The sequence below is a fragment of the Xiphophorus hellerii genome, chromosome 23 (assembly GCF_003331165.1).
Source record: "Xiphophorus hellerii strain 12219 chromosome 23, Xiphophorus_hellerii-4.1, whole genome shotgun sequence".
In the NCBI taxonomy this organism is placed as follows: Eukaryota; Metazoa; Chordata; class Actinopteri; order Cyprinodontiformes; family Poeciliidae; genus Xiphophorus; species Xiphophorus hellerii.
This window is the reverse complement of record NC_045694.1, coordinates 9,611,826-9,756,004: the sequence shown is the minus strand read 5'-3', so window position 1 is coordinate 9,756,004 and position 144,179 is coordinate 9,611,826. Positions and strand designations below refer to the sequence as shown.

General features: G+C 39.8%; 1 protein-coding gene and 3 long non-coding RNA genes across 10 annotated transcripts; 3 read left to right on the top strand and 1 right to left on the bottom strand.

The window, feature by feature from the left end:
• Positions 1 to 38,639: 38,639 nt before the first annotated feature.
• Positions 38,640 to 127,634, bottom strand: pcdh19 (protocadherin 19). 7 transcript variants are annotated; one of them, XM_032554448.1, is made up of 5 exons: positions 124,427 to 127,634; positions 118,694 to 118,826; positions 77,029 to 77,087; positions 71,802 to 71,986; positions 38,640 to 41,290 (listed from the first exon to the last, which is right to left on the bottom strand). In XM_032554448.1, the coding sequence occupies exons 1-5, from the start codon at positions 126,556 to 126,558 to the stop codon at positions 40,731 to 40,733; spliced, it is 3,069 nt and encodes a 1,022-aa protein (XP_032410339.1). In that variant the 5' UTR covers positions 126,559 to 127,634; the 3' UTR covers positions 38,640 to 40,730. The 7 variants fall into 7 exon arrangements, with proteins under 7 accessions (XP_032410339.1, XP_032410340.1, XP_032410341.1 ...); XM_032554449.1 differs by having other exon boundaries at positions 71,802 to 71,974; XM_032554450.1 differs by having other exon boundaries at positions 71,802 to 71,974; positions 118,694 to 118,808.
• On the top strand, positions 85,400 to 93,823 carry LOC116714120 (uncharacterized). Its single transcript, XR_004338002.1, has 2 exons — positions 85,400 to 86,602; positions 92,547 to 93,823. It is a non-coding gene; the product is annotated as an uncharacterized LOC116714120 (long non-coding RNA).
• On the top strand, positions 86,614 to 87,359 carry LOC116714118 (uncharacterized). Its single transcript, XR_004338000.1, has 3 exons — positions 86,614 to 86,802; positions 86,893 to 87,181; positions 87,264 to 87,359. It is a non-coding gene; the product is annotated as an uncharacterized LOC116714118 (long non-coding RNA).
• LOC116714119 (uncharacterized) lies at positions 92,179 to 92,486 on the top strand. Its single transcript, XR_004338001.1, has 2 exons — positions 92,179 to 92,308; positions 92,391 to 92,486. It is a non-coding gene; the product is annotated as an uncharacterized LOC116714119 (long non-coding RNA).
• Positions 127,635 to 144,179: the final 16,545 nt, after the last annotated feature.

The following is a 144,179-nucleotide window of genomic DNA, read 5'->3' as shown; positions in this document are numbered from 1 at the left end:
CAATTAATAGTAGTCCACTGAAGGCAAAGACAGCTACATAACTGGAAATACATGAGGTACAAATTAATTATCTTTCCCACAAGAAAACAATGGATGTAGATTCACATTTTAAGAACCGTAGAGGGTCAACTCTCTTAAGTGGATGTTATCTTAGTAACCAAGAATATAATTGTATCTTGCATACATTTTGTTGTACACACCCACATTTTGTATCATTATCTTCCTAAATAACAGCCTAAATCATTTTAGGAAGACGACAATATCCTGTTAGGAGTTTAGCGATGTGTTTTACATAACATCATTACTGCTTCTGTTTCCAAGTGGCAGTTTTAGAACAGGTAAAGCAATTCAAATTGCAAAATTCAAAAGTACAAAAATCCAAATCTTTGCCCCGGAAACCAAACACTAAATGAATTTTGAGAAATATGCGTGTTCAAACAATGATTGACAACTTTTTAATGGCTGCAAAAACTGATCGAGATGCACCTTGCTAAGGCATACGTAACCAAACATTAATGGGTATTCTATGTATGCAATGGATTTTGTGTATTTCTGTTTAATTCAAACCCTCTTGAAGCACCAAATATTACATTTTAAATAGCCTTTGCAGATGATCTGTATCATCTCAAAAATTGGAGCATGTTAGATTTGTAAGGCCACGGTACCAAAGCAGCCCTAATTTTTTTGGCTTTGTCACCTAAAGAGTCAAAGAAATCTTTGCACGTTAAGTTTTTCAATAAAACGACCTAAATAATTATACTAGTCTAAGAAGCATTCATGTTTGTGAAAGCCAATAGAAGGGCTTAAAAAGTGAATAGCAGGGAAATGTTGGAAGAGCTGCCCGAGTCAGCTTTAGGCTCTTATGTAATTTAAAAAAAAAAGAAAAAACACTTTTATGGAAGCACTGTAGCAAGCAGAAATGTTGTCAATAAAAAGGTACACTGCACACTCAGACTGTCAAACACACCAACAGCACCAGTGTCAGCAGTTAAAGGGCAATATAAGCGTATTCATTTACTTTTAAGATGCACGCAGTAAAATGTTTATTTGCTGGGTAAGGATCGAGACAGGCCAAGCAACATCCCCAAAATCCAGAAGTGGACATACTGTCCAGAGTTATTTTGTAAAAAATTGTAGACCATTTAAATGGCTGAAATCTTCTCATAAATATAAATGCAATCCGTCTCTGTGGATTAATGCAACATAAACAGAATGGAATAACCAGCCAACAGTGTGACTTTAGGTTTGTTTCAACAGCAGTAAACTTTTTCAAGAACAAGTAGTTTTCTGAGATTATTCTTTTAAAACCTTCCATCTACATTTTATGAACCAGGACCAAATCACACTAGTTGGATAAAAATTCAACTTGGAAAATGGACCTGGGAAGGAATAAGTACTTTCTGGATGGAGCCTACGTTATGACTTAATGGAGATTAATATTTCTGACTGGTTGAATTTATTTGTAACATTATGCTATTGTAATATCCCAGTTTTAAACTTTCTGATATGTTAGGATAAGTCAGTCAGGAGACAGGAGTCATTTTTCTTCAGCATTTAAACCCAGCCATTTATTGCTGATGGTCAACATTTTAGTTTACATTCAAATCCACAAATAAAAATCCCCTAACCTTGATCTAAACAAAGTTATATAATGTTTCTTGGAGATTGTTTTACACAGAAACTAAAGATATCCCAGCACTCCAAACGAGCTCTGACTTTAAAGTCACTTTTACGCCTATTTTAGAGCACAAGTTGTTTTAATCCTGATTGGAGCGCTCTACTTTCCTCTTCTGTCGTTACCTTTTCCGTTCATTCACAAATATGTTTAAAAGTTTTTACAATGAGACCTTTCCACAAATATTGAAGTGACATTAAATCAGTCATTAAATGTAGCTGGTTAAACAGGAGGGAGTAAAAAGGAAGTGGGGGAAAATCGCAGCTTGTATTTTTTAACAGTTTCTTTCTGACACCCCATGATTGAACACGGCATTTTCATCATTTATTGGCCTTTTGTTTCATACTTTTGCTAAATTCCATTCATAATAACTAAAATATTAGATTATTTTTACTACAATATGGCCATTTATTTTGAGGAGAATAATTCTTGGTCTGGTTAATTACATCCTAATCTATATGGTGCTGTGAGCATCTAGGTCCATGCCAACACTAATAAAGTACAGGAGTCTTTAAACAGAACCTAGAGTGCTTCAGCAGCTATCTGTTCCTTGAAATTCATTAAAACCTCACTAAGATATTGGTTATTCACTCCATGTATTGGAAAGCATTTCTGCTAGCCAAGATATTGACCAAAAACTGAAGCATTGCTTTGAATACATGGCCAAACCACCAGAAGCAGTACTTTGAAATCTAAAAGGTGGAAAATGATTCACCTGTAAAGAAGAATGATTTTATGCATGACAAAAAAAAAAAAATTAAACTAAAGTACAATAAATTACAGAAACAGTAATATCAAAAACAGAAACGCATGTGAGACGTGAAGTACTTTAAGTTTTAGAGGCCTCCAAAAAAATACCAATGTTTAACTGTTCTTACTTTATGTATTCCACAGTGCACTATACTTCATATTGCCAATGGGTCGTTAATAATTAGTAGCGTGATTTAGTAATTAGAGCCCATCTTTCTACATTTTACTGAGGAAAAACTAAGGCAGCAGAAAACTCATGAAAATTGAAGCATGAGGTATGAAAGTGGCAAAATATGGAAAGTTTCAATTTAAAAATAGAAGCAAAAATCCATAAATGGTTTTTGAGGAGATCAGAACTGCATGTTTACCTTCTAGCTTTATGTGGTTGCAAATTTAAAGTGTATTAAGCAATACACCTGTCCACATCACTTGCAATAAAATGCAGATAGCTCCTCCCCTAGCAAGACTTCAGCTGTTAAAAGTTATTGATGTTAAGAGTTATTGATAGGCATGGCAAGTCTCTGCTTTGAACAGTTTTAAATGAAAGCCATCACAGGAATTGATCCATCAACGTGTCATTTGCTACATCAGTACAATCCAGTTCAATCAAGAGATGATTTAAGATATTGATTTTTACAGTGCATCCTGACATGCCATTACTATCACTCAACTGTGTTTTTTGTGTCAACATGCTTTTAAGCAACTTTGCTGGTTAAAATTGGGATTAATAGAATGAGCTCTAACAATGGCAAACATGGGACAAGCTAAGATCTCATATGGCTTTTTTGACTTGGCAAAAAAAAATGGTGAAGTGAACAATGATCAGAAAATAGAGTTCTTTCAGAGATAATTATGCTGTTCAAACTAATAATGCTTAAGAAGTGCAACATTTGCATGAATGTTTCAATCACTATGATTTAAAATAAACTGTCACATATCTCATGTTACAAATAGGACCGAAACGGTTAAAATAAAAAAGTACCGTTAAGGCATCAGTCGAGTTGCTCCAGGGCAGCTTTGTCCCACCAGGGTTTCTAAGCAGCTTCATTCATGAATTACCGCAGCTGCAAAATGGTGGCATGAAAGGACAAAACGGCAAAACATGGAAACAAGATAGGGTGACCAATTTTCAAAGCTGGATATGATTGCTTTTAAACATTAGGTGGGCATTCAAAAGTAATAATTTAAAAATAAAATGTTACACCTGGTTTCAGTTTTGTCTAGAGATTGTTTAAAAGTTCTGCTCTTTTACTTGGTAAAACAGGGGCAACAGAATATTAAAATTGTTATCACTAATGAAACACCAGCTCATTAGGACTTTATTTACAATTATAGTAGTAATTTGTTAAATTAAGTTTTTTTTTTTTTTTTCCCCAAACGTCTAGTATTGTCCCGCTGCTCTCAGGTTTGGTGTTCAACTAAAATGTCTAATTTCCCACAGGGCTTCAGAAAGCACTAATGGAGGAAGTCTTTATTGAGTAAAGAAATAGTTATTGAAGAGAAGAGTAAAAAATAAATTGAGCAGATTTGCAAATAACGAGAATAATTGTTGTTTGAGCCCCATCGATAGCATGCTTTAGTGAAAACAGCCTGAACCTATCCAGGCCTACGTTGTAGCATTATGCTCGTTACACCAGCAGCCGTTGGACAGGGTGCACACACTTGGCTATGATTTGATACGTGAGCCGCAGAAGGGTGTGTTGAAAAAAGTGTGCAAAGATGAGACCATGACCAAAATAGGAAGCTGTCTGCATCTCAGAAAAACAAGTCCCCTCAGGGCACACCACTGTCAGCTTCATCTAAGTGTGTTGTTGTTTAAAATACAGTAGAAGACAACACACACACTGCTGTATTCGTGTTCCCGATGTCAGTAGCTTTCTGAGTGGACTACTTGTCAATTAGTGTTTGCATGGAATGGGTTATCGGAGTTATGAGGAAAGGGAGAGAAACGGTGAAGGAAAGCGATTAGTGCAGCCAATAGGGGTCCTAGAGAGAATGTGTGATTAGTGTATTAAACATGCATCAGAGCTCCTCCGAGCTGTCTCGGCAGAGGAAGGGCGGTTAGACAAATAGCTTTAATATCCCTGTATTGCGATAGAGAAGCAACAGTTGTTTGCCGTTGATAGCTTAGGGGTATGGCAGACAAAGACACCAACCTTTGGAAAACATCCCCCACCCTTAGAAGGCCTGTGACCATTGAGGCTTTGGAAACAATATAGCAGCAGAGAGAGAAGTCCATGTATGTTAAAGGAACAATGGCAGCTAATGCTCTGTTTCTCTCTCTTTATACCCAGCTGGGGATAACCCGACCTTCTGCCACTTGTTTCAACATGGTGAAAGCATCACTAGTAAGACACTGACCTCCGGACCTTTGACCTCCATGTCCGTACCCCCACTGAATGAATACATGAACTTAAGCAGATGCACACAAAACGTCGGCTTCCTGAAAGTCTAGAAACATATTCAGAGGGAACGTATTCTAGATATGTAACTCAAATATGGACCAGTACATACCCAAGGTTTTAAAACAGCAATTTTTTATCCTGTGTTTAGAAAACACAGGATAAAAAGTGCCAGACTTCTTCTGGTGTGGAGAGCATAAATAATCGGCTTCACTACTCCCCCACCTGTGGCTGCGCACTGCTGAATAGCATGGCTCCTAATAGGATTTTTTTTTAAATAAAAAAAAAAACACAAAGAAAACAAAAAGCTTAGAGGTATTACTAGTCATAATATTTAAATCCATCCATCCATCTATTTTCTTACACCCTTTAATGTACTATTAACCTTTTTTAACTGCTAATACATTTTCTGAATGAGACAGGATTTCTGTAAAACAACCTGGATAGGTAAAAAATATACAGCTCTGGAAAATATTAAGAGACCACAGGACTGAACCCCATGGAAATCCTCATGGTTATTCCACCAAATATTGATTTCTGAACTCTTCCTGAATTAAAACATTAGTATTGTTGTTTCTAAACGAATGTGAACTTGTTTTATTTGCATTATTTAAGGTCTGAAAGCCCTGTATCTTTTTCATTACTTTGACCTGCAAATATTAAGTTTTTGCTTTGAATTTCAGAGACATGTCAGTAGTTCATAGAATTTAAAAAAAACTGTTCATCTTACTCAAAGGAAAATTGGAGAAACTGATCATTTTAAGTGGTCTTTTATTTTTTCCAGAGCTGTATATGGTAAATGTTGCTTAAGAAGTTTGAGATTTTGTAAGTGTTCACACAAGATTTTCACATGATGTCACTGTTTGAAGAACTTTACAGAAAGTTAAACAAACACTAATAAAAATCTAAGCCTAATTTCTATCTGCAGAGAATTAGTCACAATGCACCTAGCATTAAGATTTATTAATTGAAAAAATATATGACTGCCATCTAAAATCACAACCGAATGCACCCTGCTTTCAGACATAGTTTCTCAAAGCTTGAATATCTTTTTCCACAAGGAGATGGAAAGGATACTCTAAGCTGCTTTCATGTGTGTAGTTTGTAGTTGAGAACGCTGCATTTATGCTTAAGGCTGTAGCTTTTATGCTTAAGGTCACATCTCAGCTTATCTGCTGTATTTGCCCCTTTGAAAATGTAGAAACTCAAACTCCCTAAAGTCCAGTATTATTACTCAATCTCCTTACTTTAACTACAAACCAAGAACATCCACACAGATGACTGGTGAGGGAAAGAAAAAGGTTTTGAAATATCTTTCCATAGGTAAAAAGTTCAAAATGCATATGCATTTCAATACTGTTGGTCAATGATGGTTGAAATGATCCTGATTTTCCTTCTCTTCCTTCTGCTGTCATGGAAAGACAGCGAGAAGCAGAGGTGAGTGATATGAACAAAAAACTGAATTTAATAGCGCAGTAATCAAGCACAGTTTTCAAGGCAATTTCATTGTAAAACGATAACACTAACCGTTAGAAATTATATCATGGCATCCATAAAAACTAGCTTGCATTACATCCCGACTGCATTCAAAGCATTGTTTTAAATCTGTCTGGCTGTCATCTCATTCAGCTAAAAAGATAGACTCTTATTAATCCTCTGATACCCATTATGGAAGTACCTTTTCTCTTCAAAGCTTCAGGATGAAAGCCCATCATGATGTTACATTTGAGCACTAAGAATCCAGCATGTGCAGAGGAAATGGAATCCATTGATTTTATGTGCTGCTGTTTGTTCTGTAATATTTCTGATCGAGCCTGGTGTATGTAGACATAAATCAACCTGAACAACAGCTGGCTCTCTGATTTTAAAAATAAATCTCTCTGAAGGCCCTGGCATGGCAGAATATCTGCCATGTAACACCATCAAATCATTTACGGATGAAATAATCAAGATTGACTGCCAATTAAAACATGGATATATTTATAGTATTTGTAAAACAATTTTTACACTAATCATATTGCATAAATATCATTTGAAATTAAACAAACATGCATTTTAAACCATTTTATTTTTATACTATAAAAATATGTAAAAACATCACATCACAGAAATCTCAGAAGGGACCCGTCTCCACTTCCCCAACTTCTTTCAGCAGATATTGACACTTAAAAATAGCACAAAGTAATCTCAGTCATCTTCCACTTTCTATATACCCTCCATCTTTCCCCTTCTTTCACAAAAGACGGATTTGAGTTGTTCAAGTGATAGCTTGAGTGATGGCCATCTTGGGAAATGAAATATTTGCTGAAACTCTGTGCCCTTGAAAGTTAATTCAAAAGAACATAGGGGGTACGGTGGAAACGGCCAAGAGAAGCAGTAATGAGTTTTCTTGCTTTGGCTACTTCTTGTTTCTGCAGTCTACTTTACCATTCCTTTGAAGTTTCAAATATATATATATATACAGATTTATAGAGGTAGCACAAAAATAAAAGAAAAGGCCATCAATACAAATATTTTTGATCACTTTAAGCGTCTCTTTTGTTATTAGATAAATGTTCATTTAAACTGAGGGAAATAAAAAGTGCAGTAAGGGTAACTCTGCTCTTCCATTCAGACAGTTTAGTGTATTCATGAATGGGCCAAATGAGGAAACTTTGCTTATTTTGATACAAAGCAAGTGGAACTACTCAAATATAATGTCTGCTGACAAACATGACAAACATTTTCAGGTGCTTCACTTTGCCGCCTGTCGGCCCCAACACCAGGCTCAGCAGGGGAAACACCAATTTTAGACTGTTCTTTATGTTTTTCTTAAAAAAGAAGCAGTTTCTTCTCTTTTTAGCTTTTTTTGTAAACGTCTTATTACATCTTGTAGTCTGCTCTCAGTATGATTGATTATATACATATAAATTGAAAGTAATTACTTCAGTGAGAAATGTCAATTTTACATAAACATGTAGCAAGTAATGAGGTAATATTAAGGTAATGACTGTAATAAGGTTAACCTGATGTGATACAACTGTGACTTTTGCAATGTTAAACAGGAGTAACTAGTGTTTTTTTATATTAAGTTTTACAAAAAGCTTTTTTAAAACCTTTTCACTTTTATTTTAATACTCGATTTTTTGAAAAATACCTGTCTGTCCACATATGTCAGAAAAAAGGACAGGGTCTTATATGGTGTCTCAATTTATTCCACAAGATGACAATCTAAATTATGAGTTATTATTTATATGAGCCATAATCATCAAATTAAGACCAATTACATAAAGTGAAAGTGGACCACTTTAACTTTATGTAACTAATCTACACAAACTTAGTTTCTATTTATTGAAACAAATAACATTTTGTATAAGATTATCCAAAAGACTGTAATACTGCATCTAAATCTTTAGGAAAAGTGCTTTCTATTAGTTTCTAATAACATAACTTGCATGCTTCAACAGATACAAGCATACCATTTAATTTAAAACGGTAAATGGACTGAACTTATATAGCGAATTTTACAATCATTTAGACAGGAAAAGCGTTTTACACTGGAGTCACAGTCATCCATTCACACTCAAACTCACATTTACACACAGGTACTCGGGGTTAAGTGCCTTGCCCAGGGGCACATTGAACCTACGACCTTCTGGTCACAAGACGACTACTCTACCCACAGAGCCACAGTACAATGTTTGACAATATTAAATTTATGAATCTATTAATTCTGAATACCAAGCTATTTCAAACAAATATCTAAATATTTCTCCTGGTATTGAATGTTTGGAGCGGAAAGTGAAACAAAGTTATACTGACACCCCGTGATGTTTCACTTCAGGCCAATTTTCCCCACTTCTAGACAGTCATTTGCAGACCACAGACATGAGTAATTGGCTAAAAGTGTCAATGGTACATCTACACCACCTCTTTGTTTTCACTTTTCTGCTCTCCTCTCTGCTCCTGCAGTTGAATCAGCAGTGTTGTGTTCCAGGCAGTAATTGCAAGAAGTAAAAGGACTGAGCCTCTCTCTGCAGCACCTTGATGGTTCAGAGGTTACTGAAGTCTCTGCAGTTTGAAGAGCTGTCTGCTTGAAAGGGAAGTTGACCTAGACAAGACAGGAGCCTCTCTTTGCCTTGTGGGAAGCACTAAAGGAGGGGCAAAGGTCACCCCTGTCTGCCCGCATTGCATTACTGAGACCTAACAGCAAATTGTCACAATGGAACACACCTCAGTGGCAAAGAGATGTTTCAGGGAGTGAGGCGAAAGTGACCACTTCAAGGTTGGACAGTTATTGCCAATAGGGAGTTTTGAGTTGATTCCAGTAGTACTGCTCTTTATGGTCTGCAGGCAGAAAACATGTCAGCTGTTTTTTAGCCTTCAGTGAATAAAAGGTGTGAAAATAGCCAACAGGAGAGTCCTGGCTTTACTGTATGTTATTTTTTGGACACATCATGAACGACATCTCTGAATATATTAAGACGGTTTCTGTTAGCTTGTATGTATTCTCCTATGAATTATTTTGTTTTCTGCTGGAACAAAAATAGACAAGAATCAAAATTAAACATTAAATTTCATCTATGTGACTCAGGAGCCAAAAGGTTTATAATACAAATCTGTCATATATCTTTTAAATAACCTGTTTGTGACTGCCATTAGTTTGATTCCAGTAATATTAAAACACAAATACTGTCTTTTTGCCAGCATTTTTAAGTTACCATCTGTACACTTTAAATATTACTGTTAAATTGTTGCGCAGCTAAAATGCATCAATGTGTGCCAGGTTGAAAATAGCAAATAAAAACACATTTCTTGTACAAAGGAGCTCTACAGTGGAGGCTGGTGTCCAGAAAATTAATCACAAACCACATCTGAAATCCTGCTTTACAGTATACATTAAAACACAATGGATAAGCATAGTGTGTGTTGCTGTTTGCAGAGTATGCTCTATTACAGCAGCTATGTGACACAATAAGAAAAATATGCAGATCCAAGACCTCCTGGGGTTGCCTTGATCACTCGGTGCCAGATTTCTAATCTCTCCTCTGTACGTTTTGCTTAAACAAATTAATTTCTTAGGGAGGGCAATGTTCCACTACTCTCCTACGACAAAATGCACTGTAAGCATATTCGCAGCACCACTAAATCCCAGTTCTACTACTGTAATTGTATCCAAGTAAAGCAAGTGCAAATTTACAGAGGTTGGACGTGAAAAGTAATTTCTTTAAGACTAAATGATTTTAATAAAGCCCATCAAACACTTTAGCTTGTAACTAAGTGTTCCGAAATATACTGAACATTATAATTCAAACATAAACTTATTTAGTGCTCGAGCAGGCATTTGTTTTAGTTGTGACAAGACTTAGAGGAAACTTAAAGTGGGGGGGGGAGTTGAATGAGTTTAACCAGTTTTTCCTCATTATGCATCTTCTTGTTCAGTAACTTTACCGATCAAGCTAGAGATACACTGGTCAGAATTGTCAATTATTGATTAGTTGGTCAATTATTTGGTCAGTCACACATAAAGTTTGATTAATTATGTAGACTATAACAAGTTTCTTCCTCTCACCTCATGAAAGCCCTAAACTGGAGTGTGTTTCAGGTACACCTGATGCACAAGTTACATCCACAAACAGTGATGGACAACAAAGCCGCTTCTCTTGGTCCACTGTTACTTAATTTTTGCTTTAAAAAAACAATCTGATGAGACGCTTCTGATCCGATGAGACAGTCCTCTCTTGAAGTCTGAATGACCTGAATATAAGTCTTAGCAAGCTGTAGAAAAAACTATTTCATGTTAAGTAGCTTGGATCTCTGTGCTTCCTCTGACTGTATTGTTAAACACCTCAGCTTAAAATGGCTACCCACTCAGTAACAGCATCTGCATTGAAGATTGTTGCTACTTATGATGCATTTATTGACCCAAAAATAAACAAATCATTTTAGTTTCAAAGCTAAAAATGAGTTTACTCTTGTCAGCTGCAAATTTTTTAGCTGGCGTCTAAAGTACGCTCTAGAGAACAACTTACAGGCTCGAAATAAATAAAAAAAACAAAGTACATTATGCATGTTTCAAGCTATGACCGGAGGATATTAAGTTGACAGCTAATTTTCTGTAACTGTTAAGAACAAATAAAACATGAAGAGCTACAATTGGAGAGACATTCAGTCGAAAGCAACTTGTTCTGTTAGGCTTTTATTTTGAAGATGGCAGAGCTGACAGGATATTTTATAGCAGTGATGCCACAAAATGAAATGTACTCACTTGCCACTAAAATAAATCACTAACTCTATTTAAACTAATAATTTTTCTACCATCTTTTAAAAAGAGCCTCTGTGTCTCACTGCTTTAGTGGGTGGAGGGTTAACACTCAAAAGAACCACAGTGACTTTCTTATCCACGGCTTAGTAGGAGTGTGCAATCGATCAAACTTGTATTTAGATTTTTGGCAGCTAACAAACAACAACAAAAAAAGAGCTAATATTTTTGCCACATTCCACTGTTAAAAGTGCAACAAATTGCCTGGCTTGCCAAACTCGATGAGTAATATTTTCAAATTTCACCAAAATAGTTTTACTCATTTCTCAGCCAGATAATCAAGCAGCTTTACAGCTCAGTAAGACCAGGGCAGCTCTGCAGGCATCTCAGTGAAAGTGAAGTCAGTTCTAGCAGATGGTGTTTTTCCTGTGAGTAGGGAGCCATGATCTACAGTTTATTGCTATTTGATCTTCGCAGTATGAGCATAGCAGAAAAGTGTGAGAGAAGCTTATACAACCGTATACAGGTAGACATGCAAGCAGGGGAGTAAGCTTATTGACAGGGTCCTCATTCACTAAATAGTATTTCCAGGGAACAGTTACCTATTTTTTTTGTCTGTGACATTGCTAATTATAACAAGAAAGTCGCTGATTTGGCAATAGTAGGATTAACCGCAAACGTGCAGACGTGACCTGATGGGCCGGTCCAACAGTCAAACCTCTCACACGACAGAGCAAAAGAGCACTGATTGATTTTTAGATCTCTGGGGTAAGATCGGCTCCATATGGAAGTATCAGCTGATCACCGATCTCCCAAAATTAAGGAAATCGGGCTGATTTAGTGGTGCACCCATAGTAAAGCAGTGCTAAGCATTAATGACATTTCAGAATACACATCAAATCCACAGTAAGAAATTATTCTTGAGATAGTTTGTCAAAGCAGACAGCCTCAGTCTAATCGGAACATTTAAATTATATCACAGTCAAAGCCCAGGGCACAATGTCAACAGACCAGTGAATGTCAAAAAGAGGAAGAGCATGCGTTAAGTACAGTAATTTCTGCTAGATTTAAACGTCTGAGTGACTGCTGCAGTCCACCATCACTTCAATGGCAAGTAGTGCTACTCCATTCACTCCAACAAAGGTAACAGAGTGTCAAAGAGCAATCACACAAGCCACTGAGCACAACAACGTGCTAATGTGACAGCCTTATGAGAATAATGTCAAATGGAGATGAACTGATGTTCAGTCACAAGCAACTCAAGCAAACCAGAGAAAAGCCAGTCATGAGAGACAGAGCAATCATAAAAAAAGCTCAGGCTCTTAGCACTGCACAGACAACATAAGCATGGCGCTGCGACACACTGCAAAGTAAGTGGTGTAAAGCTCTTACCTTAAGAAAAAGTTTCTCCACAGGTTTAGTTTTCAAAGTATATGTTGAAGTCCTCAGCAACGATTAAAGCCACTTCTGAACTCATGAGAGTTGAAGATATTTGAAGTAAAAGGTAGAAGCTAATTCCTCAAATTGTTCAGTTTCTTCCTCTTCCCAGATGCTAATGAACAGAGCCACCATCACCGTCTTTGCACAACAGCCATGCCTCTCTAGCGCTTGCTAACTGATTGAAAACACCTGCGGCAATTTCACAGGTCGCTTCTACATGAGCTTTCTATGTTTCCACTAAAACAAGCTGTCTTTATTCGTCTTTATTCAACCACAGCAGTGTAAAAAAGAAGACGAAAAAATAATAATTTGGCTCTATTTAGACACCTAAATTAGACTTTATCCTGAGTGATTAAGTATATATATTCCTGATAGGTGAAAAAATGATATAAACTGAATGTCACGTTGTTCTATGATGGCAGTAACAATGTGACAAGCAACTCCGGTTCTTTTTTACAGCTGAGCCGCTTCATGCATTGGTATAAACACTTGTCAATATGTCCTACTTTTAAACTGCATATAGTTGAATCTTGATCTGCTCCTGCGAGTATCAAAAAATAATTTTGAGAACAAGCACCATTTTTTTTTTTTTTTTATCGCCCCGCAAGGGGTCTTTTTGTGGGCTCTAGTGTCCCTTTTTCAAAGTAGGCTGACAGGAAAGGGGGAAAGAGAGGGGGGAAGACATGCGGTAAACGTCGTCGGGTCCGGGAGTCGAACCCGCGACAGCCGCGTCGAGGCTACGTTTGCCTGAATGTGGGTCGCGCTAACCCCTCCGCCACCACGGCACGCCCGCACCATTTCTTTTTAACAGAGATTATTCAGCATCCAGGTAAAATTCACTTTTACCAGGCTTTTGTAATTCCACACATTGTTCTAACTTTTGGGGTACTTGTCTTTTCAAGTGATGTATGGGGCCTCTGTATGTTACGCCCCGTAGCATCAGCTGATTCTGTTGTCTGGTGGTGGAGCTGATATTGTTCACAATCACTTTCAATTTGTTAAAACATCACCAACAGTTGAGTAACGAGGAAATGTCACAACTGCAACTTTTGCTCAGGTGGCATTCTATCATGGCATCATGCTGGAATACGTGGAGCTCCTCAGAGCAACCAATTGTTTCACAAATGTTTGTTGGGTTGAGTTCTGGATTTCATGCAGCATCAAAATGATTAGAAGACCTGAATTCAATGATCTGGAGATGTAAACCAATACTTTTGGAAATATAATGTTCAAAATAGAAAAGCAAACCTTCAATCCAGCGCAAACAGCAGTTTAGTTGGACAAGTACAGGTAAGAGCAAAGTTATTCACACCCGTGCAGAAATAGATTTACAATTATGTATTCAACCCAACATGTGTTTCTAATAAGAAACAAGACAGGCATTTCATAATACATAATAAAGCCCAGTTTCATTTAAAAATGTGTTAAGCCTACATCTGGCAGAAATGAGAAAAATGTTGCCCATAACTGTAAATTTTTACAAATAAGCAATTAAAATATTCCAAAAGTTTGGCTTCCGAGCTAGTTTCAAACTAGAGTGACTTGCCTTTGATATTCCTCACCATGGCAAGAAATGCTATGTAAAATATGTGAGTGCTCATTAGAATAAAACTGTTTTCAATGCAAGAGTCTGATCGTCCTTACCTCAGAAAAAAATTTGCCTCGGGGGACAAGCTTTATGTATGTTTTTCAAAGAGATACAAGATAAAGCAATCATTAGCATCTTCTTGGTATGAGCTGTGACCAGTACCTCTGAAAACAATACTTCCAATGACATTCCACTGTTTGATTCGCTGCAGTAACCTTGGCAATTGCCTCAATCACAGCAAATTTATTCCAGTCACACCACCACCACAACCTCCCCTCCTCCCCTGAGTTGTATCGGGTCTAAGCATTGTACCGCTGGCCTTGATTTACCCTGACCATCAGCCAAGCCCAAAGATTTTCCGGTCCCCAGACAGGTATCTGTCTGCTCCTGCTCCCAAAATGGTCAAAGTTGTGGCAGATTCGGTCTTCCTTGATTACCATATTCAGACATGATGTCATAGCAAAGAAGCTGTCTTTGCTTATACGACAGCTTCACATTGTTTTGGACAAGATTGGAAATGTTTGCCTTATTTACAGTATTGTGTACAGTGCAGTAGAAAAGTGTGGTTTTTCACATTTTATCACATTACAACCACAAACTTCAATATGGTTTTAGGGATTTCATGTAACAAGTACATAATTGGGAAGTGAAAAAGGTAAATTACTCGTCTTTTTCTATGTTGTTTTTAATCAAGAGGCAGTCCCTTAGCATTATCTTCCCACCACCATGTTTGACTGTGTACATTGTAGTTTTAGTTTTCCAGCACATACACTGTAAAATCTGACAGCCCTATAAAGTTAAATGAACTTATTTTTTTTCTAAACGCCTCTTGAGTGAGTTTTTCATACAGAATGTAAGTTTATTAGTTTTAAAGTGTCTCTGTCATAGCCGCCATTTAACTTTGTCCAGACTGTTTTTTTAAGCTCGTCAACATTGGTTTATCTCACGTTTAAAAACTGACTTTACTCACTGTTTTGAACTTTAATTTTGAAGTTAAATTATTTATTAGTGTACAATTTTTTTCATATAACCCAAAAAGGGCAATTTATTTAGAGGTACCAGAGTGAAGAGTGTTGAAAACAAATGCAGGCCACATGTTCAGGATTTGTGAGCAAATCCTGTGTACTTACTCTATTGTGTGCATGCTTGTGTTAAAATCCAGATCAAGCACATGAATCTATGGAGTTTTCATGTGACAAAATGTGAAAAAGGTCACTGCTAGGCACTGTAAATAATAAGATCTTCCACAAGGATTAAAATTTTTCATTTGAGCACAAATGTGTTGCCACTAGGATATCAGATCGAATTTTGAAAAGTACTTGGCCAATATCGGCTGCTCTCAGTTTCAGCTCATAGTTGAATAAGGAAACAGCATCTGCTGCTCGCTGCCGTTGTGCTGCATATTGCTGTTTCCACTGACTCTCCCTATTCAAAGGGCCGTGTAAGTAGCTCCATCAACAATAACGGATGCTGTGACGCCAGGCAGGTAGTCTAATTTCCACCACCTCACTTTTTGTAATGCACAATTAATGAGCCGTCTCACACAGGTTAGACGAGGTCTTTTAAACTCTGAGACATTTTCAAGAGCATTATTTAGAGTCTTATTTGTTCTGGCAGACTGGCCTCCTGCAGGATGAAATGTTATACTTTTTAGTTTGAAGCCGTTTCTTTGTCAGTTTTATACAAAGTCATAATCCAAATTTCATAGGGTGCTCTGTTGGGAAGGTTTTGATGAATATATAATTGACAACTGATTGCCGTCATCTCACAGCATGCAGGTCATGGTTTAAAACCCAGAGCTGTCAGGAAAGTTTTTATTCGTCTGTGTTTCAAACTCGTACACTGTCTCCTTGTTTGTCTGAGTTTCTCAGCAATTCTCAAAGACTCCAGATGGTGGGTGAGAATATACTGAAACTGTAACAAATGTCTTTAGGTGCAACTGTGAGTGGTTATCCATCTTCATATCAGAAATGGGTGACCCACATATGCCATGCAAAACCTTCTGTTGTAATTTGAACACCCTGCCTTCAACGACCCTGAACACTATAACAGGCAGGCGGATGAATAATTAGTTTTTGTACAAGACAGAATCTGATTTTAGCAAAAACTTTTAATGTTTATTCAAATACTTACAGCTTTTCCTTTATCATCATTGGCAAATTCATCTGCAAAGCATTCATAATCTAAGTTCTGAATGGATTTTTATCAGGGGGAATGATGTATGGCTCATGTAAAGTAATGGTGACTTTGGGGGAGGTAAGTTGAATCTACAGTGGGAGGTTGTCTTATACCAAAGGCATCTGTGTGGGAGTGGCTGTAATTGGCTGCAGTGTGGAATTGTCTCATTAATATGTGGCCCTGGGGAAGGAGACGACCAACTTCTTCCCTCTGTGTTTGAATGTTTGACTGGATCTTCATTGATGCTAAATGCAGAGCTCGCGGGAAACCCCATGCATTTTTGCCCGCTTCGTTAAAACCAAGAATATGAATATTAATGTAACACAGTCTCTGAGTCGCACTAATAGATTGGCGTCAGAAGTCTGAAAGGCCTTTAACCCTGATGTCTGGATGGCTCTAATGGAGCCTTTGTGATATGGGCTAAACTTGCAGGATGGGATGGTTCATTGGTGTATGGCTTTATATACTGGTTTGCAGTCTCCAAACACCTTGAAAATGTACAGGGTACATGAAATGCAATGTTTCAGTCTATCAACCATGTTCCTGGTCCTATGTGAAAACATAAATACTTAATAGTTAAACTATGAGTAAACACATTTTTTGGAAACTTTAATTCAACTTGCCAAATCCATCACACCACACCACAGACCTGCAGGATCAAAAACCATTTCAACAGAGCCTGTTTGGCCACATTAGTAGGCCAAAAGATATAATAAAGTAGCATATCATGCCTCAATCTACAGAAATTCAAGAACAAATGACAAAAAAAAATTCATTGACATCTTCTCATTTGAAAGCATTGCAAAACTAAAAGTAATTTTAAAGGATTTGTGACAACAGAGAACTGTGTTAAGGGGTAAGAGAGGTATAAAGAAATTAAGAAAACCTAGGACAGTGGTGAAACTTTCCCTGACAAAGTGCATCAGCGACTCATCCAGGAGGTCACTAAAGTCACTAAAATAACTTAGGTCCATATTTAAACTCCTCCAGGCCTCATAGACCTTAAAGTTAAGGTCCACAATTCAGCAAAGAGAAAGATACCTGACAACAATAACATCCACTTTCAGTTTTTAACTTTAAAATTAATTTCTCATTTCACTATACATTATACATCTAAAAAGAGTGTTGAGGGTTTAAATATCATCTTGTTTGTTCAGTAGTTTCAGCTCTCAACAAAGCACCAGAGTTCAAAGACACCCAGATAAGCTTTACACATCTCATGGAGTTGAGGGATGAGTTTGTTTATGTTCATATCCCTCCACCAGACCATGCCACCCTGGACAGTCAGCCATATCACCCATATCAAAATCTGTCATCGGTTACATAATCAACTAGAAACACTTCATTTAGGGTGAGTGAATAGACTGGAGCAAACTACTAATATGTCGGTCTCTCCACTGGACTGCTATCTGTCTGTGATGAGCGGATGAATAATTAATCACAGAATACATAGAAGCCTCACTAGGGAGCTGCTCTGTATCCTCCGAACAGAAAACCACACAGGGACAGTCAAGGTCAGATAAAACAGGTTTCTTTGCCGACTATGTAAGAATAAAGACACTGAAAAATACTTATAATTGGTTTAAACACTGGCTCCACACTAGCCCTGCGGCCATATTGGCTTCTCTTCTAGCTGAATTTCGGCAGAATTAATGAAACTTCAATTAACCATCAGGGGTCCATCATCTGCCTAACCTTCCTAATCTACTGTGATAGAAGCAGTTAAAGAATCAGCAGATCCAATTTATACTATCCCTCCAAGTAGTCAGAGTGAGAGTATTGGGTACTGGTAGTTATAACAGTGACATGCTTTCCCTGTCATAGTGTGCAATGTTGCATCATGCAGTGTCACACTGTTTCTGTTTAGCCTCCCCGATAATTTGTAGCTCTATAAACACTGCCACATTATAGAGCCGATGTCACACTGTTTAATAGAATCTGACCCCTGATGGTTAAATTATTTAGGTGCTTTGAAGAGAGGAACCCAGCGAGCCTCCTTAATTGATACGCCCTCACACAAACGCTCCCGCTGCTGTGAAAGGGTGCGCTGATCAGCAGCGCCGCGGAGGCCTTTTGGGCGCATTGTCATCCTTCCCTCAGCAAACTGGAGGCTTTATAACGAGCGACCACCCTGTTTTCCGTAGCATTGTTTGCAGCTCAGCTATCCACAGCTGGATTTCAGGACCAGGTGGAGTATTCATTATGCTGCCTCAGTAAATAGGATGAATCACTGTAAAAGATTTTCTTTGTGTCCTACATCATTTCCCAATTACCATTTTGCTGATGCTTCTTGTCACACATCATTTGCGTGGTTAGTCTCCAGCACAGTTTTACCAAATGATCTTAATTCAGGTTAATTATGAAGGGAAAAAGAGTTAGTTATTGATTGCACTGTCTGCGCAGCGGATTTAAACGGATTAATCAAAACAAGTTTGAATTTGTGAATTCTAGCACATCTGCGTTGACGTAAACATGCAACAAAATGGCACCAGTGTAAAGCTGCTAATCAAAACACGCAGCATTCTGTTAAGTTAAATATTCATTAACCCAAGCACTTTTGAATACATTTTATTTCTAATTTTTGCATCAAGAATCAAATGCAATTCTGAAAAAGCTGTCCCCTGCGTGCAAGTGGGTTCTTGTGCAGAAGCCAAAATGTGCAGAGTGAAATATTTATCTTACCATTAACATATGAGTGACTTATGCTTGCCTAAGAAATTGCTCTGTAATCCTACTCCCTGTCTCCCTTCCAAGGCTAACCACAAAACATTGGAAGGACTTAAGGCAGCTCTGGCCAGGAAACAACAATGAGCCAATTGCCATTTGTTAGCTCCATGGTGTGCAGGTAATAACATAACAACATAATTGGCACCCTTTCTTTTAAAGAGACAATCACTCAGAAATATTACATCCAAGCCAAGCTGCAGGCTGCATGTTGCGCTGAGTGTTTCGACCGCGGTTATGAGTCGGACATTTCCTTCAAAAATGAAAGCATTTTTATATTGGACATTTTAATGGATCTGAGATTTGATTTTTGCTTCAGGTCAAAGGTTTTTGATTAAACTGACAATGGACAGTCCCAAGGATATAAACAAATAAATAAATAAACACCAAGAGGGTTTCTGTTGTGCTGTTCAGTTCAGAGAAGAAAGTATTAATTTCTCCCCCTATTCACATGCTGAACCTGTAGACAATAATCAGATTATCCATATATTTATTAGAAATCAAAGCACATCTTCACAACTGGTTTACTTGAATGTTCTTGTATTTTTCATTATTAAGACTTCCTAAGGAAAAATGGCTTCTATATGACAATATACAGTAGCTTACTAAACTCTTCACACCCCTGGAAGTTTTCAACCTGAGGTCATGTCAAAACCACAAACTTCAAAGTATTTTATGGGGGTATTTTCTGATAGAAAAAAAGAATGCATGGATTTGTATTTAGCCTACTTTTATTCTGATAGCACTAAAATAAAATAACCTTCAGTTAACTAAGTATAAGTACAGCAGTTCTGAAAAGGCCTCTGAATTTTGCTTGAGATTAAAACTGAGCAAACAGCATCAGGTCAGGGATTAAATCACAGAGACATTTACAGGAAAGTTAGTAAGAATAACATTCATCAGAAAAGCTGTCAAAACATTCATGGTAACTCTGGAGGAGCTGCAGAGAGCCACAGCATAGGTCGGAAACTGATTAAAATTAACAGAGAAATCTCTACAATATAGGAGAAGAAGTCTATTGTCTAAAAAAAAAAAAGCCGTCAGACGTAACATTTGTAATGTGTCAAAAGCCAAGTTTGGCACTGCAAACGTGGAAATGTGCTCAGGTCAGGTGAGCTAAACATAAAACTGAATATCACCCTGACAAACATTCCCTACTGACTGCTGCAGGGAGCAAAACTTGAGATAAAATCACAAAGAAGGGAATACATTTCATAAACTTTCTAGAAATTGCTAAGGGAGTCTGCAATGTGATGCATTTGGTATCACTGTTGCCTTGTAAACAAGAAAGTTTGAGGTTCGACGCTCCCAATGACCTTCCAAGGAGACGGGGATAAAGATACGGGTGACGATAAACCAGGGACTCTGTTAAAAATATTCATAATATTTTGTTCCCTGGTTAATAAATGTTCTCAAAATAAAGATTTTGCTTCTACAATGAATATAATAATTGATTTTAAAGCTTTTTACTCATCTTCACCAGGAGTGGCATTAATTGTAGAGGGCACTGAATAAATTCTCCCAAAACAAAATTAGTTGAATATATTCGTATCTACTTCACCGCAGAGCAGCTTGTGAGCTCCTCATAGTCACCTGCATTAAAATGCCAGCTTCTTTTTTAACTTCCATGCTCAGAATAGAGCATCTATTTGTCTATTTACATGTGTCTCTGTGTAAATTTGCACAAAATAAATATCAACTTCACCTCACGGATGAAGTGAAAATGTCTCATTTGAATAAGGAATGTTGGCAGCGCCAGGAAAGTCAGCCTCCTGAAGGATCTAAAACTTCACCTGGAATATTGTCACATAAAATATGGCACTTAAAAATTGCTTGTGACCCAAAAAGACAAAAATTAGCTAACAGCATGATTTCAAATTATTTTCCACTGCTCAAACCAAACAGCTAAGTGTGTTTGGTATTATTTAGAAATCAACAGGGGACTACACTAAAAGTAGATACTAATTCATTATCATCATTGCAGATTGTCATTTTTTATGTTTAGGACAATTAATCTTATTTCCAAACTGAAGCCTTCTCTTTGCGGCGAGCGTACGGACAGGTGTGGTGAAACTCATAGGTGTCAGTAGGGAAACGGTGATTTAATGCTCACTCCATATGCTTAATCATGTAAAACACACAAACATGGCGGTGATTTGTTGGCTGCCAGTCTCACCCGCATTCAGAGCGAGCCATTTGATAGATCAAGCCAGCTGGATTTTCACGCCTCCATTTTAACTTGAAAGTCATTAATCCATGCCTGTCTCTGTGCTTTTGTTTTGTAGTTAGTTTGACAGAAAACAATAACGGTGATAGGAAAAAAAATCCCCAATCGCTTTCATTCTCTAGCAGTGATTTTCTCTTTCAGACAAAATCAAATGGAACCCACACAGGGTTGATCTATTCCTGTAAACATTTTAATGAGGTGTATTGTGTAATGTTATTATGAATCAGCTGTTCATTGTACATGATTCTTCTCACATCAAACAGGAGTAATATAAGAAATAACAAAAGAAACCAAATGCAAATCTCTTGATTAGATTAATTTAACACCTCAGCTTTCCAAGAAAAAAAGCGCTCAGAGAAACTGGCTGGTGAGAAATGCTTGATAACTCGATATTTTTCCTAGAAGTTAATACACTATACATAATTATTACCACATCAACTCTCAACAAAACTCTTTGGTGTTTAAGCTTTTTCTGATGTAACACTCACTTAGTTCTTGTATCATCGAGTCCCAGAGGGGTCAACAAAATGCAAAAGCCACAATGGAACAGAAGTCATGCTAACAGCTAAAAATAAAGTTATGCTAAAACAGATATTCTACGCACTGAAATGCGTAGCACAGCTAAAAGCTAAAATGTTATGCTAAAATGTACGTTTTGAAAGTTACATTAAAAATTAGTTTTCGGTAAAACAATATTTATGCTAACACATAAGTTATGATGAACTGGACTTATTGATAATCTTGGTAGCATAGCTTCCATTTTAGCAACATCTCTGTTGAGGTTTTTATTACTTTAAAATGTTCAGTCCACGTGCTTCATATTTCTGGAGCCACATTTGCAAGTCCGTTTTGCAATGTATTTGCTAAATATTTTGTGACCTTCATGTTGATCTAATAATAATTTACGATTCATCCGAGATATTTCTAGCTACTTAATTCAGGATTTGAAAAGGTTAAACTTTTCTGGAGTCTGAGTCGGACAAATATCAAGCAAATGAAATGTCAGAGTTGGTACCCCTGCACAAATGAAATCTCAGGGACAAACCTTAGCCCAAAGCCCTCCCTCACCTGGCTCATCACCTCCATGGAGCCATATTTGTAGTTGAACATAATCTGACAGACCAAATAGGCTTTCTTTCATTGTGCTGACCCATTAGCACCTTGTTATTTGAACTGCTGAATGAAAAGTGCAAGGAACTTTTGCACCTATTGCAGAGAATTAAGGTCACAAAGTTAAATTTTCAGGTGGTTTTTCTCCATCTTTGGGCTCCTGGTAGTGCTGTCTCTTGTTTCCGCTGCCTGGCACAGAGCCCCGATTCCTCCCAGTGTGGACATTTTCCCGTGCACCAACTCCCAACTATCAAAACAACAGTCATTAGGCAAATTTGCTTTGGTGCAGGATTACGTTAATTATCATGGAATTATCACTTCATTAAAGCAGGCAGAGATAAATTAACTGTGATGAAACGAATTCAAAATGAGGAAATAATGATCATGCCAGGGAAAAAATCCCCCAAAAATAAATAAAAAAACAAAGAGACTACTCGTTGAAGGAAATCAAGTCATTGTGTTCCAGAGAGTTGATCCCTCTGAGGCAATGCAGCACAGCACAACATGACGGAGCAAGTGGGACTCCACAGAGAGAGGAGTTAGGACCACCCACCCCTTTACCCAGTGCGATCCAATTTTCCTGCCGGAGACTCGACAGAGCCCGTAGTCTCGGCTGCAAATTGTGAGTGTCATTAATCATGCCAAATCCCACTTTTAATGAATGCCTGCATACACCCAGTAGCACTCTTTGTTTCCGGGCAAAAAAGCCTTTGTTGCTACAGCAAAACTGGAGAGGGGGTTTCTTTTACTACTGTAAAGATGTAGAAGTACTTCATGGTCATAAGCAAGCTTTTATTGAGCTAACTGCAGTCATGGTGAAATGATAGTGGTGAGCTGACATAGCCCACTCTGCTTTATTATGGGGGTAGTGGCTTGTGAAAGAATTAATACCCCTGTTTATTTTTATTTTTTCTTTTTTTTTGTCACATTATAATAACAAATTAATAACAAACAAAATAACGCTTAGTTGTGAAGCAAAAAGAAAATTAAAAAACTAAGAAAAAAGAATGAAACACGTTTTGTACTAAACTCCTTTTACCCCATGCACCTAAATAAAACCCTGTGCTATCATTTAAAAATTAGAGTCCAGTTGTATGTAATTTGACAAGAAAACCATTAAGTTTTACTTTACTCACAAATCTACTTTTTATGTAAGAGAGGCAAGATAAAAAGTAATTGTTGAAAGAAAAATCTTTGTAGATTCCTTTGCATCTGGAAACATCTATGAAAAAAATTCAGCATGCAAAAAGATAAAGTAAAACTTTTTTTTTTTAATAGCTTTTTTATGTGGCAGCTGCAAATCACTCCTAAACCACAATCAACATCGTGAAACATAGTGGTGATACCATCCTGCTGTAGGAAAGTTTTCTTAAGCAGAGGCAGGGAAGCTGTTCATTTGATGGAAAGATGCTAACTACAGGAAAATCCTGAAGGCTTCAGAAGTGACAAGACCTATGACATGTTCTCTGACTGAGGTTGAGGAGTTTTCCAGAAGATTTGACAAATGTGTCAGTCTCTAAGTGAGCTAGCACAAAATACTAACAGTTGAAAGTGTAGCCAAAAAGTAGCGCTGCAAAGTGTTAAGTCAGACAGGATAAAAAGAAAATCAATGGCAAACTTTCCAGACTCTTGTTTTGTGAAATCAATATGCTCTTTCAATCCCGCTTTACAGATCGGCACCACTTTCTGTCTATCACAGAAAATCCAGATAAAATGCAACAATTTTTGTGGTTAAGACAAAATGTGAAAAAGCTCAACGATTCAGGATATATTTGCAAGCCCCTATGTATGCTTTCAAAAGCAGGAATTGCATGTGCAAACGCGCAGCTGTCATTTCTCCATCTTGTAAAGAGAAATTTAGCACATTTATTCTCAGACTTGTCTATAAACCAGTGTGTGACATCTTGATAAATTAATCATTCTGCATCCATAGTTTTCCTCTGTGGAAGTGAGGAGTGGCTGTGATGAATTTGAAGCATTGTTACAGCAGCGTTTTCTGTTTTAATGAAACTATCTGGATCACACAAATCGCTTTGTCACACCACCAGATCCCCGGGAACAGAAAAATAACATCCTCAGAGTGACAAGTTATTCTTTTCTTGTGTGTTTTTCCCCTCCATCCAGACAGTCATTTAAATGATTGCAGCACAAGGACAGTGGTCTCTGTTTGATATACTATCATGAAAATAATCATATTTCTATGGTGGCATTATGCAGTAGCAGGGGTCTTAGCAATATTCACTGATTCGCAATGTCTAAAAAACAAAGTGCTCCTGTTAAGGTCCATCGTCTGTGAGAAATATATTGTGGAAGTGTGATAAAGGAAAAATATTGCCTCAAATTATGCTTGACCTTTTATCTCCCGTGTAATTTATTTGTGCACTCAATCTTCTGGGTAAAACCGAATTGTTCTGTCGCTTGTTATGCAGCAGGTGTGATGATCGGTTTTGTTGCTTATTCTCGAGGCTTCCAGCTCTAACCGCCTATTTCAGACACACTGACAAATTGTTGCCCTACAAACCAGAAAAGGCTTTAATCCCGCTCAAGTGTTGTATTTTGTTGATGTTGGGGGCAGCCTTAGAAATAGTTCCTACAAATTTGACCATGTGCTGTTTGAAAGAATGGCTCAAATGCCTCACCAAAGGTCCAATAAGGTCTCGTTTATGCTGACTGTGACCGTATTAAAGTTCATAATTTTTGTTTTCGCTCGCATGTGAAAATGGCTGAAAATAGATGCGTTATTCTACAACCGTACATCTTTGAAAAGCAGAAGTGGAGCCTCCTGCATAACTAACAAGAATATAGCAAGTGGTTTCTGGATGGTAAGTCAACAACAAAGCACTTTTCTTTTCCAGTAGCCATTGTACAGTGGAAAACCAGCTGACCACATGTACTGGAGCTCTGTTGCTAGGTGAGAGGGGCAGTGCTGGCTAATTTGTGACGTTACATTCTGAAGGATTTTTAAACGATTAATTTTCCAGACACTGAAAACTTTAACTTAATGCCAAAAAACAGCTGGTTGGGTTTTTTCCAAGTGCTTAGGTTGTTTTTGGAAGTAGTAAAAGTACAAAAGTGTGCAAAATGTGATTTTTTTTGCATCATAGATCCCCTTTAATGCCTCCTGGTCCTGTTGGGACACCTAAATATGTCCCATTAGAACAAGCAGATTTTAGTTCTGAGACATTTATATATACTTGTTTTTATTCAGGTATAGTTTAGGGATTATTTCTCTCATCCCTGTGTTTTCCCTGTGATGCTTAAATTGTTCTGTTATCTTCTCCAATATTTCTTTGTAGTTGTTATATATTCTCTTCGTAATTTCTAGTCATTTTCTCTCATATCAGCAGTTCATGCTCTCCCGGAACTACTCTTTATTCAGTTATGTAGACTCACCTGCTCTTTGATTCACTTATCACTGCTCAAAGTATATATGTTTCTTGTCTTCCTTTTCCTTATAATCACCCCTCATGCTATTCTGCTGTTGATTCTCACCATGTTCTCATGTTCATCTCTTTAATGATCCATGTTTTGCCTCATGCCCCTGGCCTCCTCTTGGACAAAGTTTTATTTCAATGGCATGTTACACATTTGACACTGTGACATATACAATTAGATCATTGTATAATCAAGACTGCCACTGATATTTTTTAGACTTGTTGAAAGAAATTCCACCATGAATAGCCACAGCACCGTAAAAAGTTCAACTGTGATTCAGACATTGTAGCAATGACCCAATAATAACGTTACTTAACCTCACCTTGAAGCTATGCAGACACTTCACTGCCCTCAGGATGCTTGATGCTTGAAACTGAAGGTGAAACTGTGGGAGTCACTTTCTTTCTGATTAATCTGAAAGAAAGTAAATATGCACATATAAATATACATATTTACAAGAAACACTTTTAATTTTACTTTCCCCTATATATATATATATATATATATATATATATATATATATATATATATATATACATATTATGCTGAAGTCTGGATCCAGAACTGTGATTTTCAAGGACTCAATTCCAAGGCTCACTTACTATTCAAGGCGCCTTTTAAAAGTGCATACTTAAAGTGCATAAAGCACAAACACACAGACTTAAAAAATGTGGCAGGAATTTATGTTGCACAGAATTCTATTAATTACATCGCTTTTACCCAAGTAAAGCATTTTTTCCCAAAATATCAGTGTGGATGGAAAGATAGGAAATAGTAAAACAGCAACTTTGTGGATTAGATTCCTTTACTTTCTTTAATACATTTATATGTTGTTTTGGACTCTTTATCATAGGTGTTTATATGTATTCAAACTAGTGTAGATTAAAGAAGATTAACAGAAAATGTGTACTAGTGCACCCAATTTTTGTTTTAAAAAATGCACAGCATGTTTTATCATTATCAAATAAACCTTCCACAAGAGCTGTAAGTCTACTTTAAATGTCAAGAATAGTTTCTGCTCTGCAGATATTCATCAGGGCCAGGGATTGGATTAATAGCAACACGAAAGCTTTAATGTAGCATTCTCTGAAACCCTCATAATACAGTAGTTATGCATAAAAAAAAATAGGTTTATTTCAGAAACATAGAAGCATTGTGGTTAGAAAGCAGTCTGTTGAATTTGAGATTAGGTTCCCATGTGAGTTGCTGAAGAACGACATAAGAATCACCAGAGATAGGGGATTCAAACGTCCAACACTGACAACTTTCTTTAGTGAATCCCTTGCAGCTTTCCTTCTCTCTCCCTCCCGAGTCGTAATGGTGGTATAACCCAGGTCTTCCATTGTTTGAGTGTTTCTGGGGGGAGAAAACCTCACACCAGGCAACTTATTCTTCATGAGGTCACATTATACAAAGACACTTACCCCCCATGGGGGACCAACTCTGCAGGTTTTTCTCTGCCTCCTAAAAGCCTTGCATTGTTAGACCAAAGTTGCTTTGGCTACAGGAGGCAGAATACAGCTTTCTAAGGACAAAAAAGGGGGCCATAATCAATTTTAACAAGGAACACTAAAGCTTGGAAATTTAAATAAGGCTTTGAGGAGCAGCAAGCTCTGTGTTTGACAACAAAAGTATGGCCAGTAGAATATTGCGGATAAGGATGTTATCCAGGAATAGTAAGTCAGTGGCAAGGCCACAAGTGTTGGTAAATCTTGAGCTTTTGTATGCAGTACTCGCGAATCCAATACCACAGTATGGAGACTTATACACTAGGCTGATTATCCTGGTGTCAAGTAACAAATTACATAAACCACCCACAAGAAATCTGTGAAGATGCATTGTAATGATGCAGCTACTTGAATACTTTCTTTCTCCTTTTTTTGAGCCAGTATTTAATGTTGTCCTTTTGTGCTGCGGAGAAAATTGTTTTGAACAATTTATACAAGTTTGGCCCAACATAAAAACGTGTCCAATTTCCTCTGCCTGTACCACTTTAAGCTACACACACCTGTAGACAAAAGCTCCAGGCTCTCCGTTAGCTTTTGTTCGGAGATTTAAATAACGCAGGGAACAGTAAGCAGCGTGCTCTCTGCAAACTGTTCCAATTTCAGCTCAGAGTAATCTCTCATTCTTCTCTGCGGAGAGCTGAAATCCATTCAACCTTCTCTTGTCATTGACTCGCCAAATATTCACAATGGTATTTATTCAGAACTCCAATGTAAACAGAAGGACTATGTACCACCTAATCATCTTAGACTCAGCTTAAGTTCCTTATGATTTGCTTTATATAAGTACAAGATGTCCTGTATGAATTATAAATTGAACCATACACAATAGTTCTAACAAGAGGTGAAAAAAGCCTAATTGACACCTGGCCACATTCAGGTGATCAGACTGAAGAACAATTTTTAGGATGAAGGGGAGGCAACTTGTGTTTCAGGCTTGGTTTGCAACATTTTGAGCGCAGAAAAAAATCCTTCACACACAGAGGAAAATTCATTACAAGACATGCAGAACAAAACAGGTAAATATATTATATTAATATTTTCTCACTAATATGTTCATCACGCTTTGATTGCCCTGCCAGCATGAGCATACAGCACACATTTTTCATTAAGAAAGATTTCGCAGTCACACCTTTGTTTGGATTTGAAGAATAAAGTGATTTGTATGATTTAACAAGCATTTAAGGCACTTTATTCTCTGTGCACTTTCTATTATATTGTTTAACTACATCCAATGATTTTAATCAATAAAAGTTTGATCATGAATATCCTCAAAGGGGCCAATTGTAGCAGAATGTATAGATAAAACTACAAACAGTTAAAATATTATAGCTTTCTCTACATTTGACTTGTATTTCTTAAGATTAAACAACATTTAATATTCATATATTTTGGCCATATACAAATAAAAGCTCTTTTGACTGATAAAATGATATTTAAGCACAGTAGTACCGTCTTGAAATTCAATTTCTGTGGCCTTTTGTACCTCAGACTGCCACAGAAATTCCTCTAACCGGGTGGGATTTGGCCCCTGTGCCTTGAGTTTGACACCTTATTTATAGTGTGTAGAAAGCACCCTCATTTGGCTGTTTCAGTAATGCTAGCCTCGCTAGCCATTCTAATTGCTACAATAAGACGCTAAGGAAAGTCTAGCCTAATTTTACATTGACTACTCACATACACAAAAGAAGTGTGACATTGCATCTGCTCCTAATTAAGATTATTGTTCACTGTTCATGGCAGGAAGGCTGGAAAATATTTTACTGATGACATTAGCAACATTTTAAAATAAGAGTTCATGTCCAAGCTACAGAAGACTCAACAACTGGATCTCAGATTATACAAAATATGAAGTCATATTTTGGTTGCAGTAGCCACCAAATTAAAGCATCTGTAATTCTTTTAAAAAAATTTTTACACATTCATCTAAGCTAGTTGCTGATTACAGCATTTGAAACAAATACAGTTGTGTATGTTCACTGGCTATACAGTTATTCATAGAAAACATGTAAACCCTTTTGCTTGTGGAAGAAAGGAGTTGACACAGTAAGGAGAAAACAACTTGAACCATAATAAAACGGGTGCAAATCAAATGGTACGAAGCTTGAAAACACACTGGCACTGATTATATTTTATGTAAGAGAAACTTAATTGTCAAATTATCTCGAGAAGCAGAACATCTAATAACACTTGAGAAAACAAAGAGCTTGAACTGTTTTAAATGTTTTTTCAATATGTGCCACATTCGAGGAAACGTCTCTTGTCTTCTAGAAATAAGACGAGATAGCAGTTTCAGTCATGTGCGGTGACATCTTAAGTAGTACTTTTTTTTCTTTTGTATTGATCTCACTAACACTAGAAGCCAGTTTTTCTGCATCTAAAAGAATTTTTAAAATATTTATACCACTTATGAGCTAAAATTCAACAAAATTTTGTTGCTTTTCTCCTCCTGGAGGTCAGCGAGGTCAGAAAATGTCCCCTGTGCCAAGGGTAATATAAATCGTTGACAAGCAGAGACTTTGGGTCAAATAATCACCCCTTTGATAATCCATGTCCATGGATTGGGCTGGTGAGATTCATTGCAGCACTCCTTCTGACAATAATGGAGGCTTTCAAAGGCCACAGTCTTTAATTTCAAGTCCCTGCCATCAGCGTTTTTATCCTCTGGAGAAGGGGAGGTCAACTACCCCTGTTCCACAGCTCTAGAGTCGGCATTCTGGGCATTAAGGGCTGGGAGAGGTGACAGAGGTCAGGCTGTGATTGCTGCTGGAGATGGCTGACTGACGAGTCCCGAGGCTCATCGGACCCATCCCAGACAAAGAGGCTTCACAGGGCAGCTCCCAGGTCAGTCTTTATCGGGGCATCACTAATGGTTATGATATGATCTGTCTAGCATCACTTCCAATTAAAGCTTGTTGGGGAATGTGGCAGACACTGCTGCTCGTCTCACTGTGTGGACTATTGTTTGAGCCACTCATTTCAATGACGATCAAAGTTCTATTGTGGCTCCCACAAAGGGAAGTGGATACTGGCCGGGCCTATTAGATATGTAGCCATGGTGGGGAGATAGAGAGGGTAATCAGTCTTCTTACCGATAGCAGCGACCACTGTGACAAAGACTAACCTCTGCAATACAATATCAAGCTATAACAAAAGACTTATTCTTGTTCAGATTGCCTAGCATTTCAACAAGGGAAAATACATTCTTTTAACTTTCAATATTCTCTGAAAAACTTTTTTTCAGACCTCACACCAGTCTCCAAGCTAATATCCTATTCTTGGAACTTGCAACTTTCAAATGACTGTGACTGCAGCAAAAGCTTGAAGGTGGCAAAGTCTGAACATGTCATCCCAAGCAGAGTGAAAGCCCTGAATCCACCAAGGACTCAAATCTCCTCCAGGTCCAGACTGACAGCTCTGCAGGTGTTACTTAGGGATACACACTCTGGCCCGATTCAATTTCCAGCCAATAAAAGATGTAAAAATACACGATAAAGGAAATTGCCCAAAGACTGATGAAATGATAGCACATCTCATGAGAAAATAATTTATAGTTTGAAAATGTCTATTATGTGTGTGAGTGATAAAGATTAGATGTCAAAGTATATAATATATTTTTGTAGACTTCTCGACTCAGATTCTGGATTCCTGACCGCCCCACCTGCTTTTCAGTGATGGAAATGAGAGAAGAAATGTCATCTTGAACTTTTTAAAGTTAGAGGATGTGTTGGAAAGTGTCTTTTTCCAAAAGACATAGTGTGCCCCACAGTATGAAGGCATTGGCACAGAAGAACCAAACTGAGAATCCACACAGTATTCGATTCCATTCACCTGTTTTATATGAAATTAGTTAAAGACAAATGTCATCTTAAGGCAATCATTCATTTCTTATCCTCCACCACCACACCAATCCTTTAGTGATAATGTAGTAAATAGATGATGCACCATGTTACAAAATTCACATAAATTCAGACTTATTCTTGTTGCCATTGTTTATCTATTGCAAAAGCGACAATTGACATCAAAAAACATGCAAGGCTAATTTTTGGAGCACGACATTCAGCTTACTGTACGGAAATGATCTCAATAGCCCCCAATCTCCAACCGAACACCTTTGGGATTTAGAGGAAAAGGATTCAGTTATATTAGAGTACAGTCAAATTTACAATATGATGTAATGCCGACAGGTTAAATATTATTTATGCCTTTCTAATTGCACTGAGTCACTAACTTAGGAGAAATCAGTCTTCCTAAACATGCATGTGGCATGTTTAGGAAGCCACAGGAAGCCTTTAACAGGGGAGTCCCTTATAATAGGACTCCCCTGTTAAACTCTGGGAATCGCCCAGGCTTGAAGTCAAGCCCAGTTCTTCCAAGACCAAGACTAAAAGTTTAGAGTTTGAGTAATATTTTATGATTTTTTTTTCAAAAATTGTACACCACAAAATGTAAAAATCTATAAAAAAAAACAATTACTCAATTATAAGCACTTTCTTGTATTAAACTAATAACTGTCAGAATACGCCAATATTTAAGTTATGAAATGCAGCCGCACAATCTCTAAACTGAATTCATCAGCAAGCATTGCACAACAGTTATCTGAGAAATTAAAAAAATAGTAAGAGAGAAATAAATGCTGGTTTATCAGAGATGTAGACCAGGAAAAACTCACAAACACACTGCCTAACATCACAGTTTCTTCGTCTTAAGGTTTTGTCACTGAATTAATTCCTTCTTCTATGTCTTAAATTAAAACGTTTATCTTTCAAAATGCTCATAAATGTTACCGTTTAAGATGAAACCAATATAATTTTATGGTTTTGAGTATGAGCTGCTTCAGAGCATCAGACACATTGGCCGTCAACCTAATCCAATCCTGAACTTCCACCAGAGGTTAGTGAATGGAGTTGTTGGTCATAATGAGGCGGCAGCAGCTGCAAGCCCTTTTGATAGAATGAGGTCACTGGAGCAAGAGCTATCAGTGTGTCTGATTGGGGGGTTGGCTGAGTGCAGATCCCACTCAAAAGAACAGACGACAAACTATTTCGTATTGAAGGAATGTCAAGCTGCAAGCCCTCCCCCTGCTTTTTGTCAATTCACAAATACACTGAAATGAATCATTGTAATTGTTCTATGTTTACCCCGGTCACCATTTTACACCGTGATAATTAAAACATTAATAGGATCTTAATGGGCTGTATGTCCCGGTAACCTTTGCTATAAACCTCAGCATGATGTAGAAAACTCTCTGTGACCACTAAGAATAAAGGGTAATTAAATATGTGTGCACAAGAAGCAGTTTGGGAATTTCCTGCATTAAAAACGAGGTTTAGACGGTGAACATGTATGTATAATGAACAACACCTGCAATATTGTGTTGAGGTTAATGACAATCAAAGTAGGTTTTCTATCTGAAGTTTAAACTGCCTACTTTGCCCTTCAGATGGAGGCAGGACTGTACCTTTGGTGTAGTTTGTTATGGAAACCCAGGGGTCTAAACAGTGCTGAAAGGGCATGAGTAATTCATATGAGTGGGGCAGGGCTAGAACAGTGGTATTGCCCATGAGAAGAAAACATAGCTGGAGGAAACAAGATCTTCCTTATAGACTAATGGATGTGTTAGCAAGTAAGCTTTCAGACCAGCTTTCATGTTGGCTCCACCAGGGGGTATAGAGGGAATGGCAAATTAATTATAGAAATGAAGCCAGCCTGTTTTTTTCTTATCATAGAGGGCAGCTGTGTGTTTTCTTCCACTTGTATACTCCCTTCTCTTTCCCGCGCCAGAATGCGTCCTGTTCTGTGTCGTTTTTCTGCTGCTCTTTATCAATCCATACTAACTTACTTAAGAGAGATACCTGCTGGCTGCGGGGGAGGTGAAAAGTGGAGCTTTTATCGAGTGAAAGTATCGCTCAAAGTGTCATAGGCCTCGCTGAGAAAAAAATCTTGCTTTTCCACTTGTCTTATGGCTGTAGGACCTTTCCATGAAAAAACAGTTGACTGATGAATCAATACTTCAAGTAGATTCTGGTGTTTTAATGACATCATACTGGTAACCGTGAAAGCAAATCACTGTTAAAGCATGAAGAGCCTCAATGACAGGCTACATGGCTCTGATCAGCAGCAGCATTATGGTGCTTTGAGAGACGTCTCAAATATAGCAGGTCTAACATGCTGTAGCAAATAAAAAAAAGCATTACATCAGAAAACAACTCTAGTGCACAGTTGGCTCACTTTTAGAAACATTCACACGTTTCTCCTCTGGCATAGTAATGAAAACTAATTAAGTTTGTATGTTAGAAGCTGATTTTCACTAATATACAAGATTATGCTATAAAATAGGTATTTTGGATCAGCTTCTTTACATAGATCATATTTAACCAGTTGGCATTACATCATATTGTGAATTTGACATCCATCCTCCAGGGTAATAATTTTGATTTCCCTCTTAATTTTTTCACATATTTAAATCAGGACCTCATGGCATAGATTCAAAAACTTATTCCAAACTTTCTTCAGAGAATTTCACCCACATTGGCATTAAAGCGTCAAGACGTTGAAGCAGATTTGTCAGCAGGACAGCCAGGATGTTCTCCTGTTCCAAAACATCCCAGCTTTGCTGTATAAGAATAAGTCATGTCATGTTAAAGAACTCAGTTTAAGGTGAGATGAGCTTCCGCTGCTGAAAGTAGGCCTCGGAAGACGGAGAGCTAATACAGGCATTTACATGGTATGAACCAATATTTAAATGATATTGTACATGTACAATGATACCAAAGTTGTTTTTGCCAGTTTATTCATGGCTTCTACTTGTTCAAGTCAAGCTAATTTGTCTGTGAACGTTACACACCTGGCTGGGGCTCATGGACGGCGGTAGCTAGCTTAGAAACTGACATATACCTCCTCTCTCCTGAGATGTTGATCAATTTACCGACTTTGCCTGAATTCAAACCACATGATTTATATCACTGTGTCATAAATGTTTTTTCCCCTTACACAGGAGCAGCAATAAAAAGGTACAAAAAACGCTAAAAATGGTAACCAGTCTATTTTCATACATGCTAGGCTACATGACGGTGCGGCACTGTCTCCATGGTTACCAATTGATAGAAGCATAAATTCTCTATAATGCCATATATTATACCTTTCTAATAATGCTTACTTATAAAGAACGTTAGTCTTCTTACCTTGTAAAAAGAGGTCGCTGCAAATCCGCAATTACACCGTAGACTGACAGTCATTATTATTGACGGCTGCTATCCATCTGCCCTGTATTTTTCCTCATTAAATGTTATAAAGTTAAATGACAGGTCTGGTTTTCATCCCTGTCTGTTTGTGCAACCGACCGCGCTGCAACCTATGACCATTTTTAAAGTGAAATCAACTAAATGGAAGCGATATTATGTTACAGATGTTTGTTTTTAGGCTAGCTTTAAGGGAGCGCATTGATTGTTTTCACGTCCGTTGTGGCGGAGTGGGAGGAGTTCTGGAGAGGGTGACGTGACGTGCAAAGGGTCATGACCCCATGCCATCACACCACCACCACAACCTGCACCTCGCACTAATGCTAAACACGATGTGGTAGCATCAACTTTTCTTCAGTGGGACAGGAAGTCTCCAGACCAATCCTAGACATAAAAGATTTTCAATTGTCATTATGTTGCTGGAACATAATGAAATTTTAGTGGTGACCTTGATGATAAGGAAAATAAAAATTAATAAACTAAAAGTAAAAAGGATGGATGAGAGAAAACCTATTAAAGTCTGCAAATGACCTGAGAATGGGGTGGAGGTTCACCTTCCCACAGGACAAAAACCTTAAACATAAAGCCAGAGCTACAATGATTATATCAAGGCTTGTGTGTTCGAATGGTTAATGTTAAAATTTAATTGAGAATTTTATCAGCTTAAATGTGGATGTGCAAGTACCCTCTTTGTCCAATTTAAGTGAGTCCCAAAGAAGAAGGGTAAAAAAATAATAATTCTTTCTAGATGTGTAAAGCAGAGAAATTTTGTTTTAGGAAGGACTCATGTCATGCATGTGACACTTTTTGCTATTATGGTTCATTTTAATAAGGCAGTACTTTGTACTGGTAGCATAAAATCCAATTATATACTTTGAGGAGCTTGAGAAGAGCTATATGCGGTTTTGACTTGGATTGCAGAAACATAAGAGGCTCAATAAGATTCAGAATGCAGAAATCATGAATCAGTTTCCGAATCATCTGAACACACTACAAATCAGTCCATAATTATAAAAAAAAAAAAAAAAAAGCCAGATTCCTGTTTGAAGCCGTGGAGGAAGGAGCATCTTCCTGTGAGTGTTTGACAGTTAATCCTCACACTTGGTAGGTTTTACTGCCAGGAACTCAAGGTGCAGTAGAAGGTGTGAAGTTGTTCATATTGTCCTGAGAACTGCCTCTGCCTTGGCACTTTCTCCTTATCCATCCTCTCTCTGTCTTTTCTTTCCTTATGGTGCTTGATTAGAGAAACAGTGGACGGCGTGTAGGTTTTAGACCAACAGCAGCTGCCCACATTTTGACTTAAGGCTTAAAACAATGTTTTATTTTTTGAATTATATGAACATCAAATTTTTAGTTGAATACATAAAATTTAAATAAAGTACATTGAATTTTTACCATTGTGTCATATGATGACAACAAAGCGCATCAAACTGATCAAACATCTTTTTCTTTCCTAATCATTTGTTCTCAAGATTGTGTGTGATCACATTTTAAACAATTATGCCAGAGATTAAAACAAAAGGCTTGATCTGTTTTTTAGCAGTTTTGTTTTGCAGGATGAGTAAGCTTTTAAGACGAGCATTATGTTGAAGCTGTAGTTTTTCTCTTTGTTCGCCTCAGATATTAATCATTCCTCTTCCTCGGTGGAAATACCACAATCAGCCCACTCCAAGCAAACAGTGAGAGAAAACTCTCTCCGAGGGAAAAATTCATGGCCCGCTTGAAGCAGCTTCAGCAGAACCTTTTTATTTTATTTTTCTTTATGACAGCAATAAATAAGATACAATTCTGTTTTTTTTAAAAACATTAATTCTCACCTCATATTTTAGACTGTATAAAATATTGCTTCAACTCTATATATAATCTGGACACACTCATACTCGCATCCCACATTTATTTTATTGATTTTTCAAGATTAATATCTTCCATTTTAATAAACAATACGCATAAATGTTGATACTGTTCGGTCCTTGTATGTTTTGATTTTCCTTGTTTGTTTAAATGTATATAAATCAAGTTGAACAAGTAAATGTAATTTTGTTCATTCTCTGCTTTGACTGTGTCCTCTCATTTGTTGTTTGTGAAGCAGCAATCTGTTCTAAAAATGAACTTTTTTCATATGAATAACCATTCAGTGTAGGTAGATCACAATAAAATAGGCTGCAGTGAGTGAACATACATTGTTTGATTCATTATGCAGAGATTGATGCGTTTTAAACGCTGACTTCTTTTACTTTTGAAAAAAACCAAAAAAAAACCAAAAATTCTACAAAATTATTTTGGAACTTCAAACATTTTGCATAAGAGCAATGAAAAACATATGTTTAATGCAGAAATGTAATGCTATGACACATACACGTATTGGAAGATTGCTAAGTTAACAGTCCACCCTCCTAAACTGGCATTTTGGTAATAAAAATGATCTTTTATTTTCCATTTTTTATTCGACTAATGTAAATATTGAACTACCAGAGGTTAGAAAATAATGCACATTTACTGACAAATAATGCGCATTTCAGAATGATAAATGTTCTTTTTCAAGGAACTAGAAATGAGCAACTTTAAATGTTTCTACAACAACCTAGGTTGATCCAAATTCGAAACACTGTTCCTACAGGTTCCCGTGTTATCTTGATTATTGACGGCTTCCTCTTGTTCACAGGAAACAACTGCTGAAAGAATGGAAAAGCATCATTGTAGTATACCCTCTAAAAGCATTATTTTAACAGTATTGTACTGGAAAAGGCACAGTGCTGCAATAAACTGTGATGAAAAAGATAATTAAAAAAGGAAGAGTGTGATAATAACAATTAAAATTAGGCTTTTCCGACAGAGAAATTGTGAAGAAAGTCAGATTGTCAGTGAGAACAGTCCCCTTCCTTAACATCTGGGACTCAGAAACTCGAAGAATCTCTGACAGGAAGATGCCTGAAGAGCCAAGAACTTATGAAAAAGGCGTCTCATGGGACAGAAGCCTCAAGCACAACTTAATACTGACTGTAGTAAGCAAGTCTTAATCTTAACTGCGGAGAGAAGACTTTAAAGTGCAGCAAGAAAGATATTGCTAAGATATCAGAAGAGAAAAAGGATTTCCTGGACCCTGAAACATGAACCAGTGGGTTACTGACGATGGAAAGAAGGTGTTATGGATCCTAGAATCGATAATTGAAATTTTTAGTTTGTCAAAAATAATTTTTTGTAGAGTCCAGCAGGGTTTTTTAAAATCTAGTCTTCAAAGTACACTGCCTTGCATGTTTTAGGTGTTTTCCTGCTTCAACACACCTGCTTTCAATTGCTGGATAATTAACAAGCTTTTTGCTGAGCTGCATTCATTTGAATCAGGTGTTTTAACCCCTGACATGCATCTAGTTAGTCAGTAGATTAATTTTACATTGAGATCATTACCAATGGGTTACGTTTGTGCTTCCTTAAGAAAAAGTTTGACACCGTGGAATGACCAGCAACGTCTCTTAATATTACCTCCATTGAGCTGACTGGGATGAACTGACAAGACAAGTGAAAGCAAAGCACCGATCAGTTGGGAAAACGTATGGAAACTTTTGCAACACACCAATGAGTGCGTTCAGCTTTTAATTTGAATTTATTGTGTGTCACTGTACATATGTGCAACGAGATTAAAGCCAGCTCCAAAGCAGCGTAAACAATGTAGGAAAATCTATACAATAAAGACATAATATGGTGATATTTACAATATAGAAATCAGTTAAATTTATACATACACACATACACATATAACCATCATATAATTAGTGCATGTGGGCATTCAGAGTGTTAATTGTTTGTTTTGTTTTTTTATCTGCAGGGTGACTACTTTAAGACCTCAATGTAGACCTCAATGTAAAAAGTAAATCAGTTATATATTTTTATTTAACTGTTACTTTCAGACTAGTGTGACATATTAAACTGCTTGATTTTAAATACAATACTGGAAGACCAGATGTTCTGCAGTGTTTGAAATGAATCTGATATATAAGTTTCACTTGTTGAATTAAACTACACTTTGTTGAGGTTCGAATTTTACCGAAATGTACCTTGATGCATGATTTTAGTTTAACTAGCATCATTTCATCAGGTCAAGTAAAGACAAGAAAACAATGCAGAGCACATTTAATAGTTTAATTATAAGCTGCTGTATACATTCAGTGATTATTCCGATTTTTATGTTGCCAGAAGCATGGGTGAGACCAGCAAAACATTCAGCCACAGGATCTAGTGTGTTGTACGCAATCTGTCCATTTTCATTCATCGACTTCCACATTGTACATACTACTGTGCACTGCAAAGAAACATTAAAGCCACACTGCTGGCGTGCAGCGTGGGTCTTCCAGGACCTTTGCTGGTTCAGACATGATTCCACCCAGTCTGTTGTGTGGTGCTCATAGGAGGGGAGAGCCCTGTGTCTACCACTCGCTGCGGTCTCTACCTCGTCTTGGTGATCGGCTGAACACAGATGGCACATGGTGACAGCAGTGCTGAGTAAAGCAAGTCTGCATGTCAGGAGCTCATTTGAACTCAAGTCCAGCGTTACAAGCTGGAGCTAAAGGTGGGAAACTGCAACAGCTTTCTCCTCCTGAGATGCTAAGGATAAGCAACATCCTGCAGTCAGCACAGTTGGGTTTACATCTTTTTTTTTTCTTTTTGGTTTCTTTTGCTATCTCACTCTAAGCTTGTCGAACGGACACACTAATGTTGGTGCTGAGATTGCTTTTTTTCTTCTTTTTTTTTTGTCTTTTTTTCCACATTTTCTAGTAGCCCACACAGAAACTGGATGGCACAAGAACTGACCAATAAGAAACTCTTTACAACAAGGTAGACTGCAAGTCAACGGTTGCCAGGGATCACACATTAAGCAAATCAAAACAAAAAATCCAATTTCATAAAAAAGAAAAAAAAAAAAAATCAAGATCCATATAAAAGCAAAAGACAAATGAACAAAAAGCAAGTTAATTTCAAGTATAACTTACTCATAAAATAACTACACAGCATTAAATATTCTCATTATACATTTTAAATTATTTATAAAATATATTTTGGCATATATGTTTTTTTATGTTATTTTCGTGTTTGTGTAACAAACGCTACCGTAGCTTCAGTTGAACACCAATGTTTATTCGATTTTTTTTTCCTTTTGAAACAAAACATTAAAGGGATTGTCACATAACAACAGGTTATTAAAAATGATAATAGTAAACCCTATACAGAGTTTCACATAGCAAGACATGAGTGACGATCCCTTCTATCCTAGCCCCATAGTCAAAAGTCAAAAAAAGTACAAGACCAAAAGCACAAGGCTCTAATTTGTGCTCCACTGGCTACAATCAAGGTTGGGCACAGGAGATTTCAAAAGCATTAAAGTCTTTAATTTCTTCATACAACTTGTTCTGAACACAAAGATCGGTCTGTCCCACTTCCAGCGTTCAGAGAGGCTTGGCAGATAGCAGGAGTTCATTTAGCTCCATCCGTGATAAAATATAAATACTTTAAAGACCTCACAGTCTGATGATACCAGGTTGTCATCAGGGGAAAAAGCAGAAGTTTTCTCTTATCAGCCAGGCAGAAGACAAACGAGACTGAGAGGACTCTTGATCCTGCTCCTGAATGCACCACGAAGGAGCCAATGAGCAACATGTGTTTGGGTGAATCTTGCGCGTGTATCTGTGGTTGTTTATTACAGTGTCAGAGCTCACTATACAAAGGAACAAGGAGCGATTTTAGCAGCTAAAACACACTGCAAAACCAAAAAAGGCAAATGTCATTTTAGTCATACAAAAGTAGTTCAAAAGGCATAACTGTACGTAGGAATTGGCACCTCATGCGTCCGAACATGTAGTGTCCTGCTTTGGCTCGAGGGCTGGAGGAGCTCCACTGGCCGCGTCCATGCAGTCAACAGTAACCTGCCTGTTTACTTAATGCAGACTGAAAGAAAAACCAAACAAAAGCAAACGAGGAAAAAGTACTGCGACTACAACAAAGCCACATCCACTACCTGGGCTTGAGCACACAACTATCTGCAGCAGACTACAGTTCATCATCAGCAGCCCAAGCTGGTTCTGGAGTTTTGGATTCTGCAAATGGGTGTGTCTCTACACTTCCACAGCATGGCTGTGTACACACAGCTACCGTGGAGTAAATATATATATGTGAGTTTACACTGTATATGTGTGTGCATGTTGGAGTGTCGCCAAGATGCTTGCTAAAGTACAATGTCCTTCAGGCGCTTGCTGCTGGGGGACTCCTTGTCTCGGCCGTCGTGCAGAAGCGTGTTGATCTCCCTGACGGCCGGCTCACTGTCCTTCCCCTCAGGCTGCCGCAGCAGGCTGTGGTTTGCGATCCGCTCTGCGTCACGACATTTCAGTGTATTGTAGGAAGATGATGCCTTGGACATTGGGCTCTTCAGGTGCACGGGGGAAGTGATGGGGCTGGCGGCCTCACGCCCGTTGCCAGCTTCACGAACAGCCCCTCCGTTGGCCTTGGGGCTGCACACCTGAGACTCCTGAGTCCGCTTTCCCTTCAACTCTCCCCGTTCAACATCCTCTGGCCCATCCTTGCCAAAGGTGGCAAAAGTCCTCTTGATTGTGCCGTCCTCGTAATGCGGCACGTCCACCGTGGTGGCCTCAATGGACAAAGCGATGACGTTGCGAGCGTGGTCGGGTGACTTGGCGCGTGCTGGGACCGAAACCCGAGGCATCCAGCAGCGGTCAGAGTGGCCCAGTATGCGGCACTCGTCCTGGCAGTGGAATCCCTCTCCGGGATCTGCAGACAAAGATAAAAAGTTTCCAAGATTAGTCTAAATTTAAACCACAAATTTTATGTGATCATTAGGGCTAGGAAATTTTATTATTCTCTTTATTCATTTCATTCAATACAAATAAAAATTTTTTTTTTTTTTTTAAATAAATAAATCAGTAACAACATGAATTGCAATAAACACTTGATCAATATCAGTAGATAATACATGTATATTAAATAATTTCACTCCCATCAATAACCAAAGAGCATTCTGGGAAATATAGGCAGAAAAAAAACTTTAGCCGCTCAATTTCTCACGGCCAGTTAAGCAAGATTGGTGGCATGAATTAACTCACTCACACTTCGGTTACCTAGCAACTCACTCTTTGGTTACCTAGCAACAACCTGTTGCGTAACTCGCACAGCAGCAGTTTCATATTTTGCCACCGTGCCTCATAACTGCTCAAAAATAAAAACAAACGAGTGAAATGGAAGGAGAAAATGAGTACAACAGCTTGAGAGGAAATTGCGGATGAAACAGAAAAGGCCACATCACCAGTTTGGTTGTATTTCTGATATTTGAAACAAAAAACTAATCAATAATTATCAATATCGACAGATATGAAACCCTGGTGTTGTAATATGTTTGTCAGACATATCATCCAGCCATAGGGATAAATTACAGAAATAATTTGTTCGTGTCAAATCAACCATAAAACAAGTTAAAGAAAAATTAATGAACAAGATAGGAAGATTTTTTTGAAGATGATTTGGCTTCATTCAGCAGGAAACATCATTAGTCCCCGTCTCTCCCAACAACCACTGGCTAATATGAGGCAAGTTAACTTTTAACTGGATGTGTACTGTCTCCAGAATGGTTTTGTGTATCTGTGTAACTGGTTACCAGCCTCTCAGGTCTTTGTGTTCTAGCCAAGACTTGTTTTTTTCACTAGGAACGGCAAAACATTATTACAAGCCTTTCGGCCTTTTCCACTAGCTTTTTACTTTAAGTGACGCAAATGAACTGAGACACAACTTCCTGTAGACTTTCACAATAAAATAAGGCACTATAAATTTTAAAAAGCACATTGTAAAAGCTGATGAAAACAGACACATCCTTTCTGATCATAACTACCTAACAGCATAAATGTTGCCTGTACTGTTTGTATTCAACTTTTGCTTGGAACTCGTTTTTTATTTTACTTTATTTTATTTCTTTTACATATTTTAACAGAAGAATAAGATTGATACCCACAATGGTTTTAGGCTGTTAAATTCAAGATTTAGTCTCTCTCACAGTCCTCCCAATCATAAGCTAGATGTTTGAGGCACATCTAATGTACCAATTAAATCATGTATTGTTAAATCAAAAGTCCATTTGTAGCTGTTGCATAATTGGGTTTTCACTACCAAACGATAGATAAAAGGCAGGTTTAAACAGTGCAATCAGATATCCCAGAGAAAGACACCAGACGAGTTGCGGCGTTGCTGCCTGGTTCATATCTCTTCCTCCCTCTCTGTCTCTGTCATCTGGCGCCGACTTATAAATATGTAATGATGTTTAACGCTGGAGCAGGGGGAAAAAAAGCAGATTAGTCTGACTCTGTATGGCTGTGCTGCACTTTGTTGTTGGTGGGAGAAGTTTCAAGAACATTTTGGCATCATTGGTGTTGACAAAAAGATGCTATGATGACTCATTTAAATTTAAATGCTGCTTTTCCTCAAAACCAGTGAACAATTTGTTTGATAGAATCTAAATAAAAACATATTTGACATGAGGTAAAGAGAGCATCAAAAAGTGCTTCAAAATTGTTTGACTTAAAGTATTACAGTTCATTTTTAAAATGTCTCATTGCAGCTGTAGCATGTTTTTCCTCCAGCTCAAAGTCTAAAAATGAACCTGCTGCACGAGTACATCTGAGATATTTCTGTGCTCCCTACTGCTTGTTTCACTCTAAGCAGCAGCCATCCACCGTTCCAGAAGCACGAAATGACAAAAAAAAAAAAAAAAGGAATTGTGAGAGAGGGATTGGGATCGACCCAAATGCATATGCTTACATCTGGCAATCCCAGCTTGAAAGATCACCTAATTAAAATCACTAATGATCTGTTTTTTTTCCCCCCTTCTTTTCCGCACTGGAAAGAGGCACCTCTGCTAAGGCCCTGGGGATCGATATTTAAAGATCGGAGACAGGCTTTTCAGGGGCAGATATGTCAGCGCTGTCTCTCATAAAGTATAATCTGATGGCGCTGACAGATAACACGGAAACTAAATGCCTGAATGAAGTGAGTAAAAGGGATCAAAGGCTATCTGAGCCCAAATATGTGGGAGTTGAATTATGGGCAGAAAATATGAGCACTGGCACCAAGAATGCAGGTCACGAGTGACTGATACAACGGCACGACATTTCTTTGAGGATCTCAGCCTAAATTTGGACACTGGGAAGCATTTATGAGCATTTAATGGCTTTGAAAAAACCTCGGGTAAACATGCAAGTCATGAGGTAATGACTGGTTTCAACGAATCTAAAATTTTTTAATTGTACCAAGAAAGTGCCAGACTGACCAGAGTTTTCCTAATTTTTACGGCTCATGCAGTCATGCGTTGTTGCCGCTCCCAACTTCCTGCTAAGCATTCCCAGAATCAAAAATGTCTTTTTTTTCTGTCACGTCATTTCCTTCGAGCTCTCGGACATTCAATGAGGTTCCAGAAGAAGTGCAGAAGTGACCAGAGTTCCTCCATTGTTCCTTAGCATTTGATAATGCAGCGTTGCCCCTCCCCAACCTGTTGCTATGTGAAGCCGTGTAACTGTATGACGCTTTTCCCCCCCATTGACCATTCCTAACATAAAAAATTGTTTTTAATGACACACCATAGAATATTCTGGGGTGACTGGAACATTTTACAGTTTTCTGGAGCACAGTCTAGAGTTGCCCCTCCCCTACCTGTTTCTATGCACCACCAACCAGCTTGCTAAATGAAGAGTCCTTAAACTTCCTGCTGCTTACATGTTAGAGGAAAAGAATCCTATTGCAAAAACATTGTGATGTTGACTGAGATTGTCATATTTGATAAAATATGAGATGTTATATGCATTATTACAGCATATAATCTGCAGGAATAATGCTGAAATAACATTAACATAGCATAAATAATAAGTCTGTTTAAGTACTTTGTCAGGAGAAAGGAATAATTGTTGCTTTCCTTTTTGTTTTTTAAATAAAAGCAATTAGATCATGCTCATTATACCATAAACGTATGCTGGTTTTCCTAATGTTGTCATCTACTGATAACTTTAAAATGTTTGGAAAAAATATTAACTTTAGTTAATATACTGCCATAAGAACTTCAGGGAAGCATATGAAATAATTTTATGCGGCAAAACATAACAAAAGAGGAAACCGTATTTTTCTCTTCCTGGTTTTATAGCCGGTGTATATGTTCCTATAAATCCACACTGATTGAACTGACAAACTGCAAAGGCAGCAATCAAGCAGACAAAAGCTATTAAGTCGGGGATTTTTTTTCTTTTATAAGATATGCAATCAGTATGTAACAATGCAATCACAGGAAAAAGTCTTTACAAGGTACCACAAACATAATGAATGGTGATGACTGAAAAATAAGCACATCATTTAAGGCTATATGGTACAGAAAAACAGCCCTTTTTAAGCAATTTTCAACTCCCTCTGCTTTCTGCAGGTCTTTTGTTACGGCTTTCTGAGCGACGAGTTTTTGAATGCATCCACAAACAATACAGGAACAATAAGAAGTCCCATTTTTGATCAGTACACTAACATATAGTTACCATTTCAGTGCTCACTCGTGTACATAATTTGATTTTACACATGTAGGAATGTGAAAATTCCTGTAAAATCTTGTTTGACGTGTTTGATAAAGCAGATCTTTTTCTCCACTGATTAAAAATTTACAAGCATCCTGGTAATGAATGCAATTTCCTCTAAACACTTTGGCTTATTTCTATAGCCCAAAGCATCCTCTGGGGCATGAAAAGCCTTAAGGCACAAAGAAATATACACAAGTTGCATGGTTGCTACTTAGCCGAGCTTGCATATGCAGTGAAAGCCATTTCTCTCTTTCCTTTAGGGGTCTATCAGAGAGCAACTGGGTTGTAAATGACATTGTTATGGAAGCCAAGTGCTATTAACACTCACACATCCTGCCTGTGCTCGGAGCTTCATAAAACGCAGATGTTGCTCTGAAAGATCCACAAAAAACTGAGAGAAAATTTAAATAAAATACAGTGACAGGCCATCGACCTCTGACAAAGCATAATCTCTTCCTATTTGAAATAAAACGAGGCGACTGTAATGGAAAGAGATGAATTAGTGGCTTCTACAGCAGCACGAGTACAGAATAGGAGGCAGTGAAGGCACCTCCTGCTGAGAATGTGTATTCAAAGTCATCAGGAAAAGTCAGGAAATAGGGTTGCCAATCAGTACAAGGAGCAGATTTAAAGCAGACGCACAAAGCAGGATGTTGTTGGGAACATTTCCGTTTGCAGATTTAATACCTATTAATTACTAAGTGACTTTCACTGAAGGGCGGAGGTTGCTTGTCTTTTGTTTTTACATGATTGAAGCACTTAAACTACAATGCATTCTACTGGAAATGAAGTCTAAAATCCTTGTTTGTTCACCATTGCCTTTGACTCAGGCATACTATGCTTTAATACAGATTTCAGGTCAAAGGGCCTCTACGCTCGTGGGAAAACTTCCACAGCATGGAAATCTAATAAATAATGCCACTTCAAATGCCCAGGACAAATCCCCCGGCAGCGCTGCTATCCTTGTTTTTCTGTTTGCAGTTACCTGGAAAAACATCCCTTTGCATCACCACGGGGAGAAAACCTACACATTCTGAGTCATTTTATCTTAAATTTGCAGCCTGCGACGGCAGATTCAGCTCTGACTCATTCTCTTGATCAGTTAAAGGCATCTGAACTTCAAGTTACAGATCTTTAGCTTCACTGTGGGAATCCCACAACCTGACTAGCTCATTGCTCACTTTACTCTGGTGTACTAGATATAATGATCCCTTCATATTACATGCCTGCAGGCACTATTTTTTGTTGCTAATGTAGCAAAAAACAAGGAATCAGCAAAAGACTTAAACCCTCTGACACAAAAGCAAAGAGATGTGCTCCCTGTAAAACTCCTCCAGCTTTCGCCAGCTATTTTTTGTCCTTTTTGGCTCACACATGGAGCCTCTCTTGGAAAACACAGCCGCTTACTGTTCCAAAAGTAAGTGTTGCAGCTTCCACCTGTATGTAGCACCTCGTAATATTAAAACATCACAATGTGCCTTGTGAAGCACTATGTAGTTGCTATTTTAGTCCAGGTAGTTATTACAAGCCCCAGATTTGAAGGTATGTGCTCTAGATGATTTTGTCCTTTTTTCCTTTTTTTAATCCAATTGATGTCATTTCTTACCTTCCTTGTTACATTAAAAGATAACTTGCCCATTGTGTAGTAGTGTGTTTTTCTTTTAAGTTAAGTATTTGTATATATTACAAAAATTATTTTCAACATTTTTAAAAATTCTTAATTAATTCACATGAATAATTTAGAATAATTTGATATGTACCAAGGTCCATTGACTAGTTTTGAAGCCTAATTATGCTTAGCTACTTTATACTGTTAAATATTATTCATTGGAGTCATAATGCCTCACTTCACTTTACTACTCAAAGTGGGTATGAAACGTCCACCTGGTAAGTATGAATTACCAAATGTTTGATACCAACCATTTTACAATAACTTTGTAAAAATGACCAAAACTACATTCTATCGATATAAAGCTGCAAAGTGTCAAAATGACTCGTTTTTTTAGCTGGATTCCCTGTTTGATATTATTTTAAAGTAAGGCAGAATACAGTTCTAGACTTGCTGAACACTTGTCTGATGAAGAGTGCACATTTAACTCTGCAACATAGACACTGAAGGTATAAGTGGAAAATAAATGGTGGCAGGTTGACAGACAAGATAGAAACAACTTGTAAAAAATACAAATGGCTAATCATTAGCCAGTTAGCACCAGCTTTCAAAAACCAGCTTGTAATTTGGTCCAGATAGATCCTTTTAAACTGGAATTTATGAGAACTTTATTCTAGCAGTCAAAACAAAAAAAGGAACATTTTTAAACTTTTCCGGAAATTCAATCACTTTCAGACCAAGCATAAAAACCACAAAAAGCAGATTAATAAAAACCTGACTGGAATCTAAACGAGTAACAGATTCTTTAAAATGAAGTTTATAATTCTGGGTACTCTAGAGTAAAAAAAAAAAAGAAGAAACAAAAGATACAACATATTGTGAAATATATTAGAAATGATTTTAAAGCATTTCAAGAACACTGCAGCTGGCTAACTCTTAGCCAACAACAACTCTGCAGTTGGCAGCAAAGGCATCTGAACTGTAGTTGCAGTGCTCTACTTCAACGTCTAAAATATTTATAGAGGTAAACCTAAACCTGATTGCTTAACACTGAGCAGCGGTTCTTCAAAGCCCAGTTTGAGATTTATGAAATATTAAAAATTCTTTGCAGTAACACACAATAAATGGTTTATTCTTTTGCTTTTTTGGTATTAGTATCCTCTTACACTTAGAGAAGATAAAAATCATAGCAGATTGACTCATCAAACTTGGACTGAATTATTCTACATTGATTATAGGCTCTTTAAAAATTCACCTATAAAAACAACAAAAAAGTGGTTTATAAGTTTTTTCTTGTCTTGTGAGCTCAATCTTATCATGTCAGGAGCTGGATGCATTGTTACACCTCAGTATGTAGTCATGAAAATTAAGAGTAATAGAGGACGGGAGGCAGGACTGAATTCTCCTGGAGTCAGATTCGAGTGGCAAAATCTTAATTTTAGATGCACCACAAGCCCACAAGTATGTGCAGCATGACACAATTCAGTCAGTTCAGCTTTAAAGCAGATGAACTCCAAAAAGAATGTGGAGCAGCTATCTGGTATGATAAATTATTTGACAAAGAATATCAGCAACTTTTGTCCTTCACTACTTTTTCGCGTTTTCTCTTTATGCTGACATTTATGCTGAAGCAACAAATGTCCCAATTCTGTTAGTCATGAAAACAGATATCCTTGCACAGACAGCCAGACATTTTAGTATGTTTCTCCTTGTGATGCAGATGTTACAAAAGGAAATAATTTAGAGCACTTTAAAGCAGATACACGATTCCTGTGGCCTACACAGACTTTACACATTCTCTTTGATTTCCTGTTTGCACATTGTCTTTGATAGTGAACCCCATTAAAATGCTGTGACAAAGCCATCACACAGAGCCCGTATAGTCAAGGAAGACAGTTATTAAGCTCTGCTGACTAAAAGAGCAAACAGCGACTATGTCATTGCTCTCTGGCCTTTTTTTCATCACAGTAGCATGTGGTATATTTTAAATGCAAAAGAACTACACCATAGGAAAAGCAAAGTGAAACCTCTGAGGATCCTGTTTAGAAGTTTCTATTTCCCGCAGAGACTTTCCCTGCTTTTCTGCTCTCATCACCGTATTCGTGAGCGTCTTTGACACCAAGATGACTGTTTTCTAATTGCTCTCCATATTAATTTTCCATCCTAGCAGTCACATGGCAAAGATTGATTAAATCTAAATTGTTGCTACAGTGTCTTGATGGAGCCTGCGATGCAGATGCTGATGAAAGTCTCAGAGTGGAGGAGAAAAATCTGATAATACAGCAGCAGCGGCGGCAGCAGCAGCTCAGAGGGCGACTCTCTCTGTGGCTGCGCTCGAGACGTAACAGGCTGGGTCCCTTCTGATCTTTACGCTGTGAATGGAGCTCAACATCCAGCCTGTCCTGTCTGAGGACAGTTCTACGGCCAGCTGAGGCTGAAGCTCGGCCAAGCAGCCTCCCACACTACTCACGAGGGAGAGTCCAAGCTCTGCTGTCATCCCAGCCAGCCAATTCAGTCTGCAGGCCATAAATCAGCCTGGAGGCTTGGCTCCTTCGGGAGCAGCAAGATGGAGTGTGATGGTCTTGTTTTTACAAACAGTAGAGGGGCACCCTTACTGCGCCACGTAAGCCATCATTCTCTGCACAGCGTCGAGTCCTTTCCTTCTCCCTACAGCATCTGGCTCAGCCACATCAAGCTAGCCCCCTGAAAATCCCCCAGATTCATCTCTCACCGCTCCCTGCACAAGGCCATCTTTTATGCCTCTCCTCCTTCTGTCCTACTCTCCCATCTAACCAGTGCTGCCAGATCACGTATATTGAGGTAATTAAATGAACCCCTCACATAAAAAGAAAATCACTCTCCCTACTTTTTTCCTGTCTGACCAGAATTACTTAAATCTTTTAAAAATCAAATAGTAAATGCTGAGAATATCAGACACAAGAAGCGATCGTGTTGGCGTTAGACAGGCACCGATGTACCAGCTGGTGACCGGAATGGGACGATTTTATGCTCATCACACCCTGAAACAGATCAGCCAAAATTTGATTGGTAACTACGGGATCAACAATGCCTAAGAGCCAACAAGTGGTGCTGATGAGACTCTTTGATGTGGAAGTTGATACTGAGAGAAGACTCGGCTATCTTCAACATGAGTGAGTTCAAAATTTACGCAATAGAATCATGTCAGGTCAAGACGTGCCGATAAATCACACAGTGATCAGCTAATCGTATGCTAGATGACCATAAGTGAATGTATCATCACTAAGCATCACAAGTTAGAACAAGCAGCACTCTTCAGTTTAGAAGTGGTTAAATGCAGTGAAGAAGAATTAGTTGAAGAAAGGAGTTTAAAAATGAAATTAGAGGAAGCACAAAAACTAGAAGGGAAGCTACATTTCTGTGAAGACATTTGTTGTTAACCAAGTCCCTTTAAATTTTTTAACACTTTTTTTGTGTACTAGTAGCTTTAAATGTAGAGTCCAAGCTCTGCTGTTAACTGGACAAATATGTTGAAGTACATTTACATGTACAGTGATTTACAGAGAGACATCGTTCTGTCACTTGATCTTGTTTTCGTCGTTTTATTTTATATTAAACATTTTGTGAAAACAGTTACATTTTCAATTTCACTAAAAAGTAAAAAATAAAAATTTAGACACCAAATCTCTAATCGGTGAATCTCCAGTTATGCGTGTTTTGTTGGTAAGGTCAGCCTTTTATTTCTATTCCTGGACCTCGGCAACAGTCAAAGAGTCAAGAACAAATTCTCAGAAAATCCAGGACCTTGCAAAGAAAATTTCTTTCTTCTTCTTTTAGTACACCAATAAGAATTACAGGGCAGGAACAGTTCAAGCCAAATTATGAAAATATTTTCTTCCAATGCATGCTCCTCCCTTCTCCTGCTGCTCATCCATACAGCAGAGCCAGGGCATTGTGTAACAGCCTCCTGGTGTAAAGAATGAATTTCCAAACTGGTGTTGACAAACAATGCACTAGCTTCTAAATTGGTACAAACAGCATCTGCTTAACAGCTGTGTAACAGCAGCGGGAAGAAAGAAAGAAAAGCAATCGCTCCGCTGTTTATAAATCACTATGTCATCGCAGAGCACTGCTCTGTTCAGGAGCAGGACCACTGGCCAATGGACTGCTTGATGTAGTGGAAACAATGCGAGCGGGTTGTCATGATGACATACGTGGGTGGGCTGGTTTCGGTGGCCTGGCAACAAATAGTATTTTGCTGAGAGGATTCTCTCACCCTATTATGCCCTTCTCTAATGATTACTGGCTCCTAAGGGTCACAGTGCCCCAGTCATACTTTCTAAGCCTGAAAAAGAGGCACCCTTGACTCATATCGTGGCTTACAAAACTCTTGGAGGAGAAAGGTTTGCTTTGATGTGATCCGTTGTTGTGCAGACCAGCCAATATTATAATTCATGCCCTTTTTCCCTACATTACATGAGCCAGTGACCATTTAACTCTCTCAACAGGCACTCTGAACTGGATTTAACCCAGGCAGGAAGGCGTAAACAGATAAGCATGGATGCACAAGGCTAAACTGTGTTACAGAGGAAGCAGAGAGGTTTTCTCAACACAGGCTTCGGCACCGACACAATGCCCGTCTGTGGCCACCGAACACCAGAAAGCCTGTGGGGATGGCTGGTTTCATCTCAACCTGAAAAGAGCCCAACTGTTCGACCGTGCTGCCAATTCAACAACATGCAGAGATTTCGTAGAGAAAGTGACACACTTCCAGCATGAATCCATTACTGGGCACAGAAATACTGGATCATGACGGTCCAACAGCAGCACTGGGCCATCCAGGTATCGAGATGTTGGTGTTTGTTTCTCTAGTTGCGAATGTCAACACTACGCTTTCCTCATATCTTCTTATTTCAGGAAGCTTTAGGACATCATCATATGTTTAAATAATCTAAATAGACTACCAGAACAAACTTTCTGCTTATTTTATTTTTTACAAAACCACAAAATGTAGATAAATAAGTCTTTCAAGTGTCTTTGTGGAAAATCTGTTATTACCACGTAAGGCAATTGCTGGTTCAGGACTTTATTTAGAATATCAGAGTAAAAGGGGAATGAAAACAAATGCAAACCACACACTTTTTAATTTTTAAGCAAAGTGGAAAACCATATGTTAGGCAAAGTATGAAATTCTTATGGTTTAATAGCCTTGAGCACGGAAAACCGAAAAGCAACAATTATTCCTACTGCTAAAATAATATAAAATTGTTAGACATTAGCAAAAGCATAGAATAAACACCCACTAATCTTCTTAATAGTTTTTAAAGTGCTTATGGTTCAGAGTATTTAACCTATGTGCTATTTTGACAAGTTGATATTAGCTGGTTGCTCTGGGAACCAGCTTGTAGTCTTAGTCATACATTTGTCCACATTTCAGCTGAATTTGTTTTTCTTGTAATCAACAGAAAACTCTTCTTTCGGCTTCCGTGTCCATACAGTCTGAAAAAACATCTCAGGCATCCCAATAAAAAGCCTTTAAACTGTAGCAAACTTAAGATGACTGTATATCTCTTTCAAATATGTAATGATAATGAGAGAAAAGGTAATTAACTGTAAATTGTTGGAGTTGCTTTGATCTACTTTTCCTTTTATATAGGTGATTTTACTGAAACAAGAAATCAGGTTTAAGCTTGTAAACCGAATTATATTGTTAGTCTATATAAGTACTGTGGGAAAAAAAACTATTCACCGGTGTAATTCAGTGATGAATTTTATTGGATAAAATTCATCTTTTCGGCTGGAGTGTTTTAAAGAGACAATTATTTTAACTTGTGAAAGATGGAGGAAGGGGAAGAATGCAATTATAGTTCAAATTAAACCGAAACTCCAGCTCACCTTGTTCGCATAATTTGATCTGTTTCCATTTAAAATAGGATTTGGTGGAGAGATATCTTGCAGGGCGGAATCTATTAAAAATAACCGAGAAAAAAATTAGATCATACTAGAAGTTTGTTTGATATGAGGTGTTTGCTCTAGCGTGGCATTATTGGTTGTAGCAAATTTCCAGACAAATTGCCTTTAAACTAAATGCTAACATATGGTTCTGGAAAATATATTTTTTGTGAAAATTAGAGATTATTTTTGGAGACACATTGAGTTTTTCTATCTTGACCTTCATAACCTTCAATTTTCAAAGAACAGTAGTGCAAAACAGAGTGTTTACAGTATGCTCCTAAAATGCAGGCCTGTGTCCTGTTAGCAACTCTATGGCAGACCTGCCCACTCCGCTAAGCAAGCCAGCCAGACCGCCTGCTTCTGTCTGCCTGGCTCGTTCCTTCTGCAAAGCATCGACAGAGGACAACTTTAAATACACTGGAACAAATGCAGTTTTTCTGTGTTTAAACTTGACCGAGCTGGCGAGCTAATTTGCTCCTAAACCCTTGAGTCTGGGAGAAGCAAGGGGGCAGAAACAGACATTTAAATTACATCCATGAATGGGGCTGAGGGGGGAAGACGAAAGATATACGAGTGGCGATGGAAAAATGAATAGACGAGGCGAGTCGAAGATGGAAAAAAATGGATGGAAGGAACTTATTCTTCTTGTGTTGACAGCCTACAAAGACAGACACTTGATTATAAACACTAAAGAAGCTACAACCAATTCTCAATTGTTAACCTGAAAGCATCTTAGGTCAATGATAGGAAAAAATGAAACAGGCAGACAATATCTGAACATCATTGGCACTGTGAGAATACCGTGGGTGGCTAATCATTAGCCGCTAACGTCACTGAAGTTTCCTTAAGATTCAGAGAAACCTATGTGGACAAAACTCAGATCACTTTTCTCACTTCTAGTGGGACTTAAATATCCTTAAGCAATGCCTAATATGCAGTATGAAATGTGTAACAAAACCAGAAGCAGACAAATATAACACAACTGGCTAAACGTTAGCCAATAATGACGCCAGTTTAAGCATCTGCTTCAAAACTTCCCATCTGTGCTAAACTATTGGACTATTTAAGAGACTTTAAGGAGTTTTGATGGCATATGATCAACTGCAGTTCAAAATGTAAAAGTTTCTGTTCTTGTAACAAACACATTCTGTGAGTTTTGAACTATCATGACACAAGAAATTATTGCATTAAGGTCAATTTATGCATCCGCCCATTTTGTACCCATGCCTTGCCAAAATCAACGCTTTGTAGTTTTTCATTAATTATGGAAAAAAAACGTCCCTTTTTTTCGTACCACACATGATTTCCCCTGATTTAGGTACAAACTTTTCAACGTCTGTTTGGTCCAGTTCTTGGGAAATAGGACATCCTGATCAAACTATAGACAGTCTCGAGCTGGTAGACAACATTCACTTGAGTCAGATAAAAATTATTATTAAATTGTTAAAGCAAGACAAAGACATCCCACAGTGGCTATAAATTGTAGCAATCAGGATCTTTCTGTTCCTCAAAAACTTCGATACAAAGAAACTAAAACTAAAACTGTCTGAAATGGTGAAAGGACAAAGTGACCAATATCAGTTTTTTTTACTTTAAACGTTCATGTAGCTTTCTAAAATAACTTCATTTCTTGTTACTGTGTCTGACCAGGCATGACAGTACTGATAAGGTAGTATCTAAGGATTTCCTCTCCTGCTGTGAGCCAATGTTTTGCTTCAAAAAAGGGACCTTACATAAGTAATATAATGTGGCTTCTCATTGAGTCGCATTCACTTTGCGTTCGCCAGGACTGTGTGTTTTATATTCCTTTTTATCTCATCAAAGCAGCAAAAGAATGATGTCTACTTTCTCTCATGTTCTCTTTTCCCTCTTCTTTCCATTTTCAAAAAATGTCACTGGTCTCGTTATAAAGCGATCCTTGGAAGTAGGACACTGTAACACGGTGGTGATGAGGGTACGGCGTGGGATAGGCAGGTACAAGTTCTGCACAGAGGAAGTGGGCCACCTTGGGAAACGATCATGGCTTGAACAAACAGCCCCATTGTTTCCCACTGAACAACACAGACAGCGTCACTTAGGGATAAGAGGCATATAAAAGAAATAAAGAGCCACAGCGAGACACCCCCATTGCGTCTAGATACATTAGATTTACACCTACTGGGTCTAACTCTTTCTCCAGCACACATCCTGCTTCCCTGTCATGAAGGATGATCTGTTTGGCATCTTTGGAGGCTTGCTGATTCTCTCCCAGGTTTCTCCATTATCCACCACAGCAAAGTCGGCACCATGATGCCACTTAATATAACGCAGTCAGAACCTATGTCCGCAGCATTAGCCACCCACCAGCCGCCACCACAATATACAGACGCTTGTCAGGAGAAAACGCTGCAGCCGGTTCGGTAAGACACACAGATTAAAACGCAGGTGGGAGAGTGTTCTGAAGAAAAGAAGAAGGAACTAATAGGCACATCTTTTCTGATTTGAGGAACATGACTACAGCATACATAAGGATGGTGGCTGGGGTCTGACACAGAGGTAGTAATTGGATTTCTCAGGCCCTGTGCCCACTCATGATAACATGCTGAGCTGTGACATGAAAAGTCCTTATGTGTGGCGAGGGAGCAAGGTGCAGCAGAGTGGAAGTGACAGGTGTCAAAGATCCAATTCCCTTGCTCTTCTCGATCCTCCAGTTCCTTTTCTCGGGAGACAGCCGCGGAACAACCTGCCCCACACTAAAGCCAAACACCACGCTTGACATTCAGTTGCAAATCCCAGCAAGTTAAAGTTATGTAGAGAGCAGCAGGGGAGGCTGAGGTGGAGGCAGAGGAAGGGGAGTCTGCACGTGCTGTGGATGTAAGGGGTCACAGCCCTGATTGCCTGGTTTATTTACAGTATATTCTGATGCTAATAGGAGCTGAATACAGAGGGAACTCAGGAGAGGATTGTGAGAGTCCTGCTGCAGATCTTGGAGATGATGGGGGGGATGTGTGGAGTCTGCACGGACACAGTCCCCTCCCTGTCCTCTCCGAGCGTTCTGGCCTCGTCTTTTAACGAGAGCTGCATGAGAAGAGGCACATCATTAAAAAGAGCCATTCTGAGGTTTTCCTGTCTGCCATTAAACTTAACAACCTGCCTCTCTCGTTACCTTTCATCCTCCCTTTAAAAAAAGGGGGGGGGACTCCTATTTTGAAAGTTGCATCAGGCTCATAATGATGGATTCTGTCGCTCATTCAATCAAACCTGAAGGCCCTCTGGAGTTTCGAAATATAGAAATTGCTGCTACAGCTAGTGCTGTATTTACATGTTTAATGCTAAACTGTTTTTGCATATTACACTAACTTGATATAATAATTGGGTTAATGCCCAGAAAGATATGTGGTAGCCTAAAGGAAACATCATATTAGCAGCACCACAGAAAAACAGAAGCCTTTGAGGATGTCTCTATTTAATGGCAATGAATTTTCTCTAATTTGATTATCAACCACCAGAAGCTATGCAACAACGTAGAGAAACACCCCTCTAGATCCTGTTCTGCTCTTGACCTTTCTCTGAAATGAACCGAGCCAAAACAGGCAGATTACAGCGTGTCCGCGGCACGGTAATTCAGGCCGACTTGTGGCGTTCAGGCTGTGCACATTACAGTCTTGATCTTCATTCACCAAGAAGACACAGCTGAGCTCAGCAGCAATTAGTGTTTGTTTAATCTGCATTAGACGTGGGCCAGTGTGAGATTCCCATGGTATGATAATGTTGAGTTAAACTACCAGGGTACTTAAAGGTATTGGTGCTTATGGGAAAATTGAAAATAAAAACGTGTAACCTGATCTAATTGCTATTCTTTCTTCTCTAACATTTCTACTTACCTTTATTGCACTGATTATTACACTTCTTATTATTAACAGTGTAATAACTTCTTATTATTTTATTAACACAAATCTAACACGATGTTAGCTGATTATTAGTCAGGCTATTTCCTCAAATAGCCACTCTGCATTTGGCTGCCTAATAAACCTGCTGCTTGTAGTTTGTCAAATGTAAAACATTATCTTAATAGAGTTGGTTTCCACGACACAATTGTCTTTTTTCTTTCTTTTTTTTTTTTTTTTTTTACAGCCAGAGATATTTATAAGCAACTGAAGGAAAAGTGTGGCAGCTTTCTTTCTTCCAGTGTGCAGCAACAGCAGGGGGAGGGGCAGTACTGAATTAAACGAAATACAACTTCAGTTTCTCGGAGCCTTTTCCCTGTAATTATAGATTGTAGTAACACTGAAAGGTTACCAAAGTGATACTAACTAGTTATTTATTAACTGTCTACTCAGATACAAAAAGAAAACAGGTGATCCCACTTTAAATATATATATATTTTTGTTAAAAGTAATCAAATTAAGTTTATCAAAGTAAATATATTAAGTTGTCATATTAACACAAATGTAAATGAAGTACGTTTGGCTAATTCAATTAAATTACATATAATAAATTAGCTATTTTTTTGTTTTGTTTTTTATGTTGGCGCTCCATTTTCTTTTCTCAATGTAGCCAATTACGTAAATAGGAATTTTGATTTTTCCAAAGGAACCAGGCCTTATCCATTATTAAGTTAATATTTTAAGATGTTTTACTAGAAAATCAGGATCTTAATAGTTGAATAAAACTGAACAACTGTAGTGAGGGTTACTCTAACTACAGTCTTTAAAAGTTACTCTCCTACAACTTTTAGATGCATCGATGCTCCAACACACCTGATTCAAAAGGTTAAATTACTTCTTCTAGATGTATGGAGTTTGGTAAAGGCCTGATAATGAATTATTCATTTGATTCAGGCATGTTAGAGTAAAGTTGTGCCTAAAAACAGAAAGCTCCTGACTGGATTTGGAGACTCGTGCGATACACTGAAGGAAGTCAATGAAGTTGGGAAACTGATTTGTCCTCATGCACCAAAATGATGCATCAGAGCTAAGAAAAAACACACTTATACGTTCAGAAAGTTATGTTTGAGTTGCCTAATTAGCTGGTTCGTTTGCTTGCATCTCATTAAAACTACTTTGAACCGGGGGAGCAACATGCCAGAAAACATTTATGGTAACAGTGAAACCTCTTTAAACCTCCATATATCCTGATAAGAGCAACTGGTCCACGTTTAGTCTGCATTAGTGAGTTACTTTAAGAGGTGAGTGATGACAGAAAAAAACCCAGAAGGTTTTTACAATGAAGGTCTGTTGAGAGACGAAATGCAGACAAGGTTTTAGGGTAAACTGCTGAGGAGGGAGACGGAAAAGGGCACAGGGGGGCGGGGAGGATCTGGATCCTGACATACCCCAGAAGGTCTTTTCTCTCTGTTACTGCACCCTCCGTCGCTCATCAATAGTTTATAATGTGGGTCACTGGCAGCCATAAGGTGCCTCCCACTCCTGAGGCCGACTCAAAATGCAGAATTACGGCACACTGAGCTCATCTCTGCAAGGTCATGTGGGGGACAGAGCGGGGAACACTGACACTAATTGGTGAATGAAAGATAGTAATGATAGAGGTGGTTTGGATGACTTCTCTTTAACCTCTGTTTAACTTCTGCAGAGTACAAATCCAACAAGCACATTCTGCCATGCTTTAGATTTACAGTATGTCTAAGGGAGAGACGCTGAATTTAAACGGCCGTAAAACGTTATGGGATAAATCACTCCCTCTGAATATACATGAGGAGAGGAAAATATGGAAATATTACATCTCTATGCCTGAGGTAGTAACCTTTTGTTGCCACAACTGAGGAGGACGACATAACTTTACATATTTCTGCTTCATAATCCATTTGAGTAATAATGTTGTCAGCAGATGCAAGGTGATGAGCGCAACAATAGAAAAAAGGAAAATGGAGAAGACAAAGGAATTAGGGTAGATGGTGGAAATGAAAGAAGAAAAAAACAAGCAAAGGAAATCCCAAATGGCTATAAGAGGAGGGAGGTAAAATATTTTTCCCAGAGAAAGGAAGTAATAAGGGTTAAAAAAGACAGATACACTATATGCCGCAGCACTGGAGGCCCCCCCTCTCTCTTTCTTCCTTCCTTACCACAGCTGCAGTGATAAATGTCTCTTTGTATTCTGCACAGAGAACTGCAGGCTACAATGTACTTGTCAAAAGACAGCTGATTCTTCCCCCCACGCCATTTAAACAGAGTATTTTTAATCTTTCCTTTCATAGGAATAGAGCAGGAGACGACAAAACAAATGCCCTGTGCCAAGACGCATAATGCCCAGAAAATCTCTCCCCATTCACTGCATGTTTGTGTGCAGCTATGAATGCGCTCCTGCAGGTGTAGCATTGACTGGTGTAACTGCATACTATTTGTACTTTTCCCCAAATTTTGCTGCGTCCTTAATCCCCTCTGTGCAGCCGTAGTTCCACTATGACGGCCCCTAAATAGGCGTCAGTGCTACAGGTAATGGAGCTGATTATAGCTATCTGGGCTGTGGGCCAGCTGCCAGACTCTGTCCTGCCTGGAGGGAGCTCAGGCCGCCTGGTGTCTGATATCCTGGGATCCCTGTAATACAAGCCTTGCCTTGGCAGTCACTCTGCAACTATCTTGCCCACTTCAAGCCGCACACAGAGGTTCCTTGGAGGAAGTCTATGGGTATAGGATGTCCTCATCAAGTTGTTTACTCCACATTGTATTAGTCTACAGTCCTACCATTTCATCAACAAGGATGGAGTAACGGATTCTTTGGTAAGAGAATGTTATTGGCTCAGAGTGATAATAGAAGATTGGGACCTGGAAGTGGTTTTAATAGGTCAATAAAAAAATTATGTACACAGATTGCATTGGTGACATAAAAAAAACAATAGGTTATCAGGCGGTGATACATTCTCCCCTGTTGTGCTGTAATTTTTCCAGTCAGCTGAATGGCAGCTCAACCAATAACACCTGAGGCTCATCGAGCCAAGTGGGAGAGATCCGAACACAGTGCAGCATGCTGCTTTAAATAGCAGCGCTTCATTTATGATCAGAATATCTTCCTGAAGGTTTCGCTTGAACACAATTATCCTGGAACCGCAAAGAACACGTTAGGATCCAAATGATCAACGAGTCATATCAAAACAAAGAGGAAGCAAACTGAAATGAGCCCGATCCAAATACTACTATATGCAAGACGTAACCTTTCTGTGTTTGTGTTATAAATAAATGATGGCCCTACGTGTGTTTTAAATAAAGTGTTGTCCAAACATTTTAGCGGGGCAGAAAATATCAGATCTTACAAATAAAACAACTAAGAAATATTTGGAGATATTGTCTTTACTTTCCTTCTGTGTGAAAGATCTACGCTCCTCTCTTTATTAATAGCTTCAGAAAAATATTGAATTAATCCCAATAAATTGGATTATTTATCAAAATATTAGACTCCTACCATATAAATAGATAAATTTTTGGTGAAAGAATCTTATTTTTTTTAAATATGTAACTCTGAAAACAAATAGAAAACAAACTGAAATTTGAAAAAAATTTGACCATATATCTCATGGTCTTAAGCCTGGGCAGCTTACTGAACACAGACAATTAAAAATATTATACTAAATATCTCTGTGACTGGGGGAACGTGTGACATTTGCTCTAGTTGTTACAATGTAACTTCACTTTAAATAATTTAAGAAAGTTTTAATCTAAGGAATCTGCTCAGATCTTTGATTTACTGGTCTGTCCAGATAAGCATCAACGTCCCACATGGAAAGTGAATGAACAGATGGATAGTATTTTCTCATCAGTGGTAGTTTTAGACCTTTGATTTTAAATTGAAGTCAAATGGTGACTTTTGGACCTGAGGTTTTACAACTCTTGGCGTAAACACCAGTTTTAATCCTTAAAATGATTCATATGTCCAGAGCAGAAGTCATGTTTGGGTCATAAAATAGTCACTGCCATTCATATATAGAGCTGCTTTAAAATTAAGCATGTTTTTAACCTGTATGTGTCTAAACTAATTACCTTTTTTCTCCAGTACATCACTTTTCTTGCTTCTTTGTCAATGCTAAATTACCATGGAGACAAGAGGGCTTATTCACCTAACTATAAGTGGCATTTGCTGAAACAACATCCACTTGGTGCGACTGATGTTATCATTGTCCTTGGGAGAGCGTCTCTATAGATGCCTCAAGAAATGTGAAATTTCAACACACAGGAAAACCACAGTGAATAAGAACTTACAACACTTCCTTTGAAGAAACATGTATTTTTTGCTGTTATGACAGGCATTTGTGAAGCAGCCTACATGAACCTGCGGTGTGTTTGTAAATGAAGAATGGCAGTTTTGAGAGGATCCTTTGTTAACGCACGGTTGTATTAAATTTACAGCACATGATGATAAGATAGCCGATCTGGGGGGTAAATTGGGTTCAGATTACGATCGCCTGTCAATGGCAGAATGCCCATTTTGGTCTGGTGGCACAGATGCAACAGCATGGAAGCAGTAATTGAAAGAACCTTCAAGCAAATTGAATTTACCTTAAGATAGATATATGATTATAGATTAGGAATATATTTTGTTGCTATATACATGTATATTCTTTTCTGAAGAATTTACAATTTTCTGCATGCTTGCAAATAGTGTCTGATATTTTTATAGAGGTGGAAAGTGAACGCAATGTGGCAACACATCCCATTTCTGAGATACATCAAAACACAACACTGTTCTTCCACAAGAAAAAAGATAGATCTGAAAAATGAAAAGATTCCTGCTAATCTGGTTTCATGGACTAAACATTTCAAACTGTTAAAGAATGTTGTTAGATATTCCAGTTCATGTTTCAATTGTCTATGTACCATGGTTTTAATGGCTGTGTTATACTAACGTTGGTCCTAACAACCCCAACAACAACAAAAATAATAAATGCTCCCTTTTTGTTTAATCACAAATCCAAATAAAAGTTTTCTTCATCTCAAACTGTGTTTAAAAAAATCTGTTCAGCATAAAATCATCCAGTCTTGGTTCTGAAGTATTTTAGATTTTAACTCGAGATGATTGTTGTTGAAACTCACAAAAAACTGTAAGATATTAGTTTAGCATGTTCTGAATCAACATATTCTAGAATAACATATTCAATGAATATGTTGATTCAGTCTATGTATTTCAAATTTTGAGAAAGACTTGACTAAAGCCAGTCTGTTAAATAAACTCTTATTAGTTCAGCTTGTGAAGCTCTAACGTGTCGCTAACGGTTAGCCACTAGCATTGTTTTAGCAATGCTGCTAGATAAACAACTTAACCGGACAGAAGAGGTTTTTAGGACTTATTCAGTTGAGTGTACAGTAGGTTATTTCAGATTTTATCACAGATAATTAAATGCAGTCTGGACCCAAGAAAAAAACCTCTGAAATAGCTGTTTGCTAACGTTAGCATTGTTGGCTGCTCATCTTTCTGGGACAGTTTGTTGAGAAATAACCTGGAACAGAATTTTTTTTTTATGTGAAAGAAATATATTTATAAAAAAGTGTGGATGAATTTCTGACATGTTACAAAATGTGTGTTTTAAATCCCTGCTGGCAGAAAGCTTTGAAAGGGAGACCTTTATTGCTTCAGCTTGTGCAGAAAGATACGCTGCATTCAATAGTAAATACACAAAAGGTTGCATGGCCTCTGGACAATATAAATAATGTGTGCTAGAATTGCGCGGGGCATGTTCCCTGTTTGGAAAATGCAAATGCACACCAACAGGTGTCTTTCTCTGTAGGCATTGCTTTAATGTAACAAGGTACATTTGAAAGTGACACAACCCAAACCCACGAGGCGTTTGTGATTTCAGTACTAATGTTACTGCAGTCCTCACTGCTTTGTTTTACCCCACAGTCATGGTTGCTCCTTGCTTTGAATTACAGTGGGAAGCGGCTTGTGTCCACGCTGCGACCTCAAAGAATTAAACACACAATGCAGTGCGGTTAGAAAAATGGCTGCTGCCTTAGTTCCTCAGATGAGAACAGAATCAATCAGGGCCACAAAAGGCAAGCAAACTGGAGACAACGCTGTAGTGCTGCTTCTTGAATTTAACTCTTCTCCTCCCTTCCTACCCACAGCATTTCTTTATTCATCTTTCTCCTTGTGCCTCTCTCTTTTCCACTCCATTTCTGATTAACCTTTATAGACGCACACCTGCATGCACACAGAGGCTCCTCAGTATGTTGTGTACGCACACTCTCAGATGGATTTAAAATTCAGGTACTCTCCCCTTCTCTCTTTAATACACACTCGGCCCCCATCAACTTCTGTGCATTACCTGCTCTTAATCTCCTTCCCTCTGTCTGGGATCATCCTGATCCCCCTGTTTTCCCATCTGCTGCTGATTGGGACCCAGCTTGGCAAGGTGTTCAACAAACAACCGTGATTCTCTTGGTTTCTGCGGAGATTATTAACACACCTAGCATGCCACAGCGTCATGAATAAGCAATGGAGATCCGGAGACCTATTTTCTGTCTGCCTCTGTGTTTCCTCCCTCTCTCCAAGTCTCTGTCTCTCACTCTCCCTCTCCCTCTCTTTTTTTTTTTTTTTGCACCGTCTCGTTGTGAACTGAATGCCAGGATTGTCTAAAAAATGAGCTGTCAGTGGAGGGCCTGCAACGAGATACATCAGGCTCATTGTGAGCTCTAGAAAATAATGAACTATTCCCATTTCTCCCTCTGATATGTTCAATACGCTATCCATGACAAGTGCAAAGAGATAAGCAGTCCCCTCTTGAGCTGATTAAATACACTGAGTACATTCAGAAGAGCTTTGACAGCACGAGGGTTCAGCCGAAGTCATTATGGTATTATAACGTTACTATATGTTTTCTGTCTCGACTGGAAATGAAGACCTTTTGTGTGCGGCTTCTGTCTGAGCTCAGTTACAGATGCTACCTGGTGGTAGCAAATGTATACAGACAATAAAAACAGAGCTGGTTAATAATGTCTGGTTTTCCACTACAGGATTTCACAAAATTCAAAGAGATAAAAAAAAAAGATAATTTCTGTACGCATTTAGGTTGTTGACGCCATAAAAGATCCCAGAATGAAGGTGATCAACTTGCATTAGGTGGTAAACACCAACACGGCGACTTTACACTGATTTTGGCATAAATCCTGGATTAGTATTTTCCCCATTTTTAACCAGCTCATAAAATGATGGAAATGAAAATAACTTCAAACTCTTTTTAAATTAAAGAAGTTTAAAAATATGTTGATATTATTGCAGATTATATAAATGATCGAGTGTTTTCTGAGTGCGTAGTTGGTTTTTACTGTAATTATGCTGCTGCTGTCTTTGCCGGGTCTCCCTTGTAAAATAGATCTCTGATCTCAGTGGGACTAAAACGGTAACATAAAAGTTAAATAAAATAAAGATAGGCTTATGAAATGTTGCTTTCTACTGTAAGATGGGGTGTTTAATGTCCTACATGTCGCAACTCATACCTACCAGAGAATGTTTTTTAACTGTTTTGACAACCAAGGACTTAGAAGTCCTTTCTTTTAATCTTTTAATCTAATTATAGTCAACTGCAGAAAAATGTTGCAATGGGGCTCCAGTAAACTGAATTAGAGTTATTTTCGTATGATCAGGGCACATTATCTCTCTCAATTCATAAAATTCAGCTGTCCTAATTCATAAGAGTTTGCTCCAAAATACAATATTTAAATGAATTAAATTACATGTGCTGCGACAGACTGGCGACCTGTCCAGGGTGAACCCCGCCTCTCGCCCGGAACGTAGCTGGAGATAGGCACCAACAACCCTCCCGACCCCATTAGGGACAAAGGGTGAACAGAAAATGGATGGATGGATGGAAATTACATGTGAGATTTGAACATTTAATGAGAATTTATCTCTAATTAATGGAAAAACTTGATTACAAAACCAACAAACACACTTTATAGTTTAATTTCCTAACTGTCCCCTCTTTGGGAAAATAAAGAATATTTCTATTAAATCCAGAAGTACTGAATGGTTTCTTTATGAAACAAAAACGGCAGTATTGAGGGAGAAGTATTGCCACGAACTGGCGAAGGATAGAATTAACCTGCAATTGCAAACATCTTCTTGCAAACCGCTCTATGTCTGATTATCCTAAAACTCACGCAAGGCTCATAAAACACAACTCAAACTTTTTGCTGCAGCCAAGCAGAAAACAAAAAGCACTTTTGAATGAGTAATTTGATTTAAAATATGTAAAAAATGAGGAGAAATCAATTGGAGAGGCCTCAAAACAACTCAGCTTATGCCTCAGATGATGTCACCACAACCATGTGAGGATAGAAATTAGTTTCTGAGGTATATTGGATTTTTTAAAAAGAAACAGCAAACTAGGAAGATGAATAAAAAACTGATCATTGTATGTTGTTTTATAGTTGATGAACTGCATGTGAAGTGAGTTACAGAAAAGTCCGGGAGGTAGCTTTAAAGAAGAGCAGCTAGAGGCAATGTTTGCAAAAAGCCGTCAGGCAGCCAAAATATGCCACATTTGTTTTCACTTGTCTCCAATAACGTCATGAAAAAAAGGAGAGTACTTTTTCAAACGATTCTTGGAAAAATCGTCAGTACGCTTTTGAAAATATGACAAAAACTAACCTGGAGGTTGTGAGCAATTTAGAAAAAGAAAAAAAACTTAAAGGAGAAATGAAAGCTGCGTTTGAACAGAAACATTTTTTTTTTCCAAATCGCACAGTGAGAAGGAAAAAGAGCAGAAAAATCACATCTTCCCCTCCAGTCACATGAGTCGTTTTTTTACAAGGTGCAAAATCAATATCAGTCTGCTCTGTTTTATTATATTAGGTGTAATTTCAATATGACACAGCCAGGCACCTCACAGTGTAACAGAATTTCATTCACTGATAAGCACAATAAAAAAGATAAGCCCAGATGGACACGGCTTGGAATGACATTTTATTTCTTTCTCTTTTTTATCCTCACGTCTCCACAACTCGGAGGCAAAAATCTGCATGTCGGGTTGTTCATTACAGACTCCACTACACCTGCTAGCAAGCATGGAGTGTGTTTGCACTCTATCTACCTTAATGTTGCACCCAGCTCTTTGTCACTGTCAGCCATTTTACCTCCACCGGTTCCCACATTAAATTAGGCAAATCCAAATCAAAATGGATGGTCTCAGAGTGGAGTTTACTTGTTAATCTAATCATAAAGTATCACAATGCAACATGTGTCTTGTACAGCAGTTTTGATACCTAATTCAAACAAATGTTGTTTGGGAATCAGTCACATCCTCTGGCAAATTCCCATTTACCTCATAGCAAGAGGAATGGAGAAAAAAATCCCTCCTGCCTGTCAGGGATTTTGTTTCTTCTTCCCTTCCCTTTTTATTTTCCCTCACTAAGACTGCTTAGTAGACTCTCAGCTCATCTCTCAATCTCTGTCTCCCTCGCACACAGACTCTCTCCGCCTCCTGTAGTGTTGTCAGCACAGCCCCGTTCCTGTTGCCTTCCTGATTCTGACACCTGTCAGCATTTTTCGTTAGTAGATCAGAGAACTGCAAACTAGAAATGTTCCCGTGCCGAATTTAGGGCAAGTTCGTGGCAGAAACATGTGAGGTGCCTTTACTCTTCCTCTAATTCAACAGGGGGAAAGGGAAGTGCTTGACTGGCACAAAGTTTGGGAGATGTGGGTTGGAGGTGTCTGCAGTCTGAAGAAAGAAGAGAGAGAAAGAGAGATAGCGAGAGAGGAAGGAAGAGAAAAAAGGTGGAAATAGGGGGAGGAGGGGCTTAAATCAATTAGGAACAGTGAAACCCTGCGGATCTACTGATGGAAAAAGGGAATATGAAGAAATGTGCAGCCCACAAAGGGGGCTTCCATTCCTGGGCTTCAGCTTCAGGCACACACCCACAGGGAGCTAACAGATAGATGAGAGATATTCTCCAGAGGTGGAGGCCAAGGAATATGTCAGAAATAAAGGCGCCTGGTTCCCTGCTCTGGCTAATTGAGCAGTCCTGCATCCCCTTTGAGTCTAACAGCCCAGGCAGGACTGAATCTACTTGATGAGCACTTATACAGTGACCTGGAAACAATAGTAAAACCCAGGCTGCAAACCCTCTAAAACCAGAAAATGGCAATGCTGCAAATGACGCGGCGCCCCCGTCTTTTCCACTCATGCTGAGGTAACTTGAGCGATTTAACAATACATGAATCTTAATCCTTGAAAACCATAGCTCATCCACATCCGAGAGGAATTACAATGTGAGCTACAACAATCAAAGAAAGTCGGAAAAAATAGATTAAGCTCCCTTTGTCACCAGCCCCCTCAGAGCCAGTTCCCCTGACACTAATGGTTCCACAGAGCCGAAGCTAGCAGGTCCCCTATTTCAACAAAATCCCCCCTAACTTCACAGACATGCCTGCAAAGATAAAGAGGAATTCATTATATATAGCTCTTCTCCTCAGTTTACAGTTTCAGCAACATCGTCCTTTTATTCAACTGGCAGATTACGTGTTAAAGATACCCTTCCATTTATAGATTTTAAGAGATTTAAAATAATTTGGTCCTCAGATACTTTCCAAATCTAATCCACAGGGTGAGGGATGTTTAAGGTCAGCTCGTTGAAAAGAGCACACACTCTTCTTTAGATTCCAGGCAGGGATTCAACAAGGAGTTATTCACTCAGATATAAGTCGAAAATCTCTCCACAACCACTTCACTGAACGTCACCTTGATAAGCCCGTGGAGAAATAATGGATAGAAAAAAGTCCAACCCACCAGGGACGCAACACCATTATTGGACTGTCCTCCAGTGGGGTCACCAAGTGGGGTTGATGGACACCTTTAAAAATTTGCAGGTGACTCTGTCTTTGTCTAACACAGCATGTCTTCTAGGCAGACAATGCTTCCAGGGGAGGACCTGTCATGAGGAACAATAAGGCCAATCAGAAGTGCCGATTTAGAAATATTATGCCTAGAAGCTTAGACTTCCTCTTCAGCATCTGAGACATAAAATTAGTGATGCACCGATTGCAGTTTTCTGGCCGATTACCGATCTTTAAGAAGCCTATCCTGCCGATTCCAATTTTGGCCTATACCAATGTTTTTTGGCTGAAATATTGCTCAATATAGCAAGAAAGTGGCTGAACTGGCAACAGTGGGGTGACTATTGTTAACAGTAAACGTGCAGACATGACCTGGTGGGCCGGTCTATCAGTCAATCCTCTCTGAATGGAGAGCAAAAGAGGACAGAGGCTGATTTTTAAACCTTTACAGAAAAAATCAATGGATAAGACTGGCTTCACATGTAAAAACCGGCCGATCTCCCAAAATTAAGGAAGTAGTTGTGCATGGAAAGCATGAAGAATATTTTTTAAAAGTTATTATCTTGAGACACTAAAACATAAACCAGTTGCTCTTTTTTTTTTTTCTAAATCACAAAATCCAACCAGTGGCACAGAAGAGCAAAGAGGCTTTTAAAGTGACAAATTCAACAATTTAGTTCACTCTACTTTATCTATTTATTTATATTATTCAGCTTTCTATTTTCCTTTATGACGCAAGTGTCTGAATATTTGTCAAATAGTAGCATGATCACAAATAGGTCAAAGTTTTGGAGCGATACAGCAATTTAAAATCATGGACACCAAATTTTAAGGTGGCGTATGTATATGCTAACTGGCTAATTCCTGGTCTATAGTTACTGTTTTTAAGTTCATGCTTTTTTATTAAAATCCCTGAACTCTTCTAGGCTTCTGGTTTTGTTGTGCTCACCCAAATATTATTAGTGGCCCCCTTCTGGACCCCTCTTAAGACATTTCCTGGAGACGCCCTTGCTGCTTGATCAGAGAGGAGGGAAAAATCCATTGTGATCGGATTCCCACATGAAAGTTAACAGAATGAAGGGAAGGCCGGGTCTTTGTCTAAAGGTAGCGGCTTGTCTCCTGGGCAAACAAAGCCTTTGCATGGCACTGGGAATGGTAAACATTTGCATGGTGAAAAGCCCCAGAGTTTAACCCTTCCTCCTTTTCCTCTTACAACTTCCTTTTGTTCTTTACACTTATCAACACAAGAGAACAGAACAATAAAAATCAAACACAGACACACAAAAAGTAGGTGCTGCTATCCTTAGCTAGCGTGCTGCTGTAGTCCTTTGGCAACTGCAGTCTCTCAACTTGTTTTCTGCTTTAGCTGGCAGGCGAGGCACAGCACACCACACAGCAGATTTACTCCCAGAAGACGTCTAAACAGCGGGGCGTTTAGCTGAGATGCCGCTTTGTTTTCTAAAAATCTCCCCCTATTCACACAACAGAAAAGTGTCCGTTTTTTTTGTCAATTAAAACAGACGATCTCAAAGTAAAGCCCGCATCAGCACATAATGTGTAACCACTGTACCTCTCATCTTCCATAAACCTCAAAGGTTGTTTTTCTGCCTTCATGCTCGAGTCGGTTCGTACGCAGGGGTAAAACAAGCAGCAGGGAAACGACAGAGCCACGGCGTTCTCCTGAGGAGCTCTGGAGAAATTCTGATCATGTAAAACTCGCATAAACCGGGAGAGACGGATTCAACTGTGCATCATGTGCCCATCACTGTCAGCCTTCTCCGCCCTTTAACTGTGTAATTAGACCATTGAGATGGAAACGGGGGACAATTTCATCCACCATGTCATTACATTTCTGCATGTCATCTTTGGGCAAATCATTTAACAACTATGAACAGCCCCTCTGGTGTGACCACTGTAGCAGACTGACATCCAAAACAATGAGGAAAAAAAAGATCCGAGGCAGTCATTAGCTTCCCGACAGTCTTTACAGAGTTCCTCTGTATCTCTTGTAAAGCAGTTTTAGACATTTCTTGGCTTAAATTTCCATAATTCCCAGTCAGTCCATTAAGATCCAGCAAAAACAAGAGACTGAAGGAATGAACAGAGTGATAGGTGAATTCATCAGTGGGAGAATACTGGATAATGGATGGACAGACTGATAGATAGATAGATAGATAGATGGTGAGAAGACTGATAAAAGAGAGTTGGATGGACAGATAGTATGAGCATGTTTTTCTTTTGTAAAGTTTGATGAATCACCAAAACTCCCTAATCAGCTTTGAATTGTATAGAAAGACAGACAAACAGGCGGATAGACGGATGAATGGATGGACAGACAGCTGAAAGGATGACTGGACGGATGAAATAATTGTTAAACTTATTAAAAGAGATGCTTTTGGATGAACGGATAGATGGATACAACGTTTGAACAATGGGTCCAGGAATTAAAGAATCAATTTCTCCAGCCTTATCTATGCCAGAGAAAATAAATCTAATTCCATATTTTTCCATAATTTTCCGCAGCTTGGAGGAACCTCGTTTTTTCTAAAAAAGACATGCTGGGGGGAAAAGTGACTTTGCAGCGAGTGGAGATGAAAGAGGAAGAAAAGAAAAAGCCAATAAGAAGCAAACACATTGTAATTCCACACAGATACGCTGTTATCATCTATTTTACTCTGGTCAAAAGAATGGACAGCACTGTGAAATAGCCTCTTGTTCTGTTTACCGGCAGTGTTGTGCTGCATTAGACATTCAGGAGACACGCTTCCATTTTGCTGAAACAGATACAATCATTGGTGGTGTTAATGAAAAACGCACCGCCTCAGAGAGCTCTCCCCCTTGTAATATTCTTCATGTACATCATTTCTAATTGTCTCCAATAATGAGATCCCACTACCAGAAGACCTGTCAGTGTGCATTATTTGGAGGCATGAGGATTTTTTTCACAGGTTGTGAAGTAATTACAGCTGGCAACCACTAGACAGTCAATTCACTTTTCTGCGCCTATTAAAGGCCGACGCTGCCGGGCGAACACCCGGGACAATTCGGTTCTAATGGTCACCATTCATTCTGACCCCGCACACCTGCATCTGCATTTCTCAGCCAAAAAACCCCCAAAAAACATCAACAATAAAAACAAGGAGAGCTGCCGGCCAGAAAGACAGATGCATTTGTATCGCTCAATTCTCGATGAACATAAAATGAAGGTTTCATGATGTTATTGTTCCCCAGTCAAACAACATAAACAGCAAAACTGCTCCAAGTGAAGCATCTGGTTGGGTAAATACGCCAAGATGAGCCTGCAGACGTCTTTTACTGCATTTCAAGCCACACCCTCAAACTTAACAGGCTACTGGTAAAAATAGATGGCTAAATAATTCAAATAAATCACATCGTGTTCATTCTTCAACATGATGCATATTTTTAAAGCAGGATTCCTTCCCGCCTATCTTTGGCTCATTAAAACCTCCTGCCTTATGTGAACTAAAGAAGCACGAGAATGAACTAGTGAGTGACTAGACAGTGTTTTCTAGGGCATTGTTGGTGTGAAATGAACCAACATTATTTTCATGTTAGACAGGAAAAGAAACCTTAAACAAGCTGAAGAAACTGGAGCAAATGTGACATGTGGATGAGCAAAGGGATTCCTCCACAAACGCTTTTCATTCAAACTAATTACGAGCTAAACTGCTAATTTTCAGATCATCTCAAATTGTTGGACCATTTTCACACGTGTTGGCGAGCCGCAGCACCTGTGTGTGCCGTTTCCTTTGAGCTCATAAATACCCCCGGCAACATCCTGAAACAGCTTTATCCTGCTGTTCTCCTCTCGCTGACCCCCTCTCTCTTCCTCGGTCTGAATGAACACGACCTTGTCACCTGACCCCTGCCGATGGAGTAAATGTTTCTTTTTAAAACAGCCGATCAGAAATGAAACATCAACATTAATTCCCTGCTAAATGCTCCCACTGAATAATGGATAAGGACACAAGCGAAGATATGTAGATTTCCACCTTCTGCTCTAATTGCTGCCATTCAAACACGTCTGAAGTCGCCCTCGCTTCAAGACCCGGCTTGGCTGCTATCAGTCAATAAAGTTGCCTAAGCTGGAATCAAAGGGTGGCCTTATCTGTCAGAGATCCCTCACATTAGCTGAGAGCAGGACATCAAAGACGAAAAAAAGGGGGATGTTATTTATGCACATCTGAAACCTGCAGTGGACATAATGGATCTTAAAAGATGTCCTGGTTGAGTAAAAACAGACTCAAGCACACACAAACACACCAATCCATATTGGGGCCTATCTTGAAAGTGGAAACAACATCCTCCAAACCTCTTGACGCGCGCAGCCTGCACACATAACAACAGGCAAATACGTCCTTACCTTGGTCTGGCAGCTGGCAAACATTGGGGGGGACGGTCATGTTCAGCATGTCGTTGACAGCCGTGTCAACATAGTGTCCTCTCTGGACGTCATGTTCGCTGTCGGTCTGGTCGCTCTCCTCGTGGCCGCTGTCCTTCAGGCTGTTGCCCTCCAGGTCCTTGAACGTTGATGTGCTACATGGGGGCCAGGAGGGAGAAAAGGGAAATGTTGATTAACTGTCACATCACCTTTTCTGACACAGTGTTCATTGTCGCTTGGTCCCTGATGGTTTTTGACTAGCTGCCTGTCTTTTAATCTTCTTTCCCTGCCCCACAAACAGAATATAGAGAAACTGGCTGGCCTGTTTTTGGAAACTCCACTCTCCAATCTTTTTATAATCAGTGAACCATATTTAAACTCTCTTTGGTAGGTATGGAAGTTGTTACTGCAGGAAGATGACACAATGTTTTTGAGTTTTGGTTGTGTCAAACCTGACTTTTTCAGGTCCTTGAGGTGATTTGTCCATTCAATACCAAATTAAATGGACCCAGAGCTGATTTTAGCAGAAAACAGAAAGTTTTAACACATTCCGGGCTGGAAACACTCTTGGATTCTCATAAAAAAAGTTTAATATTTTGACTATTAGTGAGGCGTTTAAGAAAGAAGTCAGAGGAGGCACAGAGAAGGAAGTAGCCTTTAAAAGGAAATTGTATTTTGTACATGGTGAACCTTGTTTACAGGTCATTCAGGTGTTGAAAAAGCAAGAAAGAATACAACTTTAAACAGATAACATGAACATTTTCTTTGAGCTTTCAACCTATTTCTACTTTAGAATATACAGGATTTAGAATTGTGGAAATTTCTAACTTAAGGTAATTGTTTCTATTCACTAGGAAACACAGAGAAAATGCTGAGGATATTGGACTAATCAGTAATGGGTTGATGGTTATTTTGGTGCATCATTTTGTGTTTTTGTAGCTTTGATCTACCTGCAGCATGATACTTTGTGTCAATCAAAGTTATTTGTAAGATTTAGGTAATTCATAGCTATTTATCTCTAAAGTTGTTACCACAAAGAGGATAAAACTAATATCTAAGTGCATGGAAGCAAGAAAGAATGAAATATTAAGGCACAGATATGAAATGGAGTTATAAAGTGACAAAGGAAAAATCTGAGCTGGAGTAATCACTGACATGGAATACTGAAGACAATTTAAAATTCATTTGTCTTTTGTAAAAAAAAAGAAAAAAAAAAAGTGTAAAACCGTGTTTTACAATAAATCACTAATTCTTCCCCTGATAAAAAAAATAATTAGCGATTTCTTTCCTGAAAGCTAGAAATAAATATTTGGAACCTTTTTAATAGATTTAAAGAAAAATATTAATCTTTTCAAATGTATCATCAGTTCAAAGTATCATAGGAACTGGAGGGTAGCATTTGCCTACAAATCTCTGATTGCTGTGTCCATAAACACGGAACATTTCCAGGGATTCAATCTTGAATAATAGTAATTTATTTTAGAATAAGTCGCCTTTAAGCACTACACCTTTGAAAAGAAAAGTCTATGTCTGGCTTCTGTTTGCAGTTTCCACAAGATAAGAAGGAAGTGCAAATCTTTTGAGAGCTTTTATGGATTAAGCACATATTTCTGAACCTCACAAAGCAAGTATGCGGTGATTCAGACGGGGACATTGTGGATGGATGTGCCGTCTTCAAGGACATTTCAACGAACAAACAGGAGGCACTCACTCACTACAATCAAACAAATACTGCAGTAATCAGGAAATCCTGCAAGGGAGATGGATGAAGAAAGGCGCTGGAAGCATACAAACGGAGCATCTGTCTTGTTTGGGGCTCACAGTCAATAAAGATGGTGGGGTGTGGGGGCCACAATCAACAGCTGCACAGTAACAGCGTGATTTCCCCTCGTTTGATTTCCTTCCCACTGGAACAAATCCTACTTTACAAACAACACTAAACTGGAATGAACACGTTTCTTGCATGGGAGAGAAAATAAGAAGAGCTGGTTTGTAAGGAGGGGCGAATCAGCGTAAACAAAAAGGTACGGTAAAGTAAAAAGTGGAACAGGAGGAAGTGAAGGACAGTAGAAGGTAGAGCTGCATTCCTCGGCCCAAGCTGGGAGAGAGGACTGCAGCGGAGGTAATGCCGGCTCTGATGTTATCACTGTAATTGCACCTGTCCCAGACCATAGGCTCCCTGGCTCCTGAGGGGATCTCTTTGTAGTATCCTGCAGAGGCCCTCACTTGAATGCTCTTTGTTTATATTAATGCAAGGAATCTTTTTCTTTTTTTTAAAAGCGGGAGGGAGGAAGTAAGGAAGGGGAATTACCTTAATGGGTTTTCAAAAGGGCGGCACAGCCTCAAACAAAAGAAAGGCTTGATTGTTTTACCGCAGGTAAAAACCAAGAGCTGCAGCAAAAACAGTTAGAAACCCTCATGAGGTACAAGGAATTTCACTATGACCCCCTTCAAAACCGTGACGCTGAATTCCTGCAGCCCTATCAAGTATCCCGCATCAAGTGGGCTGAACAACAATGCACAAAGAAAACATTTATTCTTTGATTCTTCACACAAGGAGACCTCAAGTGTATATTATTTATGAAAGTGTTGCCTTGAACACCTCCAGAGAAAACTTTTAAATAGTGTTGAGGTGCTGCTTTAGTTTTTGTAAGTCTGGACTCTGAAAAACTTAGAATGTGGAAGAATTTGATACTTTGTGGATTTAATCTAATAAATCTTAGTTGTTTTTTTTAACAAAGTGTCTGCTAGACATGTCTCCTAAACAGGTTTCCTACACAATACAAAACACAGAAGGCTTTGTTTCCTGTATCTTATTTTCTTCTTTGCTATCCTCTCTTCTCTCCTTCCTTCCTTGAATTACCATCCTTCATTCCTTTTCTAATTTTTTCCTTCTGTCCTTCCTTGCTCTACTTCCTTTCGTTACTTGTATCCTTTTTGTTTCTATTCTCTCTGTCCTTGCTTCGACCCTCTTTTTCCTTCCTTCTTTTCTTACTTGTGTCCCCTTTGTTTCCTTCCTTCCTTTCTTCACTTACTTGCATCCTCCTTGTATCCTTTCATGTACCCTTATTTCCTTCATTTCTCTCTTCCAAAAATCCTTATTTCTTTGTGTCCTATCTTTTCTCTTTCCTTATGATTTTCTGAATACTTACAGCCTGCTCACTGTGGAAATATCTATCAAATATTCATGGTGAATTTACTATTACTACTTTACATTTTAAAAATCAATGCTAAGGACCGAGATCCTCTGGAAAGTTGAGTCTGGAAAAGTCTGTAATCTGAACACGATGAAGAAAAGCAGGAACTGTAATCGTGTCGGGGTCGGTGCCTCTGCCTGTCTCCCTCTGTGCGACGCGGCCCGCTCGGTCGAGACCCAGCTCTCCCTCCATCTGAGAGAGACCTGAGGGCAGCACTAATCATTAATAATTACGACGCTCAAAGTACTTAAATTATCAAACAGCAGAACAAGCCTTACTTTGATTTTTTTTTTGTCCACACGTAATTAGTGGAAGCTGCAAAGAGAACATGTTCAGAGGCGAATTATCTCCAAGGCGTAGAGAGGGCTAACGCTGGTCTGCATCTCCCCAGTCAAGATCCTCAGCAGAGCAAGATGTGAGTTTACAAAAGATTTTTTGAAACGATATGTGCCAAATCAGACATGCTTTTAGAAATAAATCTAAAGCTTTGTGTGTTAGAGGTGAAAAACATTACAGTAGATTTGTAAAACACAGGAAGACTGTCCAGAAATTTCCATAGGGGGTAAAATATCGAGTTAGAGCAAAAAAAACAACATTGTAAGCCATATAATAATGATGAAATGTAGTGTGAAATATCACTTCACATCCAAAGAGTGCACATAGCATAAAAAACTTAAATAATCTCATTAAATGTAGGTTATTTCTCATTTGAACTGTTGAAATTGTACACGTTAATACCATAAACAGATGATTTTTCTAAGCCTTTAGAACGTGTTAACTAAGCTGAATTTTCATTTTAATTACTTGGAAATAAATAAAATGGGGTTCCTATGCCTCTGGGATTAGGCAGCTTATTGAAGGCAGACTCTGCAGGGTTCCTGCAAATTTTTCATGCTAAAATTAAACATTACTCCAGACTCAACTTTCCAGTCCTTTGTAGTCATTTTAAATAATAAATAAAACTAAAACATTCACAATAAATTTATGGCAGATATGTGTACAGTGGGCAGGGACAAGAAAGTAACACAAGCAAGAAATGGAGAAAGAACATAAATGAGGGGCAAACAGAAAGAAAGAACAAAGAATACAAGAACTGGAATAAAAACAAAAGGAAGGAAGATTCAGAAACAAGAAATAAGAAAGAACACAGCATGTTTATATTTCTGCATTTGGGAGATGCTTTCATCCAAAGCAACCTACTATTGAGGATGAAACAATGCAGTTAAAGTCAGAGCTAATAATGAGCTATTTAAAAGGAAGCCCTCTAATTTGATGATGTAGAAAAAGAGTGTACGCTCAAAGGGAAGTGTAGAAAAATTGTTATTTTATTGTTTAATACTTATCCAGACCTGGAAAACATTGAAATTAAGTACCCTGGTTTTCCAGGCTGCATAGAAACCCTGATAGTTCAGGTTTGACCTCAAATGTTTTCATTTTGCAGGTTCCTGTTGCACTTTTTGTATTTCTGTAACATTGTGTTCAAATACTTTTTATTTATTGAGGCTTGAGAAGTAATTAAGTTGATCAACTTTATCTTAAATGTTAAATGTTAAATTTAGGAATAAAGTGTCACTTCTTGTGCCTGTAAGCTGGAAACAAATGTAGTAAAATTTGTTAATTCCTCACATGTTGTTGTGGATATTTTGATTATAAAAGCAGATTTGGACTTTCCTGCAGTAAACCATAAGCAGATGTAAAATAACCCACATGTTCTACTGATAAGTAAAATCAGAGAGGTGGAATATTCTAAAACATGAAACTATCTTTCTTATAGTGAACAATCTGAACATCCCTTTTAAACATTTGTTTCCACTAAATGCTTCACAGAGTTACATTACTTATCCCAAAATCTCATCCTCCCCTTTTCAATTACACCGAGTAAAAAAAAACCACAAAAAAAAAACATGCAGGTACACATGCAAGCTGCACCAACTGGTGCTCTCATTAAGATAAAACAATTACAGATAACAATGGTAATGAGGTGCTGGCAACAATTCCTAATCAAGACATACCTTTTAATGAGGTGGGCTCTGCTGTTCACATAACTGGAATCAATGGAATAATTCTCCGTCTGCAAGAGAGTGATGAAGAGGGAGGGAAGGAGAGAGGGAAGGACGGTGGGGGCAACAGAGAGAGGTACTTTTAATAATGGAAGCAACCAAAATAATGTTAGCAGTAATTGGCTTTCAGTAGAAATGTTATTTTACACAAAGGCCCTGGTGAGCAGCCTCGGCTTTCAAAGGGCTGATTCCTATTCTCTTTCAAAGCACACACGTAGAGAGGCTGACTGAGAGCTGAGAGCAGCAGAGGAGAGTGCTGCAGCGAGCGCAGCCGCTCTTCTCCTCTTTGCCCTCCCCGCTCTCGATCCCATGCTCCCTCCCCACCCTGCCGGTCAGCCCACTGTCTTTAAAATGGAGTCATAAGGGAGGACAGACTATCATGCAGATAGGAGAAGAAACAGAAAGGTTCTCCTTTTCTCCCTCTCCCTCTCTCTCTAAACTCCCTGCTTTTCCCATGTTGGAGAAGACATTCATGTTGAAATATTAAATAAATAAATAAATAAATAACTATAAGAGCAGTAGATGAAATTAAGAGTGTACCGGGGGAATCTTAACTCCGCGATTGCACGATGAAAAGGCTTTCAGAATATGCATTCAATAGATCTCTGACCCATATTAAAGAACACAGTTAAAATGGATCTTTTGGTAAATTTTTTCCACATTTATTCAGTTAGTAGAATCTATGACAAAAGGAATGAGAGTACTTTTGTGCAGGTAGCCCCTCCACATCTGCCAAACATCTACTGACTCTAGGTGAGACATCAGAGAGCAGTGGCAAATCAAAGACCTCTCCGAGGAATTTCCCCGTTCTGCACCAGGCCAAGATATGACTCCTCAGACAAAGTTGGACACGAAGCAGGAGTTTCTGCAGAAAGAAAACAGTCTTCACTTAAAATTCCACAGAGGAGACACTGTATCCTGATAAAGCCAGAGTCAACGCCTGATTTCCGAGGAAAGTGTAGCATACCGGCATCAAAGCCTTGCTGAAAGAAGAAAACCCTCTTTCCTAAAGTTAAGAAAGGTTAATGTAGCCGCTGGAGCACAGTTGCTGATCATCAAGTGGACCAACTATTTGACGCAGGCCTGCTGTTGAGGCAGCAGTGGGCCTGTGCAGCTGTCATATGCATTGACAAAACACATTTGGACTGAAATGGAGTATGACTGTGCAAACGCTGACCTTGTTAGAAGGTAACTGGCTTCAACACTTTGACTATTTGGATTGCTACTAGGTTCCAGCCAAGATAAATGTCATTTAAGGAAAAAAATAAATGCACAAGCAGGAAGCTAAAGCTTAATAGGTGAGGTCAGATTTTGACCAATTCATGCCAAATCTAGTCATTTGTTGCCTTTTCAACAATAAGAAGATGGATTCTGCTTGGCTATTACCATTAGCCCTGATATGAGGTGGCTAACTTAACTTAACCAATCAGCAGTCCAAAGCCATATTTTTTCTTTAGTACATATACTTCCAGAATCGTTGGTAGAAGTAGCACAACTGTGCACAAAGATCTCACTTTTTGTTATTTGTTAGAAACAAATACAGTAATTTTAAAACATCCCAACGCTTCAAAAATAAGACAAAGCTCAAATATTTTTTATAATCTTTGATTTTTACCCTGTGATAACAATCAGACAGATAATGACTATAGAAAACTATTTGGTGTCACTAAAAATATACCAGTCACCATGCTGAAGGTTGTTTGGAAGTGCGTCATAAATTGCTAGTGCTTCACAAATTTTGTAAGCCAGTGCCACACTAGAATGTCTAAACTCATCTTGGTACAAACTAATTGAGGAAGTTGGAACCGTTCAGCCTTGAGAACTGTCTAGATGGCTTAAATTCAACAAGGTCAGCAAGAGATTTTGGTCTACGTCAACAAGATAGCAACTCAAAGTTTCTGCAGATTTGCCAAGGAGTCAAAAGTCCTGATCCAGTTCATCCCAGAGGTGATTTAATGGCTTGAGATCTGGTGACATCTGAGCTACTGGAAAACTGAAAAATCATCCCCATGTTCAAGAAATTAGTTTGAGATGATTTGAACTTTGTGACATGGTGCATTTCTCTGCAGGAAGTGTCGATCATGGGATATTTAACTGGTCATAACGAGATGAAGATGTCAGTAACAACACTGATATTTAAGCAATGCTACGTTGCTACTAGCAGGGAAAAAGTAGGAAACTACGCCAACACTTATTACAGCATGACATAGGTCAGGACAGATCCATGCTTTCATGTTGTTCACATCAGATTCTGACCCTAACAACTAAAAAACCAGGAAAAGTTTTTTGATCTATAATCATCCAATGTTGGTGAAGTAAAATCAACTGTAGCTTCAGTTTCCTGATTTTAACAGACAGGAGGGAACCTGGTGTGGCTTCAACCCTTCATATCATTCAGTCTGTCCATTTTCCTCTAACAAAGCATTTTGTCCACACAATTGCCGCTTTGTGAATTTTTTTTTCTTTTTCAAACATTTCTCTGTAAACCCAAGAGATGGTTTTGTGTGAAAATCCCTTTAGATCAGCGGTTTCCGAAATACTCAGACCAGTCCGTATGGCATCAACAACCATGCCATATTTAAAGCCAGCTAAATCTCCTTTATTTCCCATTCTGATGCTTGTTTGGAACATCAGCAAGCCGCCTTCACCGCATCTAAGCCTAAATGTGAGTTGTTGCCATGTGATTGGCTGATTTGGACTGGGGCCATTTTGGAAAACTTGAGCTTCTGAGGTGTGTCCATCTTTCAAAGTCCCCCAAACTTTGATAAATCACAAGACAAGCTAACACAGGCTCAGGATGTTTACTTAATAATAATGCATCATATTGTAATTCCTTCTTCTTTTACCATTTACCCCTAATTAAACTTTAAGTCATTACTGTAGTGGATAAATCATGAGAAGGAATGTAATTAACATTTCAGTAGTATCAAATAATCTAGGGCACACAGTGTTTGTTCATTTGTATTACCCCTGACTCCTCCTGCTCCCATTCGGCTTGACTCCATTAAATATCAAAGTTAACAGTAGTGGCAGAATAATGCAAGTCAAATTCTTCTTTAATTAATTCATAAACAGGGGTACATTTTTCAAATGCACCTGTATGGGTATGTTTATTAAACATGTATCCCATGGCAGAGGCATGAATGGGTATCACAATGTACGAGGACTCAAGTTTGTATAATACAGAAATTATGCACTGTGTAGTTTATGCATAATGTTTTGTGTTGCACTTGCGCGACGCTTTGATCCCAGCACACAAAAATTAAACTGCCTCATCTGCCACAGAGGCTGCACATCCACTGAGAGACTAATGAAAATGCAAGGCATGAGTAACAAGAGGAAAACTTCATTTAAAAGACCAGATAGAAAATATCTTGTGAATGTCACTCAGGCGGCAGGCTGTAATTGGTTTGGTTGGCATGTTTTGGGTGAGAACGGCCCGCAGAGGACGGCGGCAACCCCCCCACTCAACACCCACACACCCACCCAACCACCCAAACTCACAACCCGTCCCTGTCCTGAAATGGGACTCTGCTTTCCACAACACGACTGAAGGGTTCCAGCAGGTTCTTCACATCCAAATCCTGAACCGTTCCTGACTCAAATCAACAGAGTCCTCAGGGTATTGAGAGGGAAAGAAGGAAAAAAGAGAGGAAGGAAATAGAGAAAGGCTGAAGCAAGGGAGTGAAGATAGTTTAAAATGGAAGGCTAAAGGAAACAGGAACAAAAGAAAGAAAAGGAAACAAAACAGCCAGGAGGGAAAAGAGAATAAGAACAAAGAGAGAAACAAAGAAAGAAAGAAGGAAAAAAGAGAGAAAGAAAGAAACATAGAAGGAAAGGATAGAATGAAACACCAAAAAGATAAAAGGATGAAAAGACGAAAGGAATTGCAAGAATGAAAGAATTGCAAAAAGGATAGAAATAAGAAAAGGAAGAACAGCAAAAAAGAAGGAAGGAGAGAAAGACAGGAAAGTTGTAAAATAGAAAAACAGGAAATAGATAAAGAACAAAAAGAAATGAAGAAGGAAACAAGACCAGGTTGGAAGAGTATGAATAAAAAATGACCAAATAGAAAGATAATAAGGAAGAATGGGTGAAGGACAAGAAAGGGGAACTGCAGAAGAAAGGATGTAATGAAACAAAGGACAGATAGAAAAATAAAAAGGACTAAAAATGAAAGATGGAAAGAAAGTAGGAAGCAAAGAATAAAAGGAAAGGGGAAAGATGAAGGACAAAATGATGAAGATGTAAAACAAGGAAGAAAAACAGAAAGAGATGAAGGAAAGAAGGCACAACAAAAGAGACAGAAGAGAGTAATGGAAAAAAAAGAGGAAAGAAAGAAGAGGGAAAGAAAAAGCATAGAAAGACAAATGTATGTAATAGAAGAAGGGAATGAAGAATGGAAAAATATTTTTCTATTTTCTTTGTCATACTTATCCAGACCTGGAAAACGCATAAAGTCAATATTAATCCAGCCTGGCGTCTGAACCCTGACAATCGGTGCATTCAGGAAGCTCCATTACTTCCACTTCAGCTATTCCTCCAAACTGCAGTTCCCCATTAATCAAAGAATGTGGCCTATTTTCCTCTGTTTATTAAATTGTCATAGGGAAATAAACAATAAATCATCATGGGGGGGGGGCATAACCTTGGGCACCGATGAGTCAGTCAAGAGGGCCTATTCTGAGGAAGAATCAGACGCATTAGTCAGGGCTTCCTGTAAAGAAATGCAATGTCCTCCCCCACATTTCTGTCCGACCTCAAACTGGAGGACATGTCAATATATCTTGCAGGGAGGTCAAGTTTCACGCAAGACGATCGCGGACTGCTTAACTACAGCGTGGATGCCACAAATGGCCGCTTAATCAGGTTGGACAATGTGTTGTTGTGATCTGAGCGGCCCCAGTTCAGCGGCCAGAGTCACTCTATCCCTCTAATTATTGTTCCGTTTCATCCAAACGACTGGAGGCAGGGATGTAGTCCCCGGTGTCACCCAGTGACTGATGGGTAGTGTCAGGGCGAGTGGAAGGAAGAAGTGGAAAGAGATTGGAGGGGAGGAGGGCGAATGGGTCCAACCTGCCCAACAGGAGCGTCGGCATAACCCAGCAGCTTTCCACTTTTCAGCCGTCTCTTCTTTCCCTCCATCAGAACCAGAGGGAGCGATGGACTCGCTTCCCTGCGACTGAGAGGAAAAGCAATCTCCTCGCCTAGTTCCTGCCATAAGATTTGATTTGCCTTCCTCTCAGCGTGACAATTGCTTCGGCAGTCTGGATGCAAGTGTATTCATTGTATGGGGGCTCGGGCGGGAGCATCAGTGTGAAGACGGAGAGCGGCAGCAGGGGTGACGACACCAGTTGTTACACCAGTAAACACCCGACAAGTTCAGCAGATGTCACACCGATAGGAGAGGAAAGGGAGGGAAAAAAATGTGACACAGCTGGTTGACTCTCTGTACCATCAAAGCTGATTGAAAGCCAGATTTAAACCAGAACGCAAGCTATGAAACACTTTTTCTTCTCCATTTTAAAAATGGAAACAAAACACCAAACGGATTGACATTTATCTATTTACAAAGTTCTGACCCCGCCACAACCGCAAAGCGAACAATAAATCCTTTAAAGTTAACATTTGAGACAAATTGCATTTAATAGATCAAGGGCGGAGGGAATAGAGGGGTAGCAACACTAAGCACATATGGAAGAAAAACTGATTCCCTCATGTCTGTCTGCCATGGATGCAACTCTTTAATGTCATCAATTTAGCTGACAAAGAACATCCAGCCATGCTGTTTGTGGAAAAACTAATGTTCTCGCTGCCACGCTGAAACGCAGGCTTTAAACACACAGAACAACAGACAAGACTGAATCTATTAAGACTGTCGGATGACATTTGTCTGCTACGTTTTGTATTTAAGCAGCACTAGGTTGTGTCTCAGCCTCCTCTCTGCCCAGGAAGGAAATATTGCATGTAATGCCCGATGAGTCAGTCCCTTGAGTTTTGGATATCCTAGTGCAAAATTTATTTATTTATTTTTTTAAATAGGCGCATGAGAAAACAGTCACAATAATCAGATAAAAATACAACATTTTGTGAAAAATACAGAATTTCATACAAACTGACTTTTTGCTTAACTCTATGCATCAAAATAGGAAGAAAAATAGATAACAACTGCTGCTCTAATCCGTAAAGTTTTTGGTTTTATTTTCTTTAATCAAAACCAAAACTTGTATTTTATTTCTTATATCTGGAATATAATATTCAACAATCAGTCCTTTGGCACACATTGCTGCAATTAGGATTATTTGTGATATTTCCTGCTTTGCTAAAGCTGCTTCAACTCAAGGTTATAAAGCTGTGAGAATCTTCTAGCAGCTCATGCCTAGTGTAAGGAGGGAATATTTCATACAAGAAATATCTCTTTTCATGTAGTTCTGCAGCGCAGATCGAGGCTACATTGTGAGCGCTTGGACTTGCAGGCAACTTTTTGATTCCCTACACAGTGTCTGTGAAAAGAAATGCTTCACTTTGAGCCTCCTGCACATCAGCGTTCCTGCACACACACACGCTCTCTGTTTCCTATTTGGAACAAAAGCACCACTCCAACAATCCCTGACTCACAAGTCTGTGCTGGCGCCTGACGTCCCCGCCTCTGGGTCTGCACCCAGCCGTGCCTCTAAGCAGCTCCAATTCAGGCGGCGTGACACCCACGGACAAGACGCAGATGATGAATGCACCTGTTCGCGGCGGACCTGCGCTTTGCTCACCTTCCGAGAGCGGAGGAATGCTCCTCGGCTATCGCAGACCTTTTGCTCCCTCCCCTTCGGTGACCAACATCAACACCTTCAACTTGATTATAAGATTTCTCATAGACCTCTGCCATCTGCTAGATTATAGATTTCCCTCTTCCTTTAGAGAGGGCAGAGCCCCAGAGGGAGGATCAGTGGTAAAAAGGGTGAAAGAGTGCCTGAGGCGCAGCTATGGCTGTGGATGGGATTACATTTTCTATTTCTGCCTTCTCAAAGAGGCCCAGCATGATGAATACAGAGAGTTGTTACCATTTAATATCAACTGCCTTCCCTGCAAACTCAAATTATACACAATCAATTGTGACAGAAGGGTACACGTGTGACGAATAACCTGCCACATTCTCTGCATCATTTCACTTCATCACACATAAGTTCACCCCAAACCCAGTCGCTCATTGGGAAATCAATCACGCCACAGAAGTGAATGATTCTGTGGAGGGGTTTTAAAAACATTTTGTCGCTTCGCCGTTGCTTGTGCTGCACTCTTTACGAGTTGATGACAAAAAAACAGCCGAGAGCGCTCGTGAGGTCACACATGGCCCTGACCACCAGTGTTCAGCATTGTGTGGTCACGCTAAATAACAGGCTTTTAGCAAAACAATGAAGCTTGAAACACAACGGCACTTCCTGCTTGCGTTTCCTCCTCGTTTTTCACGCCTTCGCCCGTGTAAACGGAGGAAATATTTTCCCATTCAGACCAAAAACAATCAGCCGCTGTTCCATGATGCTGTTGTTTTTGCACCACCTGTGCATCAACCACCCACATTCAAATCTGCATATCACTCGACTGCCTTTCAACCACGGAGCACAGACAAAAAAGTGCAGACCAGTTTCCACGTCTCTCAGGACCACAGGCTCCACAGAAGTCCAGTTAGTAGGAGATGTGATTAATTATACATACATTGATAGAAACAGCATTCATTATTCATGAGCTTCTCAACGTCAAAGCTATTTCCCTCCCTCTCAGAATGATGAAAAGATTTTAAATAATAGCACCCGTTTGCAGACGTCTGCATTCCAGCGGAGACGACTGACGCTGAAAAGGCTTAAAGTTGGAGTGGCTGTCTTAGCGGGGAATCACCGCTTGGGCCCCAACGTGTTTCAAACTGTTGGTAGCGTTCAGGGTGCGAATTATACATTCCCAGGCAGGGTGGGCCGATTTTCAGTTGGCAAACCCTGAAACCAATTGTGTCTCAGTAAACGTTTTTTTTAAAGATTTAAAGAAATCAAATCCAAAGGTTTTCTAGCCAGAAATCACTTTAAAAAACTAAATGCCAGAAAAATAGACCATGAACAAACAAATCGGACCTGCACACTAACACATCGACTGATGTTTCTACCTAACATTTATTGCAGCTCTGTTGTTTTCCTAGAAATAAAGAAATGATCCAATTAGTTAATCGATCTACTGCATTTCTGGGAATACATAAATGAGCAGAAAAACATTTTTTGCTCAATTAGTAACACCTAAAAATAACTGTCTATTGTTTGGTAGGTGCAATGCCTTCTTTTGTAATGCAGCACACACAATGTGATCACCAGAGAAATCACGCAGTTACAGTTTTTTTTTAGTTTTTCTTCACATGCAATAAACACCACACACCAACTGAAACCAAAGATGTCCCTTAATAATTATCTGACTACTTTGGGGAATTCATAGAGAATTGAAATTTAAAGGTGGTCAGTTTATCCCTAATTTATTATAGCGAAAGTAATGCACCCTGTTCTGATGCAGCAGAACTCTGTGAATTTCACGCCCTTCATCCCAATGCAAATGCACTGAAGTACATCACTGACGATCTACAAAGTCTTCATTTCCTCACATCAACCAACATAAAACGTGGTTTTCAACATGCCACAATGCGTGGCAAAATGCATGGATATAAAAAATATACTTAAAAATGAATACAATAAAGAAACTCTTAAGGTCAGAGTGATTAAATCCTAACATTTTCTTCAATGACTTACTTTGGATCAGCGGACTGTGGTATATCAGTGGAGACGTTTGTTTGGAAGAGGTGGAAATTTAAGAAAGATCAGGTTCAGAGATAATTTAAGGCGTCTGAAATTGTACTATTAAAATATTCTAATTTATTTATGCAGCCAAACAGGTTATGAATGTTTTATACCCAAATCAGGTCTTTTTACCTTTGTTGTTGGGTTCCAAGGTTTCATTTGAAGGATAAAACCCCACTTCCTCCTTGTAATTCACATAATACCGGTGTTTTGTTTTGCCTTTTTGTGTCGACACAAGGCTGGTGCTTTTAAGCCGTTTAGATGGAGTTACAGTGTCCATTAGAGTGAATAGGGGTGTACTGCTTCAATCTGGGGGGATAGAGTTTCACTTAACACCTGTTCAGTGGTCAGGGCTCCATTCGCTCTCAGATCCAGAAAACGTCTGCTCCATCGAAACCATTATAATTCACAGTTCAACAGAGAGAAAAGCAGGGAGGGAGGAAAGCGACTATCTGCGCTGTTTCCTAAAAGAAATCGGCTTACTTTTCTAAAAGCCTGGGGAGCCCAATCAAATTCAAATAGCAGGGAACTTCCCTTCCAGGCAAGTCTTGAGGGATTTTCTTTAATTTGGATGTCAGACTCAAAAGTTTGCACACTCCTCTCATCCTAAAATCCGTTAATGTGCATATATGGCGCCACATGAGAGCTAGGTGGTAATTTTTTTGAACAGACTTCGGAAACACTAAGGAGCCAGTCTAATCCAGGTAGTGTTATGTTCCGGGGTTCTGGCTGCATGGTGGGAGTTCCTGTGCACCCTTATTACCTTTTACCACCAGATGGCGACAGGTTCCGGCTGGAGTGCGGTGCATTATTATCCGCAGCTGTTCGTGATCATCCTCATCAGCGGCGCAGACTTAAGGAGTTGGCCGCCAGTCCAGCGTCGCCTGAGTGTTAGCCAGTCACGGTACCTCTGAGCCCCCCTGAGCCTGTCTCTGTGTTTCTAGTTGTCTTGAACATTCTAGTAATTATCTTTATCTACTCCGTTGCCTTTTAGGTGATCCTTTGATGAGATCCCGGTTGAATTCCTGGCTTTTGAACCATCCTCGTGACGCCGTGGAAAGTATCCACAGGTTGCCCGAGTTCCCAGACTTACCTCTCCGTTGTTTTGGCAATTATCTCCTGGACCCCACGGCTGGCGGCCATACCACTCCTCCGTCTCCCCGCTGCTCTCGTGCCTACCTGTCCGCTGCCCACCGCACTCCTCCGTTGTTCCTGGACCCACCAAGAACCGAGACCCCGGACATACTCGGTTTCCCCTCCAAGACTCTGTTCATCAGCAACAAGTAAGACCAGCCTGTTTTTTCCCAGAAAGATTTCCTTCCTTCCCACGACCCCTGAACTCACCACTCTGTTCTTTCCTCGTAGTGAACCATTGTTGCCGTCCCTGTTTTTGCCCCTGGACCAGACCATCCTGATTCTCACTGATAATTGTGTGATCTTTATTAAATCATTTAACACTGATCCTACCTCTCCTGTCTTGTGTTCTGCATGTGGGCTTGTTAAAAACTACCATCATGACAGAACACTCAGGCCAACAAATCAGCCCAGCAGACGCAATCCGGAGAGCCTTAGCCGAACAACAATCTACATTGCAAACTCATGAAAACGCACTAAGAGAGTTAAGTAGAACCCAAACTGAAACGAACCAACAACTGTCTGAATTAACCCGATTCCTTCGAGGTTCAGCCCCTCAAACTTCTCCTCCAGATCCCGCTCCAGCTTCAAACCCAGCTCCGGAGATCCAATCCACGTTTTCTGAGATCCGTCCACCTACACCCGAAAGATTCACAGGTGATCGGAGAAAATGTAATGGTTTTCTCCTTCAATGCTCAATAATGTTTAATCACTCCCCGAGGAGCTTCCCTTACGACAGCTCCAAGATAGCATACGTCCTGTCCTCATTGTCGGGACAAGCTTTGTTATGGGCCGAAGCTCGTTTCCCAGATCCAGCACGCTATGGCTGTTCATTTGATGAATTCATAAAAGAGTTCAGACAGGTGTTTTGCCAAGATGCTGACCAGTCATTTAATTCCAGAGAGTTGTGGAATATTAAACAAGGAAATAGAACTGTGGCAGAATTTTCCGTTGATTTTCGTATCAAGGCTGCAGCAACAGGCTGGAACCCAGCCGCGCTTAAGAGCGCATATTATAACGCGTTAAATGAAAACATTAAGGATGAGCTGGCTACTTTCGAAGAACCTAGGACCCTAGAGGAATTAATTAGCCAGACCATCCGACTGGATCACAGAATCCGGTCCCGAAGGAGAGATTGGGGTCGTAGGAGCCAACCGTTTAGACACCTCGGTGGCTCCGCTTCTCCCTCGGCAGTTTCTCCGCCCCGAGCCTTTCAGGAACCCGAGCCCATGCAGTTAGGTCGGACTCGCCTGACTCCTGAGGAGCGCCAGCGGCGCATTTCAGCCCGCCTTTGCATTTATTGTGGTTCCCCGGGTCATTTTTTGGCCAACTGTCCGGTTCGTTTAAACCTCCCGGTCCGCCCGTAGTAGCGAGGAGGTTGGCGGACCATCCCAGCGAAAAAGACTCTCCTCGCTTACTGTTGCCCGCAACCATTTTGATTCAGACCCAGTCATTTTCTTTATCCGCCCTGGTCGACTCTGGTTGCGAACAAGATTTGATCGACGACTCCCTGGTGAAACAGATGAAAATAGAGACCGAACCACTACCTGTTCCACTGCGAGTCACAGCATTAGATGGGAAAACACTGCCACACATCACACATAAAACCAAACCACTCCACCTCATCATTTCGGGTAACCACAGTGAGTTTATTTCATTTTTTGTATTCTCATCAGCCAATTCCCCCATAATTTTAGGGTTCCACTGGTTACAACTTCACAACCCACAAATAAACTGGACCGAAAAACACCTAGAGTCCTGGTCCGCTTCGTGTCACTCATCTTGTCTCCGCTCAGCTGTTCCCCCAGGTCCTCCGCCGGCTGAGCCTCAGGAGGCGGACCCGGTCGATCTCTCCACAATCCCCTCTGCATACCACGACCTCGCTCCGGTGTTCAGTAAGTCCAAGGCTCTTTCTCTCCCTCCTCACCGCCCATATGATTGTTCCATAGACCTCCTGCCGGGGGCTCCGTTACCCACCAGTCGCTTATACAACATTTCTCGACCTGAAAGAGACACTATGGACAAATATATAAGGGAGTCTTTGGCAGCCGGTGTAATCCGCACCTCATCTTCCCCTCTGGGAGCTGGATTTTTTTTTGTGGGGAAGAAAGATGGGTCTCTGAGGCCCTGCATAGACTATAGAGGGTTAAACAATATTACGGTTAAGAATAAGTATCCCCTGCCATTATTATCATCTGCCTTCGAACCGGTGCACGGTGCTACAGTTTTTTCCAAACTCGACCTGCGAAACGCTTACCATCTTCTGCGCATACGCGAGGGTGACGAGTGGAAGACTGCGTTTAAGACACCTACTGGCCATTTTGAGTACTGCGTGATGCCTTTTGGCTTATCCAATGCGCCTGCATTTTTTCAAGCCCTGGTCAACGATGTTTTAAGAGACTTTCTGAACATCTTTGTTTTCGTGTACCTGGATGACATTCTCATTTATTCGCAGACTCTAGAGACACACAGACGCCACGTTCGCATGGTTCTCCAAAGACTGCTCGAGAACAAACTCTTTGTCAAAGCTGAGAAGTGTGAGTTCCACAAGCCGTCAATTTCTTTCTTGGGTTTCATGTTAGGGGGCGGACAGGTACGGCCTACGGAGGAAAAGATCCAGGCAGTACTGCAATGGCCCGCACCCGAAACCCGCAAGCAGCTCCAACGCTTCCTCGGATTTGCAAACTTTTACCGCCGTTTTATCAGAAACTACAGTCAGACAGCTTTACCACTAACTGCACTAACCTCTTCCAAGATCCCTTTTAGTTGGACTCCGGAGGCTGAAGCGGCGTTCTCACGCCTCAAGACCCTCTTCGCCAACGCTCCCATCCTGATTCAGCCAGACCCGTCCCGACAGTTCATTGTCGAGGTCGACGCCTCGGACACCGGAGTTGGTGCGGTCTTATCCCAGATCTCTCCTGGCGACGATAAAACTCACCCATGTGCCTTTTTTTCCCGCAGATTATCACCCCCAGAGAGAAACTATGATGTGGGGGATCGGGAGCTGCTGGCTGTGAAATTAGCCCTGGAAGAATGGAGACATTGGCTGGAGGGAGCGGAGCATCCGGTGCTGGTCTGGACCGATCACAAGAACTTGTCCTACCTTCAGTCTGCCCGGAGGCTCAACCCACGCCAGTCACGCTGGTCGCTGTTTTTCTCTCGATTCAATCTCTCCATCTCATATCGCCCTGGTTCCCGTAACATCAAGCCTGACGCACTTTCCCGCCTGTATTCGTCTGATGATTCCGAGAAGGCCCCTGCCCCTATTCTTCCTCCCAGTTGTACAGTCGCCACCGTTACCTGGGAGATCGAAGACATCATTACTCAAGCTCAGTTGACGGAACCTGCACCCGACACCTGTCCTCCCAACAAGCTCTATGTTCCTGTCTCTGTCCGAGCCCGTTTCCTCCACTGGATCCATGCCTCAAAATTCTCTGCACATCCCGGAATAAGCCGTACCATTGCACTCGTCCTCCGCAAGTTTTGGTGGCCTTCTGTCCATAAGGATGTCAGTGAGTATGTCCAAGCCTGCACCACCTGTTCCAGAAATAAGACCTCTCACCAACCTCCATCTGGTCTCCTGCAACCTCTCCCCGTCCCCAAACGACCATGGTCTCACATATCTATAGATTTTGTTACCGGCCTACCTCCTTCCAAGGGCATGACCGCCGTCCTCTCCATCGTCGACCGTTTCTCCAAGACCTGCCACTTCGTTCCTCTCCGTAAGTTGCCCACGGCTTTTCAAACCGCTCAACTTCTGATCAAACACGTTTTCCGACTCCATGGCATCCCACAGGACATCCTCTCTGACCGAGGTCCTCAGTTCGTCTCTCAGGTTTGGAAAAGTTTCTGTTCGGCTCTCAACGCATCTGTCTCACTCTCTTCCGGCTTTCACCCCCAGACCAACGGTCAAACCGAACGGCTCAACCAGGACCTGGAAACCACTCTCCGCTGCTTCACCTCCACCAACCCCTCTGACTGGTCCCAATTCCTCCCTTGGGTGGAGTACGCTCACAACAGCCACATCTCGGCAGCTACCGGTATGTCCCCGTTCGAGGCTTCCATTGGTTATCAACCCCCTCTTCTTTCCTCAGAGGAAAAGGATATCTCGGTCACCTCAGTCCGTCATCACATCCGCCGTTGTCGGAAGGTCTGGAACACTGTTATCAGTAACCTCAACCACACTGCGGATAGAAATAAGCGCCTGGCTGACCGGAAGAGGAGACCAGCACCCATATACGTCCCTGGTCAACAGGTTTGGCTTTCTTCACGTGACGTTCCGCTCAAGTCCATTTCCAGAAAGCTCTCTCCCCGATACATTGGTCCCTTCCCCATTGAAACCGTACTCAGTCCGTCGGCTGTCCGTCTCCGTCTGCCCGCCTCCCTCCGCTCCCACCCCACCTTCCATGTGTCCCAGATCAAACCGGTCCAGACCAGCACGCTCTGCCCTCCAGCCGCACCCCCCCCACCCCCCCGTGACATTGATGGCCATCCTGCATACACCGTCCGTCGGATCGTGGACTCCCGTCGGCGAGGTCGCGGCTGGCAGTACCTCGTCGATTGGGAGGGCTACGGTCCGGAGGACAGGTCCTGGATCTCTGGTTCTTCCATCCTGGACCCTTCCCTTATCTCCGACTATCGTTCCTCGTTGCCTTCCAGTTCGTCTAGGCCGCCAGGTGGCGACCGTTGAGGGGGGGGTACTGTTATGTTCCGGGGTTCTGGCTGCATGGTGGGAGTTCCTGTGCACCCTTATTACCTTTTACCACCAGATGGCGACAGGTTCCGGCTGGAGTGCGGTGCATTATTATCCGCAGCTGTTCGTGATCATCCTCATCAGCGGCGCAGACTTAAGGAGTTGGCCGCCAGTCCAGCGTCGCCTGAGTGTTAGCCAGTCACGGTACCTCTGAGCCCCCCTGAGCCTGTCTCTGTGTTTCTAGTTGTCTTGAACATTCTAGTAATTATCTTTATCTACTCCGTTGCCTTTTAGGTGATCCTTTGATGAGATCCCGGTTGAATTCCTGGCTTTTGAACCATCCTCGTGACGCCGTGGAAAGTATCCACAGGTTGCCCGAGTTCCCAGACTTACCTCTCCGTTGTTTTGGCAATTATCTCCTGGACCCCACGGCTGGCGGCCATACCACTCCTCCGTCTCCCCGCTGCTCTCGTGCCTACCTGTCCGCTGCCCACCGCACTCCTCCGTTGTTCCTGGACCCACCAAGAACCGAGACCCCGGACATACTCGGTTTCCCCTCCAAGACTCTGTTCATCAGCAACAAGTAAGACCAGCCTGTTTTTTCCCAGAAAGATTTCCTTCCTTCCCACGACCCCTGAACTCACCACTCTGTTCTTTCCTCGTAGTGAACCATTGTTGCCGTCCCTGTTTTTGCCCCTGGACCAGACCATCCTGATTCTCACTGATAATTGTGTGATCTTTATTAAATCATTTAACACTGATCCTACCTCTCCTGTCTTGTGTTCTGCATGTGGGCTTGTTAAAAACTACCATCATGACAGGTAGATTTTGTGGTTTCCGTTCCCCCCCCCTAGGAATAGGCATTACAAACATATTCTTAGCAGTCATTTAATTTCTTTCTTTCCTCAAAGAATCACTAGATAGCAATTTCTCCTTTGAGTTGTGGCCTACATCAGCCACAGTGTTGAAGGGGATGTTAAATTAGAGCAGAAAATATTCCCAAAGGTTCCTCCCGCCTCCCCTGGGCCGAGCCTTAAAAATAAACACTCAGAAACACTCCAGATTATGTAAACACATTTCTCTTAAACGCTTACGCGAGAGCAGCGACTGAATAAACAGCACTTCTTTCACTCACTTTGGAAATCAGTAAGCAAAGAGCACATTTTTAATAAACTCGGCGAGGACGACAGAAATTAGAAACCCGAATCGACTCGTCTTCTGCGGCGTGGAGACAGGAGTGCAGGAATTTCTCTCGGCAGCTTAAAGGTGGCTGCCACTCACATCGGCCCAGCTGTAGTCTCCTTGTCTCCCCTGCCCTCCCTCCCTGTCTTTTCTTTCTCTTGCTCACTGTGACAAGGCATCTTTCCAGACATTTTAGTTTGATGGAGATTTGCAGCAGCTCATTACAGACTGGGAGGCTCTGTGAGCGGATGCAGTCACTCGGAGATGGATTGAGTGGGTCTGTTTATTGACATGCCTTAATCTGACACTGGGTAAAGGGAATGAGTCACCGCCTCCAGACACACTGCCACATCACAGCCACTCCAGCAAACAGGGAGGCAGCACCTAGGATACGAGTGGAACTTCATCAGCGCTCATTAATCTAGCAACCCCAGGCCACTCGCTCAAACAAACCGTGTTTACACTGCATGTTGGCTGGATGGGGGGGTGATGGAGCTTTTCAAAGGGCATGTGTGCAGGTGCTCGGATCTCTCACACACATAAATGCACAAACTGTGACCACACACAGGCACACAAACATACAAACTTCGACTCAGGCTCATAAAAAGGGATTCCTTCCATTCTCCTTGCATATGGAAACAGCTGCTATCAATTGAAAGTTTTGTCACGTTACGACAACAAGCTGCAATGTATTTTACTGGGATTTATGTGATAAGCCAACACAAAATAGCATATATTATGAACATAAAACATGGTTTAAACATTTGCTTATGTATTCACCAAACTCAATTTAAACCCAGTGTAAACAATTGGTTAATTACAAAACAGATGTATGTGATGTAGTCTCGATATACTACATGGAAGAAGATTGGACATTTGAGCCTACATGCAAAAAAAAAAAAAAAAAAGAGTAGATTACTATCATTGAACCCCGTCGCCCTGAAAATCTCTGTTGAAACATGGCGGTGGAAGCATGATGCTATGGTGAGGCTTTTCTCCAGCCGGGAAAGTTAAGCTGGTCAGAGTTGAGGGGAAGATTGGAGCTAAATAAAGGACAACAATGAAAGAAATCATGTCAAAGACTGCAACAGACTTTCATCAAAACAACCCAAAACTTACAGCCAGAGCTACAATAAAATTGTTTAGATAATTGGTGTCTAACATAGGTCCTCTGGGGTCAAGTCCAGCATGTTTTACATGTTTTCCTGAATAAAATGAAGGGTTCGTTGGTAGTTCTCCGTGGAACTTGACAAATAATCAGAACGCAATTCCACTGTTTGAATAAACTAAAGCATGTATATGCATTAGAATGGCCCAGTCAAAGTTCAGAGTCCCTAAATCCAATTTGAACTTAAAAACTGACAGATGCTCTTTATCCAATCTGACCAAGCCTGAGTTAATTTGCAACAAAAACATCAATGTAAAGCTGCTAGTAAAACCCCATGTTAGTCAATCAAATAAAAAACCATGTCAGCACCTAAAGAGTGTGAATACTTTTATAAGGCATTTTTTCCTCCGCCCATTCTTCTTCTGCCTCCCCTATCCTTTCTATCCTGTTTGTTGGTGCTTCATGTTTGAGCACATCTGGTTGTGATATTTAGGATGGTCCTTTTAGGCTGCTGTCAGTGTGGGGATTGACAGCGGAGCATTAGCTGCGTGCAGATCTCTGCCGCATCTGTAAATCCGGCTTATTAGCAGGACCGCGACAGACTGCATTAAGGGCACAGTTAGAACAAAACGACAGCTGACGCTTTTTGATTCAGCAGCATCTTGTTTCTGGTGAGAGATCTAAACGTATCACATATAGTATACTGCAAAAAAAAGAAAAACCTTAAAACAAATACTCTGACATCATACCCTTACATAGACAAAAATAAAACTATTTTTGAAGAAATGCATTTGTGCACAGCCAGAGAATATGAAAGGGAAGAAGTTCTGTGATTCGAATTTACAGTGAAACACTCATTCACATTCACAAACACGCATAAAGTCGCAGCAGGGCCATGAGTCTGAGGGGGAGCCGGCTGCTGCCTCCATCAGGGACCGGGAGTCTGGCAGCTTGAGAGCTCGGCCAGCGGATAGGGGTCCAGATGCACGCGTTCATGAGAGAGGGTGGGGGGGATTCAGCAGCTGAAACACACAGGGATTATGCGCAGACTTCATTTAATTTAATTTGTATCAGGGTTGTCTTTGGGGGCAAACACCGTTTTTCACTGCGGGGGGAAATGCACGGGGTCACGGAAAACAGCAACAGACGGCGGATCTCTAACTCGCACCCCTGCAGTGGATCCACAGGGGAAAGCGGCGCACGGCGCGCTCAAATCCTGGCCACGTTGCTTCTCATTTTCACACAAACAAACACGCGAGCCGATATCCTGCTTCTGTCTAATTACGACCATATTATAGAGTCAAATCCATCCAATTGACATGCATTTTAGATCCTGCATCCACCTATCCATGGCTTGATTTCTTGAAATGAAAACCCGGAATGCTTTTGTTCTGCCTCCATAAACAACATGTAGTAATTTCTGGTGCTTATCAAAGCCTTTGTGTACTAGTCTGTGTGTGTGCTGCAAACACTCAGACTAAGCTGTTATCTACCAAGAACATATCTTAGGGGTGGATGTTTATCTGTGCAGATGCAGATTGCTGGTGTTCCCTTTGTCTCAGAGCTGTGCTACATATTATTTGTCTTCTGCTGTTTCATCATTTAAGTCTGATACAGTTTGATGTCTTACAATGGAGAAATTATTTTAGTTACCCCAAGGCATCAAATGTGCTTCTACTTGTAATCTGGTAAAGGCGCAGGGGGAAAAAAAAGAAAGAAATACCAACAATTGATTATTTAACCTTCCTTTTGTTGCTTTAAAGAACATAATTTAAGCTGTTAGTGAGTAAGAAACCAACACATCCTCTATGTGTTCCTTTTTCTCTGCTTTCTTCAAGTTCCAGCTGGTAAAATTTAAGACTTTTAAGATTATTTCAGAGTCTTTGTTACATATATTGAGTAACTTATATTTTAATTAGTAACTTTAACAAACTAGATGCAACTTTGGCAACACGCAAAGTGTCCCAAACCTTTGAGCTTTTCCATATTTTCAGCCCCTCATTTGAATGTAATTTATGGGGATTTCATGTGAAAACCAACACAAACATTGAATAATTGTAAAGTGGAAGGAAAAATATACATTTGTTGCATTTCAGTCTCGCCTGTGACAACAGCTGGAAGTATTTTACGGTTTGTTTAGACACTGACATTTCTCCCCCCTTTCTTCTGCAGAACAGTTCAAGCTCAGTCAGATTAGACAGAGAGCTTCTGTAGGCATCGACTTTCAAGTTCTCTATAGGAATTTGGTGTGGCTTTGACTAGGCCATTCTAACACATGAATATGTATTGATCACAACCATTTTTTGTAGCTCTGTACCTCTGCTCCAGTTTCAAGTCTTTTGCAGCCTCAAAAATATTTTCCTTCAGTATTGTTCTTCTGCATTTAGCTCCGTCTGTCTCATTTAATCAGAGCACCTGTCATATGTTTTTTCTAACCTCAACAACTCTCGTGACAAACTTTAAATTAAAGATTTCTTTCTCATTACTTGTCAAAAAACATCAGAATTATGTCCTATTAACTCTCCTGTCAGATGAAACAACTTCTTTAAGCCATTGTATGTTTTATTTTATCTGGAAGGTAAACCAGTTGCTTTTACATATCAGTTATCTAACTTTAACATCCTTTACAAAACAGCCTCCCAAGTGGGCATTGCAGTGGTTATTGACAACAGGTGGCAACCTGCTAACGTAATGCAAGTGTTTAAAACCAGACCTCATTAAAAACATCCTCTCCCACAAGGACCTGGAGGACAATGAGGTTGTAAGAACATTTTAATTACCCAAAGAAGCAAGAAAGATCCAGTTTCATGAGTAGATTTCTTTACCAGGTTTGGGAGAAACGGCTTTGAGTGATAAAATCCTCCAGATGTTTGTTGCTGCAAAGTAACAACATATGAATTCCCTAGGCTCTGGTTCAACACAATGCCAGTGATTTGTTCTAAAAAACATGTAAAGGCAGAAAAAAAAGTCAGTGGATAAACAGAGTTAAGTCGTAACAAAATGAAAGTTAAGACCCATTATAGAAAACTTGGACATTGTCAAGACTTTTTAAGACTTAAAACTAAGAGGATTATTTTTAAGACTTTTTAAAACCTTGAGTAAACCCTGTATGGACTGGAAAAAGTAGTTTGATTATAAAAAAAAATTAAGACAAAATGTGTGCAAAAGCATCGCCTTGTCACTTCCAGAAAGGTCTGCGCTGCTGGAGCCTGTTGAAGACAATCAGGCTCTCACTGGCAGTCGTTCCCTCTCCTCTTCCTCCCCCCAGCCTCTATCAAAAGATGTTAGTGTGTAAAATGTCAAAGACAGAAGAAAAAAGAGGCAAGAGAAGTAATCTCTGTTTCCGTTTTGATCGCAAGTGGAATAATTGGAACCCTCTTAGGCTCATTACACGAGTTGCCCGCCAGCCAAAACACGGCTCCAACTGCCCCTCTCCATTCATGTGGCAGCTTTGAAAAAAATATCGCTTCCTCTAGTTGCAACTTTTTAGGAGACGTGGCGACGAAAGGTGTTGCTACCTACATTCCCTCGGCGTCTTTGAACATCTTTCAGTTGCTGATGTCAAGCACCAATTGTGAGCAACCGGGAGGAAACAGAAACAATCTGGCTCCGTAATAAGGCCATCAAGCACGTTACGCAGCGTTATTGCTCAACCTCGCTGCTTTTTGGCAATACCATTCTTCTCAATTACATAAGGTATCGCATACGTGCAACAAGTCCATTAGGATCCCTGTTACTAATGGACTTGTCTTCGCTGCTATTAAAGTACGCTTGTAATTATTGTGACTCTAATTACAATTACTGTATTATCCAAATTAACCTTATTCCTGGTTTAGATCACCCGGAATGACGGTAGCCAAGACATGCCTGTGAAGAATGGCACCGACGTCCCTTCAGATAAATCCGGTATAATTAGCTGTGTGCCTTACAGGGCCAGTGTGATGGTAATAATTAGAGCTACTGTAGCAAAGGTCATGCAAAACAATTTAGCAAAGATGCGGGCTGCATGGGTAATGGGAGGCGGCCCCTTCCTATTCAGAGCCGCCGCTGCTTTACCTCTGCTGCACTCGCCTCGTGTTTTTAACCAATGCTCTCAAAAATATTAGAAAGTGAGAACCCATCTGAGCGGCAAGCAGACTCCCAGCTAACACAGTTTAAATGGATCCGTGATTAGATTTGAGGAAAGTGCTACAGGGTTTATGTGTTAACTGGTATCAGCTAAAATCGATTCGTGAGGTGCGATAGCCCCCACTTCCCCCTTACTTTCCCTCCTTAACTCCTACCACTTCCCCATATGTTGCAACTGTTAGCCTGATGTAAAAGCGTTTATGGCGACCTGTCGTCATTGCAATTAATTTTGAAAGACGGGGAGAAAAGGAGGGAGGAGAAGAGAGGGGGGACAGAAAGCGGTAGATGCTCTGATCCACCCAGGTGCATGGGTTAATGAGCTGAGTCAAAAACGTTGACATGAAGGTAAACAAGCGAGCACGTCGAGGTGCTTCTATTTCTATCCGTCTCCCATGTGGCTTCGCTCTCTCCTTCTCTCTTTGCAACTCCCAGATAGCTGGTGCGCAGGGAGCTCCGGGTTCGCAGCCTGGAGTCCACCAGGAGCTCGCTCTGCTCCCTCGTCTCTCCTCCATCACGCCCCGATGAGATAAGTAACAACCTCACACTTAAATATAGCATCTCAAACAACACATATGTGAGCTCGATCGGTCTCCGCGCTGCAACACAACAGCCCTGCCCAAACTCCCAGCACTCCCAACAACACTTCTTTAGCGCCGAATGATATAAACTGATCTGTCTGCCACATAAGCAGCTTGACAGCTCATAGCTTGCCAGCTGATTTCACTCTACCTCAACAAAATGATGGTGCTTTTGGATTTTTCGACATATTTCTGACTGCTACAAAGGTCCGTCTCTTGCTATCAGCTGTTAAGAGGAACACCAGAGAGTAAAAGATCAGCCATCTGGAATATAAGAGATTTTTAAAGTAGCTAATTATGTGGTATTTCTTCTCTGTTTGGCACAAACAAAAGTGTAAAATGAGCAAGTTTTCAGGAGAAGCATGTGCCAGATTTTTTTCTTGGACCAAGATCTGGCCGTAGGAGCTAAAACGTCCCTACATATATCTGAGTTGAATGGAAAGCCAATAAATATGACAAAATTTCTAAAACTATTTATGTGTGGGAAATAAATTCAGAAAAAAAAAATCATTCAAAACCATCATCCATGGTCTAGTAGATATAACACTTTATTTTATTGCTTCTGTCCAGTTACCACAACTCATTTAGTTCAAATAATATCTAATAATATGGTAGAATAAGGTTAAAAAGAAAATGTATGTAAAGTTCAGTGAATGGAAAAACTACCCAAACAACAGTATGAGTTTTAAAATGTATTTTAAAATGAAATACTGAAATAAATTAAACTTTTCAATGACATTCTACTTTACTGAGATGCAGCTGATTTTCATCCAACATTTTGATATTTATACTTTACAGTTTTGACATAATATAGTTTAAAATAGTAAGAAAATTAATACATAAAAAAACAGTCCATTACATCAATTCACCAGAAAAATTTATGTTTTATACCGAAGAAGAGAAAGAAATCCGGACATTCTTAAACATAATTTTTGTGCCAATTCCACCACTCATGGGTCCCCCTGCTGGTGTGGAGGCCTTAGAGAAGCAGCTTAGTTTGCTTATGCCTTGGGCCGGTTCTAAAACGTATGAACATACTTCTGCACCACTTGTAGAAAAACCAGGGAAAGAGATTTCCTTTCGAGGAGGAACATCTGTTTTGTACGAGTATTTTTATTTTACTAAGACAAAATAAAAAGTAAAAAAATAAAATTACAAAAATAAACTAATAATATAGTTAAATAGTTTTTTAGGTAGTTTCTTCTGTTTGCCTACAACTTTAAGACATTTGCTTATATTAGAGCAGCATCAAGTTCACATTTTTTATCAAACAATAAAAAAACCCAGAAAATCATTAAACCTTACACAAACCCAACTCAGTAAGAGCTGTCTAACATCTAATTCATGTGTTTTTGTTCACTAAGAGGAAGCCTGCTGATAAAATTTACTGGATGGGAGCTGAAGCATATGCTACCATCCATATGTTTTTGCGACTGTTCGGGTTTAAAAAACCATAAACTGTGATTATCATTGATCTACAGTTGTCAGACGCCTAATCTCTCTGACTCATAACCACCCTGGTCACATAGGGCGATGATGGCCCGTCCGCCCCCACATCTGAGGACCCAGACAAGTGTTGAGGGAAGCAGCGATAAGCATGTCCTTATCCTTTTAAAGACACTCCCATAATCCAACAGCGGTGGGAGGAGGGGCAGAGAGAGGGATGGGAGGGGAGGAGGGGGGCCTTCATCTTTAGGGGATTTAGTCTGGATTATAGCTAGTCCTCCAAATTAAACCAAAAGTCAGCTTTCTGCAGTTGCTCATGCAAGCTGGCAACTGGCTTGTTACCAGCCCTACATACGAGGCGAGCGATGAAGCTCTATAATTAGAACGTCTTCAAACTCAGCCACCACATGATTTCACAAAGGAACTGTAGCTAAACCCGGATCCAACCTCTCTCCCTCTCACACACACACGCATACCATCGCTCTCTAACCCCGCCACTCTCCTGCTGACCTCCTGCGACTGCACTGTCCTCCATGTTGTGTACCTGACTCCCGTTGCCAACCGGCTTAGCCGCAGACAAGCTTCTCAGCGAGAGCAAGGCTGCTCTGTCCCTGCTGATGCTGCTTCCCACAGCAAAAACAAGGCCAAATCTGGGGCTTAGAGGCTAAAATAATCATTACTGGGTAGTGAACAAATGAAAAGTCAGAACACTACTCCCATGGCCCCCCACCAGCCCCCAGCACCACTGGTATTTTGCCTGCTGTCCTATCTCAGACAAACAAAAAGAGGGAAGCCATATATTAACATTTAAACACAATTAACAGAGTTTTAGCTTGAGACGGATAGAAAATAAAGCTAGAAAAGGATTATCTCTGTCTGGAATAAATACATAAAGGGGAAAATATGTACTTAGAATATAAAGAAACTGTTTGACATTTTGTAAAATTAAGAAGATTGATCCTACTTTCATATTAAGTGTTTTCAATATAAAGCTGCTAGTACAGGGATAAGGAAAACTAAATGAAGAATAAATCCATCTTTGCAGAGACAAAGTGACAGGAATGTTATTGGTGAGACTTTAATTGTTTAAACAAAAAAACTGTGTTGGTAAAACTTCAGAAACTCATTTCCTCGAGGAAATGCTCACATGAAGAGAAAATTTTAAATTTTACAGTTATTTCATTTAAATAGTTTTAGACTTTCTGAAGTTAAACGCTCACCTCACGCAGATTGTTTCTGTCTTTAGCTGCATTCTGTGGAAAACTTTGTGTTCTTTCAACATTAGTGTAATATCGACTATTTTGCAATTGCTGTGTTTCCATTAAAATAGAAACGAAATTAAAATCAAAAGCAACAAGTCACTAAAAACATTTGAGTTTGTTTTTTTTTTATTGAGGATTTTTCCATTAAATAAATTTTCATAATTCCAATTTTATGGTCAGTGGAAACAAAGTCTTTGTCTGTGGAGGCTTTTTGTGAAGGACGAAAGTTTGGAGGGCGACATGAATACTCAAAATGAAATAACATTATTTGTTAGGCCACAAAATATGTGAAGCAATAGGAAAATCTGTTTTCAGGATTACTATTAGTACTTTTTGTTCTAGTTTCTAGTGCAAATATCTTATTACACTTAAAATAAGACAAACTAAATTAACAGTAACTTTTTAGTAATATATAGAGGCTTATTTTAAGTCAATAATTTCTTAACATTGATGAAAAAGTACTTGTTGTATTAGCAGATAAATTGACTTATAACATGGGAAAAATGTCTTGTTATAAGTTAAATAATCTGTCAGTGGAAGTAGAACTTTTTTTATCAGTATTAATGAATAATTTACTTTAAACAAGTCTCTATATATTACTAAAAAAATAGTTATTTCAAGTGTACTTAGATATTTGCACTAGAAGACAAAAAATATTGGTAAGATTTTGTGTTTATACAGTGACTATGTAGTACACAACACTGGCATTAGTGAAAATGTGGGAAGATGAGAGAATGAGTTTATATAATGAAAGGGAAGGCGGTTAAAGATGATGGCAGCATCATGGTGTGGGGAGGCTTTCTTAGCATTGACGGGGAAAGTGGCCAAAGTTACAGAAACGGACTGGTGATGATCTGATCAGTTCTAAAATGATAAGTGTCTTTTTTGTAGCATGAGGCTCGTAAAGTGCGTGTTGTGTTGTGTTGAGGAGTGGGAGGGTTCATTTAAGCATCAAACATGTCGGAGCATTCCAGCCTCCTCTGATGCCCCCGATGGAGATGAAAGCATCATGAACTCATTAGAGACCTTTCTGCAAAGGTGGAGCCAGCGTGCGCTACTAAAGCAAAGACATTTTGAGCAATCTTCTCTGAAACACGTACAGACAAGTTGTTACCATCCAGCTTCCACCAGTCTGAACTGGGTTCAGCTAATCTGGGGCTGAGGAGGTTTCTGGGCAATGCCATGCCCTCTGTACACATTAAACACACTCAAAGGCCAAGTTCATTGGTTTTCTTGGCTGTGTTTGTATGTCAAAACACAGATGAAAGAGGAAAGTAAAGAAGTGGTGTCCCTTGGACAACTAAAGACCCCAAATTGTTTTGTGATTACAAAGAAGACAAAGACATTGGTACGGCTGTTATCAATCCCTCCGCAGGGCAATCATCACTAATATAATTTGTAGTGTTTACTACTTCTACACCCACGCTGGAGTATATGCAATCTATTGCCTAACCCACATTCTTGTCTTTGCAACTCGACCTGGTATTACTTAAGCAAAGAATTGGTTCCCCGCCTCTGTGGAAACTAGATATGGGTGTAAATAATACGCCTCGGCACTTTGTAAAAGCCCTAATCCCAAGAAAACAAACCTGAGTGAATCAGGCCCACCTGAATTGCTTTCAGGAAAACTAGATAATCAAAATGCAAAGCAGCCTTTGATGGAAAAATGAGCCAAGTTCCAGCAACAAATCCCCTACAACTAACATCAGCAAATTCTCCCCTGAACTTTTATTTGTATTCAGTGTTTGGGTTTTTAATGTAATCACGCCGCATTCGGGGCTCCATCAATGAGCTATTCTGATTTATGTCAGGCTGAATCAGACTTAGTGCTGAGAGGTTTGCAGACATCATGAATGAGAAAAGGAGCCACACACTGAACACATTAGGGGTCCCACCATCTCCAGAGACAGGGGGGACAATGGAGACGGAGCAGAGATAAAGGAGCGGGATAACAGGGGTGAAGGAATGGCTCACGCTGATCGGGCAGGAGAAGAATGGGAGAATGGGCGAAAAGAAAGGCAGAGGCCCCGACACACTGGCCACACAGGGCAGAGGGAGCGAGGGGGCTCTGAGAGGCCTACACTCGGTCATAGCCCATTAGGCAGCCTGGGTGAAAATGCTACAGCTCATTACATGCTCTGCCTCAGTTCTGTGGATGAACAATGCACAATTACGCTACCCTGCTGCTCCTCGAGCCATACTGCTGCATGCCTCTGAGGCGCCTGATGCTGCAGCTACAGCGGCCGGCCGGCCGGCCTGCCAAGAGCCTCCACTGCTCTTCAAACAGCCCATACATGCACTCCCTAATGCAAATCCAGGTTTATGTCAAGAAACAAAGGAACTGTATGAATTTGCTCCAGTGAAAGGAAAGGAGAAACAGGAGAGACGGCCGTGCCGCTGGAGAGAACACAACAAAGGTATAATGCAGCATTTGTGAGAGCAACACAATGATGTTTGCTTCTTTTGTCTGCTTTGTCCTCTTTAAGTTCCTCAAAAAGGTAGACATGTGACAAAGAGACAATTCTTTTGTTTACTCCATTGGATTTAGTTCCCCCGTTGTTATAATTACTGCAAGCGGAGGACCTACCCAAACATACAAAGTGTGTACATTTATGACCCGAGTGAATCGGTAGAACCTCCAAGTTTAGTTCATGTCAGATGTACCAGTTTTTAGATGTTTCTCTAAAATCTGATCCCTTCTAATGAAAGATGAAGCTTTCATTTGCATGTTAACCGCTGCACTATTCCCAACTCCGCAGCTAGGAAAGTAGCTAAGGTCCATACGCCTTACCACAGGGGCCGCTTTTCATTGGCTGATGCCCATTCTACGTGGTCACGTGCGTGGCCGTCTCACAAACACACCGTTAGCTTCCCGTTAGCTAAGTACAGCATAATGGCAGAACTGATACAACTTCTACACCTTGAAGCCTGTCTGCTACACAGTCTTACGTTAGCTAAACAGATCAATATGCAATGTGTACTGTATCTGACATACACTAAAGATTTTATTTTAGCAGAAAAGGCTTTGGACTAAACTGTTACTCGTGTTAGCCACGCTAGCACCAAGCACAGCTAGTCAATCAACCATCGCTGTGTTCAGGGAAGCGCTGATTAATAATCGAGAAATAAATATCAAGCCTGGAAACTTGATATCGTAACGGACTGAATGTTATGTTTTTAACGTAATCTTTGCTCGTCTTGCGGGGCGCAGGCGGTTGCCACGGTAACAGGTGTGCTTAAACTACACAGAGAAAGAGAGTAAAAAGGTAAGAGTGGTTTTGAGTTGATCACCTGTTCGGGTTATTTTACCTTTGTTTACCTTTGCTGTGGCGCATTACAGCCGCTGTAGTTTCTAAACGTTGGACTAATTACCTCGTTCGTTTGTTAGTTTACGTCATTCACAACAAACGTCAAATAGAACAAATATATTTCATTAAATTTTAACAAACAAATGGCTTCTACCGCGATAATTATGTGAAATTAAATTAATTATCCCAGCTTCAGAAAACTTGCCTTTACCTTTACAGAGCTCTTTGGTTCCTCCTGTCAGTCTGTAGCTTCTCATATTGACGTCATCAAACCAAATTTCAGATCTACCATAACTGACTGACACCTGCTGGCCTCTGGTTTGCAACCAGCTTGTGACTGAGAAACCAGTAACCTCCTCCCAGATGATCACATGAACTTGTTAGTTCCTTTGTCCATTGTAGTAGCTGATATATTGTGAAAATCCGGTAGAAATGATGCACTGATCTAGTCATGTTTACATAGAAACAACGAGCTGCGAGGCTTTGCTTGTGAGACTTGCGGTCACGTGGGTCGGTTGTGGGCGGAGCTTGGTAAGTCTACTAGATTACGTCATCGTCTAATTTGCATATTTGGTATTGTGATCCAGACTATAGTAGGAAAGAGAAAAATCAACTTGGTGAGACAAAAAATGTCTCAATATGTGTAGAACTATGTTATAAAGTAATTTAATAATCTATGATAAAAACAGCAAACTGAAATACTCAAATATAGAAAAAAACAAAACTTCACTTGAGGGACCTGAAAAGTGGCTAAATATTGTGACAAAGTCTCAACGTTGGCAACGATGAACTTCTGTAAGACTCTTCTTCTGTTGTCATTCTGTGTTTGAGCTCCATTAGTTTCTCAGTGGCGACCGCTACTGTTTAGGAGGAGAACTACTGCAAGTAAGCAAAATGAAGAGTTTGTAGGACTTCATCAGTCCAGATCTTAGTTTCTAAGGACTATTTTAAGAAAATATGCAGAACTATGAAAGATGCAACAATCCATGCTGACCAGAGCTGATTTTTGGTTTTCTTTGAGATCTGACCAGCCAACCGTTTTTTTGTTTCTCAAATCCCTAGATTGTCACAAAGTGAAAAACAAAAATTCTTCTTGGGAACACAATTATTGTGGATTTGTTTTTTCACTATTTCTGTTTTTTTTAAGTGTAAGAAGTAGACTTCAATCTTAACCGGTTCTGTGTTTTCCTAACAACTATGGGGAAATCACTTGTGTAGTTTTCAATCAAACAAAAAATGAAGGAATTATTATATTATCCTCTTTAAGCATCAAATTAAAATTTTCCTGACTTTTGCTTATAATTCTTTTACTGTGATCAAAAAGTTTGAAGTTGGTTAATGTGTCTATACACAAAAAATGGAGGGATTTTTTTTGTTTAAAAGCAATAAATGAATTGGGATTTAACATTCAGATTGTATAATACTACACTTGCTGATCACGGATTAAGATTCCTAACCTGAAAAATACTTTTTTCTAGTCACTATTCAGATTCTGAGCGATAGATGGAAAAAAGAAAAAAATCAGCTGCACAGGTCTGTTGTGTTTTGATTGTAATATAAAAGAAATGTTTTTAAAATAATTTTATATTTATTCTAATTCAGTTTCTTCATGTGGCTCATTTAAATTCATTGAATTACATCCCATTAAATCAAATTGCATTGCATTAAGTTGAACCAAAACAAACAGAGGCGGCATGTGGTCGAGTGGTGAAGCATTTCATCAAATTTGTCTTCATGTATAGTTAATGTTTCTGTCTGATATGATACATGTGGCACAGAAACCCAAAGCAAAAACACACAGTCCCTAATATAAGAGCTAAAAATGCCCGAGATGTGGAGTCATCTATCCACCAGCAGCATCAGCTCCCTTTAAATCTCCCATCCTGCTTTTCTGCAATTATGCATGCGGAAGTTGACATTTAATCTGATGGGAGAAATGCTAACGAACATGCTCCTGCTTCTGCTTTGTTTTAAGCAAAGCAAGCAACGACAAAAAAACAGGACACTTGGAAAGGTCACTCTTCCTTGGTGTCGGAGCAAAGGAAAAAGTTTCTGTTCACAGCAAGTATTGGAGTATTGTTAAGCTAAACTGCCTCCCTCCCCCGTTTTCCCCTGCCATTCAAACAGCCAGAGCAGCGGCCCTCGGGACAAAGCCCTGGGAAATCTCCCAACAATAATGTGGCTGCAAGACAGGACACAGAAACACAATTATAATTCTGATATCCATGGATTCTAATTAATACCTTTTCTCCCTGCACATTTGGAGAAAATTAGTTTTGGGCAAACGTAATTGTCATTATGAGTGAACTGTAATTACTTTCCACTGACTTTGTTTACTTTCTTTTTCAAGTTTGGTTGTTTTGTTTCAGCCAAAGGATGAAATGTAAGGGATTTTTTTGATACTTTTATGCACATTCAGGATAAAATAAATGAAGGAGTCTGAGTTTTGTATCGTTTCATGTTCGAGCTTCTGAGAGCAAAGGTAAAAAACTGCAGCTGGTGCGCCGAGCTCACGCTGAAATGAGATTCTCCTCCAGGTTATGACTTGAAGTTTGTGTTTCTGTATGTATAAGATGACCTTTTCTATGCTCCGATAATGTAAATACAGGCATTTCCACCACAGCCAGCCACATTTGCATGAATGAAAGATGGGGGTATGTCGTTTTTTATTCTCCTGAAGTCCTCGACTGTCAAAGCTTTTCCTGAGAATCCCAACAGAAAGGGGTTCTAACCCCACCTTAGCCCTGTGGTTCGCCGCTGACAAATTGTGCAGCTAAATGTGAGCGAGGCTGCTTATGAGCACTTCAGCACATCTCAATAAATCTGTGTTGATGATGCATTTTCCCTCCTCTGTGTTGGGACTTGAACACCGAAGGATCTCCAATAAAGAGGAGCAAATGCGGTGTGTTTGTGTTGGAGAGTTTAATTTGAGAAATAAAAAAACAACAACAGAAAAAAAAACAACGCTGCGAGAAACTAATTTAAATGGGTAATTACATCCACGCAGCATTGCTTGCAGGGCTTAACAAGGTACGTAATGATGTCCCCCTTCCCCAGCGATAAACATCATCACTTCGTCCATTTCCTTCACTCCATTTAGCCTTTTCTCATTTGCGGGTGGACCCATCAACCTATAAGCCCAATGCCATTACACCCCTTCTTGCATTTAGATTCGCGTCCAATAAAGACCCTGCAAACATAAATTGCTGGATGGCTGCAGCCATTATGCTGCTATTTTTAGCTGCGCAAAAATCCCCCTTCATTTGACGTTTAATGGGTTTACAAGAAAGCTAATTCTGCCTTTTTGATAGAGCTTTTAAAAGTAATTTAAAGTGTGTTTCCCCTCATTTTGTTGAAAAGTTGTTTCTTAAATCAAGTAAAATAATCTCAAGAGGAAGGAGGGCAATTAAAGCTGATCGGATTGAGCTTTTCTGAAAACATGCCTCCTGATGTTTCTGTTGCAATTCCTTAAGGAAGAACAGCCAAGGTGGAGATGTACATTTAGTGTTTATCACATTACAAAAGCAAACCTCATTCTATTTTTTATGAAGAAAATGAATGTAAAAGACAGAGGAAGACAACATTATTCTAAAGCAGAAGAAAATACATATATGGAATTCAAAATTAATACAGATCTGAAAAGTGTGGCATGCATATGCTTTTAGACCCTAAATTAAATTCTGAACACAAAATTAATTTCTGTTGCTTTGCAGCAAGAAAGTCCTGGGTTCAAATCCCACCCTGGGGTCTTTCTATGTCGCTGCAAAAACACAAAATCTTCTAAAGTAATTTTGGTCGTTTCTAGAGGAAATATGTTAGTACAATTATAAAAGACAAAAGTAACTTAGAAATAACCTTTCAGTAAGATATAGGAGTTTGTTTTCAGTAAACAGTTCCTTATTTTTAGTTTTTTTTAAATACTAGTTCCACTTGCACATGATTTCACTTATAGCAAGACATTTTTCTCATGTTATAAGTGAAATAATCTCCCAGTGGAACAAGTACTTTTTAAAAATCAATATTAAGGAAATTGACTTAAAACAATTTCCTTTCTTGCTGAAAAGTTACTTATAAGTTAGTTTTGTTTTATTTCAAGTCTACTAAGATATTTGCTCTAGAAACTAGACAAAAATATTTGGTATTATTTTGTGTTTTTGCAATGATAGAGTTTGCATGTTCTCCTGGTCATACATGAAGCTCTGGCTTCCTCCCACCTTGCAAAAATACAACCGTTAGGTTAGTTGGTCTCTCTCACGTGTTCTTATATATTAGTGTATGTATGATTTTGTGTCTATATGCTGTGCTAATAGTTGCTAACCAGCTTGCCTTATGTTTCTGCTGCACTTGTGATTATTTATTTGGAGGGTCTCCGAGCCATCGCCCTAATCTTAAAATCCCTCTGCCGGGTTTTAATTAGATTCAATGGCCACTCCAAAAACTTAATATTACTTTCAGTCATAAGAAAAAAACATATAGGTATATTTAATATTACTTTTAACCTAATTCTGCCAGGTGTATGAATAATTTTGGCCACTACAAATGAACACCAATACAGAAAAGAAAAGACATGATTGCTTTCCGTAAAGGTCACCATGATTTGTGGAAAATAATCTCGCCCTCATCCGAACACTGCATTTTGCAGAGAGAAATAACACGTTTCAGGCAGCAGGAACACAGGTTGAGAAAAATCATTGCCATTCTATAAATAGATCTCGCTCCCCACTCCTCGTCTTCCACGTTTCTCTCCCTGCAATTTGCCAGGACTTGGCGTTTTCCTTGCCGCGCTCTCCCTCCGTACAATCTGTACGAGTCGAATGCAGTTAAGGACACTCGCGGTGACATGCATACGTCAGGCGCTGTCACTCATGTGTTTTGACTGTTAAGCTCTTCTGGCCGGATGCTCTGATCCTAACAAGAGGGTGGCAACCCAGCGGGCCCGGCTGCTCCTGACTGGCTGCCTGCGGATGTTATGTCAGTTTGTTGTACCTCCGCGACATCGGGGGTGACATGCGGCATTGGGGGTTGTTGGCGGGTTGGGGTCAGGGCTATAAAAACCTAACCAAGTGTTAAACCATCACTGCTTGCCAGGGAGCAGAAAACCATCTCGTTGAGTAATGTCACTCAGTCACCCTTGGCCACACCCTCACTTCGCCTTAAACGTGAAAGGAGGAGCCAGCGGTGGATGATGCCGAGTCCATCACTGTCACGCTGCTAATTTGCTCGTGGCAGGCAGCTTTATTTCACCTTATAAACAGTGACACTTAAAAAGCAGCAGAGCGGTTTTTAAAATCGCTCCCTTACAAATGACCTCCCTAAATAATTAACAGGTTCGTCTGCCGCTAAATCGGCGCTCATCTGAAGCTTCTGGTGATGAAAGATTATTTGCCAACTGCTTCAAGAAGGAGGAGACTTTAAAGACTGAGTTATACACCTGCTGAAGTTTCCAAATTCTAAAATATATATTAAAAACACGTTGTAGAAGATCAAAGACTTCTATAGCTCTTCCTTTATTGCAAAATACAGTATTTGTCATGATTAGTCTCTGACAAACTGTTGAGCGATAAGAGGCTTATACAGACTTGCGTATTTTTATATATAAAGCTGATAAACTTATACATTTTTAAAGGATGTCTGTGCAAGCATTCATCCGCAACAAGACAGACGAGACAAGATGAGGGAAAGACGAGGCTCTGCTTTCAATTTCTGCTCCTCTGCTATCTGTGTTGTTTTTCTCCCAGTTACACTTTCAGCCAGCAGTGATGTCCTCCACTTTATGTCAATCACAGCTTGCTGAAGACAACAAACAAACAAACAATCAAAGCTAAAGCATTTTGCAAGAATCAGTCTGCAAAGATGAAATGAAAGAGAAGCCGGAATAATTTCTCCCGACTACTCAGAAGATTCACAATGCTAATATGATTTGTTTTGTTGTTTTAAAATCGAACATCTGCTGAGATAAGAATATAAAATATTCATTCCTCTTCAGTGTTTTTACACTCTGTCGTGTCACAATTACAAACTTGACTGTTTTATTGGGATTTTATGTGACACACCAACACGAAGCAGCGCGTAACAGTAAGTGGAAGGATAAAATGACACTTTCTCTACAAAATGCAAATTGATCAGAACTTTGACTAGGCCGTTTTCAATAATAAATACACTTTGGTATCAACGTTCATCTATTTAGCTCTCACCAGCTTCCCTGTTCCCCACAGCATGATGCTGCCACCATCTTGTTATAGACAGCATTGATTTTTCTGCAGAAAAGCTACATTTTTGGCTTTTTTCTGTCAGGAAAAGTGTGGAAAAAGTTTAAAGTATCTGAATACTTCTTCAACAACTGTGCATATGTCACATAAAAAAAAAAGTTAGCATTAAATATTGAATATTGAAACCTTTTCTCCTGCTTTCACTCATGTTTATTTATCCAAAACGTTGCCGTCCCTTTTTTATATAAATATCCGTGTACAAAAGCAACATAATGTCTGGAAGTGAATTCATGAGTGAGTGAGTGAGTGAGTGAGTGAGTGAGTGAGTGACTGAGTGAGTGAGTGAGTGAGTGAGTAGGGGGAGAATAGCACTTTAACAGATGTGTAGCATGCACTGACGGCATGACATCTATTTTGCATGCTCAATATGACACATTTGAATGCCTGCATGCATATTTTCCCGATGTGAAGCAACAGCCTCAGCGGAACCACTCCCTGTTGTTCCTCCCACGTAAACACCAAAAACATCCTTTCTCACAAGGAACAAAAAAACCCACAAAAAAACCCACAATGAGCGCTGCTATGTTGACGGATTTGTTTCACTTTTTTTTCTAGTCCAGCTGGTTTTGGTAGTATATGTTACTGATTTCTGTTTGAAGTTAAAATTATGATTAAAAACCATTAAAACTCATGAAATGGTCCCAAAATGAGCAGCACAGTGAGCATCTGGAGGAAGAATGCTCCAGTTGTCAGATAACTTTTACTCGTGGGACTCGGTCTCAGATGAATACTAAACATCCTGCACCATGCAGGGCGATCTCCAGCCGACGTTTTTATAAATTCACCTGACATCTTTTACAGATTGATTTATCATCCCTCTAAAGGAAAAATCATGACTCTCTTACCTGAATTATGTTAATTGATATAGTAAAATCGCCAATTTTCCTGCTCTGCTCATTATCAGGATTCACAGGTGTGAGAAGCCTTACTGCGAATTACAAATTCAAAAACAGATTCTAGCCAAAGGCCATTCCTTTACTGTATAATTGTCTCCCCCCCCAACAAGTGATTCACTATAATTAAGCCATGGAAGACAGCTTTATTCTCCGGTGAGCATTCATATTAGTGCTACTACAGGCGGGTCTCACAAACATCTCACAGCTGACGCTTTAAAGACAATGGATAGTTATGTTCAAGGAGGAATCTACAGGCTTACATTGTCACAAGGGACAATGCAATACACACAATGTACCTGCAGGTAGGAAGCCTTCAGGGAGACCTGTCACTGTTATCTTGGCCGACTCTGCCGTGTCTGTGTGTCTTTAAGAGGAAAAGCCAGACTCCAGCTGCTCGGAAACAAGCAGGATGCTCGCTGGCCCACATAAACTAACAACAGAGCACAACTCTGAATTAATCACATACATAAATTAAGAATAAACAAAAAACTGTATCCTTATTTACATGAGAATAATCACAACCGTCCCTGCTGTAGGGACTGTAAACCAGAAAATCTGGTTGTGACCAGAAACGGTTGATTTTCGGTTTTATAAACCCTGATTGGCCGATGGGAAGCTCTAATTTAAAAAAAAAAGAGAGAAATAGAGAAGAAAGGAACAATAATCAAAGTGAAATCAAATACTAAAGAAATCAGGCCAGTTAATGCAGTTAAAGGCATTCGGTGTGGATGCTCTTACTGAGAGAACCTTATCAGAGAATACCATGAAGAAGCGTTGCTCCAAAATCTGAATATTAGAAGCAATTTAAAAGGAAACTGCACATTTTTTTACATGTCGAGACATGTCTGCAATTTATTCAGACAGTCAAGAGAGAGCAAAGCTTCAGCAGATAAGAACATATCACAGAACATCCTATTGAACTTTCAAATTCTGTCTATCATGGGGTGAATTAGGAAAAGCATTTTGGAAATCTCAGAGTGAAAATAAGGATCTAAATCTCTTAGGGATGTTGTTTCCACACTTTCCCGACCCAAAATATAACAACAGGAAATACTTATGGCCCTGACTATTGGTTGACTGCTATTAGGTTAATTGGAACAGCGTACAACACGAAGCAAAATCATCAGTTACTTACTATTTGTTTTTTAACCGTTTCATGCATAGCGGTTAATGCAGGGAAAGCCATCTCAAAGCCATTTTCTTGTGTTTCTTGTGAATTTGTATGTTATCATGCACATAGACCACTGAAGTTGACACTAGTACATCATACAATATACTGCCAACTACTGGCCATCCACTGCAAGTACAAGAATTTTTTTTTGTTAAATCCAATATGGCAGACAGACGAAAAAGCAAAGAAAATCCAGTCCCTCCTTCTACTGTAGAAAAAAATAATATCAAGTAACCTCTAAAGGCTAATACTACTGATGTATTTTACAAATAACAATTTTGTGTTTGGAGAAAATTCAAATTGATCACAAAGAAAAAAATCCTAGAATTTTTTTTGTTTTTACAACCTCCCCCCCCCTTCCCCCCACTTTTTTATGCCTTAGAAAAAAAAAAAAAAAACATTTGGAAAAAAATCATGACATAAAGGATCATAACTCGTGCCTTAAAGGGTTAATATGAATAGCATAAATATAATTTATTATGATTATGTTTCCATCAGCTTGATGCCTGACGTGGATCTCTAGTATTTGCACTTGTTGTTTTTGCACTGTAAATTAGAAGACTATAATAAAAAATGAGTTAAAAGTAGTTAAAAAATGAGTCATGTGTACTTTTAAGGTTGCCGTCAGGCTGAATTTATATTCTTTTAGTGGTACAAAGAATGCAGTATAATCACAACCAGACCATCACTGGTGTCCTAACCAGTCAGAGGGATTTGGGTCAAGAACTTGTGAAGTCAAGTGGTTTCAAATCCAAACAACAAAGCCATTATCAGCCATTCCACTGCTGTTGTTTGTTTGTTCTATAAATGGTATTGTAATTAAACTAAGCACATTTTTTATTCAAGAGCCACATCTGTACATACCGGATGCTTCTGTCTCTTTCAAATGTCACAGTGGGGAGGAGGGAAAACAGTGACAACTGGTGTAGTGCGGGTCGCTCTGTTGGAGGCTGAGGCGTGCTCCTGCTGCCACTCTGCACATCTCCCACACACATAGTTGCTTTTCTCAGGACAGATAAAATGTGCACAGACTGGGTCAAAGAGATGTTTGTCAACATCAAGTGTAAGAAGGAGCGAGGTGGAGGCTGCATGCTAAGCAGCTCCCGCCTCTATCAAGCCAATCAACTGGCCCTTAGAAAATGAGAAAACGTGGACACCTGGCACTAAGACTCCAGCTTCACCCTCCTTATCTCTCTATCTGCCCTCACGCCGCTCCATCAAGACAACTCCGAGCTTTGCATAATGAATCATCAAAATCAATCTCCTCTCCTATTTGCCTTCCTCTTCTCTTTTTCATTAGCCGGCACAAATAACGGGAGTCCTAATCCTGAGTCTAACGCAGTTTTATTGGATGCTTCAGCCACCGACGTGCAACATTGCAAGCATTTTTTTTTCTATCTTTGAGCACTGGTATCAAATATTTAGTTAGTTGGCTGCGAAATGGTGGAAATGATCTGCAAAAGTACACAGCATGTAATACTTTAGGATTTGTTTGTTGTTTACTTCAGGGCTGGTCATTACATCCCCTCACTTTTTCCTCCTTTGTTGTTTTCTATGCCTCAGACACAACTTTTTGAAGGAAAAAGGAAGCATTTTGTTCCTGCTTTGATAGTTTACTGTGAGGAAATGTATTATTTTTGCCCCCAGGTAAAACATTTACCAGCAGGAGTTAATAAGGTTTGATGAGGAGGTTCCAATCTGTCTTATTTTATGCCAGTGAGCTGACCCAAATAGGAACTGGAACCAAAATGAATGGATATATGGGGAAATTATGGCTCGACAATAAATCAATAACAATATATATCAGGACCGACAGGTGATCAATATTAACAGATAATTCATCTGACCGAATATTCAATATTCAATGAGAGATTTAGGAAGAGGAAGGGTTTTATCTTCTCAACCTCTCAACAGAGCTAAATAATGTTAGTGGAATCAACTATCTCACTCTCTCTTTGGTTACCTGGCAACTCATTCTTTCGTTACCTAGCAACAACTTGTTGAGTAACTTGGAGAGCAGCAGTTTAAGGTTTTGCCTCTGTACTTCATAACTGTTTAAAACTAAAAAAAGAACTGCATGGAGTGAAAACTGTGGAAGGTTGTGCCACCAGTCTGGCAGCATTGCAGGTATTTAAAACCGAAAACAAACCAATAATTATCAGTATCGACAATTATCGATATAGACTAATATGAAACGTTTAAATCGTGATAGGTTTTTCAGCCATATCATTCAGCCCTAGGTTAAATAGACATTTTCTGAAAGTCGTACACAATTGAATAAAGTTATAAGAGAGATTTTACCACTTTATGACAAGAGAAAATACTCATTTAAGAAGAAAAATAAATTGATATACAATTGTACGAACACCTACGTAGGAACGCCTCTTATTTTTCTACACTGTTTGCCTCTTAATAATTGACCAATTTGCTTCCTGGGGATGGTACGTTCTCCATTATTCATTACAGCCAACTGGACAACAGGTGGGAATTTCCCTCCTTTTGTAAAGCAATTTTGACACTGACACTGTAGGATACCCTGACCCACCATATACAGGTAAAAGCCAGTAAATTAGAATATTTTGAAAAACTTGATTTATTTCAGTAATTGCATTCAAAAGGTGTAACTTGTACATCATATTTATTCATTGCACACAGACTGATGCATTCAAATGTTTATTTCATTTAATTTTGATGATTTGAAGTGGCAACAAATGAAAATCCAAAATTCCGTGTGTCACAAAATTAGAATATTGTGTAAGAGTTAAATTTTGAAGACACCTGGTGCCACAAACTAATCAGCTGATTAACTCAAAACACCTGCAAAGGGCTTTAAATGGTCTCTCAGTCCAGTTCTGAAGCCTACACAAACATGGGGAAGACTTCAGATTTGACAGCTGTCCAAAAGGTGACCATCGACACATTGCACAAGGAGGGAAAGACACAAAAGGTTATTGCTGAAGAGGCTGGCTGTTCTCAGAGCTCTGTGGTCAGAAAAAGTGTACAAGCGATAGGGATCACCGCGCCCTAGTCAAGATTGTGAAAAAAAACCCATTCAAAAATGTGGGGGAGATTCACAAGGAGTGGACAGCTGCTGGAGTCAGTGCTTCAAGATCCACCACCAAGAGACGCTTGAAAGACATGGGTTTCAACTGCCGCATACCTCGTGTCAAGCCACTGTTGACCAAGAAACAGCGCGAAAAGCGTCTCACCTGGGCTAAGGAAAAAAAGAGCTGGACTGCTGCTGAGTGGTCCAAAGTCATGTTTTCTGACGAAAGCAAATTTTGCATTTCCTTTGGAAATCGAGGTCCCAGAGTCTGGAGGAAGACAGGAGAGGCACAGGATCCACGTTGCCTGAAGTCTAGTGTAAAGTTTCCACCATCAGTGATGGTTTGGGGTGCCATGTCATCTGCTGGTGTCGGTCCACTCTGTTTCCTGAGATCCAGGGTCAACGCAGCCGTCTACCAGCAAGTTTTAGAGCACTTCATGCTTCCTGCTGCTGACCTGCTCTATGGAGATGGAGATTTCAGGTTCCAACAGGACTTGGCGCCTGCACACAGCGCAAAATCTACCCGTGCCTGGTTTACGGACCATGGTATTTCTGTTCTAAATTGGCCAGCCAACTCCCCTGACCTTAGCCCCATAGAAAATCTGTGGGGTATTGTGAAAAGGAAGATGCAGAATGCCAGACCCAAAAATGCAGAAGAGTTGAAGGCCACTATCAGAGCAACCTGGGCTCTCATAACACCTGAGCAGTGCCAGAAACTCATCGACTCCATGCCACGCCGCATTAATGCAGTAATTGAGGCAAAAGGAGCTCCAACCAAGTATTGAGTATTGTACATGCTCATATTTTTCATTTTCATACTTTTCAGTTGGCCAACATTTCTAAAAAATCCCTTTTTTGTATTAGCCTTAAGTAATATTCTAATTTTGTGACACACGGAATTTTGGATTTTCATTTGTTGCCACTTCAAATCATCAAAATCAAATGAAATAAACATTTGAATGCATCAGTCTGTGTGCAATGAATAAATATAATGTACAAGTTACACCTTTTGAATGCAATTACTGTAATAAATCAAGTTTTTCAAAATATTCTAATTTACTGGCTTTTACCTGTATATAAAACATCCACTGGCCACCACAAAGTAACACCCCAAAAACAGCATCTTATCCCTTCCACCTGTGCTATTCCAGCCCACTCGCTCACCCAGAGTGGCTCAGACAGGCCCAGTAAATCAGCAAGCCTGTAAGTAGGTCTCATTGACCCCTCAGTGTCCAACAGCGCCTGGATCTCTCTGGATCATCCGCTCAATATATCAATATCCATCCTGTTTCTTGTTTTAAGACCCCCACTCCCAAGCCAACACTCCCCACTCTCCCCACACTGAATGTCAAGCAGAGATTGGACTCATCAATTTCAGGAATGTGTGCGTGCGGTGGAGCTTTTTGTATGAGTAAGAATGGCACATAAACTCATAAAAACACATGGCCTAATGCACTTTCCCTCTCTTTCAGACACACATAAATGTCCCGATCTCCTATGAGAGAAATGGGTCAAGAACAGAAAGAGGGAGATTGCCAAAAGAATCCAGTAGACGAGTTCATACATGCAGAAATCCATAAAGTAAAGATCAGCGGCTCGGCATACACCTGTCAGCTTGAATAGTCAGACTTTCACTGCTCTGCCGGAGCAGCATGTGGTACGTCAGGGCAATTCGAGCGGCCATGCGACAAACGCTGCAGCCAATCGGACGACATACAGATTCAAGCAATGATTACTCTTTCTGTTAGCCCCTGAATTGATGTGTGCAGGAGCTGATTAGCCGAGTCAATACATCTGGCAGGTGCACAAACTCTTGTTCGTTTTGCAGAGGCTCAGCACACAACCGAACATGGAGAGAGAAAGAAAGAAAGAAAGAACAAACAAAGGAACAAAGAAAGGAAAAGAAGAAAGAAAAGGTAAACAAGTGCAGTTAGAGAGGCCAAATATTCCACTTTGTCAGGCCTCCAGATTGTGCTTAGCAAAGCGTTCTGATCACAGGTCAGCTCCAGCCTTTAGACACCTTGAAATGCCTTGAAGGATTCCACTCTACTGACACATTGCCATTTTGAATAGCTCAGCTTTTCCATCAGCAACAAATATTTCCTTGACACAAAGTGCTTTGATGCAACTGAATGCCAAATATGTCTAGACAATAGGCTGTGTTGAGAGAGAGGTTTGCTTTGTTAGAGGCTAGTTTGACCTAGGAGACCTTTTAATTACACTTGATGAAAAACTAAACGTTCAAAGTTATGTTCTTGCCGCTACATTCTCGTTAAATCAATTTTCTCCTTCTTTAACCGCCAACAGGCAAAGGTAGTCCAGCCAAAGATCAAGGACATAGCACATTGGATTGTATCTCACCTCTGGCAGTGGCATGCCGTTGATGATGAGGTCTGGCTGCTGGTGACCCTGCCCTGTGAACGAGTGCTGATAGCCGTGGTTGGGGGCCGCATTGCGTGAGTTCTGGTTCTCCACGTTGAGGAAGGTGCTCTCGGAGCGCCTGCAGCCCAGTGGCAGGCTCTGCTGGTGGTAGTCGAAGTAGTTGAGCGAGGAGGTGAGAGATGAGCAACTCACCACATTCATCTTGTCTGTCTCCTCGACGTCTCGCGGCACCAGGCGGATGTCGTTCTTGCTCAGCTTCTTCTTCTTGCTGGATTTTTTCTGGTTGCCATAGGAGTACTCCGCCACCCTGCGCAAGTAGAAGAAACTGAACAGACTCAATAAAGCAGTGCTCTGTCTTCCCCAACCAAGCCCACACAGTCAAAGAGCCTCGGCCCCGTCATGCTGGGTGGGGTGCCAGACGAAAGCTCATAGCCAGGGCCGGACTTAAAGCTGCTGCTGTTTTCTATCTTGGCTTGTTGGTGGTGTATTAAGACATGAGGAAATGAAGTAGATTCTGTGTAGCATAAAGTCATTTAGGAAATATGAGTGTTGCTATTTGTACCTCCGTTCTTAAAGGTGTACATGTATTGGGACCAAGGGTGAGTAATTCACTGTGGCGCTGCTTCAGGACAAGGTATGTTACTTTAGCTGTAGAGTTACACACTCATCGTTTGCTTGCAAAACAAGTAGTTTTTCCCACATTATAAGGTACTCGTACTTTCTCATCAATGTAGAAAAAGTACAGCTTAATAAGTAGGGGCTTATTTTATTGATTTAAAATAAGTCCCTACATCTTGCAGAAAACTTACTTGTAAGTTAGTTTTGTCTTTAGATATTTAACTTAAAAGCTAGACTGAAAATACTTCATAAGATTTTGTGTTTTTGCAGTGTAGTTGGTGAGTTGATTATTTTGGAATATAAAATCAAAATAATCCTAGATAGTCCCTAGATAGTCAGATCATTTATTTGCCAAATTAATCAGAAAGCATACATAATAAAGCATCAAATTCAGTTTAACTTTCAAGCTTCCCATGCTAGTATATTTTCATCAGCACGGACAGAGCGTTTGCATAGCTTTATATGAGATTAAAAAAAGGTTTTTGAAGGGTTATTGCTACAATCTTTGAGGAGTAGTCGTGGTATACTGTGTCATGGTAGCTTGTTTTATCTAATAAATTATGCACACTACAGTGTTAAATACCTTGTAAGTTGATGCTGAAGCATTGTTTACCGAAGGCATTGTGTTTTCCTTGCTCTTAAATTGCAAAAGCATGATAGGGGTACTTGAGATGGTACAAGTAAACTGAGGCAAAAGTCCAAAACTACACAGCCACAGAAACATATACATACTCCAGGGCTGCATAATATTAGAACTGCAACAATGTTTAAATTTTGTTAGATTTCTTTTTCATTGCAAGCCTTCTTTTGTTTTGATGTATTTCAGTGACCGAGTTACTGATACTCACTTCGATACTTTACCAGGTTGGTTACATTTTTGTATGGAAGAAGACATTCCTACAAATGGTGGCATCTTTATAAGAAACCTTTCAGAAAAGACAAGTACAAAGATTGTTTCAGAAACACTATTTTAATGTGGACATGGCCTAGAAAGACTCAGTCAATATGCACCTTTGCAACGTTTTATCTCTGCTTCACAAATATGCATGATGATTTATTTTTCCTCCAACTTCCAGACAGTTAAATATTTATAAACCAGGGTGTGTAAAGCTTTTTGTTTTGTTTTAGAACCTTTATATATTTTGGAGATAAATGCTCATAAAACACTCAAATCTCTCACATAATTTAATTCAAATAAATATGATGTTCTGAATTTCTACTGTATTTCTACTTATATTGGTTCTGATCTCCTTTTGGGACCAGTTACAAAATCTGACACATTTTGAGCCCTGATCAGACCCCAGTTACTGAGTGACCTGCTGCTGACATGTATAATTTATTGCAGTCATGTAACCTCATTTCTTTACTCTAGACCACAAGTATTACTTTAAATTGTTGGTTGTCAAAATAGGCCTTAAATGTCATTCTGGAAGGCACAAATTTATGCGTGGCTGGCAGATGGCTCCAGTCCTTACCCGAAGTAGTCGGGTACGAAATGAGCAAAGCTGCAAAGGCACAAAATGGCAATGAAGAAAAATTACTAGTACTCCCTAAGCACCTTCAAAATTATGTGTACCTATTACTCTGTTGCAACAATCATGAAGTAAAAGCAACCTGTGTGGACTGGATACCAAGACTGGCTCTGGCCCACTTCCTCCTAAAATCCGGCCCTGTTCAAAGCCCCTGTGCGAGTGTGAAACGGCACACAGGGGTGACCCACCACACCCGGCCTGCAGTGGGGCCGTCATAAATGTTTGTTTGCATTTGCATGCTCAACAATCAACATGTCACAAACAGGCTGAAAATGCAAACATGCCAAAACCACAGAAGCAAAACAAAAAGGAACACACTGAACCTGAGAGGCACCACCGGTATATGCAATCATATTCAAAGCACAGAACACTCACTGATTCCAGTTTTTTCTTTCATTAGCAAGCAGGCCCACAAGCAATATAGAAAAGCAAGAGAACTGCAGATTCAAATTTGTTCGACGGCTCTCTGTGACTTCTGCAAACTGAAGCTGAGCATTTTGACTTTAATAAGAGCAAATGAGCAACAGAGCTATGCTTTATCAAAGGATGCTCACATTGGGGGAAATGTCTACTCTTTGCAGAGCCTTGCAGTTTTTCCACAGAATAACAGATGTTAAGTAGTCCAGTGATGACTACAGCCCTCACAGGACATATTTACCATCATGTCTGGTGTTTGTTTTTTTGTTGTTGTTGCAAATTTTTCTTTACAATCTCTACTGACTCAAACTCTGAAAGGTAGAATCTAATTCGATAAGATAATCCCTGTGGCTTATGTCCTTTATTAGATCCATAACAAGGATAGAGATATCTGTGAAATTGCAATCTCTGTTCCTGTCACTTTCTGAAATTTCTCTGCTTTACTCAGCCACACTGGTCTTTGGTATTCACCCCAGTGCAGCACCAGGGCTATCACTTTTTTTGTTTGTCTTTTCATTTGCGTCTTGTTACAAGCACATAACCTCAATCAGCTCCTTCTTGATGCAGAGGGAAAGAACTTGGTAGAAAATACAACATCTCTCCTTTTTTTTCCCATCCTTCGTTTTCACATGTTCTCTCCGCCTTATGCCCAAATCGAAATCTTGGAAGAGAGAACTTCAGAGCAAGACAGACTGACAGAGGACAAGCAATAAATTGGAGATAACTGCTCCTCATATTCGAGGTGGTGACTGAGAAGCAGAGCACATCAGCGCTGATTAAAGCTCCCAGCGGGGAGACGGGCTCACAATGGGAGAGAGGAAAGTACTGGGAGCAGTTTTGAATTTCGAATTTGTTGTTTGTCTGTCACTGTGCCTTCGCTGCACAAAATGTATGAGTGACATTTAAATAAGAGCAAATGTTTTTAATCAAGCTGTAACTTCACAGATTTTTTTTCCTCTATTTTCAATCAAAGCTAATTCAAAATTACATCTGGAAAAGTATTTTTAGTCAGACAGGAAAGATGACTTCTCCGGGTCAACTCTCAAATGTGGAGCAGCAATCATTTCTGATGCTTTCCGTCAAGAAATACTTAATTTCCATATCTAATCTTGTCAGCTGAAAACATTTTGGGAAAAAAGAAAACTTTAAATCAGTACAGTAGAAATAAAAATCTGATTACTATTATGCTCATTTTTCTGCATTTCTTCTCCTTTTAAAAATAATGAGCTGAACCTCAAATCAACAAAATTATGTCAGGAACAAAATACGACTATAGCTTCAGGTTAAATTCTCAAATCCAATCTATATGTAAATTTTACAGTCGTAATGTGGCACATGCAGGGAAATCAAAGCCAGAGCTGATGCTCAGATTGATGAAGAAAACAGAGTTCGCAGAAATGCATCAAAAGAGGGGGGAATAATCAACTGCTTTTATCCATAAACCTGCCTCCTAACAGTTCATGACACTCATGTAACTGATAATATCTTCTAAGGCACAAGCCTAATCTCCTACATTTATTTTAGAGTAGCTCCTTCTGATGTGCCTTGATGAAAACAGAGGGGAATCGGAGTGATCCTGGAGGACTGTCCATAATCACAGCAGATTAGAGCTGATAACAGCCAATCAGCCACGGTGGACGTTAAATAATAAATGTCCCGGACTGCCATTGAGGCAGCAGGACGTTAATTGTCCGGCAACACATCTGCAAATTGAACATGACAGTCGAAACGTCGTATTTATGAGTCAATTGGTTACAATGGAAGGATTAAATCCATCAATCACCGTTTGCCTTAATGCAGAACAGTGGGCCTCAGCAGAATGTGTCTGATTTAAAGCAGTCGGGTTCATGTAGGTCTACTTCAGCTGTGGAGCCGAGAAGGGAGAGAGAGAAAAGGGAGAGGAGGGGCGAGAAACGATCTGCAGTCCTCACATACAGGGCCTCTACATGCTGCATGGTAAAAAAGCAATGCACTGTCAACTGGCACAATCGCATTCACACACATTCCAGGGTTCCTACGCAGTCTGGAAAAAGTCAGGATTTTGATTTATCTAAATATTTAAAAAATGCAATTTCCGGGGAAAAAAAAGAAAGAGAAGTTTTTTCATTGATTCATAAATAGAGGGCATCCTTCAACGCACACTCGTTAAAATTTAAGACAAATTATTACACTTTGCCTTTCTTTCTTTTTCTTTTCTTTTTTTCTACTACAGCCTCTTAGATAAGGGTTTGATACTGAATCTGCCATTTCTTAAATGGGTGTGGAAACCTTTTCTTAGTAAACAAAAAGATAGTCCACATCACCAGCTGTGATTTAAAGTATCTGTAGTTAATGTAGGACAACATAAGCCATATTAAGCCATATTTGACAAGTTGTAAATTTTGAAGTGTCTATATGCCAAAATTAAACTAAAACAGCCCTCAGGAGCAAAATTTTACAGAAAATAAAAGCCAATTAGGTACGTACAGTATGTTGTAGGTCAAATATACAAGATGTTGTGATAAACTCCCAGACGTTGTAAAAAATCTGGAATCTGATTTTAAAATTGACAAAATTTGGATAAGAACAGACACCATTCCTGGTTTCATTATCTAAAATATTCTTAATTTTTGAAAAATAAAGGGCTTTTTACATTCATAGCAGCCATTTGACTGGATTTTTTGCCTCGGTTTTACCTGGATCTTCTGTTTGTGAATTGGGTTGTTATTCTGGAATGTGGAGGAACATTTTGTACTCAAGATATCCACATATTTATGTTACAAGAATTGTAGAAACCAGTGTTAGTTTTTTTTATATATGGCCCACCACCCAGGGTGCTCTTCTGTCAGGGGCGGCACGAGTGATTCATCAAAATTATGTTTATATATTTCTGCCACTTGTGCCCTGCACATATTTTTAATTGCTGTTTCCATTTTCCTTCAGTGTTGGAATGAATACAGAGTAAATTTGACTCTAAAGTATGTTTCTGATCATGGGTTCTGATAAGTTTAAGCTGAACTAAAGTTTTTAAGGTAAATTTATTTTATTTTTTATATCTAGCTGAAAATATAAAATAGATAAATCAAATCTGAAAGTGATTACTTTTCATGAAATACTATTTTCTTAAAAACAGTAATTTAAAAAAAACTTTTGTCATATTTGTGAAAACACACACAAAAAGTGCTTTTGTAATGTTTTTGTAGTTTGAGAGGAACATAAAGATTGGGCCCGAGGGATCTGGTTGCCCAGGGCCCCTTTCATATCAGGACCGCCACTGGCTGAACTATTTATAAATTTGAGTGTAGAAAAAAAAAAGAATTTTGAAATATGAACATTTGTAGGAACCCTGACATTCACATTTCCTGTGTTCATTCAGTACCTGCAGTTGTATGTCCGGATCTCCTTGTTGTCCCTTTTGCATTTGACCGCCACAAAGATCATGGTGATGAAGAGGATGGCCGCAATGGAGCCCAGGGCAATGATGAATATGAGGGACAGGTTGACGGGTCCGATGGTCTCTTGGGCGTTCAGATCCGGAGAGAGGTACACCACGATGTAGGCCGAGGCAGAGAGGGAGGGTTTGCCATGGTCCCTCGCCACCACTGTGATCTCATAGGTGGACTTGGCGTTCTCCCCAAACATCCTGGTGGAGCGTACCTCTCCATTCACCTGGTCGATCTCAAAGAAGGCCCTATCGCCCTCTGAGATGGTGTAGGTCAGCCGCCCGTTCTCCCCTTCATCATAGTCATCAGCTTTCACCTGGGTCACCATGTACCCCACCCCGGCGTTCCTCGGGATGGAGACCTCCGCTGTACCGTTGACCAGCGGAGGGTTTGTCATCACAGGCGTGTTGTCGTTGACGTCCAGCACCACAATGCGAACTGTGGCGTTGCTGGACAAGGACGGGTTGCCATTGTCTCTTGCCAGAACTTTGAAGTCAAAAGTCCTGGTGTATTCGTGATCAAACGATCTCATGGAGTAAATGCGGCCTGATGGGTTTATGCTCACGTATGTGTTTACATCCATGTGCTTAATCTCACCAGGGACTATAGAGTAGGAGACTGTGCCGTTCATGCCCAGGTCTGGGTCCTCTGCTGACACAGCCAGCAGACAGGAACCTGGGAGGTTGTTCTCCATCACCATCTCTTGATAGTGTGGCTTTAGGAAGTGTGGCGGATTGTCATTCTCATCTGTGACTTTGACCACCAGAGATTTGGTGGCACGTAGCTGAGGGATGCCGCTGTCCTCTGCCTGGATGGTCAGGTTGAAGGTGTCCTTCTGCTCTCTGTCCAGCCTCCCGTCGACCAGAATGGTGGAAAAGCTCTCATACTCTTGCAGCCTGAAGGGAACATTGCCCTGCAGGGTGCACTTCACTTTCCCGTTGGCCCCCGAGTCCTTATCTGACACCCTCACCAGCGCAATCACATACCCACGCTGCGCGTTCTCACTCACTTCCACCATCTCCGTGTTCAGCGAGAGCAGGCTGATCACAGGCGGGTTGTCGTTCGTGTCCATCACGTTCACTGTGACTTTGCAGTGAGCCGGGATGGAGTTGGGACCCAGATCTTTGGCCTGGACGTCGATCTCATAGATCTGCGTGGTCTCGTAATCCAACACGCCGTTGACGGTGATGATCCCCGTCCTGGGGTCAATTTTGAAAGCCTCCCTCGTTTTCTCGGTGACGTAACTGTTGAACGAGTACACAACCTCTCCATTAGTGCCCTCGTCAGGATCCGTGGCGTTCAGGTCTATGACTAATGTGTTGACGGGGGAGTTCTCCATCACATTCACCGTGTAAACCGGCTCGTCAAAAACGGGGTTGTTGTCATTAGAATCTATCACTTTAATGTTTAACTGGACCGCGCCTATCTTCGGAGGGTCTCCTCCGTCCTCTGCGCTGATTTCATACGTATAGTGGGACTGGGTCTCTCTGTCTAAAGATTTCTGCACAACAAGCTCTGCGATCTTGGATCCGTCCCCTCTAGTTTTTATTTCTAGTCCGAAAAGCTCGTTTGGGGTGATGGAATAGGACTGCACTCCAAAGATCCCCGAGTCCGGATCGCTCGCACCCTCTAGGGGAAACCTGGTACCAGGGGATGCGTTCTCGGAAATTTCTATGTCAATGTGGCTCGTTGGGAACCGGGGCGCGTTGTCGTTCAAATCCTCGATTTCAACTTTGATTACGCAAATCTCCATGGAGTTTGACATCACTTCTAGGGAAATAATGCACTTCGGGTTCTGTCTGCAAACTACATCCCGATCTATCTTCATCTGGGTTGTAAGAATCCCGGCCGGACTGAGTTCTACCCATCGCGGTTCTGAGTTGGAAATAACCCTCAAGTAAGGAGGCTGCGGCGCAATCTGAAATCCCAGCTTGACCGCGTCCCTCGTAACGTTCCCAATCACCGACCCGGGCTTCATCTCCTCGTTTATTCCATATTTCAGGTTGATAACAGCCTCAGTTCCGACCCAGAATAAAAGGAAAACGGAGGCTAGTTGTATTAATTCCATCTCCAGGGCTTGCTGTTGAACCTGTTGAGTTTTTCTGAAGAATTACGCACAAGGATGCGCGTCAAAAATAGGAGAAAAAACGCGCAGATAAATCATCTCTTTAAAAAAAACTAAGTTTGATTGAATGTCTCTTCTATATGCAGTCAATGAGCTCTAATTCTAACAAGTGCCTATTTGATTCTTCTCAGGCAGAGCACATCCTCCGGTCTGCTGCAGCGGGAGAAACACTGAGCGCGACAGAATAGTAAAAACATGCTGAATCTTCTTACAGTTGGGATTTAGCCGTGGAAATCCGCGCAGCTCTCAAAGAGCAGAAAACTAATCTTACGCACGATTCATATGTTAAAGTGTCCATTTTTTTAAGAGAGCAAAAGGGAGGAGAAAAAAATGCTGCAGAGACTCAAGTCCGCAGAAATCTTGGTCTTTCGCGCAGATGGAGTGATGTAGCTGAAAAGTCTGTGTGAATTTCACCGCCCCGACCTGACAGGGGGTCGATATTCAGATCGTCCTTTTTTTTGGATAAAAATAATCACTCTTTTTAATTAGAAGCAGCAATTTTTTAAAAAAATCCTCGCATCTCAATAAAAAAAAGAAGATCTTCAAGCAAGGAAATGTTCAACAGTCCGGATATCTTTTTGCGTAAAAGGGGTGCAGTTGAAGGAATGTCTCATCACATCACTCAAACTCCCGATTACCTTTTCATTTCCAGCAGATTTATCCCTTCCTCCAACCCCTTCCTCAAGTCTTCAAGCTTTCACTTCCTAATTAATTCCCTCGCATCTCACTTGGAAAGGCTAAAACAGATCCCAGTCAATAGTCCAGGCGCACAAAAAGAAATCCGCTGAAAATGCAGCCAGTTGGGATGAGGCGATGCCAGAGCTTACTGTACGTTCAAAACGCATCTCATGTGTGGCTGCAGAGAAACTGAAGCACAGTAGCCTATATCCAGCCTGACTGAGGCAGAGAGAGGGATGGAAAAAAAGAAATCACCACTCGTTGCCAGTAGGCTGCCTAGTTGACTCCAACAAGCGCTCCTCTCGCTTCGCTGGTGCACACTGGCAGACGCGCAGCTCCGAGCTGAGCGCTCAGTCTCAGGACCCGCAATCCCCTCAGCCAATCAGGGGTTACTCAGGAGGGCCGGAGCTGCTGGTGGGTGGGGCGAAGTAGAGCAATGAAACGCGGCCAACTACCTGTTCTCCTGCAGATGGAAGACTCTACAGGCAATTATGGTGTACACGCTAAACACGAAATTAGATGGTCGTTAGGGCTGCTTCCAGAAGTATGGTTCTGTGGGGATGTGGGGGGGATCACCATGGGAGTGGATCTCTGAGAGGGATTTCACGGGGGTCCACAGTAGAGGAAAAAAAGAGGAACCGTGTTTTTAATTCAGCAGAGACGCAGAGGAGAGGTTACGTGGGGTAACTTTCCAGAATTTTGCTCGTTTTCTCTTCTGCAACAAGCACCATGAATCTATTTCTAGTCAGATTTTTCACCCTAAAGCTTCACCAGTGACACACTGTTTTGGCCATTTAAAAAAAAAAAAGTTTGTGGACCTCTGAGCTGGTGGTATTTGCCGAACCAGGGTTCAATAAAAAAAAATCCAGGTCATCGTGGTGTTTTATGGGACTCTGAAAAGATTTGAATTTGAGGTAACTGTTTTGATTAAACTAATAATTCAGGATGTTGGAAGTGAGACTCTCCTTATGGGCAGTAATATCCCTGTCATCTTTATTATAAAGCCAGATTAGTTGGACCTGGAGGTGAAAGCCTGACAGACACAAGACCAAACTATTCTTCTAACTCCAACAAAATAACGAAGCTTCACACCAGTGTCATGTTTGCATCACGTGGATATTTACACAGAAACTAATGATTATTAACACTGGAAATAAACTCTGGAGGCGCTGCAGCACCACCGACCTTCCTGAGGGAAGCAAGTGGTAAATGTAAAATGTTTCTGGTAAGAGTAAATGTCTGACAGAAAAAGTACGTTGTTAAAAAGCAATATTTTAACTGGAGCTAGAGGGAGCACTATTTTACTGATTTTTATGTAGCCGTGCATTTCTATCAAATGTTTTACATGCTGAAATTTTAGTAAGTGTTTAATAGAAAAAGATTTTTAGTGACACTTCTAGTAAATCCCTATCCAACGCACACATGATAATGCTTTAAAGTTCAGAAAGCAGCACCAAAAATGTTTATTTTAAATTATCCAAACCCCATGCTATCCATACTAGCACTGAATTTTATAGTGTACTAGTAAAATAAAAATAAAATCACCATGTCCCAGAATGTGTGTTGCTTAGCCCTCACATTAAGCACTTTCCATTATTTATTATAGCAGTCAAAGTGTGGTTTAGCAGCCATGTGTCAGGAAGAGGATCCCAGTTAAAGTGGATGAACTTATAGAAAATTGTTGTTTCTTCACTGATAAAAATTAAGGTGGGCAAGATGAATATTTTGTGGCCTCTCATCTGGTATCCTGAGCAGCAGCTTTGTTTGCTTATGCTTTGGGCCGGATCTGAAGGGATATTAAACGCACCAGGACTATTTTTAGGTTCTCAAAGACTTTTCACAGCAAACAATTATCATTTGTGACATCACATGGTAATAAAAAAAGGAAATATTTTTCTCTGCAATTTTACAGTTACTACACTTCTCAGTTTTTACATTTTATGATAAAATAATTTTTTTTACATTTTAAAATTTTGCTTTTATCAACACTTCAAAAGCATTCTCATTAAATACAAATATACATTTCTGAAATCTATATGTTGTGAGAATTCATGTATTTGGTATCGCCAGCAGGTCGACCTATTTTCCATATTTCTGGCTTGGATTTCTTTTTATCCAAAGATTTATTTGTTATCTACTTTTAAATTTTACAAATTTCATTGCTTTTAATTTGGCTATTTACAAACTTTAGATAATTGTGATTTAGAAGTAGGCTCTTCCTTAAACATAATTACACATTTGAAAGTGTAAAGATGTATATTCTGGATTAAGCAGCCCTTGGGGGACCCCTGCTGGTCTGGAGGACTAAAGCAGCTGCATAGTTTGCCACGCCTTGGGCCGGTTTTGATGGGAAACCCTTGTCACCTCTCATCAAATGTTTTCATTACATGTTTGATTGAGGATGCCTGAGGCCTCAGGGTGTTTGATGTCGGTCTTTCCAGTTAAACACGATTGAAAAAGACAGTACAGAATGAACTTCCTGTGACCTTCTGAACGTCAAAGTCAAGCCTGAGCCTGTTGATTGCAACTGCATCTGTATCATTTTACACAATTTACACGCTGATATGGTTACTTGTTGTTTATTGTACAGCCCAACTTAAGCTGCAATAATGAGACAACTACCAATATAATGACTGAATAATTGATATGGCTTAAGTTTCCATGTTGGAAAGAAATATTGACAAATCAATAAAGCACGTTTTAAAATTACATTTTGAAAGATTTTCCAATCAATAAGGCATTTGAGCTCCACTCCAAATAGTTTGCTGCTTTAGGATAATACACAGTCAACCTACAACCTGCTTCATTAAAGCTATAATTAGCTTCTCTCATACAAAAATAAATATGCTTCAGTCAGTATATGAAAACGCTTGTTATTAAGTTAATAAAGAGGAGAGTGCTGACCTACAGTCTGGAGCTCATCATCATAATAAAAGGAACAACACATCAATTAGGCCATTATTCAAAGCGACCCTTCTCTCTTATCGCCGTGTAATTCAGGCCGACGTTATATCTGCGGCTCCTTGTGATGTGAACAACCACCAAGCGCTCCACACGCCAGACCATTCACGAAAAAAAAAAAAAACCTCGCAAAGGCAATGAAAGAAAAAAAAATGAAACTGAATCTGAAGTTCTGCACATACTGCGTCCTCTTTCCTTGAAATCTCACTTCTCTTTAGATACACTCGCTAACAGCTGGCTTCTTTCTCTCTGTCGCGCACCCCAACCCACGCCCACACACACACACACACACCCCCACACACACACCCGCACCTTCTCTCCCTCTTCCCCTGCAACCACCCTGCTCGATCCTGTCGGGAGGCAGGCCGATTTCCAAGTCACAAGGGTGACACCTAGCGTCCGCAGCCGCCGCTCGGTTCTGTTAGTCCAGGTTGTCCGTCTTGCCCCCCGGACTCCTTCACCCCGAAGAAAAACAAAAGCGCTCCTCGAGAATAATAATGAAGCACATCAGCTTCCTTTCTCTATTGAAACAGAAGTCTTCATTTAGTATTCTGTCCATCACGGCCATTTAGGCTCTGAGCCACATCCAATCATTGCTAATCAATCGTGATTGGGTTCTAAATGAAGATAATATAATTTTTCGGGAAAATGGAGATGTTTGTTTTTAACTTATTTTATTTTTAGAAGCTTAAATTGAGTCAGTGCATTAAAAATGTGAGAGTATTTATCACTACTAAAAAAATATGGATCTCCATTACTTAAAAACTATCTGCACCACAGTCTGTTGTGTTTACTTATTGTAGATAACTCAAGTGAGAGCAAAACCAATATCTGTGTATAAATCTCAAATGTGTGGCATGCATTTGTGGAATCAACTTTTGCTGCAATTGCAACTGTAAAAATGGGGATTTTCTTCTACCATCTTTGCATATCTGCTCAGACTGAACTGTGAGCACCAGGTTCTCCCAACATTCACCATAAATTCTTAGTTTTGTGGCTGGAACACATTGTAGCTCTGGGTGTTGCGCTGGAAGGTAAATCTCTGCTCAAATCTAAAAATCGAGTGCAACCTCACACAGCTTTAATGTATTTAGCTCCACATATTTTCCCATCCACTTTGACCAGATTTCTTCACAAAGTCTTCAAAGTCTCTTCAGCCATATTTCATAGTGGAGGTGTTGTTTTCATGGTTAGTTTTCCTGCACACATAACCAACAGGTTAGTGTTAGTCTAATCTGATCAGAGCAGTTCGCTTACACATTTTCTGTGTCTTTTTATTTTGTTCAACAAAAGCTTTTCTTCACCCCACCTTTTCAGAAACACTTGTCCTAGTGATAATCTCACAGCTCAGATTATCCCACCTGAGCTGTGGATCTGTGCAGCTCCAAACTTAAACCTGCTTTATCCCTGACCTGTCTGCTGCGTTCCCTCATCATCATCATGATGGGGGTGAGCGACACGGACCTAAAGGTTTGCTGTGATAGCAATAAAAGTATGACTAAGAAGTCAAGTCAAGTTCATTTGTATGGTACATTTCAGCAATAAGGCAGTTCAAAGTGCTTCAAACACCTCACATCTATTAACCTATTAGCTACTTATTTAAAAGGTAGCTGTTTGGCCGTGACTGCATGACACAGCAATCATAACGCAACACAAATACCGCTCTTGAAAAACATTTGAAATATGCCTCTTTACGACACAAACCACATACAGAACTATGATTTATATCACTGAACGGCACACAGTTACTGCATTTAATCATATTTAGGAATTTGGGGGAATTTATCAATACTCTAACTGAACAAAGAGTGGAAACAATAGTAAAACTAACAATCTGGACAGATTTAAACATCATTAGTTGGAGTTTATCGACAACTCAATAAATCAGAATACTTATCATAACAAGGAATTTATCACGATAAATGATAAACAATACGATAAATGTCCTTCCTTAAACCATGATGTTTGTTTATGAATGTTTACTAAACGTGTGAGGCTTTCACAGAATATCTGGATCTACTAAATCACACACAGTTCAGCTCTCCTTACTAGAAACTTTTGATGGGTTTGTTTAGGGATATCAGAGTAAATAGCTTGAATACAAACGTAGAACCGTGTATCATCGTCCTTCACAAATAAACACGTTTCTGTCTAAACACATAAAATCCCAGGAAAATTAATTAAAAGTTTTAGTTGCAATAAATCAAAATGAGGAAAACGTACAATGACTAGTTTCTTCAAAACACTTTGCATCAAAACTCATCGAACATTCCTCACCATCAACAAAGATATTGAAATAACCAGCCAAGTTTCCTTAAGGAAGCGTGTCTATTCTCCTGCGTTACGCAGCCATATCTGGGCAAACATGCGTCAACAAAGCAACTTGTTTGTTCTGCTGCAACACTTTCCAAGATATGTTGCAAGTCGCACATGGAGAGTGCCAGTTGAATCTTTAAGCTCATAAATTCTTAATGTCGGTGAGTTAAACAACCGTAGGCAGCGGCGGGGGACGTTTCCCTTCCTCTGGGCTTTCTGGTGGCCATGTGTATACCAGAGCGCATTGCACACTTTGCGTTTCCCTCAGCTTGAAATTATGCTGCAGAGGCTTACGAAAAGGAACGAAAAGGTTGCACTCAAGCGCAACTATTGACTAGAAATGCATATATATGGTTGGCTTAGTGTATTTTTTTTATATATATATATTTGTGAAATTAACCATTAAGTCTCTCAATTGGAGAGCTAGAGTGCATGAGAAGGACCTGGAGGGTTAGGAAATGTGTCAGGTTTTCTTTACCCCCTCCAGTCGAGTGTGGATGCAGAGAACAGCTCTGCCCCGAGCAGCAGGGCCATAAACTACATCATAAACTACAGCAGTAATTTAGCCTCAATGTTTTCACTTTTGTCCTTCACAGAAGTGTTGTATTTCTTTTAAGCTACAATCTACCTCATATATTTACAGGTGCTGGCATTCCTTTGTATCCTTTATTGATTTTTGCATCCATGTTAAAATCTTTAAACTTTACCCAGTGAGTGATGGGTCATTGACAACTCAGCAGCGCCGTTTGGATATTTCATTAAACTGTCAGTACAAAGAGCTCTGAAGCTTTTAGCCGGACATAATATCTACTTGCCTCGTTTCTGTTTTTCAAAAATAGAATGCTCTCCTTCACTGAAAACATATTTCAATGACAAATGTGAGAAACACAAATCTATAAACATGACTGTGTGCTGATTGAGGCTTCAAAGTGATAATTAATGCAAATTACATACTTGTCACTAATGTGCATCAAACATGCAAAACTATCCTGTCAAATTAATGGAAAAAGAAAAAAACTGCAATCTCAGTTAAGCTTTGTTTTTATTAATACACACATCATTTATCTGATGTGCAGTAAATTAAAAACAGAGAAAATATCCAATCGTTTTCATCACATGTTGTTATCTATTCTTCATCAATGTGTTTGGGTTCAATTTAAAAGCTATCAAGTGCTGTGGGGTATTTTTAAAATTGAAAATGAAAGATATCCCCCATATGTTTTTCCTCACACATCTAGAACTGCAGAAAGAGTGATTTAGAGCTTTGCAGAGGTTTTATTGTAAAACCTGAAGACAGAAGGCAGAATTGCGTTATTGAAGTCCATGGGAATTTCAAAACCTTCACATCAGTTTTGAGCATATTTGAAGCGTTTGTGGTGGGAAGCTTGAACCAGTGCTGCCGAAAGTACACAGAGAATGACTGATTCTGTTTCATATCAGTCCTTTTTTTTCTCTCCTCTCGCTCTCCTTCTCTCTTCTGCCAAGGAATGGCACACGTCTGTAGTCTGTCCCTGCTGCTCACTTGGAAAGGAATATCCAAGCTCCTCCGACGGATGCTGGCTTTATCACCTCTGACTACTGCGCTGCTCTGGATCTCGGCCCGTGCAAAAGACACAGACTTAGAGGAGCTGGTGTAAAACAGCAGAGACTGAGGCGCATTGATTCTAAATGGGCAAGATGGTCATGGTTATTTTGGCTGCAGCTGAAGATGATGTCATTATTATGGTCCTACTGCATACAGCTCTACTTAAAAAATGTATTCCTCCTGAGCCTCCCTTGCCAGAAGCGTTGGAAACGAAACTGACAGGCTTAATCCATGAGGTGCTAGTCAATGACAATATGTCCTTCACTCTTTTCTACATTTTGCTATTTCATAACACATCAATTAGCGTCAGATCCTAATGTCCATGTAAGGATCCAGAGTCTTTTGGGATCACCAAAATGGCAAAAGGAGCAATTTAGAAGCAAAACAGTTTCTTTTTGTGATTTTCAACAATTGTTTTCTTGGGTTCCGGTGACTTTTAATTTTATTCCTAATTTCCCCAAGCAGTTGCCCAGGACCCATGGGTGAGCTGAGGAGGGAAGAGTACAGCTCGGCTTTCTGTTGTTATGAGTCGGTACCGTTCCTGCTGCTCACCGTCACTAAACGAATGGAAATAATACCGCTACACTTTCCTCTGTTTTCTTCTTGAAATAGCTACAAAACTAAACCATCCTATTGTTGCAGACTTTGTTTTGGTGACACCCAGCTCAGCTTCCAGAAAAAAAGATGTTTTTATGGCGGGAGCCTGCACAACATATCCTGCAAAGCAGTTTTGTAAAATTCAGTTCCTCTGGTGTTTTAGAGCCACAAGTCTGGCTTTTCTGTAAAGACAATAAAATTCCCTAAAGACATAGTTTATCAGCGATTGGAGATCCATCCATTATCTTCACCTTGTAGAGCAGGACCGTCAAACTCATTTTCGTTTTTAGCAAAAATCTAAAGCCCTTTTTGCACTGCAGGGTCCGGCCTGGCCCGGCCCTGTCCTATTGGTGCTACGGCCCTGGTCGTTTTGCATTGAGCAGGATACGTCACGGAAATCGACTTGTTGCTAAGGCTACCCAGGTGATCTCTCCAGCGACCCAGAACAGTTTTCTTCTTGGGTCTCCCTTCCCGCTTTTTCTGTATGCGCTCATGAGCGAGGAAGCTGAGGGAAACATTTACCTCAGTTTTATATCTAACGAAAAAAAAAAAAAAAATCTCATCTGAATGTCGTGTCTGAGTTGGACTCGCGGCCAGCTGAACTACCGCTGCGGGATTTCCCGGCTGGAGCCGCACCACATGCGGAAATCTCTTCGTTCACAGTCTTGCCGACTTCTGATCGGTTCAATTGGAGAAATTTTATTTACATTTACCACTAAAACCTTTGGCTGAAGAGGCGATTGTAATCCCAGTGTAGGGTAAGAATAGATTATGACGGGAACTTATTGATGCAGCATATCGAAATGACAGACATCTAGAGCTCCTCTGACCCAGAGATCTGGTCTTTGTCCCGCCCCCGCAGCCAATGAACCAATCAACAGCTAAGTCCAAACCGGCCCGGTCTGACCGGCCCGATTGGAACCGCAGCTCTCGGGGTTCCAGAGAGCGGGGTGGTACCGGGCTGGAAGTGCTAATACAAAAACGATCAGCTGGGCCGACCCGGGTCCAGATGTGCAGTAAAAGGGGCTTAAATGTTCTTAAAGGGCCAGTTGCGCCAGAATGTATTGATAAAGCCCATTACATTGCTAAAATATTAGCTGTTTGTTTCAGCATTCAATAAGTGTTTCTTAAAATTAAATAATATTTATCTTCTTTTCACTCTGATCAGACCATCCAGGATTTTATGATTGTTTTTGTGTTTGCTTTTTTTTTGTAATCAAAATCACAGATCTTGTAATGCTAATTTAGAAATATTTGTAAAGACTTCTTAAGATATTTGCGCTAATCTATGATATTTTATGTGACTTTTTATTAATCGCTGTAGTGGACACAGACTATAACTTGGCATCAGGTAAGGCTGATGTCAAGCAGCAGCCACTTAAGCCGAATGTTTTTGGACAATTTGGAGGAAAAAATGTGAGTAAAATCAGAAAAAATGTGGGGATCTGTTGATTTTGTATGAATTTTGCAGATTTGTGGAAAAACTGGAGTGACACTGATGTAATTTGGAGTCTAGAAGGCCACATAAAAAGCTACGGCGGGCCAGATTTGGCCCCCAGACCTTGAGTTTGACACAACATTAGGTGAATAAATAACACATAATTAGTATTTTTATTCTTGTCTTTTCCTCATATTTAAAAATTTTCTCAAATTTTACTTGAGAGATGTTTTCTTGTACTCTGTATAACTGCAACAAAATGATTGCGGTCCATTAAATGTGACCAAACAAAGGTGAACATAAGACTAATGTACAAATGAAGGAGTCAATTTTTTTTAAATTAAAAAACAGGCAAAGTAATTTCAATCAGAGATCACAGAATAAACACATCCTGGCAGTTTCAAGTGTTAGCGTGGAACAAAACGTCTCTGATAACTCCTGATCACACATGCGTGGGTTTCAACAGTCCTCAAGAGCTGCTGTTCATTTTCTCATATCTGATCCGATGTTTTCTGGTGAAATGTCAGCCGTTTTCTTCATTCGCCTAGCTCAAGTTTAAGAAAACGAGGCGCCTCACCGTTTATTTCTACCCAGACCAGCTCCAGCAGAACGCGGCCGGAGATGGTTCATGCATTTACAACGGCTGTGGTCGTTGTGGCATACAGATGCAAATGGAGGAATTGTTGAATGTGGCTGTTTGAAGTTGCATGGGTGGTGCGGATGCTGATCATCAAACGCAGAACTAATTTATTATGCAGTTTGTTGATTTTTAAACAATTAATAATTTGTAACCCAATGACCCATTTGCCTCCGAAATGAAATATATTTAAGAAAAGCTTGTTCTACTCATGCATAATTGCTTTAGCAATTTATGTTGTTAGGTGGCAATTAGCAGACTTTGTGTACAGTCCTTTCATATTTACAAGCAAAAAAGCCAAGAGTTTTTGGCTTCTTTTGCCAAAAACATCATATTCATATAAATTAGCTTAAAATGTCTATTAGACTGAGTTTCTTTCTTTTACGCTGTATTGTTTTTTTTAATTATTGGTTAAAAAGAGCAGCAATTGTTGCATAATTGCTTTTCATTTACAAAATGCAAACCTAACTTCAGCAAAATGTCATAGAAAATCAACAATGTCTGGAAGACATTTTATAATAATAATAATAATAATAATTATATTTTATTTCTCTAACATTTTCCAGAATGTGTTGTATTTCCCTGCTGGACATTTGTAAACAGTGTCTTGCACAAGTATTTATACCTTTTGAGCTTTTCTACATTTTGTCTTAATTTCTGCAAACATTAATGTGTGATGACAGGATGTTACAAGATAGACCGAAGTAAATAATTACTTCAGCTCAGTCAGACTGGATGAAGAATGTCCAAGTCTTGCTACAGATTCTTAACTGGATTCAGTTCTAATACTTTGACTAGGCCATTCTAACACAGTAGTATTGTTTGTGTCCAAGTTCAGCGAATTTTAGATGCATATCTCTGCCAACACACCTGAATTTCCTCACAAACATTCAGTCATGCAGTTCTGCAGAGGTCTGGTAACAAGTCATTCATTTGACTCAGGTGTGTTGATCCAACACACCTGAAGGTTGCAGGATACTAGTTCTGCAGAGCATAGGTCTAATATTATGTTCAGATTATAAACTGTCCTTGCATTGCTAGTAAATGTCGATGGATGGTTATATTTTGGTTGGTTTACTTCTTAAAGCTTGACATGTTTGTTTTACAACCTAAAACCAATTTTAATGTCTCCAGAGTTTATCCTGACCTGCCTATTCATGTCTCATATATTAATAACTGTTCTTCATGATGCTGTTTGTTCTCTAATGTTCTCTTTAAAAAATATTGAGGCGTTCACAGAACAGCTGGATTTGTAATCAGATTAAATTAGTCACAGGTGGATTTTGTTCAAAAGCTCACTGTCTTCTGAAGGCTGTTGAATTGCATTTAAAGGTGTCAGAGTAGAGGGGATAAACACAAACCCAGCTTTTTAAATTTTAATAAAATTTTGAAAGCCACTTCCACTTAGTAACTATGTGCTACTTTGTGTTTATCTACCAGATAAAATCCCGATAAAGTACAGTTATATTTGTGCCTGAAAGAATTTAAATACCTCTGCAATATTTCTTCTTCTGGCCTGTTGAAGATTATTGAATTAAAAACAAATTACTTCTTAAGACTTTCCGCCAAATAAACACAATTGTCTATTTAATGTATTTTGAACACAGTTTATGTTTACATAATGAAGTCTGACCATCAAACTGGGAAATAAACTTGTTACAGTAGTAAAATAAAACCAGCCCAATTTAGAACAAGTTTGATACGTTAACTGAATGCTTGACTGCTAAATTGGTGATATTTAACATCATTTGCACATTTCTATAGCATGCAGCACAATGCATGCAATCAAAGGCACAAAACTGTGCTCACAATTTCATTTTGATCTGATTACACTAGTGTGCAAAATCAGGTGTCTTTGTTAGGCGCACTGCGCCTTTTCCAAAGAGAGAAAGGAGCGGAAGACAGAAAGAAAAGCCCAAAAATGCAAAGAAAGAGAGAGAAAAAAAACAAACTCAAGACTGAACAGACAATACAATGGATCTATAAACACACACGTCTCTGTTTTCCTGGAGTCTGGTCAATTAGCTTTGTGCAGTTGTGTTTATTCAGTGTCAGCTCTGATTTATAGGCACTACATGGTGAATGGGACACCTGAAAATGCAGTTTGGTGTCTGGGTGGGACATTGTTGCCAACTGATACCATCTGAACAACATGGCACTTATCTCGTCGGCCCCCATGGGGGTGTTTACAGCTGTTTGCTCGTCAAGACAAATTAGCGTGTCGGTGTACCTTATTCACCCTCCTGCAGCAGAACTGTGAAAGCAGACGTCACCTCCCCTCACTTTGCCTTTGAATTGGTGCGTGTTTATCCCATGCTGTGTAGTTTGTGACACATTATATAAACACCCTGTAGTCTAGTTTATTTATTTTTTAAATTTCTCAACCACAAATTCCCAGGTATTTTATTTGGATTTAATCTGATGGACCAACATAAAGTAGTGCCTGATTGGGAAGAGGGGCGAACATTATACATGGTTCTAATATCAAACACATGTATTGAAGCTACTGAGTCAGTAAATATCAGCTTCGTTTGTTGGGTGTGTGTCTCTGTATCCACAGAACAAAAGTTTTACCCAATATTCCCAGACTGGATGCAGAGATTTGAAAGCCTGCGACAGCCTGCTAATGAGCAAATACCTAAGCTAATCTTTCACTTAGTTCTTTTGCTAACTTTGAAATCATCTAATGCACTTAGTTTCCCCTAATTTATATTTTTGAGATAAATTCTAAAGAACGAACTGAAGCCCTACTGTGGGCAATTAGGCAAAATCAGCAACTGAGTTTGCAATTAATCAACAATTATAAAACTGAAACCCTAAGTGAAAGTTTTGCTCCAAAGAATCACTTCCTGAATCACAGCTGTACAGGTAGATGTGCAATAACAAATACGACCCGGATAAAGATGATTTACTATGTTATAGCACATGAGGTGTCACTAACACATAGTGGGTGTCAATGTGGTTGAATTTAGTGCTTTAGCTACATAGCATTAGCTTCTGCTCAATACCATGTTAGCATGATGCTTTAGCATTAGCAGAACTAATGTTTAAAACAGGGGCGTCAAACTCATTTTCGTTTTGGGCCATATCAAAACTCAGACTGTTCTTAAAGAGCCGGTTGAGCCTGGATGTATTGATAAAACCCATTATATAGTTAAAAAACAATAAATAGTTGTTTCAGTGTTCAGTAAGTGTCTCTTAAAATTAAATAATATTGAACATCTTTTCACTCTGATCAGTCCAACCAGGATTTTGTGATGATTTTGTGTGTTTTTTGCAATCAAAATTATAGATTTTGATTGCGATGATCAGTGATCAGGATTTGTGGTCCTAATTTAAAAATATTTGTAAGGAATTTTTATATTTGTGCTAATGTATGATGTTAAACATGACTTTTTTTATTCATCGCCATATCAATCATGGGCTATAACTTGACATCAAGGAAAGCTGAGGCAGCAGTCACCTAAACCCAACGTTTTTGAGAAAAATTTGCAGTAAAAATCAGAAAGAAATTTGGGAATTTGTAGACTGTGTGAATTTTGTTTGAGTTTTGAGTGAGTTTTGCAGATTTGTTGAAAATCTGGAGGGACTTATAGATGTAATTTGGAGTCTGGAGGGCCACATAAAAAGCTACTGCGGGCCACATTTGGCCCCCAGGCCTTGAGTTTGACACATGTGGTTTAAAATTTGTACTTAAGGGTTAGCACAACCAACTTTTTAATTAGCCCAAAACTGATGACGCCACATTAGGGTTTAGGTTTAGTGGAAAAACACTCTTGAATTTGCTGGAACATGAAATAGTGTATTGAACTGTACCAATCATTGCCGTAGCGTTCAGAGAAAACAAGGCATAACAAACCTTTGAGGTATCACAGACCAGTAGGATTCATACTGAGGATTATCATTAAAGTGACTTTTAAATGCAAATTCACTGGATTTTATTTAGGGGCATTTGAGTCAAACAGTTTGGTGGGCATTTTAAGCTTTTCCTTCCACTATATTTTCCCATTAAACAAAATGAGATTATTTATCCCATTTTTCTTTTATGTTTGCAAATTTTTGACACTTTGTGTTGCTCTGTCACCTAAAATCCAATAAAATTGTACTAGAGTTTATTATAAGGTTGAAATGTCCAGAGCTTTGCATACTTTTACAGGCTTCTGTAGGTTGTGACACTTGTCAGTTTTAAGTAAATTATTTCAGTAAATCTTAGCATTTTTGACTTGGGGAGCCACAAAGATGAAAACATATTGTTGGGATTTTTCCTCCTCTAATCTGTCTATCTAATCTAATATCCAAAACGTTTTAAGCGGCTGTGTCTGGTTTAGTCGTGGTAATACTCTAAATCCTGACTAGCCTGAATGTGTTGCACACAGCATAAAAAAAAGAGAGACAAAAAAGAGAGGTTAGGTTCACTGATGACAACAACTCTCTACATAAACACACACACACAGTCTCCCATCCTCTCTGCTTGCCAGTGCTTTCCTCTTGTTTTCCAACACACCTAGAACAACAGATGCACATATTTTACTTACAGTAAGGCCTAAGCGAGAACGTTGTAACCTCACTCTAGCAAAAGTTGACTTCATGCTGGTGAAAAAGCAGGTTTTTACACGAGCTGTGACAGCGTTGTTAGCAAACCCGGGGCGGGTAAGCGCAGCCACCCCTGTGGGAAGCCATATGTCGCCTGTGTGATAGATGCGGGAGCCTGAGGGAGGGTCATGTTTATTGCTTTTCATAATGTGCCACTGGTGCATTGGTGGTAATGAGGACTTTGCCCTATGATTGTGCCAGTTTAAAATGCTACACTTCATCACCTTAATACCGGGCCTCAGGAACATTTGATGACACAGGCTCCATAAGGCTGGCTGCAAATTAGTGGCTCTAGTTATTTCAACATTAGCTTGTCAACACCTCATCTTAATTTCACAGCTGAACCATATAAATGGAGACCTTGAATGCTTTGGCTGCTTGTGTTGCGGGTAGATAGGACGTGAGTGCGTGTGTGAGTGGGTGTAAGCACACGTTCGTGTCTATGTTGCTGCATGTGTGTGTGCGTGAGTGCGTGCGCATGTCAGCATGTGTCAAAAGAGGCATTCTTCTCCTCAGAGAGATATAAATTCAAAATAACAGACACAGAGATAGAAATAGAGGGAGAGAGTCAACGAGCGTGAGCGGTGGAGAGAGAAAATAATCTCATGCTATGTTATCCCTGCAAAACCTGACAAACCACCCCCGAGACTGATCTGGCTTAGCATGCAGGGTGGTTAGGGGCTTGTTTGTGCTCCTATGATTGGAGCAGGCCAGGCTAAGTTGGCCTCATAACAGTCCAGTCACAGTGGAGCCCCAGTGGGGTCAAGCTGCCTAGAGAGGCAGGCCTGTCTCTATCTGGCTGCAGACATCAATGAAAGCAGCCGTGCAATCTACTGGGAAGCTTGGGCAGCCCACATTTCCCCCCCTGAAGGACGGTTATTAATTGTCTCCATGTTGCGTGTGGTTCGCTTGCGCAACATGCTTTTTTTTTATTTTGGGTTGAACGTTTCGAATTCCAGGCATGTGTCCCAGAATGCAATTAGCCCTCCGCCATTAGATCAAGCGACACATGTCTTCTCGCCTCCTTCCTGGTCTGGAATTACAGTGAGGGGCGGGAGAAAAGAAAGACATTAGTATGGAAATTAGCTGCCTTCAAAGCCTTTGGCGTTAAAGGTGGCGCGAGGTGCTACAGGAGGTTGGCGGCTCCTTTTACAGATATCTTAGCAGCAGAAAACCAGGGGACACGGGGGGATTGACTTCCGTGGGAGACTCAAATCCTCCTGTGCAATGAACGATTAAGGCAATGGGACTTGAAAGGCACATCACGCTGTTTAGTAAACTCTAATTGTGCATTTGGTACAGAGTGGTCTGGCGTAAGCAGATTGTATTCTAGCACCACACACACTGACTTTTTGATCCTGGGAAGGTCCTTTATATTTCAAAATAAACATATTAACCTTTGTAATCTTTTCCAAACAGTACTAAGCCTCAGCCGGCGATAGGAGTCGGCTTTGCATCCTTTCCTCACTCTGGGGTTCGGAGATCCTTTCCTGTTAAATTCAAACCATTTAACTGATTCAACTCATCAGAAAATATACCTCTTTTTTTAAAACGTCGGCAGCATATTTGTAAATTCTCTTTGGTATGACAACTGAGTCATGAATTTAGTCTCAGTCACAGTATTTGTGGTAGATGGTGACAGTTCACGTACACACAGGGAACAACTGGCATCCAGCTGACTTTTGCTGAAATTACCTTAACAACACTGACATTTAGAAATGTAAAACATTCAAAAACACAAGACAAAAAAAAAAAAAGAAACTGGAAGGTTATATCTACAGCATTTGGATTGCAAACGCAAACCTCTTCAATTTTTCTCACAATTTGTCATTTAACAACCCGACTCTTTATTGAAATGTCAAAAATGTGCTTTGTATGACACACACACACATAAAAAAATAAGAATGCTTTGGGCTAAAGAAACCACAGCATGGTAGTGGCAGCATCATGCTGTTGGGGTGATTTTCTTCAGCAAGGAGGAAGAGTTGATCAGATCAGCGGAGCTACATAAATGTCAAAAACAGAAAAGCTGCCAAAGGACAGCAGCTCTAGAATGGTTTGAATCCAACATATTCAAACCATATGCCATGTGTAAGACTGGCCTAGTTAAAGTCCAGAACTAAGTTCAACTTGTTTCAAAATAGAAAAATCGATTTTGACTGAATTTCAAATATTTTGCTATGTAGAAGTTTTTAAATACATGAAGCTAGTGGAAACATACAATTCAATTCAGTTCAATCAAAAAATACCTTATTGATCCCAGAGAGGAATTAAGTGTTGCAACTCATTTAATTAAAGTTATTGTGCATGGTGATGGATGTGTAAAAGGAAAACCTTGCAGATGAAACTGCAGTGAAGGATGGTTCTAATAAATAGACTGAATGGAGTCTATTCTCTCTGAAATTTTCAGATTTTTATTTGCACCAAAACAGTATGATTTTCCTCCCACTTCACATAATATCCAAATAAAATAGATGGAGGCATAAACATTTTGGAGAGAAGCCGTATTTATTCGGGATGAAATGGGGGCAGACATTTTTGTCAATCAGTGGTTCAGATCTGTTTAAATCTGTGCAACATTTTAAAATTTCACAGCTTGTTTACTTGCTTTAAAATCCTCTTTAATGGAGATAATGCTTTTGCTTCATTAGTTGAACAGATTTGTTGCTCATTGCATTAATTTGAAGTAAACTCGATGCAATTTCCTATTTTGGCCAATATTATTTATCTTTACCCTGATTAAAACTCAAGAGGGGCAT

Excerpts from the sequence above, each read along its gene's own strand:
- pcdh19 (XM_032554443.1), bottom strand. The coding sequence starts at position 126,558 with ATGGAATTAATACAACTAGCCTCCGTTTTCCTTTTATTCTGGGTCGGA. Across the intron at positions 118,827-124,426 it reads ATCCGGACATACAACTGCAG|TTTCTTCTACTTGCGCAGGG; the intron begins GTACTGAATGAA and ends GAGTCTGTTCAG. Across the intron at positions 71,987-77,028 it reads AGAGCCCACCTCATTAAAAG|GCCCCCATGTAGCACATCAA; the intron begins GTATGTCTTGAT and ends TTCTCCCTCCTG.